Source organism: Caretta caretta, chromosome 9 (assembly GCF_965140235.1).
Source record: "Caretta caretta isolate rCarCar2 chromosome 9, rCarCar1.hap1, whole genome shotgun sequence".
Lineage (NCBI taxonomy): Eukaryota > Metazoa > Chordata > Testudines > Cheloniidae > Caretta > Caretta caretta.
The window spans coordinates 10,898,219-11,042,397 of NC_134214.1; the positions used below are offsets into that span (position 1 = coordinate 10,898,219).

The 144,179-nt window shown below is 42.6% G+C and overlaps 2 protein-coding genes across 6 annotated transcripts; one reads left to right on the forward strand and one right to left on the reverse strand.

The window, feature by feature from the left end:
• The first annotated feature begins 10,201 nt into the window (after positions 1-10,201).
• On the forward strand, positions 10,202-17,742 carry DNAJC19 (DnaJ heat shock protein family (Hsp40) member C19). 4 transcript variants are annotated; one of them, XM_048865247.2, is made up of 6 exons: positions 10,202-10,340; positions 11,699-11,750; positions 12,063-12,136; positions 12,615-12,691; positions 14,803-14,873; positions 16,956-17,742. In XM_048865247.2, exons 1-6 carry the CDS (start codon positions 10,338-10,340, stop codon positions 17,024-17,026), a joined length of 348 nt encoding a protein of 115 aa, XP_048721204.2. In that variant the 5' UTR covers positions 10,202-10,337; the 3' UTR covers positions 17,027-17,742. The 4 variants fall into 4 exon arrangements, with proteins under 4 accessions (XP_048721204.2, XP_048721207.1, XP_048721206.1 ...); XM_048865250.2 differs by having other exon boundaries at positions 10,215-10,330; XM_048865248.2 differs by lacking the exon at positions 10,202-10,340 and adding an exon at positions 10,445-10,530.
• A 3,813-nt stretch (positions 17,743-21,555) lies between these two features.
• Positions 21,556-85,715, reverse strand: FXR1 (FMR1 autosomal homolog 1). 2 transcript variants are annotated; one of them, XM_048865240.2, is made up of 17 exons: positions 85,412-85,715; positions 73,991-74,043; positions 64,903-64,996; positions 53,386-53,457; positions 49,407-49,555; positions 48,627-48,720; positions 47,412-47,528; positions 46,572-46,742; positions 43,068-43,146; positions 38,911-39,020; positions 37,611-37,697; positions 36,082-36,289; positions 28,941-29,144; positions 27,725-27,925; positions 26,646-26,726; positions 23,800-23,891; positions 21,556-22,579 (listed from the first exon to the last, which is right to left on the reverse strand). In XM_048865240.2, exons 1-17 carry the CDS (start codon positions 85,460-85,462, stop codon positions 22,406-22,408), a joined length of 2,037 nt encoding a protein of 678 aa, XP_048721197.1. In that variant the 5' UTR covers positions 85,463-85,715; the 3' UTR covers positions 21,556-22,405. The 2 variants fall into 2 exon arrangements, with proteins under 2 accessions (XP_048721197.1, XP_048721198.1); XM_048865241.2 differs by lacking the exon at positions 26,646-26,726 and having other exon boundaries at positions 85,412-85,710.
• Between the last annotated feature and the right edge of the window lie 58,464 nt (positions 85,716-144,179).

Sequence of the window (144,179 nt, forward strand, 5' to 3'; positions counted from 1 at the left end):
AGCAATCTGGTAAGGTGGCGGGGATGTGTAGGGAGTAGAAGAGGGGAAGTGTGGCCCATGATGGGAACCAGAGATAACGGTCATGGGGGGTTACTCCCAGCCCCTGCACTCAAAGCTGCTTGTCCAGTACCCTCCAGTTACTTGTTAAGCTGACACTTACACTCCTGCCCAATTGCCTTTTCATGATTTGGGGCCAAAGATGACCCTGTTTTTGCTCTATCTTTTGATTTTTATACCACCACCACCCCGCTCACTCAGTGTTTGTGCATGCCAATTTGTGTTGCCCACTCTCCCATATTTACTAAGGTGATTTATTTTGGCTCGCTGCCATGAGCTCAGCCTATCTGTCCATCCCCTATCAATTCTGCACCCACATCAGTTCTGCCCTTTGCCCCACCTCACCTCTGCTCTTCACATCTCACTCTTAGGTCTGAGGGGGCTACAGTGGGGTCCCTTCTCCTCCCTGCAAGCTGGGGGGACACCACTCTCAGGGTTCTTCACCCCTCTTTCCCTTCCCAGGCCAGGTGTTGCAGGGAGGCGCAGGAGAGAAGTAGCTGCCCTGTGGCACATGGGAGAGAGCTGGGTTTCGCTGGGCTCTTTCTGCTCCCTCCTTTCCTCCTGTGAAAACGGTGTTGATTCCCTGAGGTGGAAGCTGCCTACTTCCTACAGGCTCCCTGATCGGCTGCTCTTCCCCAGGAGGTGTGGCAGTGGAGAAAGCAGCCATCAGAAGGGGTTTTCCCCCCAAGGAAATGGCGAGAGGAAGCTGAGTTTAACATGCTGACACTGAATGAAAAAGAAATGAGTAGTGAGGGGGAAGGGGAAATTGAGGGGCTGGAGAGAATGGTGGACACAAGAGGTCCTTGGCATTGGGAGAGGAGAAAATGGGGGACTCATAGAGCTTCCAGTTTAAGAATGGGGGTATGAGGGGTTACACTGAATCCCTGAAATAGAGGAGGATGGGAAAATGACACGCAGGGAGCTTGTGTGATAGAATGGAGGGATGCACGGAGCCCCTGGGGTGTGTGTGCAATGAGTTCGGCTGACAAAAGCTTCAAAGTGTGCGACGCTCTAGTTTTAATGTTCTTTGTTAAATTAGGGTATTTTGGAGCCAAAATGTTAAACTTATGTTATCGGGAAAAGATAAATAATGAGTGTGGAGCATGTGTGCCTTTTAGATTACTTCTGGAGGGAACTCTGCACCACTGTACAATGCAGAATTTTGCAGAAATTAACGTGCGCACAGAATTTCCTTTCCCCCACAGAAATGGGCTGCAGTGCTGCTGGCCGCCACTAGGGGCTGCTGGACCCGGCAGAGCCCAGCTCACGCACAGAAGACACTGCCAGGGGGTTGAGGAGGGAGCTGGAGGGTTCCTGGCAGCTGCAGTTCCCAGCATGCCCTGAGGGAAGGAGACAGCAGCATGCAGGAAACCCCACTCAAGCCTGGGATGAGCATCAGGCTGTTCCTCCCTCTTGATCCCTGGGATCTCTCTGGGGGGGGGGCGAGGAGCAGGTTTCTGGGCTGGGGGCACCCACGGCTGGGCTCTGGAGGAGAGGAGAGGGGATGGGGCAGGCGTCTGGGGTAAGGGGGGATGCAGGTATCGTGGGGGGCCATGTGGCTGGGCTCTGGGGGGCGTTGGGTGTATCAGTGGGGGAACTGTGTCTGGGCTCGGGGGGAGGGGTTGTGGGTGTCTGGCCGCTGGGCTGGACGGGGCGGGTGGGGGGGCAGAAAAGCAGGAACTGGGTTGTCATAGAGGTTTTTTTTAACTCTCTACTCCTAGGGGAATATTTTTGGTGTGTGTCTGAATGCATCCGATGAAGTGAGCTGCAGCTCACGAAAGCTTATGCTCAAATAAATTTGTTAGTCTCTAAGGTGCCACAAGTCCTCCTTCTCTTTTTGCGAATACAGACTAACGCGGCTGCTACTCTGAAACCCGTATTATTACAGACATACTTGCTGACAGCTATTTTGAAAATAAATTACCAAAATAATTGAAACTGGGGTGATTATGTAGTGTGATTTTGACCAATAACATTTTCAGAATTTTAAAGTTTTATGCACAGAATTTTTTTATTATTATTTGTTTTGGTGCAGAATGCCCCCAGGAGTATTAGGTGCACAGTCAGCAATGTACATGGTCTCCATACCCAGACTGTATTTGTGTGATGTGCACATTCAGAACTTGCCAGTGTGCAAACTATAAAGCAATCTAACTTTTTTCTACAAAATGAACTCTAATTCACACTGAAAATCAAATAACTTAAATCAGAAAATCCACAAGACGAAGAAACTACCAGTATCTACAATTCTTGAGATAAACTGTTTCATAGTAAATATAAAACAAGCACTGGAATATGGTTGCTGCCCCACCCTTTGGGGATGTGGTCATCAATCCTTTTAAACAAGTGGAAAAAGAAATAAAGACCTTTTATTAATAAATCCAGATAATAGTATTGCAGGCTATTTTCCTCCTGGAAGGCATTAAGACCTGGTTCTAGCAAATGAATGTCTGAGCGTGCAGGGTTCTGCTCATTTATACAGCCAATACAAGTATCTTAAGCACTCCAAGAACTTTCTTTCACCCTGTTTAAAATTTACCAGATTTTTTAAAAAATTGGTAGGAGGAAAAAGAAATAGAAAATGCCCTAAAATTTTACCTTATTTACCAAGAACTAGACCTCATTAAAATTGCAGCAAAAATGAAAACAATAACACAACAAACTCCAAACTCTGAAATCATGGTTTATTTTCTAAAGTGAACTCAGTGCTCATAAAACATATATGACAACAATGGAACCTGAATTTTTCAATCTTCCACCACAAGAGGCAGAAGCATTGCATGCTTCTCTTCCAGTTTGATTCAGACCTCATCGTAGGTCTCTGATCCTACATCAAGGGCTGCCCACATGGAGGAGCTAGCAGGATTGGGGCCTTAAGCAGAGAAAGGGCAGTTCAATTTTCATGCTCATTTGATCATTAGTTTCGGGAATGCCAAAAAGGGTGCTCACTGTGAGCCCTTGGGAATGCCAACAACGTGCTCACCATTCCACTAGGAATTACACTGAGACCAGCAACTCACTCATGCAGGCCAAAATAGCCATCAGACTAGGGTGACCAGATGTCCCAATTTTATAGGGACAGTCCCGATTTTGGGGTGTTTTTCTTATATGGGTTCCTATTGTCCCCCACCCCCGTCCCGATTTTTCACATTTGCTGTCTGGTCACCCTAAATCAGACAGCAGTGTTTAGACCATCCTACCTGAAGCAGTAACTCAGACCAGAAAGCTGTTTTACCCCATTACCAATATTCTGAGCCATCCAGTATCCAAAAATTTGATTTCATAATAGAACTACAGAGGGGCCCTCAACTACTGCTTTGTTGCACAACACTGTATTATTAATACATGACACTATATTATTACTAATACTCACACACAAGTACCAGACCTATAATTCGCCTTCATTTTGTGGTAATCTACAGCAATCAAATAAGTGAGCTTGTCCATCTGGAACCAGTACTTGATATTAAATTTACACAGATTGTACTAGTGGTCAGTCCCATTTGTTGACAGCACAGCAGGGAGTGTTCCATTAAGGTGTAAATTCACAGAGTTCCGTGGTAATGCATCTGGAACAAAAAGACTGATGCAAGAAAGAAGAAAGTCACAGAAAAATGGGATGGTCACAGGCAGAGGGAGGGAATTACACAAATAAAAGATATAATCAGAAAAGATGAAACACATAGGCTTGAGAGGCCAGAGAGAGCAAAAAGAAGAGAAAAAGGAGAGGGGCACATGTTAACAAGAGTGGGAGGAAAACATATCTGCCTTTCATGACAAATGAATTTGGTGTTTGAAAAAGGTGGCAGTCTATTTGACTTAGATCAAGACTGAAGTAGACCATAAGAATAGCCATACTGGGTTAGACCAATGGCCCATCTTGCCCAGTTTCCTGTCTTCTGTCAGAAGCCAATGCCAGATGCTTTAGAGGGAGTGAACAGAACAGGGCAATTATCGAGTTATCCACCCCATCATCCAGTCTCAGCATCTGGCAGTCAGAGGCTCAGAGACACCCAGCGTATGGTGTTGCATCCCTATCTTGGCTAATAAGTCCTCCATTTATACACAAACCAGATCAACTGAAGCGTTTTTCATATGGTCATGCCTATGCCATTCAAACTCCACCTTGACAGATCACTTGTAAGGCTCAGAAGTTGATCAGCTTCCAATCCTTTCTAATTTTGGTCTCTCTAGGACTGCAAGTAAGAGTACCAATCGGTGCCAATTTTGGTGATGGATTTTGTGGCCCAGATCCACACATCCATGGAAGTTAGGAGCCTAAATACCTTTGTAGATCAGGGTTGTCTACTTGTGGTTGAACTGAATCTACAAATTTCACACCACTGCAGTGTCAATGACTGGATTTAATATTAAAGGAATTATGCCAGATGTTTTTAGGTTCCATAGCATTTCTGAAATAGTGCAATCCTGTGTTCAAAGAATTCCCTTGTGGCTGTATTCCTGAATTCCTAAGAACCTGGAACTATTCTACGGGGCTAGTGTACAGTACAAAATTTTACTGTGTTTGAACATTATTGTGGAGAATCAAGTGAACTGACATGATGGTGACTAAGACTTTAGTGTCACTGAGGACAAGAACAAATCCTATTTGTTAGGATATAGATATTCAGGCCTGCCTGTAAAGGCCTTTACTCTAAGAATTTAGGTGTATTCTTATCACTTGGCTAGTTATAGAGGTATAAAAGAAAGAATCAAAATCACTCTCTGCCGGTGTAAGGGCCTTCTCTTACTGTGACAGTCTGAGGCCCTGTTCTTAGGCTAAGGCCTTTGGCTAAGCAGCAGAGGCAGCCATAAGCTGGGAAGCGAAAGGTCACATCCTCACACTCTGTCATAAATATAAAGGGAACGGTAAACCCCTTTAAAATCCCTCCTGGCCAGAGAAAAAAAATCCTCTCACCTGTAAAGGGTTAAGAAGCTAAAGATAACCTCACTGGCACCTGACCAAAATGACCAATGAGGAGACAAGATACTTTCAAAAGCTGGGAGGAGGGAGAGAAACAAAGGGTCTGTGTGTCTGTCTATATACGGTTTTCTGCTGGGGATAGACCAGGAATGGAGTCTTAGAACTTTTAGGTTTCAGAGTAGCAGCCGTGTTAGTCTGTATTCGCAAAAAGAAAAGGAGTACTTGTGGCACCTTAGAGACTAACCAATTTATTTCAGCATGAGCTTTCGTGAGCTACAGCTCACTTCATCAGATGCATACCGTGGAAACTGCAACAGACTTTATATATACACAGAGAATATGAAACAATACCTCCTCCCACCCCACTGTCCTGCTGGTAATAGCTTATCTAAAGTGATCATCAGGTGGGCCATTTCCAGCACAAATCCAGGTTTTCTCACCCTCCACCCCCCCACACAAATTCACTCTCCTGCTGGTGCTAGCCCATCCAAAGTGACAACTCTTTACATAATCAAGTCGGGCTATTTCCTGCACAAATCCAGGTTTTCTCACATCCCCCCCACCCCCATACACACACAAACTCACTCTCCTGCTGGTAATAGCTCATCTAAACTGACCACTCTCCAAGTTTAAATCCAAGTTAAACCAGAACTTCTGTGGGGGGGGGGGTAGGAAAAAACAAGAGGAAACAGGCTACCTTGCATAATGACTTAGCCACTCCCAGTCTCTATTTAAGCCTAAATTAATAGTATCCAATTTGCAAATGAATTCCAATTCAGCAGTTTCTCGCTGGAGTCTGGATTTGAAGTTTTTTTGTTTTAAGATAGCGACCTTCATGTCTGTGATTGCGTGACCAGAGAGACTGAAGTGTTCTCCGACTGGTTTATGAATGTTATAATTCTTGACATCTGATTTGTGTCCATTTATTCTTTTACGTAGAGACTGTCCAGTTTGACCAATGTACATGGCAGAGGGGCATTGCTGGCACATGATGGCATATATCACATTGGTGGATGTGCAGGTGAACGAGCCTCTGATAGTGTGGCTGATGTTATTAGGCCCTGTGATGGTGTCCCCTGAATAGATATGTGGGCACAATTGGCAACGGGCTTTGTTGCAAGGATAAGTTCCTGGGTTAGTGGTTCTGTTGTGTGGTATGTGGTTGTTGGTGAGTATTTGCTTCAGGTTGCGGGGCTGTCTGTAGGCAAGGACTGGCCTGTCTCCCAAGACTTGTGAGAGTGTTGGGTCATCCTTTAGGATAGGTTGTAGATCCTTAATAATGCGTTGGAGGGGTTTTAATTGGGGGCTGAAGGTGACCGCTAGTGGCGTTCTGTTATTTTCTTTGTTAGGCCTGTCCTGTAGTAGGTAACTTCTGTGAACTCTTCTGGCTCTATCAATCTGTTTCTTTACTTCTGCAGGTGGGTATTGTAGTTGTAAGAAAGCTTGACAGAGATCTTGTAGGTGTTTGTCTCTGTCTGAGGGGTTGGAGCAAATGCGGTTGTATCGCAGAGCTTGGCTGTAGACGATGGATCGTGTGGTGTGGTCAGGGTGAAAGCTGGAGGCATGCAGGTAGGAATAGTGGTCAGTAGGTTATAAACAGATTGATAGAGCCAGAAGAGTTCCCAGAAGTTACCTACTACAGGACAGGCCTAACAAAGAAAATAACAGAACGCCACTAGCGGTCACCTTAAATTGGTTAGTCTCTAAGGTGCCACAAGTACTCCTCCTTTCTTTGTTGTTCTATCACTGTAGTCCCCATTTCCCTATTGTTTGTCTGTATAATCTCTGTCTGGTTCTGTGATTGTTTCTGTCTGCTGTATAATTAATTTTGCTGGGTGTAAACTAATTAAGGTGGTGGGATATAATTGGTTAAATAACCATGTTACAATATGTTAGGATTGGTTAGTTAAATTTCAGTAAAATGATAGTTAAGGTATAGCTAAGCAGAACTCAAGTTTTACTATATAGTCTGCAGTCAATCAGGAAGTAAGGGTGGGAATGGGAACAGGGAATGGGGGTGGGGAAATTGGAATCATGTTTTGCTAAGGGGGGGAATGGGAACAGGGACACAGGTAAGGCTCTGTGGTGTCAGAGCTGGGAAGGGGGACACTAAGGAAGAAAACTGGAATCATGCTTGCTGGAAGTTCACCCCAATAAACACCAAATTGTTTGCACCTTTTGGACTTTGGGTATCGTTGCTCTCTGTTCATGCGAGAAGGACCAGGGAAGTAAGTGGGTGAAGCACCCTAACACTATTCATCATAATGTCAGCTAACCATGAAGGTTTTAATTATGATTAACCAACATGATACTGAGCAAGATTTGCCCTCATCTTTTCTGACCAGAAAATCACTGTCAGCTAACTTGTTTTTCCACATGTTCAAAAAGGGTAATATTTTGTAGTGAAGATAAACTTTTTATCACTCTCTTTCTACCTGTGTGTAAATATAGTGCCTCTCTAGACAATACAATATAGGGCCTGATTCCCATTGATGTCAATATCAAAACTTGCCATGACTTCAGTAGTCACACAATAGGGCCAATATATTGTAATTTCTGTAGGTTTAACAGTACATACACCTATTTCCAGAGGCTTGTAATTCTGTTGTAAAAATTCCTAAAGCCTGACCCAGATGGGAGCTTTTACACATATTTGGGCCCTGAATGGGACTATTCAACATGTGTGAAGTTAAGCACTTGGGTGTTTGTAGAATATGGGTCTCATCTTGAAATTATTTTTTTTGGGGGGGGAGGGTAGGGGGGGGAAACTTCAGCCTACTTTAGATGAAGGTTTAAACAAATGTATTTGCCTGCCTTCACTAAATATTCTTTTAATAAACAAATATGATTCAAAACCAACTTCTCTTGACATGTAAATTCAGGGCATTAATTTCTAATACAGATTAATTGTTTTATATATTTCTGGAAAGAAATTTTCTTTAAAATAACAAAGACACTTATTTAAAACACGTATTTTTCTCAAAAAATGAGGGAAGGGAGATGGAAAGGAGCAGCACAGAGAGCACCAAGGGAGAAAGGGTGAGCTTCCTGCTCCCCAGCCTCACTAGTCAGGGGCACTGCCTCATCCAGTGCTACCCCTCCTCAGTCTGTACCCTCTCTGACCAGCATTACTGTGACTCCCCTCTGCAGATTGGCTCCTTACCTCCAGCATGAGCCCCCCTAGTGTGTGGCCCCCATTTCTAGCCTACTTCCACAGTCTGTGCCCTCCTTCCCCACCTGTCAACCCCTAGTCTCAGTACCACCCCCATCTCCAGCCTGGCACCACCCAGTCTGTACTCCCTTTCCCCCCCGCCCCCAACTCCAGCCTGGGGGCCCCTGTCTACATTCCTTTGCCCCCACTCGCATCTCCAGCCTGGTGCCCACAAGTCTACATCCCCTTCCCTCCGACCCCATCTCCAGCCTGGCACCCCCCAGTCTGTGTCCCCTTCCCCATCTCCAGCCTGGTGCCCTCCAGTCTGTGTCCCCTTCCCCCGCCCCCATCTCCAGCCTGGCACCCCCCAGTCTGCATCCCCTTCCGCTCCCCCCCGCACTCTCCAGCCTGGCACCCCCTAGTCTGCATCCCCCCAGCTCCAGCCTGGCACACCCCCTAGTCTGCATCCCCCCACATCTTCAGCCTGGTGCCCCCCAGTCTGCATCCCCTTCCGCTCCCCCCCGCTCTCCAGCCTGGCGCCCCCTAGTCTGCATCCCCCCCAGTCTGCACCGCCCCATCTCCAGCCTGGCGCCCCCTCATCTGCATCCCCCCCATCTTCATCTTGGTGCCCCCCAGTCTGCATCCCCTTCCACTCCCCCCACCCAGCTCCAGCCTGGCACGCCCCCTAGGCTGCATTCCCCCCCCTCCAGCTCCAGCCTGGCACGCCCCCTAGGCTGCATCCCCCTCCCAGCTCCAGCTTGGCATGCCCCCCAATCTTCATTCCCCCCCCCCAGCTCCAGCTTGGCACGCCCCCTAGGCTGCATTCCCCCCCCCCAGCTCCAGCCTGGCACGCCCCCCAGTCTGCATTCCCCCCCCCAGCTCCAGCCTGGCACGCCCCCCAGTCTGCATTCCTCCCCCCCCAGCTCCAGCCTGGCACACCCCCCAGTCTGTATTCCCCCCCCAGCTCCAGCCTGGCACGCCCCCCAGTCTGCATTCCTCCCCCCCCAGCTCCAGCCTGGCACGCCCCCCAGTCTGTATTCCCCCCCCAGCTCCAGCCTGGCACGCCCCCCAGTCTGCATTCCCCCCCAGCTCCAGCCTGGCACGCCCCCCAGTCTGTATTCCCCCCCCAGCTCCAGCCTGGCATGCCCCCCAGTCTGCATTCCCCCCCCCATCCAGCTTGGCACGCCCCCCAGTCTGCATCCCCCCCAGCTCCAGCCTGGCATGCCCCCCAGTCTGCATTCCCCCCCAGCTCCAGCCTGGCACGCCCCCCAGTCTGCATCCCCCCCAGCTCCAGCCTGGCACGACCCCCAGTCTGTATTCCCCCCCAGCTCCAGCCTGGCATGCCCCCCAGTCTGCATCCCCCTCCAGCTGCAGCCTGGCATGCCCCCCAGTCTGCATCCCCCCCCATCCAGCTTGGCACGCCCCCCAGTCTGCATCCCCCCCAGCTCCAGCCTGGCATGCCCCCCAGTCTGCATTCCCCGCCATCCAGCTTGGCACGCCCCCCAGTCTGCATTCCCCCCCATCCAGCTTGGCACGCCCCCCAGTCTGCATCCCCCCCCAGCTCCAGCCTGGCATGCCCCCCAGTCTGCATTCCCCGCCATACAGCTTGGCACGCCCCCCAGTCTGCATTCCCCCCCATCCAGCTTGGCACGCCCCCCAGTCTGCATCCCCCCCAGCTCCAGCCTGGCACGCCCCCCAGTCTGCATCCCCCCCCAGCTCCAGCCTGGCACGCCCCCCAGTCTGCATCCCCCCCAGCTCCAGCCTGGCACGCCCCCCAGTCTGCATCCCCCCCAGCTCCAGCCTGGCACGCCCCCCAGTCTGCATTCCCCCCCCATCCAGCTTGGCACGCCCCCCAGTCTGCATCCCCTTCCCCTCCGGGATCAGTGCCAGGAAGCTCCAGGCTAGGGTGACCAGACAGCAAGTGTGAAAAATCGGGACGAGGGGCCGGGGAGGGGGTAATATAGGAGCCTATATAAGAAAAAGACCCCAAAATCGGGACATTTGGTCACCCTGCTCCAGGCCCCCACCTCCCAGGGAAGACACTCTGCGTTCCCTCCGCAGCGCTTTACGACAGGCCCTAAGGCCCTTCGCGCGCTTTACGACAGAGCTCTGGTGCCGTACGGCGAGTCGGGGAGGGCGCGGCCCCGAGCCGTGTCCGGTCCGGCCGCTTCCCGCCCGCAGCAGCGGGGCTCCGCCGGGTCAGTCATGGTGAGGGCGGCTCCGGATCCCTCCGTCCAGGCAGGCGGGGGCGAGCAGGCCCCCGAGGGGACGCGGCCCCGGGCGGGGGAGGCCGGGACGGCCGTTAGTCCCGCTCTGGGGCGGCCTCACCCCCGAAGCGCGTGGGCCCTTGAGGAGTTTGGCCTTGCCCTTACTCCCGCCAGTGGAGTAAACTCTCCAGGTGCGACCGCAGCCGCCCGAAGGGTGGTTGGAAGAGGGTAGCTAGGCTGGTGAAAAGTCACCCCGCCCCCAGCAGCACGGGGATAGCCGTGCCAAATCTGCCTGCGGCCCAGGCTGAAAGATGTGCAGGCCTTCTTGACCTTTAATGGTCCCATTGCCCTCCGGGGCCTTACTTATCAGTTTAAAATTAAGCAGGGGAGCAAAGCAACGGTATGCTACAAACTTCTTCCAGTACAGCTGGGGCATGTAGGCTTGATTTAGGACAGACCTAGCTGTGCTGGCTGGAAAGCCTGTGCTGTAGATGGAGTTATACCAACAAAACCATGCTTTTGCTGGTGTAGCTTGTTTGGCTCCTGGGTGTGTGTGTGGAATAAGCTATTCCAGTAAAAGCACAGCTTGGAGCACTTTGCCAGTGTAATATACCGGTATACCTTATGTACATGGCTGCGCGGATAACACAGTTTGCCAACTTTCAGAGGAACAGCCGTGTTCGTCTGTATTCGCAAAAAGAAAAGGAGGACTTGTGGCACCTTAGAGACTAACCAATTTATTTGAGCATGAGCTTTCGTGAGCTGTAGCTCACGAAAGCTCATGCTCAAATAAATTGGTTAGTCTCTAAGGTGCCACAAGTCCTCCTTTTCAGTTTGCCAGCTGTTACACAATAATCCCTTATCCAAAATAGCGTCCACATATCTGTTGATTTTCAATAATTGAACAACGTAATTATAATTTTGAGCATTCAGACGTATTGGATGTCCTGAATGATGTTTGGATAATTGAAACTAAACTGTAATATTTGATATTGCTGAAGCATTTTTTATCTGTGGAACTCAAAAGCATTTTATAAATGCCAGTTAAGCCAAAAAATGCACTTGTGATGAGTGGCACATAAGTTTCAGTAAATATATCCATATAGGACTAGTGAAGCTTTTCTGTTCCCAAGAGTAACTGTCAGCAGTCCCACCTGTAGTTTTGAAAGACAGTAAAGGCTTTAAAAGCCGCCAGCCAATGTGTGCAAGTTAACTGTATCTATCAATTATATTGCAGTTTACTGTTTTCTTGTCATATTTGAAGCCATTTTAGTTTTAATGTATATATGTAATTAACTTGGCTAAAGAGTATTTTCATTTTTGTTAATTAATCAGTTACTCTTTCTCCCCCACACCCAGGCTAGTACTCTGATAGCGGTTGGCCTGACAATAGCTGCTGCTGGATTTGCAGGTTTGTATCTGGTGTGAGGAATCTAACACTGGATTCTACTTTTCATTACCGGCTTTAATAATGGTGCAGTGTAAAATATACTATCAGTTCAGCACAACGCAGTACATTATCTTTTAAGGGACACATACAGAGGAGTGGACTGGCTGGTCTGATTGCAGCCAAAGAAAATATCTAAATTTTTTCTCTCTTCTTAATCAGGTCAAAAACATTTTTTTCCTGCATACTAATATGAAAGAAAATTATTGTACTGAATTTCTAAATCTTCATGAAATTATGCCTTTAGTTCTGTTAATGTTAGTCATTTTCTTTAAGGTCGTTATGCGTTTCAAGCTATGAAGCAAATGGAACCACAAGTAAAACAAGCCCTTCAGAGTCTGCCAAAATCTGTAAGTTTTGTTTTATCCATAGTACTTTTTTCAATTGATGTTAAATATTTTTTTCTGTACATAAATAGCTTCACTCGGTGCCAGGCGAAAGGTTAAAGATGCTCGAATATAAATAGAGACAGACCAAACTGTCATCACAGCAGTAGTGTATTACTGATTGGTGCTATTAAATTCGGACAGAAGATCTCCGGATTGAGTGTATAAAACACTTTCACTCATCTCAACAATTCTGCTGTAGGTCAGTTCCAAATTATAGTGGTTCATTTGGCAACTCCACCAAACAGTTGAGTAAATAATGAAATTCAACTTTGATTGAATTTCATGATAACGGTTCATAAGACGCATCCTTGTACTCTTATAGATAGGAATGCTCTGCAGCTACTAAAGAAGAAATGGTGGTCTCTTCTTCACCTCCAATATTGTTTAATTCATATTATTTTGCCTGTCAGTTTTCTTACTAATGCATCTTCCATTTCAGGCCTTCAGTGGTTATTACAGAGGTGGATTTGATCCCAAAATGACCAAACGAGAAGCAGCTTTAATATTAGGAGTGAGGTAAAAAATCATTTTAATTAAAAATGTAGGATGCAGGAGAGAATACAGCACTAATGAGTTTAAGATCGGGGTCTGATTTTTTTCAGAGGTACTGAATCCTCAAAGCTCTCATTGACTTCAGCATCTGAAATTCAGTGCCAAGTTAAATTAAAAGGGATTATCATAATGCAGAGACTGCTTTTACTCAGCTCAGTTCGCAAGACTGGCTACCAAGTCTTTCTAAGGTTGCATATATTAGATTACAGTATGTTGTACAAAGAAACATTACTTTTTAAAAGCCATTTCCAATTGGGGATTCAGTATTCAACCACGGTGTGGGTTTTTTTTTTTTTGTATTACATTTTTAACTTGCTTTAACACCCAACCTAACTTTTCTGGCAATAAAAAATGTCACTGTGCCTTTATATCAAAGCATGGACTATGGTCTATTTAGTATTTCAGTACAAAAAGAATTCTTGTTTTCAGTCACACATACTAATAAAGTTAATGACTGGTGGTTGCCTTCACCAAATTTTGGGAAGACTGACTTTGGTTTTGGCTGCAAAAGTTCCACAAGCTTTCTTAGCTTAGCAACTATGAAGGCACAGCCTTATTCGGAAAATTCTTTCATTTGAAGTGTATTTGGATTTTAGGAACCCTTGCCCAGACTTCTGCAAAGCCTTAAGTTGTAGCTATCCTCATTCCTATATTTGGGAAATGGCTACTGTGATGACTTCAATTGGCGGACTCTGACTGCATTATTAGCTAATGTACTTGGTGGCCCTCTCTTAAGCTGACTGCCATCTATTCTGTAACTGACTGACCATGGAGAGGCTGATAACTGCAATCATCACATAGACATCTTAAAACAGTGACCCCCAAATTGTGGGGTGTGCCCCCCTAGGGGGTGTGGAGGAATGTTCTGGAGGGCGAGGGGGGGGGATGATGGGGCTGGGCCAACCCCCATGGGGGCAGGGAGGGAGACCCACTCAGCCTGCTCTGCCCCCAGCTCCACCCCTGGCCTTGACCATGACTCCACTCCCAGCCTTGACCCCTGGCTCCTAGCCATGGCCCAGCTCTACTTCCAGCTTCAGCTTTGGCTCTGGGCCGTGCCTCTGGGGAAAGGGGGGTGGGCAAATTACATGGGGGGGGGGGGGCATGACTTAAAAAGTTTGGGAGCCACTGCTTTAAGAAGTGCCTCAGTGTGATGATCAGAACTACTTGTATGAGATAAATTTGAGGTAAGATTTTCAAAAGTGCCTATGTCCCATTTTCAAAAATAACTTGGGCTCGTAAAAGCACAAATCCCATTGACTTTGTGAGATTTAGGTGCCCAAGTCAATGGGAGTTGGACTCCTACATACCTTTGAGAATCTGGACATAAGGTGCTTTTGAAAATTTTGCCCGTGGCCCTTATTCATTCTTTCACTGCTCCAGATTTGCATCTCATTGAGCTTCCCAATAACATAAGTCTGTGACATTATGCCTGATAAGAATACCTATTATTTGTATTGTGGCAGTATCTAGAGGCCCCATCAGGCAGTAGGGCTCCCTTTGAAAAGACCCTCTCTCCCCCAAATTGCTTAAGTCTAAGTAAAAATACTAAGAATAAAAGTTTTAGTAAAGAAAAATCACACAAGCAGGCAGCCATAACTAACAGTTTAGGGATTCAAATAATTAAATAGTTACGTCTTAAATGGCTTGCTCTCAAGGACTGTACACATACACCCACAAATGTTTACAGGACTTTTTACAGTCCTAGGGAGGGTATGTGTTTTCTCTTTCAAATATGACTGAATTTTCAAGAAATAAAAGACCATGAAAAGAAATGTCAAGCTCCTTTTGACAGTTCTGCAGTAGAAACTGGTCAACATCTGTCAATGAAGCTGTAAAATACACGCTAACTTTGGCATAATGGACTGAAGATGTTGAACAAAGCAGCAACAGAAAAAATATTCAGGGGGAAAATGTCATTTCAAATTTCTTAACTTGTTGTGAACAATTTGAGTATGAGACAAATTATTCTTAGTAATTGCTAATTTTTTCCTAATTTTTCAGGTTTTCTAATTGTATAATAATTTTAATTCCTTTAAGTCAGGTTACCTAACTCTCTCTCTCTTCTTTTAAACTAGTCCTACAGCCAATAAAGGTAAAATTAGGGAAGCTCACAGACGGATCATGCTTTTGAATCACCCAGATAAAGGTATGTAAAATCAGTAGGGATAAGTCCCATTTGAAATAAATCAATTATTACTGTCAACCCAGTATATTTTTGGCCCAAATTAATGGAACCAAGATCATGAGATGTATAGAGCATATAGGTACATCATTCATACATTAACAAAAGAAAATAAAAAACCTGCCTAGGAGGAAATACATCTTAAGATGCTTGAATCCTTGTATATTCAGAGGTCCCCTGCCCAGACATTTGAACACTATTAAAACTAAGGTTTCAGGAGTAGCAGCCGTGTTAGTCTGTATCCGCAAAAAGAAAAGGAGTACTTGTGGCACCTTAGAGGCTAACAGATTTATTTGAGCATAAGCTTTCGTGAGCTACAGCATCCGATGAGATGCATCCAATGAAATGAGCTGTAGCTCGCAAAAGCTTATGCTCAAATAAATGTTAGTCTCGAAGATGCCACAAGTCCTCCTTTTTTATTAAAACTAATAGATTCAACAAATTAGCTCCTCTCTCAGTACCCGATACATCATCTCTGCGTTGACTTATCATATAAAGATGAGAAAAAAGGTCCTTTTCGGTGAAAGCCTACAGTGTGATCGTACAGCTGCTCCAACGTGTGGAACTTCTGTGTGGTTAGAATTGGGCCGTGAGTCTTCAGAAACAGCAACAAACTCAATATGTAGTATTGCTGCTTATGTGATGCTAATGCTGAGATTCAGCACATGCCTAACTTTAACCATATGAGTACTCCCATCTCTATTCATCATAGCACTTAAACCCCATTGACTTCAATGAATCTAAATCATGGCCATACTAGGTCAGACCAAAGGTCCATTTCGCCCAGTATCCTGTCTTCCAACAGTGGCCAATGCCAGGTGCCCTAGAGGGAATGCATAGAACAGGTAATCACCAAGTGATCCGTCGCCCATTCCCAGCTTCTGGCAAACAGAGACAAGGGGCACCATTCCTCTCCAGCCTGGCTAATAGCCATTGATGGACCTATCCTCCATGAACTTATATAGTTCTTTTTTGAACCGTTAGACTTGGCCTTCACAACATCCTCTGTCAAGGAGTTCCACAGGTTGTCTGCATTGTGTGAATAAATACTTCCTTTTGTTTGTTTTAAACTTTTGTCTTTTGGTACTTGGCAAATTGGGACCTTTAATTTTGATTTAAAAGGTAAAATGGCCTCCCTGAAGTGACCACGAAACTTCCTATCTACTACTTTGCCTCTTTTCTCCTCCTCAAATAAATGGTCATCAGGACCTGCCTTCTTCAGAAATCTTCCAGCAGAGGCAACATCAAGTGAATTCTTAGGCATATACAGAGTTTACTAACATGGGAGTCTCATAATATTGCCAGTTTTTACCAGGAACTAAAGCAAAGAATACTGATGTTAGGAGACACTGCCCTTTGTACTCTAAAAGGGTCTGTGCATCTTTTGGTAGGTGATCAAATCTAATTTTGGTGCATTTACAGTATATCAGACTGGAGGGATTACTAACATTTAATCTGTTAATCACCTGTATTTTACATTTCACTCTCAAATTATTCCACCAGTACAGAAGCTTGGGTCAGGCCCTGCTGAATTAGAGACACTGGTTAATCTGTGGACTCATTAGCTTTATATAAAATATGCAGGGAACATCCAAAACACTTGGAAAATAGTTCTGCATACCCCTCTAAATCCTTGGTGACCCTATCATGAAATTCACCAAGTGACACAGGACTAGACTAGAGACCTAATAGAATTTAGGGTTTGTCTGCACATGAAATTATTCCAGAATAGCTGTTCTGGAATCACTATTCCTGAAATCTGAGTGGAGACATATTCCAGAATCCGTTTTCTTCCTGTCAAACTTAATCCACTTTGTTGGACTAAAAGCTATTCCTGAACTCCATGTTTAGACAAATCCTAAATATTCTGCAACTTGTCAGATGTCATTTATCTATTAATTTATGAAATAGAGGCACTCATGTATTTCTTTGAACAGATGTGCTCACATTTTTCTCCCTACTGGTACCATTAAGCCAGAATTGGGCAATAATGTAATGAAGTAGAAAAGATTGTCTTTTTTTGTGACAAGACTTTTTTTCTTCTAGGTGGTTCTCCCTATGTGGCAGCCAAAATCAATGAAGCTAAAGACTTACTGGAAGGCCAAGCTAAGAAGTGAATGTGGATATTTAGTTGTAAATTAATGGTTTAGTTTATGTATATTAATATCAGTTTTGATAACTGACCCATGGAAAGTTGACACCAATCTTTTTGACTTGATCAATGATTAAACTAATGCAGGGAACCCTCCCCCCCCATCTTGGTTGGATCATGTGTATCTTGTTTTGGGGAGTGTGGGGGCTTATAAATAGTGGCTTAGAATAATTTTTGAAGAAGTACTATTTCTAGTGGTGGTACAGTTTACCTCTAATTCAAAGTATTTTTCCTAGGATGAAAGGGAAAATATTGTGATTCGGTCTGGCTAATGTATAGTCACACAAACAGCCTGAGTCTTGAGCACTCTGAAAATGCTGAATTTCTGTTTAACCAGGTACATCTGTTTGAAATTCATGCTGCTGTGGCTTAATATCCCAAAGTTAGCAAGATGATACTAATAAGAGAAAAGGCTGGGTTGAAACAACTTAAGGAAAATCATGGGGATTTATTTGCACAATAGGAATAAAGCATTTAGAAATTGTTACATTAATGCAACGTGGAAAATGGAGAAAGTGGAATGTACTGAATTCTCTTGTAAGATAATGTGTATTAACTTTCAAAAACAAGTTGGCCATAGTCAGTGCTATTGATTTGTCTCCATGTATTTTTTACTTATTTCTACACTGATTTTCATTATTTTTACTGATTCCACAGCATTTAAATAAAATGACAAACTTATACTTGTATTAATAAGTACTAAAATTTCATAATATACTAAAGCCTTACAGCATATGATGATTATCTTAAAAGAATAAGGTGTAAGTACTCTTAGGATAACTCTTAGGATAACATCTAGTAAGAGATGGAAAGTGGAAATTTTACTTGCATGAGCCTTTAAGATAGAGGCTTAGATTCAAAGTTACAAGGAGGACTTTTTTTCTTTCTGTTTTGAATGAGAAATTGTAAAGGAGTTTTCCCTCCAAACTATCCATTCTCCCTTGATAGAGAACATTGCTTTACAGCACAGAAGTTATATTATTTATACATGGACCAGAGTTCACACAACTTATAGCTTTTCTAAATCTAATATGCTTGTATTGTGACCATACTGAGGTCTCTACAACCTCTCCCTGGATCGCTCTGATCCCAGTATGCAAAAATGTATGTCTGTGTTTCACTATGTATGAGCAAATCACCACTGAAATTCTGTGCATTAAGAAATGAGCAAGACTAAATCAAAGATGGAAAACCAGAACTACTAAATTGTTTTTAAAGGAGTATAACAAAAAATATAGAAAAGGAGGAGCATGAAGATCTATATAGTGATTCTGATTGTCCAGCTATTTCCCAAACTAAAACACACAGATCTGTAGGTCCAGCTGTGATATATCTCAGGGTATTAAAAAATAAAAATTTTGTTAATGGCTCTCAAATCTACCTCTACACTTAATTCTTCTCCCCTATGTCCAGGATCACATTTTTCCAGGTGTCGTACACTGGACCCTCTCTAGAATGCAGGATCTGGGATCCATGCCAACTACTGCATTATAACGGGGACCGTGTTAAAATGAAATTACTGTATACAGTAAGTGTCACATCCATAAAGTATAGAAAACCTTAGAAAATAAACTACTTGAAGAAAACAAACGAGAAAAAAAAGTGTTGCTTTATTGGAGATTTAAAGTACATTACAATAAACTAGTCTAGTTTTTCTTTAAAAAGTTGGTGAGTTGGTTTTGCTTCTTGCTGCTGTGCCGCTTCTGCTTAGCAAACTGCAAAAGACTGTGTAGCTGCATAATTTTTATAGGCTCAACATCTTGCGTCTCAAACCATCTCAAAGCAGTCTCTAAGCTGGCTATGGTCGCAGTTGACGTTGGAACGACATCCACTTCTTCTTCTACGGCGAAGGCCAATTCTTCAGCTTCTGGAATGTTTGGTCATACTGCCTGAAGAATTTGGTCAGCCGTTAGACTTTCAGCAATGGGACAAAATTCTTCTGCTTCATTGTCGCCTCTTAAGCAGAACCCCGAGCCTGGACAGTTGCTAGCACAGCTCCTGCATCCACTCCATGTCTGTTCTTTCAACCTCCTCCTCTGTAAATCCCTCAAATTCCTCATCAGACTGCGATCTGCTTTCTTCATTTTCTTCCAGGAGCGGGTGGCCAAATGACTCTCTCGGTCCCATCATCTAACAGCGGTTTATTGTTTCAGTTTGTAATAAATTCCAGGAATCGCTGCCAATGTAAAAAGTCAACTTCTTCAGAAAATCTGTGACAGACAACTTGCTTTCTATCATTTGTCGTACCATGTTCCGTCGATTAGTGCTGCTTAAAAATGGCGATAACACCTTGATCAAGCGGCTGGATTTTGGAAGTCGTGCTTTTAGGTAAGTATTCAACCCGTATTTTACCATGATGGGTTCCAAGTCTTTCGGCCGGAGGATGCACTGGACAGTTGTTTAGCAAAAGAACAGCCTTCTAAGCGTTTTTTCTGCAAATCCTTTCACACAGAAGGGACAAATTTGGTGAAGAACCACTGTTCAAATATCTCTCTTGCCATCCAGGAATTTTTGGAGTTCTTGTACGAAAATGGTAAGCAATTCACATTTACGTGATGAAAGCACCAAGGCATGCGAGACTTTCCAATGCACAACGGTTTTAATTTATGCTTGCCTGTTGCATTCACACAAAACAATAAAGTAAGGCGATCTTTTGCCTGTTTATATCCTTTTTTCTTACGTTCATCTGTTCTGACAGCCATGGTTTTATCAGGCAACATTTTATAATTCCTGTTTCATCTGCATTGTAAACCTGTTCCTCCGAGTAACCCTCTGCCTGTAAAATTTCCCTCCGATTCGCAGGGTACGGTTGCGCAGCGGCATTGTCAGCAGAGCGTTTTTCTCCCGAAACTGCAATCTGACAGATTGTGTCTTTTCTGAAATCGTCATAGTCAACCTGAACTCACCTTAAAATTGCTGAATTTGCCATTAAGTTCCTGGTCGAATTTTTCCCCTTGCATGGCTATAAGCAGACCAGAGATTGGAATGTCTTTCTGCTGTTCTTGCACAAACCACATGTACATTGCAGAATCAAGATCGGCATCATTCACTAAACGGGCTCGTTTTCTTTGAAGGTCATGCTCTTCGTCCAGTTTATGAATGTAAGTTCCGAGCTTGTCAGCATTCTTTAGCCATCCAAGAAAGGTGGACTCGTTAACACCCATATTGCGGCTAATCTTTGCCTGGGTTTCGCCATTTCTAAGTCATTCGATAGCATCCAATTTCTCCTGGACAGAGTAAGCCTTCTTTTTGCCCGATATTTTTGACATCTTTCTAAAGATAAATACTTTAGATAAAGATAAATACCTGTCCATTTTTATTACATTACATTTGTATGGCGTTCTAGGCCTACAGCAATAGTCTTAGGTCTTGTCTACACTACCATGTGGGGTCGATCTAAGATATGCAGCTTCAGCTACGTGAATAGCTGATGCTCGACTGCGCTTGCGCTCCTCATTCTGGTGGAGTACTAGAGTTGACAGGAGAGCGCTCAGCAGTTGATTTATCGCATCTATACTCAAATTTGGGATCCATGACCACGTTATACCTGAATTTGCGTTATACAGACGCACGTTCTAGCGAGGGTCTGGTGTACCACATTCTTAAACACACATCAGATGAGCTCATCTTTCTCTTTTCAATAGTGCCATCGTGACCACCACTACCTTCACAATTACTCCAGTTGTTTACTTTAGAATTATTTTGACTGCATATTTTCTTCCCCAGACAACTATACTGTCACCAAATTCTGACACTTTTTTTTCTCTAAAACATACTGAAAACAATCCATCCCTTCAGCTGAAATGCATACCTATGTCTTGGTTATCTCTTGCCTTGACTGCTGCAGCCTCTCCTTGTTTCCCATCTCAGCTCCTCTGGCTATATAAAATGCAGCAGTTAAAATAATGTCACCCACTGCTCAGAGCATGTCATTTCTCAAATCTTTCACCTGGCTTGCATTCACAGAATCAGGTTTAAGACTGTCTTCTCTTTCAAGGCTTTGCACAACCCCACCCACACCTACTGTGGTATCTTTCTGCATCCCTCTGGTCCACATCACAAAATAAGTGACCTTGTTGCTTTGCATTTTCTAGTCCATATCAATATTACTTCCATGCCTGGAATAGCCTCTCCTATTCTTACTGTGCCAGGCTTTCATCCTCTAAGTCCGTCCCTCTTTAAAAGCCTGCAAATGTCAACATGTGTGAATGTGCCACTACCAGTACCCCCATCTATATATAAATTATCACCGCCTCTAAATCCCTTCTAGAGGAGAGGATAAAAAAGGTATTTTTGAAGTGTCTTAACTAATGTTTACGAAATCCTGTGGAGAGAGGTTAAGCTTAATGTGTTATCTAGGTCTTCCCTAGGAGAGAAGCTAGGGTTTATCTCAACCAGTTAATAAGTAAAGAGGTTAGTACTAAATTACAATGTCTGTCTGAAATATCTTGAGTTACTTTAATTAAGTCATCTTTCTGATTAAAGGACACTAAGTAACCAATGGAAGATCAAAGTTTATTTTTTTCTACCAGCATACAAAAACATATTGCACATCAAACAACCAAAATAAAAATACTCTACTAAGGACTAACATATGTAGTTTATACAGAATAAACTTTCTGGAAATTGATCTTTTCAGTAGTTCAGGTTATGTCTTAATGGACATGACTAATTCAGCTTAGTGTTTTAACTAAAGCTATGTTTGATTTTTAAATACTGTACAGTTTAATAAATAAACCAAACAAAGCCTCAAAGTAGAACAGTCACTGCCAATGCCACCCAATATCCCTGCAGATTATGAGAATTTAATAAATGTATTCCAGTGGTCTGCAGTTTTTTTCCTCTACATACAGCATTTAAAAAACATGTATTAAAACAGACCAGTTTCCAGACTAAACTAATGGAGAAATTACAATTCAGTGCAAAATATTTTAGACTGCATTTCTTTCTAGTTTTCCTCAGGTGAAGAAGTGGTTGCATATTATTAAAAATGTAACAAAAGCAGCTAATGCTTTCATAAAGAATATTACATTAGGGATTCCCCCCACATCTTTGCCATATTTTGAAAACAAAATAACATTTCCTATAGCCAGCAAGTTTTTGTTTATTTAAATGTTACATATACTATCTCAAGGCACATCTGATGATATATTTATAACACAGTAGGTGTCAAAAGTATGTTTAACATATGATTTCTTCAGGATCCCTCCCCTTTCTGAATTCCAAAATGGAGGAACTGAAAGTGCGCTGTCAAGACTGGCGATCCATATTCTATCTTTGGCAAGCTTATACAAGCACTATTGTAAAATGTAATGTAAAAGAACTGTAAACTAGGAACTTCAGTTTATGAAACACCATTCAGCACTGCTTCTTCCTGATTATTTTCTTCTTCTTGTATAGTACTTGACTTCTCTTCTTCAGGACTATGCTGTGGCTTAGAAGGTTCATCCCCAGAAGCATTAGCAGGGCCATTTATTGCTTTTTCTGAAGGGCCATGTTCTTCAATCACATCTTTTGCCTTTAAAAGAAAAAAGATTTTAAAAAACTTACTAGATACAACATGGAAAAACCCAGTCACGAGAGAGGGGGGCATAGTCCAGTTGTTTTAAACATCAGAAGGGGAGCCAAGGTCACTTGAGTTCTAATCTTGGCTCTGACACGAACTCCCTCACAGGAACAGCCATAGGGGATCAGACCAGTGGTCCATCTGTTCCAGTATCCTGTCACCAACAGCGGCAACACCCTGCTTCAGAGAAAGGTGCAAGAAACCCTGCAGTAGGCAGTTATGGAACAGTCTATCCCCCAAGAAAGTTTCCTCCTAACCCCCCAGTAATGAGAGTCTGATTTAAATCGGATTAGGTTTTATCTTTTTCAAATCTCCCCTACTCATTTTTAGTATTTACTAGTATAATTGGCTGTTCTTGTTATCCAATAAATGAATAATACCTTTTCAAATCCTGCTAAGCTTGTCCTCTCAATAAATTGGCAATATTCTGTGTGTGGGTGGAAATGTTTTTGCCCCCTTTAATGTTACTGAATGCTCCCTTGTTCTGATATTACGAGATGGGTGAATAGGTTCCCAGTTTACCACCTCCACACCATTCATTCTAGCCTCTGTAGCCTTATGCAAGTCACTGACTATCTCTGTCTTAGTTTCCCCTATTTGTAAAATATAAAAAATAATACCCATCACACAGGAGTCATGAGGATTAATATTTATAAAGTGTTTTCAAGATTAAAAGCTTTATAGGAGGCAAGTATCTAAGGAATTGGTGTAAGAACTTCTAATTTTAGAGTACTATGTTAGATGCAGTAAATTCAACTGAGAAAGTCTGCATTATAATTCAGCAAGAGATGAACATCAACTGCTGTGTACTCAGTCACTTTCTCTTGTGATGTTACAGTCATCTCAATCAGTTGCCTCTTTCCAAAAGATAAAGTGGTTTTAAAACACCAGAATCTTCAGAAAGGCCACCTGATTTCATAAATATTCTGCAAAATTAACTATTTCATAATTTGGCTTGAAGATGGAAACAAAGTACTTTTGAGACCTATTTCAAATATACATTCACAGGGTAAAAGTATATCTGCCTTGCTAGTTAGCATCAACTATATCATCAATAGGGTTTTTCATTCCCAAATTGTGAAAGACTATGAGCATTCCATCACTAAAGAAGAGAGAAAAACAAAGCAGCATACATTTTTTTAAAATTTAGAGTTTTCTTCCTTTTTTCTTACCATTTCGTTCTTGTTTTTAGCCAATGTTTCCCTTGGGAGGTTTCTTTGTCTACTCTGAGATTCAGCTCGTGATATGTAATCAGCTACTGTGACTGTATGAGGGAAGAAAAATTAAAGATGCTGAACCGTTACAAAATATTTTTCAGATTATTTCATGTTTAACAGTGAGCTAATTTGCTATTGTGCCATTGTTTAGGATTTTCTGCACTTTATGCATAAAATATAGATTTTATAGCCAATAAATAAATCTTATTTGTGAGTCACCTAGCAACTCTTTGGGTGATTAAAAATTATAATTAACTCAACATTTAATTTATAATAATTTCATAGTAAAGATCAAATTCTGTCCTTGGATAACCATGCAGGGCTTCCACTGAAAGCAGCACACATCTGCTTCTGCAGGCAGAATTTGGTTGTAAATTAGGGTAAAAAATAATTCTAGTTTGAGGTAGGTGTAGGTTAAGCAATCTGAAAGGAAGGACCATCACTGAGCTCTCATCATGACATAAAACACTTTAGATTGGAAGCACTTTGAGAAAGGGAATTTATTTATACTGGTATATTTTATTGACTGGAAAGTGAAGTGGACAGCTATGGTACCATATAAAAAGTAAGGAAATTTCACTCTAAGGTATCCCATAAATAGACTGAAGGGAGATTAGAAACATGGGAGGAATAGCTGGAATTAGGGGAAAACAAATTTTTAAATAGTATTAAAATATTTCTTTCTTGAAAAGTTCTTCATGAACTAAGCACACCCTCCTGCTATTTCCTGTCCACTCCTGCAATTCAAAAGGCAACTCTGTACTTCTAGAACACACACCTGTGATATACATTTTGAAGGGATAAACAAAGAGGTGATGAACCGAAAGAAGTTACATAGTTTGTCAAATAATCTATTGTATAACAATTGATAATTATATTTAGCATTTGACAAACTCCAGCTAGCTATTTTTCTGGGTTTAATGGTGATAAAATGATAAGACCTATATCAGGGTCCAAAGCAAAATATATTAATTTGGTTTCTTTTCCATTACTATTAGACACTTCATAACTGGGTGCAACTGCTCAAGAGTTATCTAGTTTTGAGAACAATTCAGTTCTCACTATCAGGGAAGGTGCTAATTTAAAATACTACTTTACACCCAGATTCTGTAATGACTTACATACATGCAATAGAACTACTCACATGAATAGTTAGGCATGTACTTAAGTCTTGTGTGCACAAATATTCATCCAAACTGTGCAACAGTAAGAAACATTACAACTAAATGTCTCAAATGAAAACTAATTTTGTATATTGATTTTTAAACATTTGATTATTCAGTGAGCTTTTCTCATGTTCTCATATTTAAACTAATGGAATTTAAAAAAATCACATTACGAAAGGAAAAAAAAAGACTCAGTACCATCTCTGCCATAACAGTATCATTATAATCTCCTTCCATTTATTCCTATTATATATTTATAAAAACATTTAGCAGGAGAGCATTATCCATGAGGACATTATAAAACTACATATCTTTCACTATTATTCTCACAACCTAACATGCTATTGCTCTTTTATTTTATTTACGAATATTTACTAATATAATCAAAGTTTATACTGAACAACAGTGGCAACAGAAAAGCACAGCCTTCATTCAACTTCTGAAATATGGGGAGAAACTAAATTGATTGAAAGCAAAATTGAGGGATAGTTTGGTTTTTTTGGGGGGGTGGGGTGGGTGTCTGAGTTTTTAATAAAGCATGTTTCACTTGAAGGGAAATGCTGTCATGGTATTTCAAATGCTGACTAATATCTTATATTTCTCATTTACAATAACCCCTTGTAAGGCTGAAGCTGAAATTGATTTTCTTACCAATCTATTTCCTTCTTTGTAAGTACACATTATTTATTATAGGACTGAAGAATGTTCATACGTACCGGACTGTTTGCATTTATTTTTTTAAAAGAGCACTGAAGCATGTGTTTCAGGAAAAACCTACACACATGAACGATTACATGTCCCTCAGCAAACAGATGCAAGTAAAACAGTCAAATTTCGAGCATAGCTGGCTGGAAAACATCTCTTTAAATGTACCAAAATGTCTTATGAATTTACAGTCACACATTTTCTAGAACAGGTAACACTTAAAATCAGAGAATTCACCTTTAAGATTTGAAGTGTTAGTACACAAAAGAAATGCCTCAAACCACAGTACCAAAAAACCAGAAACATGCAATTTCATTTAAAATGTCTTTTTTCAATTTATGGATGATTTACTACATCCATAAAAGTGAGGGACTGATAGAACTGGCTTAATAGACGCACAGGGCAGGCAGATGTCATGTAAATGCCCTCACATTGTTCTGTCAGTGCACCTCAGTACTAAGCTATGCCACCACTGCTGTTCCAAGCCATCTTCCTCTCACATGAAAAAAGCCAATAGTGAAAATTTTAAAAATATTTGGTCATGTCACTTTCAGGGGGTTGCACAGGTTTAAGTGCAGAACGTGTCCCAGTATTCTTACAGAGATTGATTCTGAACCACTGAAATCAACGGGAGTTTAGCCATTGACTTCAATGGGAGCACAGCATCAGAAGCATAAACTGTATTTACAAATGAAAAATTAAATTTTAAAGGATAAAAAAAGTTAGTTTCATTAGACAGGTTATGAATTAAATATGTTCTGTTGTGAGAATTGTTTTTTGTCTTGTACACAGTAGTCTTATTAGTTATTAAGTAATTTTTATTTACAGTAGTGCAGCTATATATATATATTTATAGATATACATAAACAGCAGACACGACATTCCTTCATGCTTGTGATCTGAGGTTACCCACAGTTCCACTCGAGTTACCTGGCTGTCTATCTTCTGCCTGACCCCTGAAGCGACGCCTGCGGCTACGATTGCGTCGCTGGGGTTTTTTGTCACTATCATCTGCAATTGCAAAGTTTACCATGAACTATTCTGACGATAAAGCTGTTTTTCTTCAGCAGTTTAAGGATGGGCACAGATTGCTTTTATTAACATGGAAGACAAAATAAGATACACTGAAAGAAAATGGAATTTTGAATTGGAAACATTCAAAATTGATTAGAAACTTGGATCTTTCACAGTTTGGTCCAGATTCAGTAAAACACTCAAGCACATGCTTCACTTTAAGCATACACTTAAGTTTACTTTGCTGAATCAATGCCTGCATGTGGTTTCTGAACAAATAATAAATCAAATATAAACTTGCTACTAGACTACTAACAAGCTGATCATCAGCCCCACATCACTGGAAAGTTAAGTTTTCCTTACGTTTGCAGTAAGATTTGTCTGACCTCAATGTCACCACAAAACAGATGATTCTTCAGTGGGCAACTTTATACTTTTGATATGTGGGAGACAATTATATTCTGGATACTAGCCCCTTGTTCCTCAAGGCCCCCAGATCCAGGAAAGCACCCCATTCAGGAAAGCACTTATGCAAATACTGAAGTGAATGGGGCTTATTCAGGGAAAGCACTTAAGCATAGGCTGAATGGGGTCAGACAAACAGGTGTTTAAGTGGTTTCTTAAATTGAGGTTCAAGTTGCCAAGGGTTAAGGAAGTAGAATTCTGGCCCAAGGAGAACCAAAAGTGCCTTGTTTCTCTAATCAGCCTCAGAAAGCACTAACTTAAACAGCAATACTGACAGGAACCAAAGCAGACCCACGAAGGCTCTGTTAGCCAGAAGTATTATGGACATGGTATAGGATAGCAGTAGAGACCAGTAAGAGAAGGAAACCTAATGGTACTTCCATGGATGTGGAAGACTTTTCACCAAAAGAGAAAAAGTTAGATAATACATTAATAATTATTTTTTAATCAAAAATAGATTTTCCACTCTTCAGAACAATCTTTTGTGAGTTAACTCACTCTGTGGTTCTGTTTCCCAATTGATAACATACCTAAGCCATTCTCATTAACAGAAGCAGTGTCAGATTCTGTCATTCCATCCATCAGAACAGCATCTTCATCAGTCCTTCGCCTGCGTGACCGCCTACGACGGTTAGTACTGTGATGAGATTCACTGGCATCAGTGTCCACAGTCTGGTCTGACTCTGTGTTATCAAGTAAGCTGTAAGGGTTGCTGTCCGGATCTTTAAGCACTAAATATCATACGGAAAAGGTCCATCTAAGACAAACTTCAGTTACAAATAGTGGGTCATCCTGACGTCATTATACATTTTAAAATATAAAAATGTATAAAATCATGCAGCACATTGCCATACAAAACAGTTACGGTTTTATGCTAGTTACTTTGGGCTTTTTCACTAGTTCTGATAATCCAACAGGGTGTATTCTAGGGCACCATAGCACAGTAGAACATGTCAGCATATTATCAAGAGACCCTGAATGTAATATTTAAAAGAAACTTTTAGAACATTAGTTTTTAATCCATTTATTTGCTGAATGGCCCTCTACACCTAGTTAGCAGATACATACATGTGGGGCTTCCAATGTCACAGCCCTGCTCACTCGCTCACCAGACAGGAGAGTGGGAGCCACCAAGGGCAGGAACTGTTCAGCAGTGCCCTGCAGTTGGGGGCTTGTCCTATTTGCAATCCTGGCAGGGGGTCTCTGCTGTACCGGGCCAGGACTGCAACCTCCCCTACACATTGTGCCCTGGTGTCTTGGGCCCTCTGGCCATGCTGGGAGCCCCCTGCAGCCACACTGTCAGCACTGACCTTACCCTACCCCTATACCTACCCTCCTTAATTTCTAGCAACTGTAAAAATAAATACATAGTTAAATATAAAAATCAGTAACAGTCAAATTCTTCCACGTCTAATTATCTGTGTGGGTTGTTGAAGGGGTGAGGACTAGGAGTAAAGGTTTAGTGAGAGACGGGATGAAAAGCAAAACCCTTAAACTTTCCACAACATGGTGCATAAAACAAGCAAATCCTGACATGACTGTACATGACTTACATGATCCAACTGTAAATATGTAAATTTTGATAGTTAGCTTGCAATATACAGCCTGCTATTTTTTTTAAAAGTTGCAATATTTCAAAAAAATATATACATACTTTAAAATAATGATTTACTTAATTTAAGAAGAGAAAATACAGCCAGTTGTCTGCAATAAAAATTAAACCCAAAATATATTTCAACACACTACCAGAGCTAATGGATGACTTCCCACCACGTGGTCCACCACGTCCACGACCCCCAGAAACACTACGCCCTCTTCCTCCAGGACGTCTTCTGCTGTCCCGCTGATGTCGGCTCTCCCGGTCATCTTCTCCTGCCAGTGACCAATCGCTCAGTTCATCTTTTCTCTCAGATTCAGTTTCAGAGGGATTTGACAGCTCAGAGTTTGTACCTTTAACAGTATAAAAAAGAAAAAGAGATAGACATGAAATTTGTGGTCACTTTCTGGCTTCAGATGCACATAGGAATCCCACTGACCACAGGGATCCACGTGTATCTGATATAAAAATATGGTTCTTAGGTTTTAACTGATATTTAGCTACTCTCTAAAAAACTCTTAGTTTTGTTTTGGAATAACAAGAGAAACGTGCGGTCAGCGATTTATTATGCAATTTTAGTGATTTACAAGTGCAATTCATGCATAACATACATTATTTTGTCTTTCCGTACATGGACACAAGCACTGAGAGATAAATTCCATCTATATGTACACATGTGGGCTATAGAATCCAGTTTCTAGGCAACTTCTCTGAAAATTCTCAGAGTTACCACCTTATAGAGTTGCTAAGCAACTACTCAATCATGCAACTACTGTAATGCTGGTTTGAACAACTTTACTACTATGTTAAATTATATCCATAAATCTCAATCTGATACCTCTGGGTAACAAACTCTCCGTAATTTTCTACTGGATTAAAAATACAGCTCCTGCCTTTTTAAGCACTCAGACACTGAAGTAATCAGGGATAAAAATATTTTGGCCACTTGTGATTATCTCATGAAGGTACAACACCTTGAAAACTGAACTCCCTGAGATAAAAGAGTTTGTTATGTAGTACATCAAGATACTGGCAACTGAACAGCACCCATTCCAGTTTAGTACACAATTCACCAAGAGTACAAAATAGTTTAACCTCTGGCACATGGAAGCAATATTTTTTGGTGTGGACAGTAGGCACAAATCATCAGTGCTTAGCACAGGGAACTCTGTCTGGACTTATTGGCATCAGGATTAAACAAAGATCATGCTAATTGCTGGTTCAATATTCCAAAAAGTAGTTGAAAAATTCTAAAATGACAACCTTAATCATAAGATTAAAATCATAGAATTGTAGGACTGGAAGGTTTTCTAATCCAGTCTCTTGTACTCAAGGCAGGACTGCAAAAAGAAAAGGAGTACTTGTGGCACCTTAGAGACTAACCAATTTATTTGAGCATGAGCTTTCGTGAGCTACAGCTCACTTCATCAGATGCATGCTGTGGAAACTGCAGCAGACTTTATATATACACAGAGAATATGAAACAATACCTCCTCCCACCCCACTGTCCTGCTGGTAATAGCTTATCTAAAGTGATCAACAGGTGGGCCATTTCCAGCACAAATCCAGGTTTTCTCACCCTCCACCCCCCCACACAAATTCACTCTCCTGCTGGTGCTAGCCCATCCAAAGTGACAACTCTTTACATAATCAAGTCGGGCTATTTCCTGCATAAATCCAGGTTTTCTCACATTCCCCCCACCCCCATACACACACAAACTCACTCTCCTGCTGGTAATAGCTCATCTAAACTGACCACTCTCCAAGTTTAAATCCAAGTTAAACCAGAACATCTGGGGGGGGGGGGGGGGGGTAGGAAAAAACAAGGGGAAAAAGGCTACCTTGCATAATGACTTAGCCACTCCCAGTCTCTATTTAAGCCTAAATTAATAGTATCCAATTTGCAAATGAATTCCAATTCAGCAGTTTCTCGCTGGAGTCTGGATTTGAAGTTTTTTTGTTTTAAGATAGCGACCTTCATGTCTGTGATTGCGTGACCAGAGAGATTGAAGTGTTCTCCGACTGGTTTATGAATGTTATAATTCTTGACATCTGATTTGTGTCCAGCATTCCTGGCAGGTATTTGTCTAACCTGATTTTAAATATCTCCAATGACACAGATTCCACAACCTCCCGAAGCAATTTGTTCCAGTGCTTAACTACCCTGAGAGGAAGTTTTTCCTAATGTCCAACCTAAATCTCCCTTGCTGCAATTTAAGCCCATTGCTTCTTGGCCTATCCTCAGAGGTTAAGATAACAATTTTTCTCCCTCCTCCTTGTAACAACCTTCTATGTACTTGAAAACTGTTACTATGTTCCCCGTCAGTCTTCCTTCTCAGACTAAACAAACCCAATTTTTTCATTCTTCCCTCATAGGTCATGTTTTGTAGACCTTTAATCATTTTTGTTGGTCTTCTATGGAATCTCTCCAATTCGTCCACATCTTTCCCGAAATGTGGCATCCAGAACTGGACACAATACTCCAGCTGAGGCCTAATCAGCACAGAGTAGAACGGAAGAATTACTTCTCGTGTCTTGCTTACAATACTCCTGCTAATACATCCCAGAATGATGGTTGCTTTTTTTGCAACAGTGTTACACTGTTCACTTATATTTAGCTTGCAATCCACTAAGATCCCCAGACCCCTTTCCACAGTACTCCTTCCTAGGCAGTCATTTCCAATTTTGTATGTGCGCAACTGATTGATTGTTCCTTCCTAAGTGGAGTACTTTGAATTTCTCCTTATTGAATTTCATCCTATTTACTTCACACCATTTCTCCAGTTTGTCCAGATCATTTTGAATTCTAATCCTATCCTCCAAAGTACTTGCAACCCCTCCCGGTTTGGTATTGTCCGCAAACTTTATAAATGTACTCTCTATGCCATTATCTAAATAATTGACGAAGATATTGAACAGAATGGGACCCAGAATTGATCCCTGAGGGCCCCCATTTGATATGCCCTTCCAACTTGACTGAACCACTGATGAGTTCAGGATCCTGACACAGGGAAGAAAGGTAAGCAGCAGGATACGGACCCTGGACTTCAGGAAAGCAGACTTCGACTCCCTCAGGGAATGGATGGGTAGGATCCCCTGGGGGACTAACATGAAGGGGAAAGGAGTCCAGGAGAGCTGGCTGTATTTCAAGGAATCCCTGTTGAGGTTACAGGGACAAACCATCCCGATGTGTCGAAAGAATAGTAAATATGGCAGGCGACCAGCTTGGCTTAACGGTGAAATCCTCGCGGATCTTAAGCATAAAAAAGAAGCTTACAAGAAGTGGAAGGTTGGACATATGACCAGGGAAGAGTATAAAAATATTGCTCGGGCATGTAGGAATGAAATTAGGAGGGCCAAATCACACCTGGAGCTGCAGCTAGCGAGAGATGTTAAGAGTAACAAGAAGGGTTTCTTCAGGTATGTTGGCAACAAGAAGAAAGCCAAGGAAAGTGTGGGCCCCTTAATGAATGAGGGAGGCAACCTAGTGACAGAGGATGTGGAAAAAGCTAATGTACTCAATGCTTTTTTTGCCTCTGTCTTCACGAACAAGGTCAGCTCCCAGACTGCTGCGCTGGGCATCACAACATGGGGAATAGATGGCCAGCCCTCTGTGGAGAAAGAGGTGGTTAGGGACTATTTAGAAAAGCTGGACGTGCACAAGTCCATGGGGCCGGACGAGTTGCATCCGAGAGTGCTAAAGGAACTGGCGGCTGTGATTGCAGAGCCATTGGCCATTATCTTTGAAAACTTGTGGCGAACGGGGTAAGTCCCGGATGACTGGAAAAAGGCTAATGTAGTGCCAATCTTTAAAAAAGGGAAGAAGGAGGATCCTGGGAACTACAGGCCAGTCAGCCTCACTTCAGTCCCCGGAAAAATCATGGAGCAGGTCCTCAAAGAATCAATCCTGAAGCACTTACATGAGAGGAAAGTGATCAGGAACAGTCAGCATGGATTCACCAAGGGAAGGTCATGCCTGACTAAACTAATTGCCTTCTATGATGAGATTACTGGTTCTGTGGATGAAGGGAAAGCAGTGGATGTATTGTATCTTGACTTTAGCAAAGCTTTTGACATGGTCTCCCACAGTATTCTTGTCAGCAAGTTAAAGAAGTATGGGCTGGATGAATGCACTATAAGGTGGGTAGAAAGTTGGCTAGATTGTCGGGCTCAACGGGTAGTGATCAATGGCTCCATGTCTAGTTGGCAGCCGGTGTCAAGTGGAGTGCCCCAGGGGTCGGTCCTGGGGCCGGTTTTGTTCAATATCTTCATAAATGATCTGGAGGATGATGTGGATTGCACTCTCAGCAAATTTGCGGATGATACTAAACTGGGAGGAGTGGTAGATACGCTGGAGGGCAGGGATAGGATACAGAGGGACCTAGACAAATTGGAGGATTGGGCCAAAAGAAATCTGATGAGGTTCAATAAGGATAAGTGCAGGGTCCTGCACTTAGGACGGAAGAACCCAATGCACAGCTACAGACTAGGGACCGAATGGCTAGGCAGCAGTTCTGCGGAAAAGGACCTAGGGGTTACAGTTGACAAGAAACTGGATATGAGTCAGCAGTGTGCCCTTGTTGCCAAGAAGGCCAATGGCATTTTGGGATGTATAAGTAGGAGCATAGCGAGCAGATCGAGGGACGTGATCGTCCCCCTCTATTCGACATTGGTGAGGCCTCATCTGGAGTACTGTGTCCAGTTTTGGGACCCACACTACAAGAAGGATGTGGATAAATTGGAGAGAGTCCAGCGAAGGGCAACAAAAATGATTAGGGATCTGGAACACATGACTTATGAGGAGAGGCTGAGGGAACTGGGATTGTTTAGTCTGCGGAAGAGAAGAATGAGGGGGGATTTGATAGCTGCTTTCAACTACCTGAGAGGTAGTTCCAGAGAGGGTGGTTCTAGACTATTCTCAGTGGTGGAAGAGGACAGGACAAGGAGTAATAGTCTCAAGTTGCAGTGGGGGAGGTTTAGGTTGGATATTAGGAAAAACTTTTTCACTAGGAGGGTGGTGAAACACTGGAATGCGTTGCCTAGGAAGGTGGTGGAATCTCCTTCCTTAGAAGTTTTTAAGGTCAGGCTTGACAAAGCTCTGGCTGGGATGATTTAATTGGGGATGGGTCCTGCTTTTGAGCAGGGGGTTGGACTAGATGACCTCCTGAGGTCCCTTCCAACCCTGATATTCTATGATTCTATGATTACTCTCTGGGAACGAAAAGAAAAGGAGTACTTGTGGCACCTTAGAGACTAACCAATTTATTTGAGCATGAGCTTTCGTGAGCTACAGCTCACTTCATCAGATGTTTACCGTGGAAACTGCAGCAGACTTTATATACACACAGAAATCATGAAACAATACTTCCTCCCACCCCACTGTCCTGCTGGTAATAGCTTATCTAAAGTGATCAACAGGTTTTCCAACTAGTTTTGCACCCACCTTATAGTAGCTCCATCTAGGTTGTATTTCCCTAGTTTGTTTATGAGAAGGTCATGTGAGATAGTATCAAAAGTCTTACTAAAGTAAAGATATACCACATCTGCCACTTCCCCCCCATCCAAAAGGCTTCATTACAAACTCTTTCCCAGTTTAGAAACAGAAAAGAGGCATATCTGAACCCAATCATAAAATAATTTTTTTTAATAATTACAGGCACTCTCTTTCCTGAATGTTATTTTTTCCCATATCACCTAGAATTACTCCACAAATTACTACAGAAACAAACGTGACGTATGTTTATGGTTTTGTAGCGTCTTTTGTTCTGAAGGATCAAAGTGCTCCATAAAACCATGTATATAAAGCATGTTTATCCAGCACTGAAATGCAGCCACTTCTTGGTTGGAAAAGGCAGTAAGTCTCAGTCAGCAGCACTTCACAATAGATTCTGTGTGATTTTTCTTTTTAAGTAAATGAGGGGAATTCAGTAAGATCGCTAATTAAAACTACATGGGAAATCTTAAAGAGCCCTGCTGAGCCAAAAGGAGGCGAGGAGACTTACAGGGAGTTAAAAACCAAGCGGTGGTTCTGCACTAGATTTTCAGAGTTCTTAAGAATGCCACCCTGAGTTGGGGGAAACTGGGGAGAAACCTTAAGAGGTAAATCGGGCGTAGAGTAACTCAGTCTCAGAACCTTAAAAAAAGAACACAGGAATTTTCTGACTAGTTTTAGTCAGGAAACTCTGAAGAGAGTGCTACCTGTTTATAATTGTTTTTAGTCTTTAAAATCAATGCAGTGATATAAAAGAAGCACAGCCAGAGACTCCTCATTTATTTTGGTTGCAACCGAAAACATGTATGTAAATCTGACACTCAATAGATGGTTTTCTTTGCTTAACTTGCGTCTTGTTCTGAGTTTCTGTATAGTTGCACAGACCATTTCCCTGACACACCTTAATATTATATAACTATACTATTGTCAAAGGGCATGTTCTCACCAAGTTCAGTGACTGGATTTTCATTTCATTTCATTTTTCTTCAATTTAAAACATCTTCTCAATAGGAATGCAAACAAAAAGGATCTTCATAAGGCCTCATGGTCATTTGAGATGCTATGTTAATAATTAAGGTGCTCTACCTCCTATGTTAGCCAAGCTTTGCAGTCACTCAAGTGTGTTCCACGCTATAAGTAAGGCTACGTTTTAGTCACGGGTATTTTTAGTAAAAATGGACAAGTCATGCACAGTAAACAAAAATTTACGCCTCATGACCTGTTCATGACTTGTACTATATACCCTTGACTAAAACTTGGCGGGGGGGGAGGCCAGGGGCACTGCATGTGTGTGGGGTGGGAGGCAGAGAGGAAGAGGGCTGCAGGGATGGTGCCTGCAGGCGGAGGCAGCACGCAGAGCCGCCTGCCTGAGCCTCCGCGTAGGAGCTGAACATGCCAGTTGCTTCCGAGGAGCTCCCCCTCCAGGTAAGTGCCGCCCAGAGTCCTCATCCTCTCCTGCACCCCAACCCCCTGCCTCAGCCCTGAGCCCTCTCCCACACCCAAACTCCTGCTGCTGAGGGGCACGGGCGCAATGGCCCAAGACTGCCCCAGCAGCAGCCGGTGCAGCTGGCCTGGGGGCCGCCCGAGCTGCTCAGGCAGCCCCTGGCCTAGTCACACTGGCCACTGCAGAAGTCTCGGAAAGTCATGGAATTCATGACTTCCGTGACCTCTGTGACAGACTAATAGCATTAGCTGTAAGTAACTTATCTAAAAATGGAATATATATTTATAAATAAACCGCAGCATCATTTTCCTAGGCAGAAGTTTCCATACCTGTTCTGTAATTTAAAAATACTCACCATAACCAGATGTATAATTGGGGCCTCTGCGACCTCTCCCTCTTCCACTATATGACCTGGACCCTTGTACTGAGGAGAGTGTACTCTCATCAGTAGTGTAGCCCTTTTCCTTTTCAGGACCTCTGGTGGAAGGTGGTCTGAAACCCATACCAATCTGACGCAGTTGTTCATCAATCTGGAGCCTCTCCATCCTTAGCTGTTCTACTTCCTATTTTCACAGAGATAAAATCATAACCAGTTTTATAGCATTATGATATGTTGTTAGAAAGTGAACTCAACCCTAGGTGTCATTTTAGCAGAGTTTGTTTAACAGGTTTTCAGCTCTCCCATTACCAATCAATACAACGTCATCTATTTGATAGCTGTCTGAAGGCCAGAGAAAGCCTTACGTAGCAGTGTATTTACTTTGCTTATGCTTCATTAATGCTTAATTCCTTCTTTATACTTTGTGCTTAGTTAAGCTGGAGTCAGCACATCACATGCAAAAACAGTTGCCTGACCCATAACTGTTGTTGTTCTTCAAGACATGTTATGTGTATATATATTCCCCATCAGTACACTGGGCACGCACCACCTAGAGTTAGAGAATGTTAGCTAGAGTTAGCTGTCAGATTGGCACATGTGTGTTGCACTCGCTCAAGCCATGGACTAAAAGTATAAAGGGTGGAGCCACTTTGACCCCTACTCAGTTCTTTCTGACAGGAATCCTGATGTCTTCAGACTCTGATGTAGCAGGCAAGGAATGCGGGTTGTGGAATATATATGTTCACAACACATCTTGAAGAAAAACAGTTACTGTCCAGTTGGAGATCATCTGTGCAGAAGCCACCTAACTGATGTTATCACTACTAAGAACACTGTCTTTGCAAACAAGTAAGAAAGGGCTCCAGAGCCTATGAGCCAGGCACCATGGGGAGCTCCAATTAGTAGCCACATGCATTAAGAAGGAACCAAGAAGGGGTGAGGATGACTCTGCTCTTTTATATCCTTTGTCCACAGCACAAGGACAGGGTACATGTGCTGCTCTGATGAGTAATGCTAGCTTGCAGTCTCCAATTTGAGGGCACTGGGAATGCACACATATATGGAATTATATTCATGCAGAATCACTCAAAGGAGAACCTATGTTAAAATATTAAAATTGAACTGTTAAGTTAGGACATGCAAAAAATGTAGGTTAAAACACATTATCTCTGCTCCCTTGCATGTCTGCAAGACAATATGGTGAATTTTGAGATCACACACTTTTTATCAAATATATATATATTTATCAAAAATGTTCTCCTGCAGCCTTATTTTATTAACCTTATTTGTATTTTACATAATCTGTGATCACATAATTTAAGGCCAACGTAATGCATATGTGCAAGGGAACAAAGTTGAAGCCATACATACAACCTTAGGGCTAATCTTGAGAGAAACTGAACTTCTACTACTCCCATTGACGTAAAGGTGTTGCTCAAGAATGTAAGTATAAATTGATAATTTCCTCTAATAAGCATTTCCAAAATACAAAGATAAAAACATACCTTCAGGTAGGCAATATGGTATTCTAAAAGAACTTGGACATTTCCAATGTTTTCTTTAGTGCCAACAAATACGAATGGGACCATTCCCTGTAGAAACAAAACTATATAATCATTCTCAAAAAGAGCAACATATTATCAAAATCCCCACAAAAACCAACAACAAATTATCTGCCTAAGTATTGGAAATAAATTACAAACACCACGCATAACAATGTAGCCTGGACCGTGGGCTGTATACACTAGATACAGTCGGGGAAGGAGGCAACGGTGACAGACATTTCTGCACTTCTCTGAATCTCAGGCTACTGTAAGTTAGAGAAGCTTCACGATTGTTATAATTTATGCTTGGCTGCCTATGGCCCCAACAGACCATTTCAGCAGCTGCAGACTGCTGGGGCATGGGGACGTTCAGTCCATACCACTTTCCAGCCATGCCCACTTCACTAGTTGCCAGCACAGGAGTAGCTGTGGCGGTTTTATGCCATTCCCAAATTTCCCCAAAAAGCGAGAATCCTTCACTAGCAAGTTAAACCATCTTTTCAGCACAGATGAACCTTAAAGGGATCTAAATAAAAAACAAATAAGTATTGTCATGAATAAAGAGTGTAGCAACTACATGACAGTTGTGCACGGGATCAGGTGAGAGAAATGATACTTCAAATCAAAGAATTTGTTATTGAGAAATATATGTTTATTTAATCAACTTTCCTGAGTTGCTGAAGTTTAAATGTAAATTTATTGTTGGTGAAAGGTGCTGGTTTGACAGCCCTGATGAGTGAAGTCCTCTGTACATCCACGCAATAGGTACAGCACTGGCAGCTGCGGTGTTATCTTCCTCTACTCTGACCCACAAATGTGCCTCAACCAAAACCTACAAGGATCATCCTTTAGGGTGAAAGGATAATTCAGTCTCCAGAGCCAGTTCTTTGACCTTTCTCCTGGGAATGCCAAGAAGAGTCCCTCCCATCTAGTGTCAATTCTAGTAGTTTTTGTGATATGGATACCAGCCGACCAGCAACTGAATTGAGACCAAAATAATGTCTCATAGGCAACCAAACAGCCATTAGATACTAACAACCTGGGCTATATATGAAATGGAGATCCCAAATTAACCCACTGAGTGATCCAGTACCCCACCCCTTCCCAGACTTGTCAACTTTCTACAAATACTTTGTTAATATTACACAGAAAGTAAACAGTATTGCCTTTGCTCCTTCCAAAACCATTTGTTAACAAATTGCATTAGCGTAATTTTCAAAAATACAAGTTTAATAGTTGAAGGAAAGATTAAATAACTTACATCTTCTCTGGGCAGTTTGTTTTCATTGTCCCCTTCAATCCTGACCCGGACGACTCCAGACTTGTCTACAATCTCCTGAATCACTTTTCCATTTTTTCCAATAACTTTTCCTTGAGGGAAGGAAAATAGCTATATTTGAATCAATGATTAAAAGTTTTCTCTAACATAGTTTCCTTGTCATTTCCAAGTTACATGTACTAAAACAGTAATAGTAATAAAATAAAAGTCATGCTTTATGAGCCCAATTATCCACTACCTTGGACTTTCTGTCACATTTTTCATCTATTTTACATAGGTACATATGACAACACAAGGTACAAATGGGAGAATCAATGCAGTGTACAAATCAGATATGTGCCATGGATGGTGGTGGCTGGATCCAGATTAGGTTCAAGTGTGAGGCTGAATCAGGGCTAAGATTCAATGGCACTATAATTTTACAAGCTCTTCTTGCTTTATTTCAATGTATCTGAACAAGAACCAGGAAATATTAGATTCCTATATAATGGAGGTTTCAGAGTAACAGCCGTGTTAGTCTGTATTCTTAAAAAGAAAAGGAGTACTTGTGGCACCTTAGAGACTAACCAATTTATTTGAGCATAAGCTTTCGTGAGCTACAGCGATGAAGTGAGCTGTAGCTAACGAAAGCTTATGCTCAAATAAATTGGTTAGTCTCTAAGGTGCCACAAGTACTCCTTTTCTTTATATAATGGAGCTAACCCAGAATTTTAAAAAGTCCTTCTGAAACAGAGATCTTTCAAACCTACAGTCATACCACCTTGCACAGTGATCTTGTCAAATCTCATGAGATAAACAGTGCTGAGACATACAGTAGTCATTCCTTTATAACTGACTTCCAAACTCAGGGGTGTTTCAGTAGCTGGATGATTCAGTAGATAGCATTCCTCTCCTAGCACCGAACCCATGACAAAGTATGATGTTAGAAGCACTCTGCTTAATGAGATGCCTTCTATCAGAGGATATATAAAACTGAAGTCCAGGAGTACACTGGGACAAGGAGCCTTAGGAAAATGTGTGTTTTATCTTGAAGAGGAAGTGGGAACCAACCTTTATTTTTCAACAGCTTAAGAGACAGGAATTATCCTAATCATAGAATCATAGAAATTTAGGGCTGGATGGGACCTCGAGAAGTCATGAAGCCCAGTCCCCTGCATTAAGGAAGAACCAAGTAAACTTAGACCATCCCTAACAAGTGTTTGTCCAACTTGTTTTTAAAAGCTTCCAAAGATGGGCACTCCATGACCACCCTTGGAAGCCCATTTCAAGGCTTAACTACCCTTACAGTTAAAAAGCTTTTCCGAATATCTAACCTAAATCTCCCTTGCTGCAGATTAAGACCATTACTTCTTGTCCTATCTTCAGTGCACATGCAGAACAATTGATCCTCTTTATAACAGCCCTTAACATAGTTGAAGACTATTATCAGGTCCTCCCTAAGTCTTCTTTTCTCAAGACTAAACATGACCAGTTTTTTTAAAGGTCATGGTTTTCAAAACTTTTTATCATTTTTGTTGCTCTCCTCTGGAATCTTTCCCATTTGTCCACATCTTTCCTAAATTGTGGTGCTCAGAATCTGACACAGTGCTCCAGCGGGGGCCTCACAAGTGCTGAGTAGAGCAGGACAACTACCTCCTGTGTCTTACATACGACATCCTGTTAAAACACCCAGAATATTAGCCTTTTTTGCAGCTGCATTATATTGTTGACTCATATTCAGTCTGTAAACACCCAGATCCCTTTACCACCTCGACAGGTATTCCCCATTTTGCAGTTGTGCATTTGATTTTTCCTTCCTAAGTGAAGTACTTTGCACTTGTCTTTATTTAATTTCAAACCAATTCTCCAATTTGTCAAGGTCATTTTGAATTTTAAACCTGTCCTCCAAAATGCCTCAAGTCCTTCCAGCTTGGTGTCATCTGAAAAATTTTTAAGCATACTCTCTACCCCATTATCCAAGTCATTAATGAAAATACTGAATGGTACTGGACCCAGGACTGACCCCTGCAGGACCCCACTAGATACGCCCTCCCAATTTGACAGCAAACCACTGATCACTACTCTTGGGCTATGGTCTTTCACCTAGTTATGCATCCATCTTATTGTAATTTCAATCACATTTCCCTAGTATGCTTATAAGAATCACGCAGAACTGTGTCAAAAGCCTTACTAAAATCCAGGCATATCATGTCTATTGCTTTCCCCCATCTACTAGGTGAGCAATCCTATCAAAGAAGGAAATTAAATTGTTTGGGCATGATTTGTTCTTGACAAATCCATGCTGGCTATTCCTTATAACTAGGGCCAGCATTTTCCAGCAATGAAAAGAGTAATTTCAGATTTTCAAAGCCGTATATTTTGGAAATTCAGAATATGCATTACATTAATGCAAAAAATATTGTATTGTATTGTAATACTGAGGGCTACTGCAAGCTGTGTGCTGAGGGGAGTGGGAAGGAGCCAGCTGTATTCAGGGGAGGTGAATGGGGGAGAGGTGCTGTGGACACTGCTGAGAGCAGGTGCAAGCATAGTCTGTTTTGCAGCATGGTGAAGGAGCCCTGCCTGCCCAGAGGAAGCTCCGCAGCGGTTTTGCTGAGCACAAGCCTGTGTGAGGCAAGGAGAAGTTGGCAGTGAGTCTCAACAGCAACCAGTCCCCAGCCTCTGCCCCGCACCCTGGGAATGAGTCAGGTGGGTTGCCAGATTTCTATTGCATTAATAGCCCAAAGTCACTTAAAAATTAGCCCAGTCTGTTTACTGAAAGTGGGGCTTGCTCAAGGGGTGTGCCTGTACAAGGAGGAGGTACCGGGGGGAGGTTTACTGGAGGAAGTATTTGGGGGGGATGCTGGAAGGAATGTTTGCCGGGGGGGGGGGGGGAGTGGCTGAAGGGAGTACCTGCGGCCTCACATTTGAAGTTGGGGGCAGTGTCGCGATCCCTGTCATGGTGGCAGGGTGGCTGGTGCAGGCCTAGGATGCAGCGCCAGCCCATCAGTCAGTGCCTCCTTGCAAGCCTCTCCCCCCTCCCCAGGGCGGGGATCTGGGGAGGGTCGTGAACCTTCGCTCCACCCACTTGTCATCTCTGCTCCAGCCTCTGCCCTGGGGATGAGTCATGTGTCTTCAGGTAGAAATCTGGGGGTGCATGACCCTGTGTGCCTTGCCCATCCTCTGATTGGGGAGTCCCGAAAAAAAATGGCAATTTCCGGCCCAGCCCTATTTATAACTTTATCATCATCCAGGTGCTTACAAACTGATGGTTTAATAATTTGCTCCTGTATCTTTCCAAGTATTGAAGTCAGGCTGACTGGTCTATAATTCCCCAGGTCCTCCTTGTTCCCCTTTTTAAAGATAGGTAGTGCTATGTTTGCCCTTCTCCAGTCTTCTGAGACCTTTCCTGTCCTCAAAGATAATTGTGAGCAGCTCAGAGATTGCATAAGGGTATTTAAAGAACCAGCTGAAGCATACATTTTAATTGTTTTAGGAATTTCATCCATAAAAAAAGAAGTATTTCTGCCCCCAGATTGAAAAACTCAACTAAAAGGACACATGATACCTCAAGAATGATTAGCATACATGAAAGGATGTGACTATCATACTGTTGCTTGTGTATACTGCAGCACACTATTCAGAAGGCATAACCAGTCAAATAGGACCAAGCATTGGACAATGGTATCTTAGTTGAATAACCATGCCATTCTTAGGGTTCAAAGGAAATTGTTTTCTTTTAAACTTAATTTTGAAAGATCATTTTCAACATTAATTTTTAGAGAGGATTTTTTAGGCTCCATTCCTCCCACCCCCATTTATCAATTTAAACTTTACACAAGCAGAAAATTTAAAAGCATATGACTGCACAAGTCTGAATCTGTTATGAATCTCAAAGCGCAACCATAATATCTAAGCATTCTATTTAATATTTTTTAAATGAATTACAGGATAGAATTGACAACAAGATGTCCACATGTGCAACACAGATGTTTTTAACACTCCTGTTATACCTATTGTTATTTAAAAAGGTTTTAGTTTCTGAGTGAAGGGAGAAACTGTCAAATACTGGCATCTAAGCCTTCTATGCATAGTCATACTAAACAGGCTTTCTTTCCCCAAATTTTCAAGTGTTTTAAACTTTTAGCAGTATTACATACCAACAAGATTTCTGGGCACCTGAATAAAATCTTCCACAAATTCCAAGTAACTTCTAGCCTTTTTTACTGCATCAGCACTCTAGAAATGAACACAATAGAAGTTTATTTTGAATGCAATATGGTAAAAATAAAGCCCTGTTACAACAGCTGGAAATCCTCCAGACAACAGCAGGAACGAGATTAAATTCATCTAGTTTTGAACTAAATGTTGAAGCAATAACGGAGTTTTAAAAGCTCAGGAACAAAACAGGGGCAAGAGAGTGGCATAAATAGTGAAAAACAATGTTTTCACGCTACTTAAAACAAAGTTTTTATATTCTGCAATTTACCACAATTAAAACCAACTCTCAAAAATATCCCCTTTATGTTATCTTGCAACAGCTCACTGACTTTTAGAGAGACCATCAACTGGGAAGCCTATATATTCTTTTTTCCCCAAAATGGCGCACGCAATTTCTGAACCGATATGCTTGTACAGAAATATCTATATAACTAACATCACATCACAAAGAAAAAACAGTTTACCTACCCTTCTGTAATTATTGTTCTTTGAGGTGTGTTGCATATGTTCATTTCATCTTGTGCACAATTGTAGTTCAGGAAAGCTTATGCTCAAATACAGTTGTTAGTCTCTAAGGTGCCACAAGTACTCCTTTTCTTTTTCCCCTCAGTGATACCCGTTGGCGTGGTTCGAGCACCTTCTGCCACTTCGCGCCACTGTGTGCGGGTAGAGGAGGGCAGAGCCATTCCCAACTCCCCTTAGTTCTATCATACTGAACAGACTCCGATAACGAGGGGAAGGCAGGCAGGCAGGGGTCATGGAATGGACATATGCAACACAACTCAAAGAACAACAGGTACGGAATGGTAGGTACTGTTTTTTGTTCTTCAGTGCTTGCACATGTCCATTCCATTGTAGATGACTCACAAGGAGACAATCATGGAGGCAACTGTAAGACATCCAGTCTGAAACTGGCATGGTCTCTGGACTGATGGGAAATGGCATAACACAAAGCAAAAGCGTAGGCTGATGACAAAACGTCACCGCTTTACAAACGTCCATTATAGGTACTTTCACCAAGAAAGCCGTGTGCTGTGCCTGTGCTGCAGCAGAATGCACCAGTTTCCTAACTGGTGGGGTTAGATTAGCCAACTGGTAGCATAAATGAAACCATGAAGAGATCCAGGATGAAATCATCTGAGTAGTCACTGGACTGCCATTAGTTCGGTTTGTAACCACAACAAACAACTGAATAGAAGACCTAAAGGACTTAGTATGCTCCAGATAGAAAACTAGAGCCCTTCTGGCATCCAACAAATGCAGTCTCTCCTCATCTCTATGAGCGTGAAATTTTGGAAAGAAAGCTGGCAAAGAGACTGCCCGGATAACATAAAAATCGAAGACTACCTTAGTGAGAAATTTTGGACGAGGGCGAAGATGAACCTTATCCCTAGGGAAAACGGTGTAGGGAAGAGGATGCTAGGGGCCACCCCTCTGGCCAAGAAAGGGGCCACTAGAAATGCTACCTTCATAGAGAGGTGCATCAGAGAGCAAGTTGCAAGGGGTTCAAAAGGTGGGCTCATCAATTCTACTAGGACCTAGACCTTAAGGAAGGATGGGATCTTGCACATGTGGATACAATATGACCAAACACAGGAGGATTTTTCTGAAGCAGGTTGCATGGTATTAAGACAGTTCGGACACGTCATACTGTCTCATTCCCCAGTATTCTGTACTATAAAGTAATGTTGAAAGTATGCAGCTCTGATAAATTTTGAGTTTTGTTTTGGTCTTGTGTTTTAATGATTTCCAGACTGTATTTAAGTTCCTGAAGGTGCTCCTGGCTTTTTGGATCTTGTTCCGGATGTCCTAGTTTGTTCCACTGTCCTAGCTGATGGTGTTGCCCAAGTATGTGAATTTTTCTACACTGGTGAGAACATAATCCTCTACCTGTACTGGTGATGGTGAAGCAATATTAAAGGTCATGATATCTGTCTTATTGCGGTTGATATTTAGTCCAATTTGCTGGCTGAATGAGTTTAGTCGAGTTTTTTTTTCCTTGTATATGGTGTTGGGTATGTGATAGGAGAGCGAGATCATATGCAAAGTCCAGGTCTTCAAGGGATGAGAAGGGTATCATGACCATGCATGGGGAATGAAAAAATCTGTAATTTCCTAACTTTTCAGTACTTGACTTTGCAACCTAAATAACTAACACAGTTTTTTGTATGTAATTTCCTAGGAATTCTTTTGTTTAAAGAGTAAAAACGAATTCTGTTCTGTGCAACTGTAACAACCCCTCATTATGCATTTATCGGCAGGGTTTGAACCCTGAACGTTCAGTGTAAGATGGACACCACTTGAGCTACAGAACTATCTCCATAAACTGGCAGTAAGAATAAAGACGACTCCCAAAGGAGGAAATGATTGGACACAGTCACTACATACTGGGTCCGAGGAGTGGTCGGAGTAAGCCTAGTCTGGCTCTCTCCCACCTGGCATTGGGGGGGGGGCTCATACCTTCCTGGGTGGATGGGCACAGTGGGGCCATGTGGTAGGGGTTATCACAGAAACATAGGGCTAGTAGGAACCTCAAGAGGTCATCTAGTACAGCACCCTGCACTGAGGCAGGACTACATAAACCTAGACCATCCCTGACAAGTGTCTGTCTAGCCTGTTCTTAAAAATCTCCAATGACAGGGATTCCACAACCTTTTTTGGAAGCCTATTCCAATACTTAACTATTCTTATAGTTAGAAAGTTTTTCCTAATATCTAACCTAATCTCCAGTGATGCAGATGAAGATGACTGCTTCTTGTCCTACCTGATTGATTAGTTAGCAATGAATGAGTAGTGATCTGTAAATAACATTATATGTGAACTGTGCTCCAGTCTATTAAAGGAGAACAAACTGTGCATACTATATCCTCTTAAATATCAGCTTTACTTCTGGAGCTTTCAATCACATTACAAAAACTCCATGGCCGGAATGAAGAAATCTAAACAGAATTACAAATCTAACTTGGTTGTCATTCAAGATGCTAGGGAGAGAAACAGAGAAGACTGGAGTTGCAGAATGATGGAATAGGCAGTGCCCAAAAAGAAAAAGGAAAACAAGAAAAAGGTGTGTGGGGAGCAGGGGCTTTACTGGTAAAAAACTACATACACTCAAAACAAAAAAAAGTAACAGCTAAAGTGACAAACATTTATTACATGATACTATAGTAATTTTCATCTTCAAAATGCTTTACAAATATGAGACAGTTAAATATACCACCTACAACACTCCCCCTGTGAAGTGTGTATTTTTATTCCCACTTCATATCTGAGGAAACACAGATGTTAAGGTGACTGGCCCCACAAACTGTGTCAGAGTTGGAATTAGAACTCAGCAGTCTCTGACTCTTGTTCCTGTGCTCAGATCTCATCTCTGTGCAGTAGTAATAAACACCAGAGTAAACCAACTATTAAATATAACGAACAAAAAAATATTTTCCCCTTACCTCTCCATAGATCCTGAAAGTACCAGTATCTTCCTCAAGCTCAATTGCAGTTACTCCTGGAACTTTCCTCGCTTGCTGTATGTTACTACCATGTGTACCTATTGCAAGTCCCATTAAATCTTCTCTTACAACAAATTCCTCATGAAATGCTGCTGCAAGTTGTTTTGTGCACTAGGGAGAGGTGAAAGAATTTGTCCACCATAAGAAGGAACTCAAAACTGAACACAGTTAAATGATTACTTTAAACCAGAGGTGGGCAAACTACACCTGCGGGACCATCCTGCCCTCCCCCACAGCCATGCTACCGTGCGGCCGGCCAGGCTGCAAGCTCCTGCTGCTTGGAGCTGCATGGTAAGGGGGCAGGGAGCAGGGAGGTTGGCTAAGGGGCAGGGGGTTCCGGGGGGCAGTCAGGGGACAGGGAGCGGTTGGATGGGGTGGAGGTTCTGGCAGGGGAAGAGGGGGCGGTTGGCTAGGTGTGGGAGTCCCGGAGGGCCTGTCAGGGGGCAGGGGTGTGGATAGGAGTTGGGGTGGTCAGGGGACGGGGGGGGGTGGTGTTTGGATAAGGGGTGGAGTCCCAGGGGGGAAAGGGGCGGTCCCGTGGGAGGGGGCAGTCAGGGGACAAGGAGTGGGGAGGGGGGGTTGGATGGGTCGGGGGTTCTGACGGGGGCAGTCAGGGGATGGGAAGTGGGAGAGGGCAGATAGGGGGCGGGGGCCTGGCTGTTTGGGGAGGTACAGCTCTCCCTACCCAGCCCTCCATACAGTTTCACACTCCGATGTGACCCTCGGGCCTAAAAGTTTGCCCACCCTAGCTTTAAACAATTCCATTCTAAGACAGCTTACTTCTAAGTGTTTTGTAGCTTCTTCATTTCTTGACATGAGCATTAGCTTGGTACGAATGCTGCGCAAATGCATGTCACTCAATATATTTACTCTCTTCACTGTTGATTCACTGGCAGACTACAAAAAGAGAAGAGGTAAGATAAACAATATCCCCTTTTGATAAACAAAATCCACACTCATAGGGCAAATTACTGTTTAAATTAAACTGAATTGTAAATATAAACCCAATTTATAAAGTCACTTATTGATATTAGCCTTCCTCAAGGTCTCAAAACAAGACATACCAAGAAAAATTCAGCTTCCAAAACAAAACCCCACAAATCCATTACCATTGGCTCAGTGTGTTTACAGCCACAGTTTTTCTATTGGACCTATACAGCAAATGTTGCACTGAGATAATCCCACTATGGATTTATTATAAATTGCTAGATTATTTTATTTAATCTTTTTACCATATATGTGCAGGTCACCCACTTATTCACTGGAAAATCCAAAAAAGTAAGACGGGAAAACTGAATCTGAACAGGCAAACTTATATGGAAAATTTTGTCCCAAGGAAACAGAACTGCAAAGACGAATTATTGCTGAGGAAAATAGTACTTAACAGGAGCAGACGCAGGACTCCCCAGGCCAAACCCAATTTCAGTCTCATTGCATTTGAACAAATTTGTGAGACTTGCCTTTATATTTTTCCAATGATATTTGGTGACTGAGTACTAGCTTTTCCCTGGCTTTGACTGACAGTTAAAAATAGATAAAAGATACGACTAACTACCCTTAACCTATCATTCTGTATATTACAAAATCTCCCTAAGGCTCCCAATTCCCTAAATGGCTATGGTTATGATTATGATCTCCCTTCTACATACAGTAAAGGGAATTTGTGCAAGAGTGCCTTTACCCTCAAAAGAGACTAAGCACGTTACTTCTGCAGAAAGCTGCATCGCAGGAAACATCAATCAGAGAGACCAAAGATCACTCCCAAACTCAGGCTGCCTTTGATGCAGTACTGACACCAATCCAATGAGCCTACTCCAAAATACATATTTTAAAATGATATTAAGAAGACACACATATATTAAACTGCTTGAAATGTGCATAGCCTTACAAATAAATCAGTTCACAGAGATCTGCAGGCAGCACACAACAATCTGTAGTAGGTAATATCCTGAATATTCATGCACTGTCTGCACAAAAAATAAACTGATTTCTTACCAGTATTATTAACTGTGTAGTTTCAGCATGGTAGAAAATTCGACAAGCTCCTACAGCTTTCTTAAAATCCTTATGTGCATTTTCATTAGCGCACCTAGAGAAATGAATGTTGCAAAGGTTACTTCAGCTGAAGAATCATATCAATAAGAACTGTGCAACCCTATTACTCAAAAATGAGAATGTGGCAGTAGTCTATAATAAGGAATGTTTCTCAGCCTGGAAAATGCTAGACTAATTCAAGGAGATGTGCTGGGGATCCACCTGATTTCACACTGCAAATGTGGAGGAGGTAAAGCTGTCTGCAGCTCCTTGAAAGTCTTCTTTTTCTACTTGTTACTCTATACTGCAGCTGGCTACAGTAGCAGCTCAGGTGTACAGGGTTGCAGGCTCAGGAAGCAGCCTGTTTGATCAAAGATTTCTTCTTCCAGGGCATTCAGCTCAACCACAAAAGAGTATGTGGTCCAACTACCAGAAAAATCACCAAGCCTTCTGGTGGAGGGAAGAAGGAGGGGGCAGGCACAACTGTCCCAGAGTATGACATGAGGAACATTTCGGGGTGGGAGGTCATCACTCGGTGGTTCCAGCAAGGCTGATTGGAAACCGCATCACTTTCATATTTGATAGAAGTATCACAGTTAATGCCATTTAACTTTAAACTACAACAGGGGTATTCTCTCCAAAAAATAACCTAAGACAAGAATTTAAGATACATATATGAAGAAAGGAATATGCCATGTTGAAATGAATAATAGTGAAGTTACAGTATGTAGAGCTACTCACGCATCTCTCAGATCTTCAGGAACATCCACTGTGCACTTAAAGAACGTGTTCTTTTTGACAGTTTTATTTTGATTCACAGGTCGAAGTCGTTCAAATGTGACTATTTCATTGTACGTGGCATCACAAGCAGCATATTCAATGACATAAAACTAAGGGGGGAAGTTTAAAAAAATCATTAATTAAAAGTAACCATTTCATAAAGATAACAGCTACTATCTCCACCATCAAGGAAATATAAAATATGGGTTTACACATTAAAACATAGTTCTATTTTGACAAAGCTGTGCTCCTGCAATGTTATATGCTTGTGCAGACCTCCTCCCCCAGTGTCCCACTGAAGCCAATGGGTCTCTATATGGGTGGAAGGGTATGCAGATGCACATCGCATTGTACGACTGGAAACTAAGTTTGCTCAGTTTGTAAATCAAATACTGTTTTTTTTCTAACTGCCAATTCAATCCAGAACCTGAAATTTAAACTGTCTTCATTCTGCTTAGTACATTCCGTATACTACTAAAGGTAATGCAACAAGAAATTAGCCAACAATTTTTCCAAAAATGCTTGAGGGAGAACAGAATCCAGCTAATTTTACGCTGATGTATTGGCTCTGAGGGAACAGCAGTAAAAGTTAAATCCACTGTGTAAATAGGCTGACCAGCAGATAACTATTGGACATAAAGGAGGAGGAGGTATACTTCCGTCTCAGGCTATGGTGCTACTCTGTATTTACATATATTTATTTCAGTTTCAGAAGACAAAAGGTCTGGAAGATGTAAAAGCTGCAACTATTCTGGCCCTACTGCCCAACCCTTCAGTACACAGGAAGGCCCACAAAGCTCAGCTTTGTGCCGGGATACACATTTTTTACATAGCCTTCGCAAATCAAATCCTCTTTTCCATCCCATGGGGCAACTGCGAAAGAGCAGGCAGAATCTTCCCCTGCTCCTACACAAAAACAGATACTTGTTTTTTGTCAACATAAGCAGACTTGACTGAAATACACACAAGGAACAGATATGTTTGGTAAGGCGGTGCCATAATTTCCATAGGGTCTTTTCTGACTATAACCACATTTTAAATTAAATTTGGTTCACGGAACGATTTCTTTATTCACAAATAAATGATTACATACAACTATTTGCCATATGTATTGTCTACATAAACTTTTGTTCTCTTCCAGTTTATCTTTAATAATGTTTAAAATGCATATACCTGCAACCACATTTTGAAGATAAAAGAAGTCCACATGCTCTTAGAGAAGTAATATTTCTTACCACATTTAGAAGTAGTTCAGTTTAGCAACATGCCATATAAACAGATTACCAAAAATAATCATATGGTTGTTCATCATCAGATACATCTTTTGTGAATTTCAGATTAGTCCCTTGTTTAGCAAACTTAAATCTGAGAATACCCAGCCAAAGCATCTATAATGAACTCAGAAGTGAATAAAAGCTCGAAGATTATATAATTTGTAACAGATGTAATTCTATCAGTACTTTGCAAGGACAAGTAAGGATACAGGAGATCAAAGCACGAAAACAACTTCTACTGTCAATAACTCCGAAAGGTTTGGGGAGTCAGAAGGCTAGGTAACTTCTCATTTGTGTATATAATTAAAAACATATTTGTTGAGTTACATTAAAAAAAACCATAGATCGCACACCTATGGATATTTGTACTGTTTCTCACTATTTAAATCCAAGTCCTCTAACCAAAAACTTTAGTTAGCTGGTTGGTAGTAAAATCCCAAGCTGCTGTGACTTACAAAGAGAAATATATTAGGGCTTGTATTTAACTCCACTGCAGGGGAGTTGACAGATGTTCTAATAAGTATCTTTCAATGTCACAAGTTTAATGTGTCTTTTCTTGCCAGCTTGTTAATCCACACAGATCACAATAAGAGAGAAGACACGTAGATAGGTGACTGTCCTTGACAATGGTTTATTTCGAATGATGTGCTTTAAATAACTCCTTGCCCCAATGGAGTTCAACAGAAGCAGCAGAAGTATTAACAAAAAGCTAAGCAAAGATCAAAGCTCATGAAATACGTAACAAATTTTTTATTCCCAACCTTCTTTCCTGACTGAGTTTCTGGAGATGTACTACTCACTAAAGACAAAAAAATACAGCTTTTCAGTTGGAAAGGGTCACTCCAACTAGTACCCATCATATCAATTCACAATACAGCAATAATATTTTAATGGGACAGCGTCAGATATGTAGCCATGATTCACTAAACCTAAATTAAGTGTCTGAGTGTGCAAATCATTTTTGTGCCTGCAACTGTAATGGCTATCTATATGAATAACACACATGGAAGACTAGTAGAATCAGGCTCCTATTTATTACAGGAGCGCTGCTGAGATAAACATCTTTCAAAAAGCATCTTTGTCCATATTAAAGATTATCACCTTCAATTATTACTGATTTACTGAAAACTTTAGAAATCTAACTTGCTGTTCTAGCTATTCTGGTTATTTCTAGGGCACTCACCACCACAGCCAACTTTCATTTTTTTTGTTATTTGTATTTTATTCAGTTTCAAAATGAAATAAGACATTGAACAGTTTTACTTTCCAAATCTCTTGGTTGATGCATGATGCTGTTGTATTTGGGTTTCCGATTCAGCAGGGCAATATTTAAATGCAACTCCACGCCCAATCCCCACTCGGAAAAAAACCAACCCCCAAACTTTTAACTGAAATATGTAATTAAATTAATGAAATGTCATCATGTTAGGATTTATAGTTTAAGCCCAAAATTCAGTGTATTTTTAACTATTCATGGAAATATATATTTAAAAAAAAAAAAAAAAACCATGTCCTTGCTGCATTTTAATCAAAACATGGCTGCATTTTCCTAGTGCATAGGAAGAGAAAACAGAAGAGCATTGAAAAATGTTTTGAATAGAAACAACAGATTAGTCTCCTTTCACTAAGATGAGTGAAATGTAAAGAGAAAAATATAGTAGCACCTCAAAAGTTACAAACACCTCAGGAATGGAGGCTGTTCATAACTCTGAAACATTCATAACTCTGAACAAAACATTATGGTTGTTCTTTCAAAAGTTTACAACTGAACATTGACTTAATATAGCTTTGAAACTTTACTACACAGAAGAAAAATGCTGCTCTCTCTCTTTTTTTTTTTTTAGTAGTTTACATTTAACACAATACTGTACTGTATTTGCTTTTTTGCAGGGAGGTCTCTGCTGCTGCCTGATTGCGTACTTCTGGTTCCAAATGAGGTGTGTGGCTGACTGGTCAGTTTGTAAGTCTGGTGTTCATAACTCTGAGGTTCTATTGTCCATACAAATGATGTGAAGTAACTTAATTATTAGAACTGAATCAAATTTAAAATCTTATCAGGATGTTTTGCTTTACATATTTTTTTAACCTCACCAATTCTGTTTGCAAAATAGATTGATTTGTTTCAATTATGTCAGAAACTAAGCATACAGATATACAAGGTACCACACGTAGTCCAGAAATGGTTCATCCAATATATGGACACATAACTCAGAGTTAGGCATGCAATGTAGTTCTTACAGAACCTAAACAACCAGATCCAAGGTATACTGACTCAAGGTGTGTCGAACACACAAAATGGCAAGTATCCAGGAGCCATCCCCATTTACAAGAAAAAATATTTATTGTTATTCCCACCTGTGCACAGTCAGCTAGCTACAAGTTACCATCGCCAAGAGCAGCCTTAATTTATGACCTAACCTGCTATCATGGTTTTGTGTTGGTAATACTTAACTTTGGGTTCCTTTTTCTTTTTTCAAGCTATGCTTTGTTTCTGTATTAGCAACAACCCACTCTCACCTGCTCTGTTTTTCAAGTCCTTATATCACAGTGTCATTTCTCCATCACAAGATACTGCACACAGATTTAATGAGTCTTGCAATATTTACCTTCCATACTTGCTGCACTTCAAATGGGAGCAGATAGTCCTAAGTTTTAAAGTAACTTACCTCTCCTTTCATCATTCGAACTTTTGCCAGCCACCAGCCACAAGGTTCTTGGTCATTTGCTCTTGAGTAAACCTGAAAGGAAAAAAATACAAGAGGAGCATATTTAAAATATATACAATTAAAAAACCTAACAGGTTAAACTAGCAATGAAGCAGAAATTAATCTTTTTCAACTAACACAGCTAATCACCAAGATAAAAGCCACCAGTAGCATAAGATACTGCAATTTAAAACTATTTTTGTATAAAATTCCAGTTAGCCAGTCATATGTGCATCTCATCATATAAATTTTCATAACATTGCACTACACAGATTAGGTGTGCAGATTCTGTTAATAATGCACAAGGCAGCTTTTTGAGGGGTTTAAAACTAGAGTGTAAAAATTTACTCAATAGCATGTGAAGACACAGGATTCTTGCAATTCCACAATAAATTCAAACACTTTTCTATGAGGCTAAAGTGCACAAGAACCAAGAAATTCACAGGTTTCAGAGTAACAGCGGTGTTAGTCTGTATTCGCAAAAAGAAAAGGAGTACTTGTGGCACCTTAGAGACTAACCAATTTATTTGAGCATGAGCTTTCGTGAGCTGTAGCTCACGAAAGCTCATGCTCAAATAAATTGGTTAGTCTCTAAGGTGCCACAAGTACTCCTTTTCTTTTTAAGAAATTCACAGTTAAGGATGCCATTTTGTCTATAGTTTACCCAGTGACCTGGACTCAGGTCAGCTCATGATAGTGCCACTATACGTACTCCAGTACCTACTTAACATCAGGCAAGTGATGAATTGGGGGACATTCACAACTTTGAATTGCTCCACATGTTTAGTATACATTAATGTAGTACACTAAAGCCATCAGAAAGAAATTTATAAGTAGCCAGGGCAAAACAGACAAAAATATACCCTGCACTGGCCACACTGACTATGCCAAATAGGTTTTTTTCCTTGATACTACAAATGGAAAAATGTGCACATGCTATGGCAATTCTTAAGACTACATGTCTAAGATCCATCACTCACAATGCTGCTGTCAATACCACCTTCCTTACTGGGTGTTTTAACTTGAAAAAAACCCACCATCTTCCCCTCCACCCCCCAAAGCTTGTCCTGTACATATATGTAGCACCCTTTAATAGTAGGAATTTCATGAAGAGATACACTACCCTTCTCCGAGTATCATAATCAATAAGGCAAGTCTAGTCCAGTCAGCTCAAGAACATTTATGTTCAAAAAATCTTGATGGAAAATATAAGATTCAGCCAGTAAAAACAGAGAACTAAATCACCATCAATAATAAAGGATCAATCAAGATGAAAAAAGGCAGTTTCATACTGGATGGAGTGGTACACATATTATCCCTAAAACACAAATATACTTTTTCAAGTTTTTTTTCCCCCTCACACCACCATTTACAACCAAGCACTCTCTGGAGAAAAAGATCTGCACCTTCCTGGCCCATCTTTCCCTATCTGATCCTACTCTGAGGTCAGAAGGCTGAACTTGTGACATCATATTCATTCCCACGGCAAAACCAGTGCTATAAACAGATTGTGATTTTACTGCAGAATGAAACAGATGGAAAAGCAGGGTTGTGATAGAGAATGAAAATATTCAAGCCAAAAAAAAAAAAAATAGAAGTGCAGAGAACAGAGTAAACCACTGACCAAACAACATTGGAGTTTAGCACACATTCTCTTTTTCATGTTTAATTCTTAGCAAAAATCCCTCTAAAAAAAAAAAAAAAAAAACCAAAAACCCAAAACATAACTGTTCCATTCACATTTAGGAGTGAGGTCTAGCTCTCCTTTGCTCAATGGAATGTAAAATGACACCAGGCCCAAGGGAGGAAAAGACCATGGGAAGAGAGATTGCCAAATATTTCTACTCTGATAAACAAAAAGGAAAGCAGCAGCTTAACAGATCTTTTAATATAATGATGGATACTTGGGCGCTCAGCAGACACACAAAATATCTATCCAGAATGGGTCACAGAAGAGCAATGAAAAGCAATCTCTCTTCTCTAAGGATCAGAATATTTCCAGCACAGCCTTCTCAGTGTTTGTTAGTCATTGGAGAAAGGAACCAGGCTTTCGGCTAGAACTCTGATCTAGCACATTTTGCTGACAATAGGTCATCAGGTTGATCTTGCTTTCCATTCTTGATTTACTGCATATTCCCATAGAATTTTATTAGAATGCGGCTAACCGTAACTGCCATAATCAGACATACCACTGTAACTAATAATTCATACTCCAATAGCACCTTTCGTGCAAGGAACTCAGTTCTGTACTCTTAATGTTGCTGGGAAGTAGATAAGAATTTCCATTTTAAAGATGGATAAACTGATGCACTAAGCTAATGGAATTGGTGAAGGTAATACAGTGAGTCAGAAGCTGAACTGGATACAGAATTTGCTTTTCCTCAGACCAGTGTGCTAACTACTAGACTACACTGCTTCTCTGCAAAGCTGTATCTTATAATACATGGGCACAGACCTTTCCTACCCCTAATTTTAGCACCCATTAAAAGAAGTACGTAACTTATTCAGAGATACATTTGCCTTTTCTAATAGTGACATTGTTACACTAATGCTTACTTTACCATTACCAGTTTATAAAACTTAGTTTACTTCTTCATTGGTATACCGTGCATTTCTGATAAAGATGTTGAGAGATTCTTGCTGTGTAACTTTGCAGAGCCAATTCCAGGTCACACTGTCTAAGCCTGTGAATGTTCTTCGAACAGTGTTCAGTCAGGATGGAATTTTCCATTGCATTGAGTCTAGATCAATTTACTGTATCAACTCTGCTATGCTATTGCGCTTCCCACATGACATTCTCATAAGCAAGTAGGGAAACGTGGACTAGATTAATTTACTGTAAGGTAGGTGTATAACTGGTTGAAACACCATACTCAACAAGCAGTTATCAATAGCTATCAGTTATCCCATTAGCTGAAGTGGTAGAGATCTGTGATATGGACCTAAATGTCCAAACCCCATTTCTGACCCAAATTGGGGGTTCTTATGCACAGGCACTGGCTTCCTCTGAGCCGTGTGGGTGTTCAACCCCCAACTCTGCCCCAGGCCCCGCCCCCACCCACCTCCTTCCCCCAAGCCTCTCCCACCTCTTCCCACCCCAGGCCTTGCCCCCATCTCTGCCCTGCCTCTTTCCACCCAATTCTCCCACTCGCACCCTCCATCCCCGCTCCTCCCCCACACCGTTTCCTGCACACCACGGAATGGCTGATCGCGGTGGGTGTTTTGCTTTATTTTTACTGCTACTACAGCCAACATGGCAAGCAATTTTTAGTTCCATTTATGCACCAGCATAATCTTTTATATTAGCTGTACAGGAGGAGAGGGAGGGATTTCACTCTCTTTTGGTGTATCAGGATAAAAACCTGGCATGTGTTTCATTTTTCTATTAATTTAATTTGTGTGTGAATATATTGCTCTGGAAAAGATGGAACAAGCAGAATAAGCAGCAGCAGTTACACTACCCCAGCAACATGCTTACTCCCTGATCTGAAGTTGCCATCATTGGGAATATGAGGGTAGGTGAGTTTTTATGGTTCAGTCAACCACTAGCCTTCAGCTGAGGCTGTTGCTAAGGGCACCAATTAGTTTTAACAGGTATTTTTATTGATGGTCACTCTTACTCATTATTAAATAAACTCTGAATCTTGCCAAATTCATTTCCCATAGGCCACTGAAGCTTTTAGTCATTCTTGTTTTAAAAGGTTTACTTGAACTGGCAAGTCAGAAATGAACGACTCCATATCTTACTATTACGTGCCCTTTTAATCATTCATCTTGGTTTGGTTTAATACACACTGGCGGTGCTCTTTTAAAAAATAAAGATTAAAGAGAAACAGAATATCACAACTGTCTGAATGTACTGTGCTGAGAACACAGGATATAGCATAACTCAAAATGGAATGCCACACTGTTATACATGACCTCTTCAGTTTCCTACCTACTATATACAAAGACAGTTTTATTTATTTGCAGCAAAACTCACTAGGTAAGCCACATAATTAGGGGGTCTGTCAACATCTCAGGTTTTCCTGCAAATTAAAACCCAAATAGTATAAATTTATTATGGTTTAAGAACATTTAAAACTATGGTTCCCCAGGTAATTGCAACTTAAATCCAAGTCCTCTCTTGGCACTATACAATCTATTCCAAAATATTAGCAGATAAAATATGACTTCCACTGTAATTTTTGATCTATAGTAGAGTTTATTATGCTGTTACCATATGTTTTTACATGTGTACAAAGAAATGTGATTATCCAACTATTCTACAGTCATATTAAAGGTTTGCTCTACAAGAAGTGCATGTTATAGGGCAACTCCTGTCTTCGGTGTGATCCTGTGGCACAACGGATGCACCAGCCTCAGTTTCCCTTTCAGAGTCCCCAGTAACCCCATGAGAGGTTATCTTGCTTAAATAATACTCTTTCTTGGGGCCAGTTATTACCAAAACATAGTTCAAATAATCCCCAATAAAAGTCCCAAACCTAGCCAACTTCTTACACCCAGCATATACAGTGCTTAAAACCCCATTCTTCCTCTCTGCTGAGAGTCCTTCCATAGCATACTCCAGTGTCTTCCACCTAGGCACTTCATCGCTCCTCTCCTGTCCTTTTACCAGGACAACCACCCCAGCCCTTCCAGCTAGAGTGCACCCATGCTCATCCCAGTGGGAACCCATCCCCAGCCTCTCTGCTGGGGGTCTTTCAACCCTCTGGCGCCAGCTCTTGGCCCGTGGAGAAGTCAGAGGGTAAGTCCCTCTGCTGCTTCCCTGCCTTCGGCTTGCTCCAACTCTTGACTTTCGCTCTCCAGATTGAAAGCCCCCGCATGTTGTTCTTCTGCCTTCAGCCCTCTCCAGCCCCGGCTCTTTGGCTTGGGGAGGTCAGATACCAAACCCCTCTTGCTGCTCTCCACCCTTCAGCCTTCCCTCAGGAACCATCTACGGCTTTCTGCTCTCACCTACCCTTTCCTGACTTGCTCAGGCAGAGCTCTTAGGCAGCTGACTCACCAGGTCTCTCTCCCTCTCTAGAGCCCAGGTACCCTCTTTTAAGACCCTGATAGGGTCAACTGATGAATCACAAGTACACAGGCCTCTTCCTTCTTCTTAAAGGACCAATGCCACTCTGTGCTTGCATGCAATACTGATAAAAAATGCATTTCTTTACATCTTTGAATTACACAATTCCATGCATACAAAAAAATTAGTCACTTGGACTTTCTGCAGGGAAAGTCCAAGAAATCAAGCACTCGCACATCATGAAACTTCAAAAAGTTTGAATGCTCTAGCTCAACCCTTATTGTACATTGTTTTATATATAGGCATTAAAATATCTGTTACTATAATTTATAACAAAAATGAAAATTTCTTATTCTTAAACACAGCATATAATACCATGCAATATTACTAGGTTACCACTTATCAAAGAACAATACTTTTCATTAACATAGACTCCGCTCCTCCATGTGGAGCTCCAAGATCCATACAGGTACAAGTCTCTGAATACCCACATCTCATTGCAAAATGAAATGGTTACTTACAGCAATTGTGGTTCTTTGAGACGTGTATTCCACCTACGTGTGTGCACACCCATGGCACCAGAGCTGGAGAACTTTGCCTAGCAATACTTGGCACTAGCACCTCAGGCTCACAGCCCCTGCCCTGGCTATATGAGGCTGCACCGCTTTGATCCCCCTCAGTTCCTTTGCACTGAATGCCCAGAGACCAGATTCTGCTGAAAAGGGGATGGAGTGTAGGTCGTTGAATACACATCTGCATCACACCCCGAACAACCACAGTTACAGTAACTGTTTCTAATTCTTCAAGTGGATGCAGCTGTGTAGTCTACTTAAGATGACTCATGAGCAGTACCCACCCCAGGAGATGGGGCTTGCAGACTGCAGTCCTGCCCTACCAAAACTTGCATCCGCTCTGGATGATGTAGTAATAGCATAATGGTTTGTGAATGTATGTATCAATGACCACGTAGCAGCCTTGACAATGTCCCATATCAAGACGTCACTGAGGAAAGCTACTGATGTTGCTTGCACTCTCATAGAATAAGCTCTCACCCACTGAGGAGGTGTAGCTGAAGCTATTTCATATGCAGTCCTGATACGGGATGTCTTCCAATTAGAGATCATCTGGAAAGAGATAGCTTGCCCCTTCATGTGATTTACATATGACACAAACAGACAAGGCAAAACATTTAACAGTTTACTACTATCCAGGTACAAGGCTAGACATGGCCTGACATCTAATATATGGAGACGCTACTCCTCTGTAGATGAATGTGGTTTTGAAAAGAACACAGGTAAATATACCATCTGGTTCAAATGAAACTGAGAAACCCCCTTCGAAAAAATTTTTGGGTGTGGTTATAAAGTCACTTTGTCCCTTGAGAATGGTGTATAAGGAGACCTCTGCCATCAGAGCCTTCAACTCAGACTCTCCTTGCAGATGTTATTGTTATCAGGAACCCAGTCTCCTGACAAAAGCAGAAAGGGACAAGATGCATGGGACTTGAACAGAGGTCCCATCAAACCACTAGCACCATGTTAAGGTCCCACAGAAGAATCAGCTCCCAGACCAGAGAAGGATGGAGACAAAGAAGCCCTTTTAAGAATCTTGTTCCCATGGCATTGGAGAAGACTGATCCTCCCTGAATGAGAGAGGATGAAATGCTGATATTAACTGCCAGATGCACTCTCAATAAGCTAAGCACAAGGTCCAACGACTGAAGGTGCAGCAAGTACTCCAAGATGTCCTGGACAGAAACCTGCATAGGCTGAATTCCATGGGCCAATGGGCACATCAAAAACTGCTTCTATTTCACCAAATAAGCCATTCTGGTAGAAGGCTTTCTACTGTTGAGTAGGAACTTCTGAATAGCTGCTGAACACTGCTCCTTCTCCTCATTCAACCATGAAACAGCTATGCCATGAGAGGAAGGAGCAAGGGAGGCTGAACTGACAGTGTGAGAAGGTCAGAGAACCAGCACTGCCTCAGCTATGCTGGGGCAATGAGAACGAGCTTGGCCCAATCCGCCTTCAGCTTGAGGATGACTTGTGGGATGATTAAGATCAGAAGAAAAGCATACAGGAGAGCCGAATGCCAGCTGAGGTGAAAAGTGTCAGTTAGGGAGCCCGGAATGAGGCCCCCTCAAAAGCAGAACAGACATTTCCTACTGTCTCTCATAGAAAACAGGTCAATCATCAAAATGCCCCAAGCTGCGAAGGTGACCCGGAGGACACCTGGCCTCAGGGACCACTTGTGACTCAGAAAAACTTTCCTGCTGAGATGGTCTGAAAGATGATTCTGGACCCCGGGCAAGTGGTTGGCTATCAGAGTGATACTCTACTGAATGCAAAACTGCCACAACCCGATTGTCTCTTGGCAGAGTATCCTTCAGAGTGCTCCCCCTTGCCTGTTCACATAATAAATCACAGTGGTATTGTTGGTAAGTATGTGAATCACTGAGCCCATGATATGGTCCAGAAAAGTGACAGGCATTGTAGATGGCAAGAAGCTCCAGCAATTTGATACGCTGTGAGGCTTTCTGCTCTAACCACAGACACTTAACTTTCAGCAACCCCAGATGTGCTCCCCAGCCCATCAGGGAGGCATAAGTGACAACAGACCTGGTTGTTAAGGATTGGATGAAGGGATGACAAACATTCTCCAGAAATGTCCACCACCAATCATCCCACAAGTCATCCTCAAGGAGTCCAGGACCAGTGGAGGGAGATGGACCAATTTGTACAAGGGGTGAAGAGTTAAGAAAGTAAATTGTCCTGAGCCACATTTGAAGGGGGCGAAAACACAATCTTGCAAACTGGACCACCTGCATGCAAACAGACATGTGGTTCAAGAGCCCCAGGTTCATCTGAACTGTCCTGGAAGCTGAGACCGCAGACTGAGGCAAAGGTGGCGAATTGCCTTAAAACGGTTGGTGGGCAAAAATGCTCTTGAACACATAGTCTTTTAGGGCCACAATGAACTTGATTTTCTGAGTGTGAAGTAAAGTTCACTTCCCATTTCTTAGGATGAGACCCAGACAGTCAAGCAAAAGAGCCAGGAGAAAGAGGACCTGCTTAAGGAATAGTATCTCGTGAGAGGGGGCCCTGAAAAGGGACTGAAATGAACCATGTGGCATAGCGCAATCTGACGGTGCTTAGGACCCAGCTGTCAGTGATGATTGAGCCCCAAGCATTATGAAAGTGAGCCAGCCTGTCCCCAAACAGAGGGGACAGGGGGAAAGGTACAATGACTAGATCACTGTTCTGGAGTCAAAATGGATGCTGGGGGGCACCTGGGGAAAGCATGTCTATTGGCCAACCCCAGGCTTGAATGCCTCCTCCTCTGGAACCTATGCCCCTTTCTGGGATAGTCCTGTTATCTCAGGGGAGGGAAAGCTGCCCAAATGTGCACTGCCTATGATACTGCTGTTGATCACCACAGTGGTGGTCTCTGCACTGCCAATGTGTACACCCCCAAGAGCCTAAGATAGTTCTACGGTCCTTGAAGGAGTTAGAGTTCATCCATCTTGTCCAAAAAAAAGCACTCGGCCATCAAAATGCAAATCCTCTATAGTCCGCTGCACATCAGGACCAAGGGCCATATTCTGCATCCAGGACACACTTCTCATGGTCACTATCGAGGCCATCACTCTGGCCCAACTATCCATGACGTCCAGTGCAGACTGCAATTAAGTCTTAGCCACCCAGCAGCTTTTGGCGATAGATGCCCAGAATACTTCCCTGGAAGCTTCGGTCAGCTGGTCTGCAAACTTTAGACATAGCCATCCAGCTCACAAAGTCGTATTTCAACAGCAATGCCTACTGGTTAGCAATCCACATATGCAAGGAAGAGGAGGTGTAAATATTCCTATCCATCAGGTCCATCTGTTTAACATGCTTAACCTTGGAAGTGGACTTAAATCTGCCTTGCCAGGCTCTATCATTCACTGTGTTTACAACCAGGGAATTTGGGGCCAGCTGCGTATAAAAACCTCAAATCCCTGCACTGAAACAAAACAGCGTTTCTCCAAACGCTGTGAAGCCGGCATGCTCCAGATAACCCTAGCAGGCTCTAGGAGCACATCATTAATAGGGAGAGCAACTCTCTGAGAGGAACTGGAGTCAACAGTACAGATCTCTGACCTCCCTGTGTGGTATTGGAGAGTGGTTAATGGGACCCACTCCATCCCATACACCAGCATTCACACCGTGGTAGTCTGCGCTCCTTCTGCAGGAGACAGATGAGTCCCCATGCGAACTAGAGAGGCCTCAATCAGTCTTATATAACCTTTTTATCAGTGCGCTCAACAGGGAGCGACTCCTGTGTCTCTTCAGAGAGGTGCTGAATCCAGAGCATGGAATGATAACACTCTTGGAAGCCGAGGGCAACCTCCGATCCGATTTAAACCTCGGTGCTGAAGCAGGCCGCATGGCGTGTCCAAGTAGGCTGCTTTACACAAAGATCCACCTGAGTCCATTTTGTGAACAATTTGCAAATCAAACACCATTCGTGTGGCTTAGCCTAAGCACAGAAAGCACCACGTGTGAGGATCAATTGCCGGGGATCGCTCCCCCACATAATGGGCAATGTTTAAACTCTGATGAGGATATCACCAGGGGAATATTTAAATGAAAGTTAACTAACACTAAATCTAATTAACACCATACTAAGAGTACTAATTAATTATATACAACTAGAAAAAAGTCACTAAGGAATATAGAGGTTGTGAGGTTAAGAACCACACAGAGCTCGAACTCCAGCTACTGGCAGTAAGAAGGAACTGGAGTGTGGGGAGTGGGAGGAGAGGGAGTCGTCAAGGCAGTGCTGCCTCATTTAGCCAGGGTAGGGGCTATGAGCAGGAGGCACAAGTGTTGCCTCCTACGGGTACTGATAGGCAAAATACTCTGGCTCTGGTGCACTGGGTGCGCGCGCATACACACACACCCCTCCCTAAGTGGAACACAAGGCTGGATCTACTCAAAGAAGAGAACCTTAGTCAAATATGTTTAATACAAAGACAACTTTAAAAAAAGGAACCCTAACTTGGACAAACAAAATCACGTTTCACAGTACATTTTCTCTCGTAAATATTTTACATATTATTTATTCAAAGAGCAAAATAAAACATTATAAAATTAACTTGAATTTGAAACATTTTCACAACTTTCTAGGATGCACAAAGCTTGTTTACACAGCGAATTACTGTGCAGCAACACAGTGTGTGAATCTACAGCACACAAGCTTGTTGTGCACTAGATCACTGTGTGGAAACTACTACAGCAGAGTGAAAGTCCGGGGGGGGGGGGGGGGGGAGGAGAGGTGGGAGAGTGTGTGTGTGTGGTGGGTTTTTTGTCACACCTCACAACACGCAGACTCCATGAACATTTAAAAAAAAAATCAAACTATAAAACACACAAACAAAAGTCATCAACCAATTTCAAATGTTCTTAACTTTAAATTTACTCAACACGAGCTTCCTTCAAACTTGGCTTTATCCTTGAATCTACCATAAATGAGTTCAGTCATCCAAGTGCAAAATTTCAGATTCAAACTTATGGGGAAACTTTTTTCTTCTCCCATATTTACATAACTCAAGCACAGATGAGCTGGGGTTGTTCAAACTTTCAAAAAACAAAATCACCCCTTGGCTGAGATAAAACATGGAAAAATTCAGCTCTAAAATAATTTATTTGAGGTCATAACCAACTGAAAAAGCAGAATTAGAATGGAAGCTGGAATTCAATTTTTAACTATGTGAGCTAATCAAGCACAATATAGTCATATAAAGCACTAATATACAGTTTCAGATTTTCAAAACACACACATTAACCTCAATACTACCTAAGTGAACTAGTAAACAGTACGCACTTTTTACAGGTGAGGAAACAGAGGGTTAAGGACCTGATCCTATACCACTGAATTCAATTGGAATTTTGTTATCGACCTCAATAGGCACAGGTTCAAACCTAAGGGCAAGTCAGAGATGCAGTCAGGATCAGAAATCAAGTTCCTAACACAGCTGGTTCTTTTTGACCAAAAATGGCTTTTTAATTAAATGGAAATTTTCAGTAGGAAATTTCTGTTTTATTGAATTTTTATGGGGATGTTGGGGTCATCATTTTTGATTGTCAGCAGTCTTTGAGAAAACGTGAAAAGCTCCATTAAAATTTTTAATGAAAAAGGTTTATTTCCTATAATTATTTTCAGTTTAAAAAAATCTTTTCAACCAATTTCTTCTATATTGTAACTTCTAGTTCGTAATAACCATATTCCATCTACTCAACCATTCTATCTTTCAAAAAGCACAACCATTACTAGTGACAGACACTACGTATATTAGATGTTCACTTTTAAAGCTTAACTCTACTTTTTCTTGTGACTATAATCAGTATTAACATTATCCTGTCTGAACAGTCACTTCCACAGGAGGGCAAGCTAGGAAGGAAACATGACAATCAACTCACCTCCACTTCATCTCCTTCTCCTATTTCTTTCTTGATATCAGGTGGAGGTGGTAATCTGACTTCGTTAAAAGGAACCTGGCGCTCTGGTTGCCAACTGAAAGTTGAACAGATATTTCATTGATTATTTCAAGAACTAATTCTGGTCTGGCAAGCCTTAAAAATATTCATTGACACAATTCATTCTTAAAATATGTTCACTGTTTAAAATTCAGTTCTGTATTTCTTATTAATTGGCAGTGCCTACAAGCCCTCACCATGAACCAGGATTCCACTGTGGTAGGCAGTGTATAAACACAGAACAAAAGATTATAAACTCTTTGGAGCAGGAACAACCAACGAAAGTTTAATTTCTAAGAATTTTAGAAATAAAATTACTATCTGAATTGACAATCTACTTGGAAAAAAATAGTTCTGTATGAAACTTTTATATGTAACTATAGTAAATACAACACAGGAGGAATTAGAGAAAAATATTTCTTCATTTTTTTTCTGTTTACTTTTGTGCATTTTATATCACTTTGCATATAATCACTCTTCCCACATGTAGTCAAGTCAGTTTTTCCCTTGCTGAAAAACTTCTTACAAACATCAGAGGAGGAGAAAAAGCCTTATGATTTTTTAAAATTCAGGATATTATATTTAAAAGGCTGTTACATCAAAAGCTGATGCTGCTCAAACAGTTCCAGGAACCGGTCCTTTCCGGGTAAAATGCCTGATGTCCAATGTGTGTAAGATGGTCTCTGCTGGAGTCTCATGAGGCTTGGGATAGAACACAAGAAGATGGATTGGCTGGTTCATATGAAAGGATGATGTTACCTTCAGTAGAAATTTTGGGTGCAGGCACAGCGTGACCTTATCTTTGAAGAATACTGTGGAGGGAGGATCGGCCATGAGTGCCCCGCTCTCATTCACCTGTATGGCGGAAGTAATGGTGACCAGAAAGGCCACTTTCACGGATAAATGCAGCAGGGAACAGGTGGCTAAGGGTTCAAATGGCAGTCTGGTGAGGCATTTTAACACCAGATTGGGGTCCCAGGCCGGGGTAGGCAAGCGAACTTCTGAGTAAATGTTCTGGAGTCCTGTGAGGAAGCGTTTAGTAATTGGGAGCGCGAAGATCAAATTCCCATCAATCTCATGATGGAATGCAGTAATGGCCGCAAGATGGACTTTGATTAAGCATTTCAGCTCCAGTAGGTATTCCAACATGAATGGTAGCAGTGCTGTGGAGGCTGTTGAGTATTTTTCTTGACACCAGGAGGAGAATAGTTTCCATTTTTGAAGGTAAGTGTTGTGTGTGGCCACTTTCCTGCTGTTTAGTAACACCTGTTTAACTTCTTCCAAGCAGGCTAGTTCGCCATGATGGAACCATGTAGGAGCCACGCTTGTAGGTGGAGTTTCTCCGGATTCGGGTGAAGAGTGTGACCGTTGTTCTGAGACAGCATGTCCAGACAACCATGGAGAGCTTGAGAGGTGCATATCGCCATGCTCATCAGGTAAGGTTGTACCATGCTTGTCTGGGCCATATTGGGTGGGACTATGAGGAAAACCTTGGCCTTGTCTGTTCATATCTTGCGTATCACGCGCGATATCACTGGAATCGGTGGGAAAGCATACATGAGGTGTGCATATCATGTGATGAGAAAGGCATCCCCCATTGACCAGTGTCCCATCCCCACTCTCAAGCAGAACATTGAGCATTTGCTCTTCATTGGGGATGTGAACAAGTCAATGAGGGGAGTGCCCCACTGGTGGAAAATGGAGAGCAAAACTCTCCTATTCATTTCCCATTCATGGTCTTGAGAAAAGTACCTACTTAGCGTGTCTGCCGTTGCATTCTGACAGCTGGGAAGGTAGGAGGCTGAAATGTTTATTTTGTGGTGTATGTACCGGTTCCACAGTTTCATGACTTCGGTGCACAGCAAGTGAGATTGAGAGCCCCTTGTCAATTGACCTGCGGCAAAACACGCAGACAAAGTTGTCAATCATGATGCAAATGGATTCGTTCTTTATGTGCAGTAGGCACTGTGCAGTATACAGGCACTGTGGACTAGGCGCAATTCTAGTAGATTGATATGTCCACAGGAGACCATTTGCCTTGAACTGTGCGCAGGTGCATATGAGCAAGGCGTCATGATTACTATTGAAGGGGGCTCCTGTTGGAACGGGATGCCCATGTATACATTTTCTGGTCTTGTCCACCAGTGCAGATAGTCCAGGACACTGGGTGATATTGGAAGTCGTTTGTGCAGGCTGTGCTTGCTGAGTATGTATACCGAGCTCAGCCAGCCCTGAATGCAGTGCATATGTAATCTTGCATGTCGTACCACAAATGTTGTGACTGCCATGTGTCCTAGCAGTTGCAGGACAGTACGAGCCAGTATTTGGGGACTGAATCTCACCTCTGAGATAAGGTTTGTCAGAGTTGTGAATCTGTTCAGGGGCAGGGATGCTTTGGCTTCTGTAGTATCAAGATGTGCCCCAATGAAGTCCAGTTGTTGGACAGAGACTAGAATGGATTTTCGTTTGTTCATCTGTAGTCCAAGATCCCTGAATAGTGTGATCATCATCTGGACTGAGTCCAGTGCTTCTTGTTGAGCTGGGCCTTCGAGAAGGCAATCTTCCAGGTAAGGGAAAATCGTTATTCTCTGTTTGCGCAGATGTGCCACTAATACACCTAGGGTTTTGGAGAAAACTCTTGGTGTGGTGGATAGGCCGAAAGTTAGTACTCTGTTCTGGAAATGAGTGTCCTACTGTGAAACGCAGGAATTTCCTGTGAGCAGGGTGTATAACAACATGAAAATAAGCGTCTTGGAGGTCAAGGGCTGAAAACCAGTCCCCCTTTTGCAGCGCTGGAAGTATCATGCCCAGTGTCACCATTTTGAACTTTTGAGCGTGTACGAATTTGTTGAGTTTCTGGAGATTCGAGATAGGTCTCCATTCCCCATTCTTCTTCTGGCTCAAGAAGTAGAACCCTTCCCCATGTATTGCAAAAATACTCATTCCATGGCACCTAGTTGTAGAAGATGATCAACTTCTTGTCATAACAAATGCAAATGAGAAGGGTCCCTGCAGAGGGATAGAGGTAGGGTAGGTGGTTGGGAGGTAAAGAGGAGGGTACATCCCTATTGTACAATCTCTAACACCCATTGGTCCATTATTATTGGCACCCAGATGCGGTAGAATGGGCAAAGACCATGCCCAAAGGATGAGGACGGATCGGGTGAAAGCACTGCCTGGTGAGGGAGGTCATCCAGACCCTCAACAAAAACTTCAAAATTGTGGCTTGGGCAGAGCCGATTGAGAAGTCAATGGTTGAGCTTGAGGTGCTCTCCATCGCTGTGACCGTTGGTGATGCCTTTGGTTCTCGTACTGTCACTGTTATTGCTTTCGGTTGGAAGAGGAATCCCTGTTCCTTTGCAGTTCCCCAAAGTGTGAAGGGTGGCTTGAGAATCCTTCATTGCGTGGAGCACTTCAGCTTTCTTCTTCTAAAAGAGCTTCTCTCGGTCGAAAGGTAGATCCTTGAACTTGGTTTGGAGCTCTCTAGGTATGCCACAGGATTGTAACCAGGATGTCTGTCACATAACCACGGCCATAGCCGTGGTTCTGGTTGCCATGTCCACGACGTGCAAAGAAGCTTGGAGAGCTGCTTTAGCTGTGAGTTGACTCTTGTTTACAATGACCTGGAATTGTGATTGTTTCTCCTCGGGGAGCTCTGCTGTGAACGAGCTGAGTTTCCCAAATTATCATATTTAGCCAGCGAGGCTGAATAGTTTGCGACTCGGAATTGTAATGTTGCAGAGGAGTAAATTTTTCATCCAAAAAGAGGTCGAGCCTCTTGTGTTCTTTATCTTGGGGGGTTGATCTAAACTGTTGTTGTTCACTGATTAGTGGCATCAATCACCAAGGAGTTAGAGGGCGGGTGCAAGAAGAGGAAGTCCACCCCTTTGGTGGGGACATATTACTTTCTATCCGCCCTTTTGCTCATCAGCGGAATTGAGCCCAGTCTCTGACTGACTGTCTCTGCTCGTTCTAAGATCACATCATTGATGGGCAGAGCGATTCTGGAAGTAGATGCAAGTTGTAAAATTTGTACCAGCTTGTGTTGGTTTGTCTGCACTTCCTCCAACGGGATGTCCTGGCTTTGAGCAACCCGCTTAAACTGTTCCTGAAACTGTTTGAAGTCATCCACTGAGGAAGGTGGCGGTGGCATGATTGCCTCATCTGGGGAGAAGAAAGAATTGTGAGCAGGAGATGTTGCTTCCTGATCAGTGGCTGTTTCTGTGTTGTCCCCAACATTCTGAGCCTCCGTTGGCTGCAGGGTGGGAGACGTGAGATTAGACCTCAGCTCACCTCTATGAGCCGTGGGTGGCCTGGATTGGAGGTCCCGGAAAGTTGCCCAGGGTTCCCAACGTGCCCATTGCTTTGGGAAGGCCATGGGTCGATACATCCATGGTGGCCCGTAAAAAAGCTGGTTATGAGGGTATTTAGGACCCATTTGGCTTCAGGTTGGTCGTGGGTCTTTTGGTGATGAGTGGTGCGGCAAGAAAGTGCATGGTTCCTGCACATTATCGTCATTACTGGATCAGTGTACCATGCCATGAGAAGTATGGGGATCTCTTCCATAACTTACAGGAGAGCCCTCAGTACTGAGCAGTGGGGACTGCAGTGCCGATGATACAGCCAAGTCTCTTTGTTGCAGTAAATTCTGTGGCAGTTCTGATGTTGGTGCCATCAGTGCCAATTGGGGCGCTCTCATCGGTGCCCTCAGATGTAGTGTTGATTTAGCTGGCGCGGTCAGTGCCAACTTGGTTTTTTCAGCCAGTGCTGACTGCAATGTCAGAGCCAGGAGTGGAGGCATGGTGCCTGAGGAGACACTTGGCACCAGGTCCATTACGGGTGAATTTGGTGCGATGGAGGAGGCATGTTGCTGTCTGTGCCTCAACCCAGTCTCCTTCGCTGGGGACTCGGCGGTGCTGGAGGTCATCCAAGCATGTGTTGGCATTGGGGCTACCGACTTGGCAGGAGACCACAGAGAGCAACGCGGAAAAATAGCCGGAGATGTCTGTGCCCTCTTCCTTCATCTTTTAGAGAAAGGCATGTCTCCTGTCCCTGCAGGGAGGGTGCCCAGAGAGGAGGTCTGTTGGTCTGGCTCTGGTTGGAGAGATTTCTCCATCAGTATCATTTTTAAGGGGACATCTCGGTCACGCCGAGCTCTCACTTTCAAATTACTGCAGCAGCCGAATTTTTGCGGGACATGCATCTCCCCAAGACATTGGGCACACAAAGAGTATCCATCTGAAATGGGCACTGGTACGTGGCAAGGACCGCATCACTTAAAGCCTGGGGAGCCAGGCATCTCTGATGGTTAACCGACCCCCGTGCGGGAAGGTAAGTTGGGAAAGTAAACTTTTTTTTTCTCTTAAATCTATCACTAAGACTAACTAACACTATAACTTACAAAAGACTAACTAACCATATAAACTGCTATCTTCTAAAAGGTTTGGCAAGAGTAACGAACACTGCCCCTGAGCTCCATCTTCAGCCGAGGACGGTTGAGAAGGACCTGGAGCGCTCGGGTCGTGCGCGCACTAGATGCAACACCAATGGCATCGCAAGACACCTCCTGCGCACACACGACACGCGCAGCCACTGCTACCATAAATCGCCGATTGATGGTTCCAGGACGCATTGACACCTGAAGTTGAGCACCCACAAGGACAGCACTCGAAGAAGAAAGGAGGATACCTTGTAACATGTCAGGAATTCATACTCTGCAAATGACACTCTGCAATTCACTATATGTAACTGAAGGAAGAAAAGAGAAAACACTTTCCTCTCCAAGAAATCAAGCCTTTTGAAATCCTTATCCATGAGAGTCACTCTCACTGGGCTCAGTTACCTAGCTTTCTCTCAGGCTGCAGAGACTACTAGTATCCCTGGTATTCAAAGACTATAAAATTGTTAGAAGCCTCTTTATGGCACCTTGTATTGTTTTTGCTCCTCCATTTTCTGTAAGGGCAATGGTAGCAGTGGCCTACCATAGAACTGTAGCTGGCTCTAGGAGGCCCTCATTTATGGGCAATGCTATGCTGCCAAGAGAAAGGAGTACAAAATATTGAATATCTAACAGGCCTCTTCTCTGATTACTGATGCCTCAGTTTCTTACATACTAGCTGAGAGTAATTCCTGAAAGGCCTGAAGGTTATCAGGTGCTGGAATTGGCACGGAGATCTTCTCATCGGGGACATAGATGACTGGTCTTTGGGAGAGGCTGCAGAACATTGGTTCAGTTGTTCCAGACCTATTTTTTCCTCTTGTTCTTCTTTGTCTCCATCCAGGATGGCAGCAGGTATGGCTTGTATAAATGGTCTTGAAGTCAGTGTTACAGAAAAACAAAGTCTGTGTTTATGTGAGACATCTGGTCCAAAGATTCTAGACAGAAGCCCTAGTATGCCCAACACAACCAAGGTAGTACATAGTTGATTAGGCTTACAATGGGCAAGTCAGCACTCTGAAATTAATGTCTCTGGTTTGGAGGGATGAACCATCTTCAGATCCAGGGGAGAGAGGAGGTGAAGGTTTCCATCTGGAAGGTGCAGAAATGGTATGCTTGGAAGAGGAAGAAAACATCTCCTCAATTGGTGCTGATCTTTGGGAAGATGTTAGAACTAGGAATGCTGTTGATGCAGAGGTAGATTTTGGAAGCAGAGGCTCTTGCCAATCCCTTACTGGTACCAATCTTGGATGTCATTTCCCTGGTGAAAGGAGCACTGATAGACTGGGTGGGTCTTTGTGGACAGTCCTGTCCTGGAGCTCTAACTTTGATCTTCAGGATCTGAGGTGCTCTTCAATGATAGCTCTAGAAGATTTCAGACAGATACCCCTAGATTTTCTTATCCTTTTGGAAAACAATCACCAGACTGAGCAACAACCAAGTACAAGGCAGGACAGACAGCAGCTGTGACCATCTGTGAGGGGAATCAGACAGCCAGAAGATGGGCAGAGCTTAAAGCCTGATGACTTTGGATCTGTCATTACAGGCAGCAGTGGAAAGAGGCACCAAACAGAATTCATAAAGAAACAGATTTTTGGAAATAAAACAACAAGAGGAGAAAATTTTAGTACGGAATCAATTCTGACTGACCTAAGCTAAACTAAGGAAATTCTACAAGGAAGTGAGAGACATAAGAACATAAGAATGGCCACAGTGGGTCAGACAAATGGTTCATCTAGCCTAGTATCCTGTCTTGTGACATGATCAATGTCAGATGCTTCCCAGGGAATGAAAAGAACAGGGTAATTATCAAGTGATCGATCCTTTTGTCCAGTCCCAGCATCTGGCAGTCAGAGGCTTATGGACACCCAGAGCACGGGGTTGTATTCCTGACCATCGTAGCGAATACCCATTGATGGACCTATCCCCCCTGAACTTATCTATTTCTTTTTTGAACACTGTTGTACTTTTAGCCTTCACAACATCCCCGGGCAACGAGGTCCACAGATTGACTGCGTATTGTGTGAAGAACTACTTCCTTATGTTGGTTTTAAATCTGTTGTCCATCAATGAAACTATAAGTGACCCCTGGTCCTTGTGTAACGCAAAGAGGATAACAACATTTCCTTATTCACTTTCTCCACACTAGTCATGATTTTATAAACTTCTATCGTACCTTCCCCCACCTCATCATCTCTTTTCCAAGCTGAACAGTCCCTGTATTTTTAATATCTCATCATATTGAAGCTGTTATATACCCCTAATCATTTTTGTTGCCCTTCTCTGTACCATTTCCAAATCTAATAAATATTTTTTGAGATGAGGCAACCAGAACTGCACACAACATTCAAGGTATGGGCATACTATGGCTTTATATAATGGCATTATGATATTTTCTGTCTTATTATCTAATCCTTTCCTAATGGTTCCTAACATTCTGTTAGCTTTTTTGACTGATGCTACATACTGAGCAGATGTTTTCAGGAAACTATCCACAATGACTCCAAGATCTCTTTCTTGACTGGTAACAGCTAATTCACACCCCATCATTTTGAATGTGTACTTGGGATTATGTTTTCCAATGTGCATTACTTTGCATTGATCAACATAATTTCATATTCCATTTTGTTGCCCACCCAATTTTGTGAGATCCCGTTGTAATTCTTTGCAGTCTCCTTTGGATTTTAACTATCTTCAGTAATTTTGTACCATCTGCAAATTTTGCCACCTCACTATTTACCACTTTTTCCAGACTATTTTAAATAAGTTGAACAGCACCGGTCCCAGTACAGATCCCTGGGGACCCTGCTATTTACCTCTCTTCACTGGGAAAACGGACTGTGTATTCCTACCCTTTGTTAGAAGTATTTTAACCAGTTGCTGATCCATGAGATGACCTTTCCTCTTATCCCATCACTGGCTCTGTCCTACTTTCACAGATGGTAAGAGGAAACTGAGGGACGGTTGTGCCCTTAGGTGGAAGGAACAAGGCTTAGAGGAAGGAACAAGGCTATGCAAAGCACAGGCATGGTCCCAACAGACACTGCTGTAAAAAAGATTCCAATTCTGCGTGCAAGAGGCACAGATGCACCTGAAGTAGGGATCCACACAGGCAAATACTCGAAGCAGTAATATATAAAATCCTTTCAAAATTTACAATATGAACGTACAATATGGTACTAATACACTTCAAAAATCTCCAATCTGTACATGGAAACTGTAGTTGAACCAGCTGAAAGATGAACACATGGGTTCTGGGTGACAAAAATACTGCTAAAATGTCAGGGAGTAGCTAAGTCACATAGGGAAAATGAAGCCTTCCTAAAGATAACCACGGTAAGAGTCCCAAGAAAGTAAAAGTTAATTATCAGAATGAACTTGGTATACTAAATCTTCTAGTGTTGGGAAGGCAGTTAAACTGAGGGGAAAATCTGAGACTACGCTAATAACTGTGGAAGGAGCCTTAAATATCAGGTATTCTAGAAATTGATCTTTCCAGTATAAATCAATTACTCACAATCTCAATGGTGAAGGGAAGAATAAAATCAATACAGTTTTTTAAACCATGGGGTTGTTTTCCTACAGAATACTTACTTGTTTTCAAATACAACTGTGAGTGAATCCTCATGGACATCTTTGATAAATCCCTGCAATAAGAAGAAAGCAGTAGATGTGATATCTTTATTTTAGTTTGGCTTTTGACACAGTTCTACACAACATTCCCATAAGCAAACTAGAGAAATGTGTTCCTGATGAAACTACTATAAGGTGGGTGCATAACTGGTTGAACTACCGCATTCAAAGAGTAGTTAATGGTTCACTATCAAACTGGAAGGGCATATTTAGTGGGATCCCGAAGGAGTCTGTCCTGGGTCTGGTACAATTCAATATTTTCATTAATGACTTAAATAATGGATTGGAGAGTATGCTTATAAAATTTGCAGATGACACCAAGCACTTTGGAAGGGAGGATCAGAATTCAAAGAACACCAACAAACTAGAGAACTGGTCTGAATTCAACAAGATGAAATTCAACAAAGACAAGTGAAAAGTACTTCACTTAGGAAGGAAAAATCAAATGCACAACTGCAAAATGGGAGAAAACTGTGTAGGTGGTAGTACTGCTGAAAAGGTTCTGGGAGTTACAGTGGATCACAAACTGGATATGAGTCAACAATATGATGCAGCTGCAAAAAAAGATTAATATCATTCTGCGGTGTATTAACAGGAGTATTGTATGTAAGACATAGGCTCTAGTTGTCCTGCTGTATTCAGCACTGGTGAGGCCTCAGCTGGAGGACTGTGTCCAGTTCTGGGCACCACACTTTAGGAAAGATGTGAACAAATTCGAAAGAGTCCAGAGGAGAGCAACAATCTGACCTACAAGGACAGGTTTAAAAAAACAAAATTATATATATGTTTAGTCTAGAGAAAAGAAGACTATGGGGGAACCTGACAACAATCTTCAAATATGTTAAGGGCTGTTATAAAAAGGATGGTGATCAATCGTTTCCCACATCCACTGAAGGTAGGACAAGAAGTAAAGGGCTTAATCTGCAGTAATACAGATTCAGGTTAGATACTAGGAAAAACTAACTATAAGTATAGTTAAGCTATTCCAAGATAGTTTGTGGAATCCCCATCACTGGAGGTTTTTAAGAAGTGGATGGACAAACACGTGTCAGGGATGGTCTAGGTTAACTTAGTCCTGCCATAGTACAGGGGGCTGGACTTCATGATCTCTCAGTGTCCCTTCCAGTCCTATATTTCTATGCTTCTAAGTGTTTTAAAAGAGGTTGCTGGATCATTAATGTAGATTTTCAATAAGTCTTGGTACACAGGGGACGTTCCAGAAGACACGAAGAAAGCTAAAGTTGTGCCAATGTTTAAAATTGGTAAACGGTATGCAGGAGTCAGGGCAGAGGGCTGGGGGCATGTGAGGGGGGTGTATGAGTCAGGGCATCGGGTGTGTGGGGTGCTGGAGTCAGGGCTGGGGTCATGTGGGGGTGCAGAGGTCAGGGCAGAGGGCTGGGAGTGTGTGGGGAGGTGCGGGGGTCACGGCAGGGGGCTGAGGGGTGTGGGGGTCAAGGCTGAGGGCTGGGCGTGTGGGCTAGGGTGTGGGGGTGTGGGCGAGAGGGGTGCAGGGGCCTGGAGGGGCTGTGGGGGGGATGCAGGGGTCAGGGCAGAGGGCTGGGGGTGTGGGCTAGGGTCATGGGGGTGCTTCCAGCCCCCTGCCCAGAGCGGCTCATGGCACGGAGCTGGAGGGGATATGCCCTGATTCCACCCCCCTTCCCCAAGGCCCCGTCCCCACGGCTTCTCCGCCTCCTCCCCAGAGCAGCAAGTGCGCTGCGGCTCTGCTTCTCCCCCTCCCGCACAAGGGCCATCAGCTGATCGGCGGCAGGGATGGAGAGGAGGAGAGGCAGGAACCCAGCACGCTGGGGGAAGAGGCGGGGGTGGGGGGAGCTTGCCTGCCCTGCAGCAGCCACCGGTAGGACCAAGCTTCTTCACCCTGCCCCCGCAGGCAGAGAAGAGTGGGCTGGGGCGGGCAGGATTTTTAATGGCACACTGCTGCCAGCCTGGGTTTGGCAGCGAGCTGAGCGGGGCTGGCGGCTAGGACCGGGCAGGCAGCAGCGTGCCATTAAAAATCGGCAAGCATGCCGTCCTTGGCACGCATGCCATAGGTTGCTGACCACTCGAGTACACCATGACATGGGGATTGCTGACTACAGGCTGATTTGGCTGGAGTGAAGTGGCCTGCAATGGCATCACGTTTTGCACACTCTGCAACGTCTAACCAGTTATTTAAGACGTTGTGATCTAGTGAAAATTCTAGTGGTGAGTCACTCAGTCAGAACGATCTATGCCTTATTCCAGGTGTACACCTCATCCAATCTATGAGACCAGATTTGGTCATCAGAGACTTGTGTCCAGGAGCTGTTACAGTTTTCTCTGCTTTGGCAGAGCATCTGAATTGCTATAGTGACAATATAAAAACTATTAATAAGTATTCGAAAAACATCAATTGGGAAACTGCAGAGTTCACGACTGACCGAAAAATGTGTGCTGTAAGGCATAGAAACACGACAAGCTCTGACACCTCACTGCTTTTCAGAGATGAGTTTCCACCCTCCCATTCAGGACAAAGAACCAGTATGCAGTACTGGCAACAGGAGGCGAAGAGCAGACCCCAATGGCTGAGGACGAGCTACCACCTGCTCCCAAGGCCACTGTACACAAGAAACAGCGGCTCAGTGGTCAGGGCCATTCTGTAACCACTTGAATCTTATACTGCCAACGGCCATCATGGTATGTGCAATATTGGGGTATTGGTCAAAGAGGATAGAGGGAAAGTGCTCTGGGCAACCTCCCCCACCCCCATGTCCTTTTTGTGCTTTAACATGTCAGAAGGAAGCCTGGGGGTGACAGTGAATGGGCTGCAAACAGAGGGAAATGGTTTGTACATTTCAGCAACTCCGGGGTTGGCAGAGTAAAGGTATGCATATTAATGGAGTTTATTGAGGCACTGCTGCATTTCCTGATTTTCACAAGTATGAATAAGCTTGGCTCAATTCAACATTCTGTAAGGAGAGAACACATCACCAAGCAACCTCAACTCTGTATGAATGTAGGTTTCTCCCCTACCCCCATTGCATGTACTTTGATTTATGTAAGGTGTTTGACTTGGTACCACATGACATGACATCTTAATTTAAAAAAAAAAAACCGACAACTTAACATGGCACACATTAAATGGATTAAAAGCTGGCTAACCAACGGGTCTCAAAATGCAAGTATAAACAGGAAGTGAGCACTGAGCAGCTGGAGCTCCACAAGGATCACTTTTAGCAATAACTTAGAGGAGAACATAAGATCACCACTGATAAAGTTTGCAAATGACACAAAAAATAGGGGAGTAGTAGACAATGAACAGGACAGGCTGACAGAGCTATCTGGATCACCTGGTAAGCTAGGTGCAAGCACACAATATGTATTTTAATACAGTTAAATGTGTACATCTAGGAACAAAGAAAGTAGGCCATACTTTTAGGATGGGGGACTCCTTTGTGAAGCAGTGACTCTGAAAAGATTTGGAGGTCACGGTTAATCGCTGCACAAGAGCCCCGAGTGTGACGTTGTGGCCAAAAGGGCTCATGTGATCCCTAGATGCATAAACAGGGGAATCCTGAGTAAGAGTACAGGATATATTTCACCTCTGTATTCGGCACTGTGTGATCACGGCTGGAATACTACATCCAGTGCTGGTGTCCACAATTAAAACAGGATATTGATAAATTGTAAAGGGTTCAGATAAGAGCCATGAGAATGAATAAATGATTAGAAAACCTGTCTTATAGCGATAGATGCAAGGAGCTCAATCTACTTAGCTTAACAAAGAGAAGGTTAAGGGATTATTTGATTACAGTTTATAAATATCTACATGGGGAGCAAATATTTGATAATAGGCTCTTCAGTCTAACAAAGAAAGGTATAACATGATCCAATGGCTGAAAGTTGAAGATAAAGAAATTCAGACCAGTTTTTGACCAGTCCTGAGAGTTTTCTAAGTGCTCTGATTCAAACCATCTTGAAAGCAACCAGTCTTTATATTACTGATAAAGACAGATGATTATAGGGGGCTGCGAGCAACCAGAAGAAACAGAGATTACATTGAGGGCCCATTTGTCAGGTTAAATCTATTCGTTACACAGACTTGAAATCCATGTGTATCTTCTGAACTTGGCAAAAAGGCTAGGGCCTTTTCTTTAGAATATCAATACTTCCATAGTTATCCATGGATGTGTCACCTTAAATTGGAACACTGCATTGTAATCTACATATATCTATGCCTTAAGACCACAGGAAAACTGCAGATAGTTAAACTGCAAAGTTAAGAGGGACTTCTCATACAGCTATGCTCCAAAATCTGATTCTAGATGAAATATAAGACTCATTTTGACCCATTAAGTCCTAATTTGTACCTTACCTATCTTTGACACCACCTATTTCCTTGTGTGAATCTGCAGCAAACGCAATTGTCTGAAGCACCTAAAGTAGCAGTCTTCTGATTTAAATGAAGTTAGCAGCAAGACATTCTCACTGAGGAATCCTCAGCTCCACAACTCCCTTTTATCATTTATTATTTGTATTGTGGTAACATCTAGGAGCCACAGACATAGACCAAGGTTCCATTGTGCTAGGCACTAGACACAAACATAACAAAAAGTCAGTCACTGCCCTAAAGAGCTCCTTGGTCTGCAAGAGCATTAACTTTTCAACCTTCACAGAACACTGCAAGACACATCTGTTCCTCAATAAGTAACATTTTTAGAGCAGATGGAAAGTTCTTTGGTGGCACTGAGGCAATATGTAATTTTTAAAATATAATTTACAGATTTGTCCAAGTGCTGAGGTAATATTAGTACTAACACATTTCATAAATCTAACAAATAAAGAGAACAGTAGTCTACATCATATTTGTTTAGTTAAACGTGAGATATTAATTCCTGTAATGTGTTATAACCTTAGTTTGAAAAATGCAAGGAAGTGGAGAATCAGGTCTTAAACCTTGATTTCAGAGGAATTCTACACCAGTGTAGTAATGTATGCTTTAATAAATGAGAATGATTAAAGGACTGGAAATACACCTTAAGGAGAATTTGTGAACTTGATTACAATCTATAAATACCTACATGGGAAACAAATATTTGACAATGTGATCTTCAGTCTAGCAGATAAAGTTATAACAAGGTCCAATGGTTAGACACTGAAGCCAGACTAACTCACAGTGGAGATCAGGTACACAATTTTAACAGTAAGTAAAAGAACAACACTGGAACAACTTACCAAGGGTTGTGATGGATTCTGCAACACTGGCAATTTTAAAATCAGAACTGGATGGTTTTCTAGAAGCTATGCTCTAGTTCAAACAGGAATTATTTCAGGGAAGTTCTATGGTCTGTGCTATACAGGAGATCAGACTACATGATCACAGTGATCCTTGCTGGCCTTGGAATATATGAATAGATTTGTTTTGTTACTATGAGCCATCGCTTTGCGTTTACAGGAGCCACTTTGGATGTTTTGACAGAAAGTGAGAGTTTTCCCTACATTAATAGGTAATGAAAAAAATTAACATTTTTTTCCCAGAGTAACTGGGAAAAGTACTCTGTCACAATGACTTATTTAACCATTGGTGACTGTGAAGATAATTATGCCAAACCACCACTTTGGAAATAAACAAAAGAAACTGTCACAGAAAAAGGGAGCAATAGGACGGAGCAAATAAAACAATATGGTGAAAAAGGCGAACAGGTGAGCTTTAAATAAGTGAATGGTGATAATTCTGTAACTTCAGCAAGAGGACTATCCAATATAGGCCAAACCCAGAGGTATCTTATACACTCACAACATATCAGGGGGGACAGGGACGGACAGAGAGGAGATGCTTGTGCGCAAGCAAGGTTTCTTCTGTGCTAGACTGGGAACCAGAGTCTCAAAATAAAGGTTTCAGAGTAGCAGCCACGGAAGCTTATACTCAAATAAATTTGTTAGTCTCTAAGGTGCCACAAGTACTCCTGTTCTTTTTTCAAAATAAAGGGTCTGCGCACACCATGGAGATCTCTGTATCAAACCCCACAAAAGAGCTACTGATGTATTGGGGGAAATCAAGGGGTGCAGGAAAAGGCTCTACTACAGCTCAGGTGTGGCCACAAACTCACATGGTGAGGAGTGCAAGGAGTGTATATCTGTCAATCTTCCCTACATCCGAGAGCAGGTTTGATTCAGCCCGGTTGCGTGGGGCCCCATGGGTGACACTTCCAAACTGATGTTAAGTGTTCCCAAAAAATAGAAGTTCCCTTACCTGAGGCTTTGCTTATGGGTTTAGGATTAGGCCCACCTGAAGCAAATCATGAGTAATTTATGACATCAGTCTTCTGATACAGAATGGCAGTTCTACAGCTTTTAAAAATGTAAGTGAATTTAGTGGTGGGGACAGGTGCCAGCTTCCTATGATTCCAGGGTAGGAAGGGGAGCCTTTATCCACAAAAGAGGCACAGCAGACAGTAGTGCAAGTTTCCCCCCAGATGTATCTCAACCACAAGTAGGAGGAACAAACTCTAGAAATGAGTTCAGTCTCATTCAGTCATTTGTCTGTTTGCTGATATTGCTAACAAGGAACGGTGGCAATTTCTGTGTCATGAAAACCTGGCACATTACAAACTTGACTACGTGCACCTTATTCATTGAAAGAACCTCACATCATAAAGGTTTCGGTAACTAGTGTTGTGGGCTGTGTCTGAAGCTCTGATGTTGAGGTCAAAAGATCTGAATACTATTACCAAATCCTTAAGCCTTTTAATGCCTAAGCACTGTATTTTTATAACGATCACATATGTGAATTATTTCATTTAATACATAAATAAAAAAACCCTCCTCAAGGTGGATAAAAATGGATGATTTTTTTAATATAAAAATCAGATTTTTTTTTATTTAAATCAGACTTTTATTGTTATTTAAATTCTAAGTTTTTCCCTTCAATAATAAACCTGTTTAAATTGAAATCCAAACTTAATACAAAATATGTTAAGGCCTAACCTTATTATAATATCTTAAAACATTTAAATAAAAAAAATTATAATGCTGAATCTATGAGCCTCTATCAAACACTCTGAATTGAAAGCTGCTTTTCTATATAAACAAAGTAATGAGAAAAACTTTTGAGGTCAAGCTTTATAAATATGGCACAATAGATCATGTACTGTTTTAAGGCCTTGTTTTGTTTAATAAAAATACATTTTATGTGCTGTAATGTCTCAAATTAAATTCCAGCTACCATCCTAATGCAGCTTGACACAAATCATGAGCAAAAAGTTAATCATTCACCATTTTCTAACATATTAGAAGTGTACAATTAATAAAAATCTGAAAATATTAAGCTATATCATTGCTTAAACAAATGTATATAGTTATAGTGTACCCTCCTATGTAGAAAAAAGATGTACCAAACCTAGCGTACACATTCTAATTAATTGTAAAATCAGCATGTTTTAATGGTTATATCAACCAATGTGAATAAATCTCTCTTTAGAGAAGAACTGAAGCACAAATGGAAAAGTTGATTAAAACTGGATATTTAAATCAAGGCTTTTACTTGGTATTTAAATCAACCTACCCTGGCCCCACTTGGTAGTTTACTATTAATGGTCACTTCTTAAGACAGAATTTCTGGGGAATCAGAATGACATCTGGTATATACACAACTTTCCTATGATTACCTGAAGCATTAGTCAATACTGGCTCAAATTTAGCCTGGGCATAAGTGTATATTATTTCCACTGGTAACAAACAGGGAGTTGCACCTGCTTATGCTAGGGATATTTTTAGTCCATTGTGTGTTATTTTTCAGCATGAAAGTCTAGTTATTACAAATGTGTGTTGGATAAAAATAATCCTTCAAAAATATGTTTAACTTTATTTTACCAACAAAATGTACTTTGACCCTACGGTTAAATAATAACTGAGAATACAAATGCACATAAATCAGGAAATTCAAAGGTATAGTGTCTGCAGTAACTACAATGTGGCACCCTAGTACGTAAGTAGTATTCTGCATTGCTGTATATGCCATAAATGCACACAAGCAATATAGCAAAATAGAATTGCAACAGTATTGTACCACTTAGTTTCTTTATTTTTGACCACACTATTAAAACCTGGGTTTTTTTTAAGATGCTCATCTGAAGGATCCTGCAAAGATTAATTTACCTGGTGTTCAACTTATCTGCCTTGGCCTCATCATACCTTAGGCCCCAATCCTACAAGTTGTTCCATGCAGGCAGATCTCAGTCCACATGAAACAACTTGAGGGACCAGGGCTTTAATTTGTGAACCTTCTAAGACGAGTAAGATGAGAAGAGTACTCTCTGTCCATTGGATAAAGTAAAAATGATTAACAGAACCTTGTCAGATAATGTTTATTTCAAAAAATATTTAAAATTGGTTTGGAGGTTAATGGTTTAGAGCAGTGGTTTTCAAACTAGGGCCGCCGCTTGTTCAGGGAAAGCCCCTGGCGGGCCTGGCCGGTTTGTTTACCTGCCATGTCCGCAAGTTCGGCCGATCGCGGCTCCCACTGGCAGCGGTTCGCCGCTCCAGTCCAATGGGGCCTGCGGGAAGGGCGGCCAGCACATCCCTCGGCCCGCGCCGCTTCCCACAGCCCCCATTGCCCTAGAGTAGCGAACTGCAGCCAGTGGGAGCAGCGATCGGCCAACCTGCGGCTGCGGCACATAAACAAACCAGCCCGGCCGCCAGGGGCTTTCCCTGAACTAGCAGCAGCCCTCATTGGAAAATCACTGGTTTAGAGTTAAATCAGATTATTATATTACAAGAGCTAACCATCAAGAAATCCCTCTTGTAGCATACACCATAACCAGTTACGCTTTTAATTAAATTGATTTATATTGTGGAAAAATAGATTTTGATCTTTTCTATTTTTAGAAAAGTACATTAACCATTTTCCTTACTAAATTGTGTCATTTATAATACACACATAAAAAACTCTATAATTCTAGCAAATGAAGTGCAATTAGTGAGGGACAAGAGAAGCTATTATTGATGCCATGTTCATAGCTCTAAAGAACTAAATACAGTAAAACATATGGCAACCTTGAATTAATATTAAAGATTTTTGTAAGCACATGATTATAGCTTAGCTGCAGTTAAGTCATTTATACAAGAATTATTTTACACAATTAGCAGCTTGGCTTTGTATCTGTTGGCATGGTGGGTAAGTTTCACATCTCATGACATGATTGAGGTATACCGCAATAGTGAGTCTGAATCCAGGACAGAGCGCAGCCCTCAGGTTTCATCCTGTCATGCTAATATGTTTTTTTTCCCTTCAGAAGAACAAGGTAATGCCTTCCATACACTGACCTGAGAATACACAAATCTTACCTGAGATAGTGATCCCCTTGTAAGTCTTGCTATTCTATCACTACCCAGGGATGCTGAAAGCATCAATCTGATTCCTCCCTCCCTCCCACCCAAACCCTAGACAGAAAAATTAAGCAATTTAGATCCTAGACACACATGCAACCTTTATTTGTTTAACATGCAACAGCTTTTTAGGTCAACCAGACCTGACCATCAGTAGATGTTATTTCACCGTATTTATCTACCAAAACAAAACAGGATCTTCTGAAAGGGTGTGTGGGTATGGATCACAAGGTGACCAAAAGTCTTAACTCAATACATTTCAACCCCAGAAAGAAATTGGAATATAAACCTAACTCTTAATAACTGGACTACTTCAGTATTAAATGTCATCCTTACTCCAGACCTCAGTTAATAGAGCTGACTGCCAAACTAGTCATTTCTAAGTAAAACCCACTTAGGGTCATCTCCCTATGGCCCATTACTTCCATTAACCACCCTTTATAGTGCTAAATACACAATAGTAAAGATCCAGCCCTTCCAATTCTCACTTACTTGGAGGGACACTTCATCATTCCAGATTATAAAGCAGGCTTTTTACGATGATAATTTTGAATGTACACATATCCTTTCATCCAAAGAGTCTAAAGTACTTCATAACACTCTTGTAAACCCTTGTACTCTTCAACAGATGAGGAAACTGTAGCATAGTTAAGTAAATTGTCCAAGGTCACAAAGCAAGGCAATGGCAGAGCCAGGAATAGTATCTAGATAAAATTCCTGACTACTCTAACCAGCAGAAAAGACTCCCTTCTCTTTTTTAAAAGCATCTTTCTCTTACGATGAAGGATTTTAATGTGTGTTCTGATGAGACTTTCAAAATCTCAATAAGACTTTTAAAATTTCTTTGTCAAAGTCAAACATCACTCTTGATCTGAATAAAAAATTCAACACTACATATTAAGAGTGGAAATACAATTTTCCCTAGTAAGTTCTTTCCATCAGAGTCCTTCTTAATAGTTTATCAACCAGCTACCTATTAAAAGTCAAAAACTTGTAAAATCAGCTGGTTATGATCCTTAAAACACCAACTGGGTTTACATACTATAAAAATTACCATATGATATCCAATGTAAATCCACAGACATAACCAACAGGAAACTCATGGAAAGGGCAAATAAATCACTGTCTGACATAGTGGGCTATTACAAATCTATGATTAGATGTAAGTGATTAAGAGAGTCCTGAAATTAAGTGCACAGGGAGCAGAGCATAAAGTGAGTGCTCACAATGATGGCTGCAATCAGCCCTCCTGTGAAGGAACACAGAGGGCTCTCTCTATAAAAAGAGCTGGGATTCTCAAACATCTCAGGCCTGGCTTAGGGAAAAAGACTGACAGGCAACAGCTGAGAGTATTTTGTATTGATTCTGTAACATCCTGGCATACCAGGGAGGGTGGTGGTGAAGGAAGCTTTCTGATGACATAAATAAACTCCAGGTCCCTAAGCATTATATTATATGGGCTTTTATTTTCAGCAATTTAATCCACCCCACCCCCCACGCTCCTACAAAACGCTTCTAGTCTTCAAATAATAATCCAAACCCTCACCCCCAAAAAGGAAGAAATCTTTCTCCATTTGTCAGCTGACAACCTGCCTCAGACCCAATGAAAGCAGACTCCCCCTTCCACTTTACATGGGACTAGCCCCATCATTTGAGACTAAACCTCATCTAGGCGCCCCCAAACTCCTGCTCAAACCCTACCACGCACGCAGATGTCTCCTCCCAGCCCAGCCACCTTCCCCAGGCAGCCCCTCCCCCAGCCCACCCCACAACCCAACCCCCTTCTCCCAGCGCCCCCAAACACTCGCACTCCCTCCAGCCCACCCTTCCCCACTACACCCAGGCAAACCTCCCCCCCGCCCGCGAACACCCTTGCCCCGTAGGCCCCGCCTCGCTATCACCTGCCCGCCCCGGGCCCGAAACTACCCTAACGGTTTCTTTGGGTGAGAGGGACAGGCCGAGCCCGGGACACGGAAACCGTTACCCGCCCCGCTCCCGCTGCTCGCCGCGGGCCGATACCTTGTAGAAGGCCCCGTTGGAGCCGCGCACTTCCACGGTCAGCTCCTCCATGTTGAGACCGCAAAGGACGCCGGGACAGGCTTCTAGAAACTGTCACCACTGGGGGGGAGGGGGCGCTCTCCGGGCTCCCTCTCCGAGTCCTCACACGCCGCGGGGCGGCGCTGGCTCGCCTCCCTCTCCCCTCGCATGGGAGGGGCGGGGGTGTTCCCGCTCGGCTCCCCGGCCCCTCCCCACACACTGCAGCGGCTAATTCCTTCTCACGCCGGGCGGGGCGTCTGTCCCCTCCCCGAGCTCCCTCTTCCTGCTCGGGTCGCCTCCGGCCTTCCCCTCGTCCCGCTCGCGCCCTGGGCCCCTCTCGCCCGCCCCGGGGCGGAGCAGAACCGGCTCCCCCAGGGCGCGGGCTGACTCCGAACGCGCAAAAGGGCGGGCTGCCGCCTGTCCCCAGCGCTCCCTCCGGGCCGCCCCCCACAGAGCGCGGCGCTGGCTAGTGCCCAGCAGCGGCCTCGTTACCCCGCCAACCCAGGCCTAACGCTAGCCCCCGCCTAGCCCATTCCCCGGGCGAACTCCCTCAGGGCGCCAGACGCGGGAGCGGGGTGGCTAGTCCCCAGGAGAAGGGTCTCTTCCTTCCCACACGCTCACACAGCCTGGGCGGGAGCTGGCTCATCCCAGGGGATGTTTCAGAGTAGCAGCCCTGTTTGTCTGTATCCGCAGAAAGAAAAGGAGGACTTGTGGCACTATGGGGGGGCTCACTCCCCTCCTCCGTTTACAGCTGCTAAGCCTCCCAGGCCTGAGTGTCTGGTGACTACACCTTACCCCTGGGAGGGGCTCTTCACGATCAGACCCAGGAAACCTGTTTCCCTTCCCCACCCTGGAGAGGGGGCCTTCCATAGGCACAGGACAGCAGGCTACATTGTTCATCCCTTCCTTACCACCTCCCACACAAGGGTGACCAGACAGCAAGTGTGAAAAATCGGGAGGGGGGTGGGAGGTAATAAGCCTCTATGCAAGAAAAAGCCCCAAATATCAGGACTGTCCCTGTAAAATCAGAACATCTGGTCACTCTATTCCACACACAGTTCTTCCACCACTCCCACAACCCTGTATTGTTTACTCACTGATTGTTTGTGCCCTGCCAAAGAGTTGGATCAAATGTTTTTTGTCCAGTTTTGGGCCCCACACTACAAGAAGGATGTGGATAAATTGGAGAGAGTCCAGCGAAGGGCAACAAAAATGATTAGGGGTCTGGAACACATGAGTTATGAGGAGAGGCTGAGGGAACTGGGATTGTTTAGTCTGCGGAAGAGAAGAATGAGGGGGGATTTGATAGCTGCTTTCAACTACCTGAGAGGTGGTTCCAGAGAGGGTGGTTCTAGGCTATTCTCAGTGGTAGAAGAGGACAGGACAAGGAGTAATGGTCTCAAGTTGCAGTGGGGGAGGTTTAGGTTGGATATTAGGAAAAGTATTTTCACTAGGAGGGTGGTGAAACACTGGAATGCGTTGCCTAGGGAGGTGGTAGAATCTCCTTCCTTAGAAGTTTTTAAGGTCAGGCTTGACAGTACTCCAGATGAGGCCTCACCAATGTCGAATAGAGGGGGATGATCATGTCCCTCGATCTGCTCGCTATGCCCCTACTTATACATCCCAAAATGCCATTGGCCTTCTTGGCAACAAGGGCACACTGCTGACTCATATCCAGCTTCTCATCCACTGTCACCCCTAGGTCCTTTTCCGCAGAACTGCTGCCTAGCCATTCGGTCCCTAGTCTGTAGCTGTGCATTGGGTTCTTCCGTCCTAAGTGCAGGACCCTGCACTTATCCTTAATGAACCTCATCAGATTTCTGTTATTTGTTATTTGTTTATATTCATCCTTTGTAATTTGACCTAGTTTCCACTTTTTGTAGGACTGTTTTTTGAGGGTCAGATCATTGAAGATCTTCTGGTTAAGCCAGTATGGTCTTTTGCCATACTTCCTATCTTTCCTACACTGTGGGATAGTTTGCTCTTTTGCCCTTAATAATGTTTCTTTGAAAAACTGCCAACTCTCTTGAGCTGTTTTTTCCCTTAGACTTGCTTACCTACCAACTCCCCAAGTTTGCTAGTCTGTCTTCTTGAAATCCATTATCTTTATTGTGCTATTTTCCCACCTACCATTCCTTAGAGTCATGAACTCTACCATTTCATGATCACTTTCACCCAAGCTGACTTCCATTTTCAAATTCTCAATCAGTTCTTCCCTATTTGTCATTTTCACTGGCGTTCACAACATAACAGTTCTTCAGCACTATGGTGGATGGGTTGGGAGTAAGGCTAGAGCACTGCCAACTGTGGTGCTGCCAGAAGTAGCCAGCAGCCAGTGTCCTCCCTGTGACAGAGCCACATCCTCTTACCTGGCATGACAACAGTCTTCTCCAGCTAGATAACTAGCTAGCTTCCTCAGCCTTGGATATCTCCATATGAATACTCTCAATGAATTCCTCATGGGCACGGATGCGCCTCAGCCTAGGTACCTCTCCCTGCAGCTCTCCCACCTGCTTTCTGAGAAATTCCACCAGCAGACACCTTTTACACTTTTTCTTTCCCTATTTTAGCCTATGAGCCTAGATAATTTTCACTGGCATTCACTATGTTTGACGTCCAATCACTACTAACCATTTTGGTGAAAACTAAAAAAAGTCAGTTAGCACTTCTGCCATTTCCACATTTTCTGTTATTGTTCCCCCCCCCCCCCGCCCTCACTGAGTAACGTGTCTACCTTGTCCTTGGTCTTCCTGGTGCTTCTAATGTATTTGTAGATTGTTTTCTTGTTACCCTTGATGTATCTAGCTATCAGGTGAGCATCATTTTTTTTCAGCAGGTTAGAAAAAAGTTTTCTTTTTTTTCTCCCACTCAGATATTTCACATTTTTGTTTGGGGATCTGGTAGTACTAGGGATACAATGGCTGTTTGATTTGCATCCTCCTTAGTCCTCTCACATGCATAAATATTTTCTCTTTACTGAGTTACATTAATTTCATTTCAACCTTTAACTACAACAAATATTGGATACATCTTTATAGGACAAATCTCGGCTGGTTGTTAAATGATTTTGTGTCATAAAAAGAGGCAATAAGGGCCCAGTTATGCACGTCATTCCCATTAGTTGAGAGCACTCAGCACCTTGGAGGATCAAGCTATGAGAGGTTCAAAAGGAATATTATGTAACAAACAGTTATGCAACCAAAAAGCCAATGACAAAAAATTGAATTGCTTAAAGACTTTCTGTGGTAAGTCTAAAAATATTTCTGAAGCTATTCATTGTTTCAGTGTTAAATATTTGGAAAAAACTGTGTCATGGGTTAAAAATTAAACCTTAAATATTAGGTATCATCCTCAGCAGTAAAAATTGCAAACAAAATTCCATTGTGTATTAAAAAAGGTATGTAATAGGTATCAAATGAAGTTATTTTAGAACTGTAAGAAGCACCCCATGACCATATTTGGATTATTGTGCACAGTTCTGGTCAATAATGATAACAAGAATTGGGTTGAGCAAATGTAATCTGCATGTGACTTTGATTAAAATAGTTTTGCTGAAAATATGCACTTGATGGTGTTTAAAAGGACAAGCTTGTTTACAGACTATTCGTGCGGCAGGTTGCTGCAGCTGGGTAAAAATGGGGCACAGGGCAGCTGTTTTCAGGAGGTTGGACAGCCATTCGGAAGCAATCAGACTGAGGAAGATGACTGCACCAAATTCCGCTTTTATTTAGATTACTGTAAATCAGGAGTGACTACTGAAATCAATTTAGCTACTCCAGACTTGCACTGGTATAAATATGAACAGAAACTTAATACCATTTGTCATAAATATAAAGGGAAGGGTAAACCCCTTTAAAATCCCTCCTGGCCAGAGGAAAAATCCTCTCACCTGTAAAGGGTTAAGAAGCTAAAGGTAACCTTGCTGGTACCTGACCAAAATGACCAATGAGGAGACAAGATACTTTCAAAAGCTGGGAGGAGGGAGAGAAACAAAGGGTCTGTGTCTGTTGGTATGCTGCTTTTGCCGGGGATAGAACAGGAATGGAGTCTTAGAACTTTTAGTAAGTAATCTAGCTAGGTATGTGTTAGATTATGATTTCTTTAAATGGCTGAGAAAAGAACTGTGCTGAATAGAATGACTATTTCTGTCTGTGTGTCTTTTTTGTAACTTAAGGTTTTGCCTAGAGGGATTCTCTATGTTTTGAATCTAATTACCCTGTAAGGTATCTACCATCCTGATTTTACAGAGGTGATTCCTTTACTTCTATTTACTTCTATTTCTATTAAAGGTCTTCTTGTAAGAAAACTGAATGCTTTTTCATTGTTCTCAGATCCAAGGGTTTGGGTCTGTGGTCACCTATGCAAATTGGTGAGGATTTTTACCAAACCTTTCCCAGGAATTGGGGTGCAAGGGTTGGGAGGATTTTGGGGGGAAAGACATGTCCAGACTACATTTCCCAGTAAACCCAGTTAGAGTTTGGTGGTGGCAGTGGATATTCCTAGGACAAAGGATAAAATTAATTTGTACCTTGGGGAAGTTTTAACCTAAGCTGGTAAAAGTAAGCTTAGGAGGTTTTCATGCAGGTCCCCACATCTGTACCCTAGAGTTCATAGTGGGGGAGGAATCTTGACACCATTCATGAATCTTCTTTTGTGTTCGCTAAGAACAAGCACGCAGCTTGCAAGGATTAGCATGAATAGTGCCCATCACGGGCTAAACTTTTAAGGTACTGTAGCATAATTTAATCCAACAATAGTACTTAAAGGCCAGATTTGTAAAGGTATTTAAGTGCCTAATGATAGTAGGTGCCTTGTGGGATTTTCAAAATTGCCTAGATGCCTAATTCCCATTAATTTCAATAGCACTTATATGTGCCTAAATACCTTTAATAATCTATCTCTAAGTGCTTTGCCTAATCAGGGCCTAAGTAACTGCAGTCTGCGTTTTATGTAGAGTTTTTACTAACTGGTTAAGTCTAGATCAGGGATCTCAAACTCAAATCACCACAAGGGCTACATGAGGACTAGTACATTGCCAAGGGCCACATCACTGACACCTTTCAATACAAAGATACAAAAGCCCCCCTTTGCCCCCACCCCCACTCCAGCCCTTCCATGAGGCCCCACCCCTGCCCCTCCTCTTCCCATCCCTTCCCCGCCCTATTCCAACCCCTTCCCCAAAGTCCCTGCCCCAACTCCACCCCCTCCCTGCCCCTATTCCAACCCCTTCCCCAAATCCCTGCCCTGGCCCCGCCTCTTCTCCACCTCTTCCCCTTAGCATGCCGCATCCCTGCTCCTCCCCCTTCCCTCCTGGAAAGTCCTAAACACCACCAAACAGCTGGGAGGAGCGGGGATGTGGCGAGCTTGGGGGGGGGTGGGAGAGCTATGGTGGCATGCAGGAAATAACTCCACAGACCGCGTGTTTGAGACCCCTGGTCTAGATAAACATCTAACATTTTTATGGCTGACTTAGAACAACGCTACATCAGCTCTCATCTCCTAATGCCCCTACTCTACTTGCGCTAGATTGATGACATCTTCATCAACTGGACCCATGGAAAAGAAACCCTTGAGGAATTCCACCATGATTTCAACAATTTCCATTCCCACTATCAACTTCAGCCTGGACCAGTCCACACAAGAGATCCACTTCCTGGACACTACAGTGCTAATAAGCGATGGTCACGTAAACACCACCATATACCGGAAACCTACTGACCGCTATACTTACCTACATGCCTCCAGCTTTCATCCACACCACACCACACGATCCATTGTCTACAGCCAAGCTCTACGATACAACCACATTTGCTCCAACCCCTCAGACAGAGACAAACACCTACAAGATCTCAATCAAGCATTCTTACAACTACAACCTGCTGAAGTGAAAAAACAGATTGACAGAGCCAGAAGTTACCTACTATAGGACAGGCCCAACAAAGAAAATAACAGAACGTCACTAGCCATCACTTTTAGCCCCCAACTAAAACCTCTCCAACGCATCATCAAGGATTTACAGCCTATCCTGAAGGACGACCCATCACTCTCACAGATCTTGGGAGACAGGCCAGTCCTTGCTTACAGACAGCCCGCCAACCTGAAGCAAATACTCACCAGCAACCTCACACCACACAACAAAAACACAAACCCAGGAATCTATCCTTGCAACAAAGCCCGTTGCCAACTGTGTCCACATATCTATTCAGGGGACACCATCGTAGGGCCTAATCATATCAGCCACGCTATCAGAGGCTCATTCACCTGCACATCTACCAATGTGATATATGCCATCATGTGCCAGCAATGCCCCTCTGCCATGTACATTGGCCAAACTGGACAGTCTCTACATAAAAGAATAAATGGACACAAATCAGATGTCAAGAATTATAACATTCAAAAACCAGTCGGAGAACACTTCAAACTCTCTGGTCACTCGATTACAGACCTAAAAGTGGCAATTCTTCAACAAAAAAACTTCAAAAAACAGACTCCAACGAGAGCCTGCTGAATTGGAATTAATTTGCAAACTGGACACCACTAACTTAGGCTTGAATAAAGACTGGGAGTGGATGTGTCATTACACAAAGTAAAACTATTTCCCCATGTTTATTCCCCCTGCACTGTTCCTCACACGTACTTGTCAACTGCTGGAAATGGCCCACCTTGATTATCGCTACAAAAGGTTTTTTTTTTCTCTCCTTCTGGTAATAGCTCACCTTACCCGATCACTCTCATTACAGTGTGTATGGTAACACCCATTGTTTCATGTTCTCTGTGTATATAAAATCTCCCCACTGTATTTTCCACTGCATGCACCCGATGAAGTGAGCTGTAACTCACGAAAGCTTACGCTCAAATAAATTGGTTAGTCTCTAAGGTGCTACAAGTCCTCCTTTTCTTTTTGCGGATACAGACTGATACGGCTGCTTTGTGAAACCTGGCATTCTCAAGAGTATCAGTTCCTGTTCTGTTGTTCACTGTGAGCCAAATCTTGCAACCCCATGCAAAGCCCAACAGGTTGCACACATACAAAATGGGAACTGACAGCCTAGGAAGGAGTACTGCGGAAAGGGACCTGGGGGTCATAGCGGATCACAAGTTAAATATGAGTCAACAGTGTAATGCTGTTGCAAAAAAAGAAAACATCATTCTAGGATGTATTAGCAGGAGTATTGTAAGCAAGACATGAGAAGTAATTCTTCCGCTCTACTCCACGCTGATTAGGCCTCAGCTGGAGTATTGTGTCCAGTTCTGGGTGCCAGTTATTTCAGGAAAGATGTGGACAAATTGGAGAAAGTCCAGAGAATAGCAACAAAAATGATTAAAGGTCTAGAAAACATGACCTATGAGGGAAGATTAAACAAACCCAATTTTTTCAGTCTGGAGAAGACAAGACAGAGGGGACATGATACCAGTTTTCAAGTACATAAAAGGTTGTTACAAGGAGGAGGGAGAAAAAATGTTCTTCTTAACCTCTGAGGATTGGACAAGAAGCAATGTGGTTAAATTTCAGCAAGGGCAGTTTAGGTTGGACATTAGGAAAAACCTCCTAACTGTCAGAGTGGTTAAGCACTGGAATAAATTGCCTTGGAAGGTTGTGGAATCTCCATCATTGGGGATTTTTAAAAGCAGGTTGGACAAACACCTGTCAGGGATGGTCTAGATAATACTTAGTGCTGCCTTGAGTGCAGGGGACTGGACTAGATGACCTCTCGAGGTCCTTTCCAGTTCTATGATTGTGCTCCCTCTACATTTGGGCAAATGGGTGGTAGTTGATTAGTGTAGTCATAGATTCACCAGATCATGCCCCGTTCCCTCTCGACTTCATTTCACAAACCTCCCCCACTGTATTAGGACATAGGCGCCTTCATGGAGCACAGCTTTGGATCTCCAACTTGCAACTTCTTTTTCACGTTTGAGCAAGTGCTTACAGAAAAGGGGTCAGGATTCTGATTTGTGGAATTAGAAATGGCATAAAACTGATTAAATGTAAGATACTAATTATTGTACAATATTTTTCATTATGTGAGATCCCAAAGAATTTTTTTCACACTACATGTAATCCTGTAAATCTCACTCCTCAAAAGTAGTTCTATATAAATCAATAAGACTACTCCTGGGAGTACTAGTCATTTACATAATGGGTTTCTTAAATATACTTAGACAAAAACTATGTTAAAATTGAATTAAGATACCAGTTATATGGCTGAAATAATTACAGGGATATTGTGGTTACCTCAAAAATCACCCTTATAAACCCAGGAAATTCAGACTTTAAGTTAAACTTAAATGAAATCCAAACATTAAAAGTATAGAAATACTCGGATAGGGCATCCAAATAACCTTAACTCTGCTCTAGTGACTTTATGCAATAACCATATGTGTGTGATTAAGGAATTTTAGTGTCTGTGGTCCCAAATAAGATAGAACTGATTTTTTTTAAAGACACACTAGATTCCCCCCACCCTCATGGCTGTAGAGAAAAACTTGAAAATTTGACTTTTATGTACCCTAAAGGCTCAGAAATAAGAAGGTAAATAAAAATAACCTTTTTATTATTGTTATATATTACAAGGTAATCAACTCTTTCTGTTACAAGAGATATTAGTGTCTTCATTGACTTACAAGCCTTTCCAGGAAAATGAAAGGGAGCTGTTGCATCTTACTGGGCATAGTCCCAGAGATTTGTTATTAAAAACAAGAGCAAACTGTCTAAACATAGGTTTCAGAGGAACAGCCGTGTTGGTCTGTATTCGCAAAAAGAAAAGGAGTACTTGTGGCACCTTAGAGACTAACCAATTTATTTGAGCATGAGCTTTCGTGAGCTACAGCTCAATTCATCAGAACTGATGAAGTGAGCTGTAGCTCACGAAAGCTCATGCTCAAATAAATTGGTTAGTCTCTAAGGTGCCACAAGTACTCCTTTTCTTTTTGTCTAAACATATTTTTCTTTGCAGAAATATTTAAGCAAAATTCAGAGTGCAGACAAATTCAGACTTGTTTCTTCATTTACTAACCAGAAGTGTTATGATCTTGTTTTTACATTCCATTTTACACATGAAAAGGCTACTGTTACATTTATGGTACACACTCAAAGATATTAGATTTTAAAAATTACTCTTTTTGGAAGGTTGCAATTTAATACTACTTTATTTCTTAGAATCTAGAACCCCCAACACCTAAGAACCCCAAACCAGAGAGAGACAAAGCAAGCTGCTCCATAAGGCAGAGAGGCACAACAATTCAACTCACCTGGCTCTGGGTTAGCTCCTCACCAACTGACTGCTGAAAAAAACAGATCTCACACACTTCTGTACAAAGCCCCCTACCCTGAAAGCAGGACCAGGAAACCGCTTGCAATTCAGCCAGAGGTTATCGGTCCATTATGGGAGTGAGTGGGTGAAGTTCTGTGGCCTCAGATGTGCAGGAGGTCAGAGTAGATGATCACAATGGTCCCTTCTCCCCTTATAGTCTACGCAGCATAAAGCAATAGCTTTTAATTTTAACACAGTTTTCAATACACCACAGCTACCACTTAGCAACCTCTATGATGCAATGAAAACCATCCCTGCTAACTCCTCTTTGAAGTGGGTTAAATGTCTATGGCTTGTTTGCTTGTTCTTAGGGTTGCCAACTTGCTACTCGCACAAAACTGAACACCCTTGCCCTGCTCCCCGCCCCTCCTCCGAGGCACCGCCCATGCCCTGCCCCTTCTCCGATCCCCTGCCCCTCGTCGCTCGCTCTCCCCGTCCTCACTCACTCACTCACTCATTTTCACCGGACTGGCTCAGGGGGCTCGGATGTGGGAGGGGGTGAGGACTCCAGCTGGGGCTGCAGGCACTGGGGTGGGGTCAGAGATGAGGGGTTTGGGGTGCAGGAGGGGGCTCTGGGCTGGAGCTGAGGGGTTCAGAGTATGGGAGGGGCTCTGGGCTGAGGCAGGGGGTTGTGGTGTGGGAGGCAGTACAGGCTCTGGGGTGGGGGTGCGGATTCTGGGATGGGGCCAGAAATGAGGGGTTCAGGGTGCAAGAGGGGGCTCTGGGTTGGGCAAGGGATTGGGTGTGGGGGATGGGGGCTCTGGGCTAGGGTTGAGGGGTTCAGAGTGCGGGAGGGGGCTCTGGACTGGGGCAGCAGGTTGGGGTTGGGGGGGTGAGGGCTCTGGCTGGGGGTGCAGACTCTGGGGTGGGGCTGTGGATGAGGAGTTTGGGGTGTAGGAGGGTACTCCAGACTGGGATTGAGGGGCTTGGAGGGTGGGAGGGATACCAGGGCAAGGGGTTGGGATGCGGGGGGAGAGTCAGGGGCGCAGGCTCCGGGAGGCAGTTACCTCAAGCAGCTCCAGGAAGCAGCGGTATGTACCCCCACTCCGGCTCCTATGCAGAGGCACAGCCAGGTGGCTCTGTGCGCTGCCCTGTCCGCAGGCACTGCCCCACAGCTTCCATGGATTCCCGGCCATTGGGAGCTGCGGGGGCAGCGCTTGGGGCGGGGGCAGTGTGCAGAGATCCCTGGCTGCTCCTTTGCATAGGAGCCAGAGGGGGGACATGCCGGCTGCTTCCCGGGAGCCATGTGGTGCAGAGGCTAGCAGGGAGCCTGCCAGCGCTACTGTGTGGCGCTGCCAACTGGATAGTCAATGGCCCAGTCAACAGCACTGACCGGAGCCGCCAGGATCCCTTTTCAACCGGCTGTTCCAGTCAAAAACTGGACATCTGGTCACCCTACTTATTCTGCTGTTTTGGCAGACTGCTGATATCCCTAGACTCTCAATTCCAGATCCTTCCATCCACAGCAGGAGCTTGGGCAACTGCAGCAAGTAGAATCTGATTCTGTAACATGCTGAACATACTCAGCTCCCAGTTTAATCAGTGTGAACAGCTGAGGATGTTTTGGATTTCTCAGGAAAAGGCCACTTAAGCTGCTAGTAGATGGCAATAGTACGTTACTTCACCATTTTCTACCAATGGCCTCACAGAGTTTGCTATGGAAAGATAATACAATCCTGGGTGTATGAAACTGGAGACAAGCCTGTTGAAAGTCTTTGGGTTAAATTTAGAGGTGAGAGCAACAAGGGTGATGTCTTGGTGGGTGTCTGCTATAGACCACCAGACCAGGAGGATGAGGTAGACGAGGCTTTCTTCGGACAACTAACAGAAGTTTCCAGATCACAAGCCCTGGTTCTTATGGGGGACTTCAATCACCTTGACATCTGCTGGGAAAGCAATACAGCAATGCACAGACGATCCAGGAAGTTTTTGGAGTGTGTTGGGGACAACTTCCTGGTGCAAGTGCTGGAGGAACCAACTAGGGGCCATGCTCCTTTTGACCTGCTGCTCACAAACAGGGAAGAATTGGTAGGGGAAGTAGAAGTGGGTGGCAACCTGGGCAGCAGTGACCATGAGATGGTCGAGTTCAGGATCCTGACAAAGGGAAGAAAGGAGAGCAGCAGAATATGGACCCTGGACTTCAGAAAAGCAGACTCTGACACCCTCAGGGAACTGATGGGCAGGATGCCCCAGGAGACTAATATAAGGGGGAAAGGAGTCCAGGAGAGCTGGCTGTATTTTAAAGAAGCCTTATTGAGGGTGCAGGAACAAACCATCCCGATGTGCAGAAAGAATAGCAAATATGGCAGGCGACCAGCTTGGCTTAACAGAGAAATCTTCTACAAGCTTAAACACAAAAAGGAAGCTGACAAGAAGTGGAAACTTGGACAGATGACTAGGGAGGAGTATAAAAATATTGCTTGAGCATGCAGGGGTGTAATCAGGAAGGCCAAAGTACAATTGGAGTTGCAGCTAGCAAGGGATGTGAAGGATAAACTTGTGGCAATCGGGGGAGGTCCCAGACAATTGGAAAAAGGCAAATATAGTGCCCATCTTTAAAAAAGGGAAGAAGGAAAATCCAGGAACTACAGGCCAGTCAGCCTCACCTCAGTCCCTGGAAAAATCATGGAGCAGGTCCTCAAGGAATCCATTTTGAAGCACTTGGAGGAAAGGAAGGTGATCAGGAACAGTCACCATGGATTCACCAAGGGCAAGTCATGCCTGACCAACCTGATTGCCTTCTATGATGAGATAACTAGCTCTGTGGATATGGGGAAAGTGGTGGACGTGATATATCTTGACTTTAGCAAAGCTTTTGATACACTCTTCCACAGTATTCTTGCCAGCAAGTTAAAAAAGTATGGATTGGATGAATGGACTATAAGGTGGATAGAAAGCTGGCTAGATTGTCAGGCTCAACAGGTAGTGATCAACAGCTCGATGTCTAGTTGGCAGCCTGTATCAAGCGGAGTGACCCAGGGGTCAGTCCTGGGGCCGGTTTTGTTCAACATCTTCATTAATGATCTGGATGATGGGATGGATTGCACCCTCAGCAAGTTTGCGGATGACACTAAGCTGCGGGGAGAGGTAGATACCCTGGAGGGTAGGGATAGGGTCCAGAGGGACCTAAACAAATTGGAGGATTGGGCCAAAAGAAATCTGATGAGGTTCAACAAGGACAAGTGCAGAGTCTGCACTTAGGACGGAAGAATCCCATGCACTGCTACAGGCTGGGGATGGACTGGCTAAGTGGCAGTTCTGCAGAAAAGGACCTGGGGATTACAGTGGACGAAAAGCTGGATATGAGTCAACAGTGTGCCCTTCTTGCCAAGAAGGCTAACAGCATATTGGGCTGCATTAGTAGGAGCACTGCCAGCAGATTGAGGGAAGTGATTATTCCCCTCTATTCGGCACTGTTGAGGCCACATCTGGAGTATTGTGTCCAGTTTTGGGCCCCCCACTACAGAAAGGATGTGGACAAATAGGAGAGAGTCCAGTGGAGGGCAATGAAAATGATGAGGAGGCTGGGGCACGTGACTTATGAGGAGAGGCTGAGGGAACTGGGCTTATTTAGTCTGCAGAAGAGAAGCGTGAGGGGGGATTTGATAGCAGCCTTCAAATACCTGAAGGGAGGTTCCAAAGAGGATGGAGCTAGGCTGTTCTCAGTGGTGGCAGATGACAGAACAAGGAGCAATGGTCTCAAGTTGCAGTGGGGGAGGTCTAGGTTAGATATTAGGGAAAACTATTTCACTAGGAGGGTGGAGAAGCACTGGAATGCTTTACCTAGGGAGGTAGTGGAATCGCCATCCTTAGAGGTTTTTAAGACCTGGCTTGACAAAGCCCTGGCTGGGATGATTTAGTTGGGGTTGGTCCTGCTTTGAGCAGGGGGGTTGGACTACATGACCTCTTGACGTCTCTTCTAACCCTAATCTTCTATGATTACCTTTATACATCCCCTGCATGGTGAGTTCTGGAGGCAGCTGTCAGCAGTGGGAGTCCCATCAAAGCAGTTCCATTAGAACTGTGCTGTCAGGATGATCACTGAGGCACAAAACTAGTGTGGAAGTACAAAGTCTCTATATGGATGGTTCAGGCCTCACACTGATTCCTACAGGATCTGTAGAGTTTGGGGGAAGGCCTTGTGGCCTGTCCTGCAGAGGGCAAGCCCTGTTCCCTAACAGAAAAAATTAGGAGAAAACTCCAGGAGGAAAGCCTTGTGGAGGTTTGCTCCCATTTTATCCTCACCTACGGTTTTGCACTATTTATCCTGATTATGAGCTAATAAGAAAATATTTACAGCCAAATTTTGAGCAGCCATCCACAAATGCACTCTACATTAGCAAGTGAATAAGCTTCTGTCTGTAGATGGGATAAACAAAAGATTTGTATTCACTGGAGCTTTAGATGTAATTTTCTCTTCGGGCTGGCATACCTGTGCTAGCTCTGATCAGACTAGTGCATTAATCACAGCAGGGTAGATATGGCAGCTTAAGCTGTGGGATGGGCTAGCCACCCCAAGTACAATCACATCTGAAACTTTAAGTTCATACTCAGGGCGGCTAGCCTGTTCCGCCATGCTAGCTCAATCAGAGCTAACACCAGTATGTCTACCCAAGCTGGAAATTACAGCTGCAGTGCAGACATATCTTGAGTATGCAAACCTCAAATACAATTGCAGATATTGTGAACAAAGTTTTACAGACAGAGGGCCATATTTGAAAAAGTGCACAAAAAGGTCCACATGCAATTTCAAAAAGAAAAGGAGGACTTGTGGCACCTTAGAAACTAACAAATTTATTTGAGCATAAGCTTTCGTGAGCTACAGCTCTGATCAAGTGAGCTGTAGCTCACAAAAGCTTATGTTCAAATAAATTTGTTAGTCTCTAAGGTGCCACAAGTACTGCTTTTCTTTTTGCGGCTACAGACTAACATGGCTGCTACTCTGAAACATGCAATTTCAAAGATCACTTTTGAAATCAGGGTTCACAAAGGGTGCTGTTAAGCTATTTAATGGATGTATTTCTAAACAATTTTTATGGAATGCAGTTTCAAACCATTTTGTTTACTAATGCACTGAAGAAAAAGTACTTGTCTGCTACTGAAATGAGTGAAGGAAGTAATAATAATTGCCAAGCCATTATCCTTTGCATCTGTCTTGGGATGGACAATATAAAAATTGAGATTGTAATGCTAAGTTATTTTGTGTGTATTAATAGGGATATTGTGACGGGATCCCCCCGGGGTGCAGCCTGGGACTGTGGGACCGCTGTGTCCCCTTAACTCTCTCCAGCCTGGGTTGTCTCTCACAATGCCTTGCTAGTGACCAGCAGCAAGCCCCTCCAGATGCTGTCATCACTCAGAACACCAGCATGTGGAGCCCCACTCCCAGCTAGATTGCATGAATGCTCCCAGAGCCACTCATGAATCACACCGAGAAAGGCACCAGAGCCAAATCCCCCCAGCTCCCAGCACTGTACCTCAGGAATATACCATCTTGCACTGCTCAAGATGGGTAGTGCAGATTTATTAATCGGTTCACCACTTCAGCAATGGAAAGTGGATGTATACTAGCCTTTGTGAAACCTGAGCAGATTTGCAACACACTTCATACAAACTCACTGGTAAAGATAAACAGTTAAACAAATTTATTAATGATAAAAGATAGATTTTAAGTGATATTAAGTGATAGGCAAAAAATCAGAGTTAGTTATCAAAAGAAATAAAATATAAGCATGCAGTCTAAACTCTCAACCCTATTAGACTGGACAACATCTGGATTAAGCAGTTTTTCTCACCCCACTGGATATTGCAGTCCTTAATATACAGGTTTGTTTCTTAAACCTGGGCCAATCTCCTCTGTTAGAGTCTTGTCTTCTTCTCAAAACTTGTCTACACTGGCAAGTTTCTGTGCAGGCAAGCAGCCTTTTGCACTCAAACTGCAGATGTGTACACACTGCCAAGCCTCTTGGTGCACAGAAACTCCTCAGTTGCAGCGCTGCAATAAAACCATCTTGACGAGCGTCATAAAGCTATTTGCGCAGAGGCTCCAGCACTCTATTGCCAGTGTAGACACTTGATTGCTTTCTGCACTGTAATTGGTCTCCAGAGCTGTCCCATAATGCCTCAAGTGATGGCTCCACTCATTATTTTGAACTCGGCTGCCCTGGAGACATGCAGCCCTCCCCTTTCAAAGCACCGTTTCTGACAGCCGTTGTGTGCTGTGCTGATCTGCTCTGGGACACAAAGCAAACCATTAATGTGGAATGCTCGTGCTGCTGAACACAGAGGCAGCTATCTGGGTGTGTGTGAGAGAGAGAAAGAGAGATTGCTGTGCAGAGAGCCCAGGGAGGGAGGGAGGGACGGGCTGATGGGGTTTCCCCCTCCCCCTGCCTCAGGACTGGTTGCTTCATGTTGCTGTCTGAACTTACAAGACAGCATGCTGACACACTCTCTGTCCCACAAAACACACTGTCTCTCTCCCCCCCTCCATACGCACACAACCTCCCTTCACACACTCTTCCCCCCCTCACTTCAGTTGAAAAGTAGCTGGCAATGTATTAGGATACCCATGGAACAATGGGATTGGAAAACTTGCATCATGTGACGCTGTGCCTGCCCCATGAGGCATTGCAAACCCTTCTTAAAGCACCCTGTGGCCAGTTGCACAATGGGATGGCTACCACAGTGCACTGCTGTCTTTGCCGTTGCAAGAGCTGCTAATGTGGATGCGCTCCAGTATCACAAGGAGCACAGTGTGGACACGCAACAGTGGTTTAATTCCAGTGTTTTAATAAAAGTGGTATAACTTGTGGCACAGAAACTTCCCAGTGTAGACATACCCTCAGTGACTTAGTTTCTTGCAGCATAGGTGGAGGCAGGAGAAGGGCCCAGTATGTGTCCACTCTATTTTATACCCTCAGTCCATGTACTTGGAAAACACAAGTCCAGGCATGTCTGGAGGCATTGCTAAGTTTCCAGCAAGGTTGAACAATTCTCCTGGTGTGGTCTCATGCAGGTGAATCACTGCAGTGTAGCTCCCTTGCTGGACAATGGCTATTGATGGGTGGATTGATACCCCACCTGGCTGTTGGTTACTTTCCTTGGTGTTGCCTCTGGCTGATTCCCCAACTTACAGCATGGTTTAGTGACAACCATACCACACAATTCTCATAACTTCATATGCTATAATGCTATATGTATATGGATAGAGAAATGACTTTCAGCAAATCATAACCTTTCTCGTGATATCTTACAAGGCATGCTTTATATATAAGATTACAATTATATAAAAATGAGGAATATGAGGGTTCCAGGATGCTCCCCCAAGGTATAGAATGTCAGAGATATTATAAGGCATTTATTTTCCTAGTGTCTGGACACACATAAATTCACCCACATTAAATATTTCACAGATATAGGGTTCAAATTCACTCTATTTAGAAAATGAAGAGGGTATGAATAACTCACAAAATACAATAGGTGGCATATTATTAGATGCTGGCTGCTGTTGCTGGAATCTAAAAAGAGAAAGTGATTGAGTCAATTCATCGTCAACCATGTAATGAAGGCCTGAAGTACCAACATTAAAAGAAAATATTTCTTGACTGTGCTCCACATCTACACTGAAATAGCTCAGATGTGTAAGAATTTCAAGAGTTTCAACTTTTCACTCATTTGCTCAGGAGCCACTCAGCGACATGCGTGCTCACCAAAATAAAAGACTTATTCCAGGCAACAAAGTACTCGGTGTTGTGTGAAAAGTAGTTTTAATGATGAGTGAAACAAACTTCTGGCCTGCTTTTGCCACATGGGTGAGCTTCAGCTTTGCCACTGTGTAGCTGGACCTCATATGCTGTGAAAACAGAAATGGCAGCTGTCATTCAAAAAGCAACCATCATATGAAAGCTGCTCTTGGCCATGGTGACAAGAATCCTGGTACAAGAAACTCATACTATACCAGATAACAAAGTCAGGAAACAACACTAATCTTTAAACCCTTATCCTATTTATGAAAGCTTCAAGAAGCTATTGTTATTGGGTTAAATTAACCCAGTATAGAGGGGCTGTAAAATGCCTCCATTGCCACTTAAATCCAGCTTTATTTTAAATGGTATAGATAGCCTTTTGTAGGCCCTGTGCACTGGAGTGAATTTCACCCATTCGCAGAAGCTGCCTTGCATACAGTTGGCAAGGAACTTTGTTGTTTTGGAAATTTCCATTCCCAGGGTAGTGCTGGGACCTCTGTACATCCCTAGGGATCTAACTCATCATGAATACAAAAGCTCTGCCCCCCTTTGTACCAACATATGAAGATGACTTGGGATATTGAGGAGTAGGCTGATAGCGAAGGAACGCTGAAGTTTGCTCAATCCCCCAGCTTCCCATAGTTCTGCAGCATCCCCCAATACAAGGCACTGCCTAAAATTTTATCCCTTTATATTTGTTCTTTCTTGGTTTATTTCTTTCTTTAACCTAAAAGAAAAACACATAGACTAAAAAAAAAAAAGTGTTTTGCTTTTTGTGCATGGAAAATATGACACCTATAGAACATCACTGACTCTTAAATTAAAATATCAGGTCTGCACTAGACTTTTAGGTTACAACCCTGCAGCCCTTTCTTATGTAGATAATCCTCATTAATGTTCCCTTACCTATGTTTCCTTGAGCAGTGTGGAGCACCGCGTTGAACTGCCAGTGGGAGGTCTGGGTGCTCATCCCCACTAAAGATAAAGTCCTTAATGAATTAGGAATAAATAAAAATACACAGGAATGTGCATATGTTGTAATTTGAATGTGGGCAAGCCTCTTTTTAATCTTTGTATACTTTTGGTTCTGTCCACATGGAGCTTTAAGCAGAGTTTAGGAATCATATTTAAATCCAGATTAAATACAATTCTGGCTAAACCAGTTTCTAACAAGTTTATCCAGTAAATGTGATGGGACAAATCATGTTAGAACTACGCTTGAAAATATACTGTAGATTAGACATGTCTTTTTAAATATGACTGCAGTGTGTCCCTATCCATAATGATCCCCAAGATGTGTTAGGAACTGGATTAGCTAGAATCACCTTTAAACAGAGTTTAATCACAGTTCCTTAAGTCATTTCCCAGCCTGTGAGCAGGGCCTTGATGGAGTGGTAGCAGTAATGTCTTGAGGCATAGCTTAGAGGTGGATGCTAACTAAACAGAGAACTTCCTAGTTTTTCTGAATTTGTTTGTCACTCTTAACAAGGCTTTCCTTAAGAGAGAGAGAGAGAGTGTTGGGGGGGGCGGGAATTTAACCTTTTACGGTTAAAAATAAGATAGCAATAATTATATTAAATTATGCTAGGGATAAATGTAATTTATTCCTTTTGTGCCCCACAGGCTTTCCCCACCCTTCTGTCGAAAAGATCTTTAGAAAGCAACGTAACATAATTTCGAATCTAACATAGTGAGCATGCTGATGCAGGCTCCAACTATTCTGTTAATCCTTTAGGCTGGCTTTCTTGAAATTTCTATCTATTAGAACATGCAACATGTATATTACATTTTAACATTTATATTATTACAATATATTGTTCTATTCTTAAACCTTTTGAAGCTATGTGTATCAGTGAACGGGAATAGCTCTGATTCCATTTCCAATACTATGTTATTTTAAAGTAAAATAATAAAGATCATAATTATTAATAACTAAAGTATACAAGCATTGAAATCTAATTAGAACCAGCCTCAGGGATACTGCAATAATAATTGCTAACAAGTGTGTACAACACCATTCTTCTTTTTTTAACTTCCTCTTTGTGTCACAATCTTCAGTTGAAAATCTTCTGCAGAAGGCAGGCCCTTGGTGTATTGTGTAGTAAGTATGGCCCCAAAGTTGTAACTTTTTATTATTTAAGAATTGCCCAGGCATCAAGGCCTTTTAGAAAAGACAGAATAGAGGGCTGACAGAATAAAAACCCACGATCTAATGGCTAGATTTCTTCAACAGTCTGAAGAAATTCACAGTTGCTGCAGTCTTTTGCAAGAAGGTACCGCTGGTGCAGCTAGAAGAGACTTCTCCTTTTTCCCCTGTCTGTGAATGAATGAATTTAAAAAATCAAACATTAAGATATACTATGATGTGCTAGATACAGTAGTGAAAACAGGGGACTTGATGGAATCTAATATTGCAATTAAATAAAGTTATAAGTATAAAATGGGTGTCAACTATTTGTGATACAGCTTAGGGCAAAATATTGTAAACTTTAATGACAAGGTTTAACTCATAAGCAATGTTTGGGAAAGAAAGGGGTTGTGTTCATATTGATTTATTTAGTTTAAGTAATAAAGTGAAGAAGGCTAATATTCGCAATCAAGCATGCTTATGCTATCAAGTTAATGAAATGTACCTGTGATGAAAGAAGCAGTAAATAAAAAGAACTGAAATCAAATATTGTGTTTATAAGGGCACCTGGTCTCAGAGTGGAAGAATCAGAAATGTAACTGTTTGGTTAATAATTCACAGATTCAACTCAGCCATTCATACCAAGGTCCCACCAATGTTATTAAAACAAAGAGAACAGAAATGGAAGATTTATACAGCTTTCTAATCTGCTGGAGAACAAGAGTGCTTGAAGTGTCTTTGCATTGTATAATGGACTATTAAACAAGTTTAAAGATCATCAAAGAATATAGAGATATATTGTATGAAATTTAAACTGGACATTTCAGCAACTGGCGAAGGTTGATGGAGAAACTGAAACTTGAACAAGCATAATTGCAAAGTTAGCCATGGGATGCACCACAAAAGGGTGGAAAGTGACTTGCAGAAGTAATGATCAGGTTTCAGAGTAGCAGCCATGTTAGTCTGTATCCGCAAAAAGAAAAGGAGTACTTGTGGCACCTTAGAGACTAACCAATTTATTTGAGCATAAGCTTTCGTGAGCTACAGCTCACTTCATCCGATGCAGAAGTAAGTTCCTGACTGGAGCAAACCAGCCAGTGTTCAAAGTATGTCCCAAGATGGCTCTACCAATATTTACATCCTAATTTGTCTTACACAGGCTGGTGTGACAAAATGTGTTGTGTAAAGAGACAGGAAAATTCCAGTGCAAGTTGCAAGAACTGGAAAGCTGATGTCTTGTTCCCTGATTGGATGGTGAAAGAGGACAACTCTAATTTTGGTTGGACATTTCAAATCTTCGATAGAAGTATGGGTCATGTTGTACAGATATTGATTTTAAAGACATAAACAGTTAAGGGTGTTTATAATTTTTTAATTGTTTAATATTAAATAGATAGGTTTGAGGTTAATTTTAAATAGAGCTTTTGCTTTTATTTGGTGAATACTTAAAAGCATTTATTTAAATTAAAAGTTTATTGGTTAAACATAAGAAAGAACAATTAAGATGAGCATTTATACTGAAATTGTGGTTGAGTGATTATGCAAAACAAACAGTTCAATTTTATTTTTTTAAGTTAAAATATTAGTGTTTATTTTTAGAGCAACTTTTCTGATGAAAAACGGTTACTTTTACTTTTAGTTTTGATGTTAAATGCATTTACTTATTCTGTTTGTAACGAACAGACACAAGGTGGAGGAGAGACAGAATAGAAAAGATGGATGAAATATGGCTTTTGTTGATGTTTTTGGAACACTGGATAGTTATGAGTAGATGCTTTGGCTGGCAAGTCAATCACAAAACCTCCTGATTGGACTTTGGGTAGTTGTGACTTGGTTAGGGCAGTTATTTTGTTGGATTTTTTTAAGACAAGGCAGGTTTGGATGGATGCAGTATGATTGATTTCAGGATCTCATGAAACGTCAAGAGAATGAGATAGGAATAGTATAGGAAGAAAGAAAGAAATTGTGGGGCAGAAAATAACACATGAGAAGGGAATGCCATATACAATATAGGATTTTATGTGCCTTTGTAGTGCTGCCAGTTAAATATCTTCACTTGTGGGCTGAGGCCTGGATGTCATGATAATGTGAGGTTTCAGAGGAACAGCCGTGTTAGTCTGTATTCGCAAAAAGAAAAGGAGTACTTGTGGCACCTTAGAGACTAACCAATTTATTTGAGCATGAGCTTTCGTGAGCTACAGCTCACTTCATCAGTGAGCTGTAGCTCACGAAAGCTCATGCTCAAATAAATTGGTTAGTCTCTAAGGTGCCACAAGTACTCTTTTTCTTTTTATGATAATGTGAGAATTTTTAGCACTCACCAGTGAAAACAGTTTCTTAAACAAGAACAAGGCCAGCTGGTCTTCCTCTCAGAAAGAAAGCCCTTTAGATGAATCAGTCAGGGAATGAACTAGGATGGAGGAGATGAAGATGTGGTAAGACAAGCTGGGATGGAAGGTGCTGGGATGGTGATGAGACAGAGAGCTGAACTAATAATGTGTTTTTGAAAAAAGGTTTGAATTTTTTGTTTTTAAGAAACCAAGAGAGCGAAAAAGTGGGCAGCAAAGTATATTCTCCTCATTATTTTTATTTACTAATTAGGCTGTTACACTAATTTTAGTCTATTAACTTTTAGTTCTACATTTTTTGTTTTTATTAAGCATAATTTTAATAGTCCTTGGATTATAGTAACATAGCTTTTGGGGTTTAATTTAGCTTTTTTGTTTGCACTTTTTACAATGTAGTAAACAACTTGACTTATTTCTCCTGGTTATTGAAACATTTTATGAACTTTTACATACTTTTAACATCTTAGCTTACAATAGGGGTCACATTTTGTAGGCCCAACAGTCACAATCTGATTGGTCCATGTCACCACCTCCAAGAAGACGAACCATGTTGGACCACCCAGCAGAAATTGGATAAAAGGGCCGTGTCTCCTTCATCACATTGCTTCCCAAAAGCTGACACCACTTGGAAGAGAGAAGACTGAGGTCTTGGGCCAGCCACCTGGGAGTACTCCTGGTGATATCAAGTGTCCACCTCTGATAAGCACCTTTAACTGTATCTATTTTCCAACTATTCAGGTTGCCTGCTAGCATGCCAGGTGACAGTCATGTGAGTGCTTCACTCCACCTGTGTTTGCAATGTCAACTCCTGCTTTGAATAGTAACTGATAGCTGAGCAAAAATCTGATGATAAGCAGCACACTGGCTTCCCCTTGGGTGACTACCCAAATCAGTCAGTTGACCAATGCCTGAAACTGAGTACCTAATGAGTAAGAACGTGTACGTTGTTATATATGTGCTTTAAAGATTGACACAGGGTTACAGTGTGGGTCCTTGTTTTGTAACAAGCTCCAATCAAGATTGTTGTAAAGTAGCTTTGAAACTGAACAAGTTACTGTTGTTAACTAAGATTGTAGAACATTGTATGTGTGTCTACCACATGTACCAATGGTTTCATAGTGCCGTTCAAGTTCTAGGTTCATACGGCACTAAACCAAACCAACTGTACAAGCCTCTTGAACTGCACTGAGTATATACCGGGGTTCTCAAACAGGGGGTCATGAGGTTATTACATGGGGGGTCATGAACTGTCAGCCTCCACCCCAAGCCCTGCATCGCTTCCAGCATTTATAATAGTATTAAATAGTAAAAAATGTGTTTTTAATTTATGAGGGGGTCGCGCTCAGAGGCTTGCTGTGTGAAAGGGGTCACTAATACAAAAGTTTGAGAACCACTGGTATATACAGTCTGTCAAATGTAGGAGTTTCTTAGATAGTGTCAGATCCTGGGGCTAATATATTTTGCGGAGAATTAGCTTAAAAATGGTTGACTACTTTAGATCCATTGGGAAGGAGATCTTGGTGAACTGGCATAGAAGTAATTGACCAACTTGTCTTGTGATCTAAGTCGGACTGGTTTTCCTTTCTTGCATTAGCAACACCAGAATTGATAACCAACGGGCACAAGTGAAGCCCTGTGCTGAGGGACCCTTAATCACCAATCTAAATAGTCAACTTCCCAAGCTTGTGATTGAGTACGTGTTATTTTCTGTTGTAGTTGTGTGATTTAATTCTGAAAACTTGAACAGTTATATTGACCAATTTTCTAGTTTGTTAAGCAAATCATAGCCCAATACTGTTTTTGCCTTCTTATATCCTATACTATTAGTTGCTTTTTTAAAGATAGTTATTAAAACTAAAATCAACCTCTTCTTTAGGTAAGCAATCAAAATTAAGAGAACCCAAAAAAGGTGGTATGGGTAATCAGTTAAGCAGTTGCTTAACTAAGGTTTGTTTTATAACCTATCTTTCCTACAATTATTATGGTAAAGGAATGTTTTCAATACTGTGCCTCCAATTCAGCAGAATAAGTTCTTCTCTCTCATCTAGCTTCTCCATCTCTAGGGCCTAGATTCAAGCAAAGCACTTAACTCATGTTAAACTTGAACTTGGTGGGTCTTGTTTGTCTTTAAGCATTTTCTCAGCAAACATCAAAGTGTGGAGTTTTTGTTCATCTTTATGAGCATGTGGCTTTGGAAAGACGACTGATAAATATACTGATTGTGGAGAAGGAAATCAGATATTACTCTGGAGAGAAAATTAGGGTGTAGCTTAAGCTGTACCTTCTCCTTTTAAAAAAACAGCGTGTGGAGGATCTGTAACCAGGGCCTACACCTCCCCTACTCTCCTTGCTGAGGTGACGGCTATTAGAAAGTCCACCTTCACTGAGAGATGTAACAATGAACAGTAGGCTAACGGTTTGAAAGGGTGACCCATGAGAGTTGATAACACTAAGTTCAAGTCCCACAGTGGAATAGGGTGTCTGATGGGGGAAACAAGCTTTCTAGGCCTATTAAAAACCTAGTGCCATAGGGTTAAAGAACAGTCCTACCCATAATATGGGGGTTTGTCAGAGAAAAGACCTATTTGGGGTGCTCCCTAGGGCAAGCTACAGTACAACATGCACTCTGCCTCAGTTTCCCCTATCAGATAACCAACTAACTTCACTTCAGGCACTTCTCTCTCAATAATCTCTCTCCTTAGGGCTGATTTATTATTACAATCTCATGCAAAACAGTTCATAATAAAAGTCTCAACATAACATCCATTCATCACCCTCACGTAAATAGCCATTAAGATCACCTAATGTAGTGTAGCTCATCCCACAAGACCCCACATACCACATCCTGATGCCTTCGACCGTGCCCAGACTCTCAGTCCTCTTTTGTCGTGCTGGACAGCCACCCCAGCCCTTCCAACTGGAATGAAACCGTGCTCTTCCCAACAGGAACCCCCACAGCCTCCCTTCTGGGAGCATCGTTGCCAAGGGAGCATCCCTCACTCCCCATGGCTCTCAGAATTCCTCTGGCTCCAGCTCCCTGGCCCTGGAGATGTCAGTGGATAAGCTCCTCCACTGTTCCCCTGCCTTTAGCCCTCTCCAGCCCTTGGCTCCAACTCCCTCTGCTGCACCCTGTCCTTCAGCCCTTTCTCATCCTGGTTCTTTGCCTTGTGGTTGCCAGGCAGCAACCCCTCTCCTGCCTTGAGCCTTCTCTCAGGAATCACAGTCAGTCTCCTTGCTTTGGCAGCTCTCATGTCTGGCCATGCTCCTGAATGACCCAGGCCATGACTTACCAGGTCTCTCTTCTCTTAAGGCCCAGGTGCCCTGTTTTAAGTGTAATTAAATGGCCAATTTGGAATGTACTGATAAGGCACAGGTGCATTGACCCTGCTCACTCTTAAAGGGCCAGGGTCACCCTGTGTCAGGGCGAAATGCTGAAATTGCCACCAGGTGCACTTTGATGGAGCTGACCACCAACCCTGACTTTTTTAAGTTTAACAAATAATCCAAAGTTTTTTGAATCATAGATTGTGTAGAAGATACACCATAGCTAGCCTCCCAGAAATGCTTCCACTTACTAAGGTAAGTAGCCCTTGTAGATGGTTTGCTACTATTAAGTAGGACTGCTTCTGAAAAGTCCTATTCTGGGTTTAAGCCACTGAGGAACCAGGTCATGAGGCATAGCAACTGAAAGTCTCGCTGCAACACCTGCCCATGAATCTGGGATATCAAGTCCTTGACTAAACGAAGGAGTAAGGGTTTCCTGACGGACAACTTGTGCAGATCCCAGAAACATGGCTGCCTTGCCCCAGCTGGTGCAGCAAGTATCATTTTGCTTTGCTCTTGCTTCAGCTTCAAAATGATCTTGGGAATCAGTAGCACATCTGAGATGCACCCAGGGCTGTGACTTGCCGTGGAACAGAAAAGGGAACACTTCCTATTCTGATGAGCTGCAAATAAGTCTATGTGGCTTGTCTTGCACTATCGATGCAGGAGGCCTGTCCGAAGCACGTAACAAGTGGTGCTGATCCTCAGTGCTCTGCAGAAGCTTGATACTAACATTGAGCAAGTCGATCAGTGCCATGTAAAGAAACTTCCTCCCATTAGGGATATGTTTCCCTAATGTAGTGGTTGCCCGGTACTGACTTCAGACAGGCTTTTGGTACCAAGAAGCGGGACTTCCCTTCTTCAGGAGCAGTTTCTGTAGTGCAGTGGAGATGAGGATCGAGATGCTGGAGACACTGCCTATAGCCTCCAGTCCAGTGATGGGCAGGTACGATACCAAAGACCAATTTTGTCTAGATCAGGCACTGCATTCTCTCAATCTGCTCTTGTAAGGGTGACTCCTATGGGAATGGGGACAATCCTTGGAGGAAGTCCTGGAGTCCCTCAAGTGGGAGATGTAGGAACCCTCTTCAGGCTCTCAGGAGGAGTGTGAATACTCCAGAGGCCGGGATGAAGAGGAACCGGGCATTGTTGCTGGAGAGTGTTATCATTATCTATGACAGGTCTGTATCGGCAACAACTTTGGGGGCTTCCTGGCTGCCAGTACATGTGCTGAGGCAGTGGTCTCAGAGCTGGCATCGAGATTGCTGTAAGTGGACCAGACCTGAAGTCACAGACACCATAGCAGATCCCAGCATGGAAGCCAATGTGTGCACTATGTGTGACGGATCTGAGAACTCAGCAGATTCTTTGCAGCTGCACAGGTTTCCAGGGTGGTTAGTACCAAAAGGGCCTTTACCCCTCTGTGAGTAGAGGCTGGGCTGAGGAAGCAACCAGCCACAATGGTCCCAGAACAGGAACCAGAATCAACTCTGGCCTGGTTGAGCCACCAGGATGTGGTACCAGGGAGCGGTGGGCCAAAGGGTGCACTCTACCTTTGGTACAAGAGTGACTAGCCTCTATGGTTGAGGAGTCCCACACAGAGAACTCTGACTATGTGGAAGTCATCCTTTTCTTTGGTTTCAGAGGCCAAGAGTGCCCCAAGAGCTTGTGCCTCTTTGAGGACTGCTCCAGTGAAGGGGATCTCCTCCTGTCTCTATCCATAGCTAAGGCCAGGAGGGCCCTCAGGGATGGAAAGGAATTCCCTTTAGCTGACCGAGGTGGTACTGATGCCAGGCAAAGAGTGGCTTTCACAAGGATGTACCTGAGGTGTTCTCTCTGCATCCTACTTCTTGTCTTGAAGCATCAGCAAATCACACACCTACTCCTGACACAACGCTTATTCAAGCACTTCAGACAGCAAGAGTGAGGGCTGCTCATGGGTGTTGATTTGTGACACCCAGAGCAGGGCTTGAAGCCAGAGGACCCTGGCACACGCTTTCCTGGTACCAGGCAGAGCCCACAGTCCAGTAACTACTAACAGTGGAGAATATGTTAAATGAGAGGGTGGGGGAAGAAAGAAGGTCCAAGGACTCAAAATAAGTGCCACTAACTAACAAGAAGAATTAACTATAAAGGCTTGTTTGCAGAACGAATGAGCTAACAGCACACACTGACCACCAATGGTAAGAAGAAACTGAAGGTTTGGCAGGGCGGCTCTGCCCTTATGCCTTTGGCTCAAAGCATGGGGGATACCAGATCACAGGTGTAGTCACCACTATGAGTACTACTAGGGAAAACTCTCTGGCACTGGTGCACAAGACACACACAGACATAGTCCTAATGTAATGGACATATGCAATCATTCAAAGAAGAATTTCAGTATCAGTTGTTCTGCCAATATTAGCCTTATTTAATTCCCATTAAAGTCAGGAGGACTCTTTTCATTACTTTAATGGATGTTGGATTGGCGCTATTTGATGTTAACTTTGCCTGCTGAACTTTTTCAGTGATATCTGGGGGAGAAGAGTTACCATTAATAGTCAAAGGCTACAGATAACACTTTTATATTCAAGGTGTTTCAAAAACACAATAGGCAATTGCCTTGACACAGATATACACTGCAACTCACCCAGTACCACTGCTAGATACAAAAGTGCATAGTATACATAATCCTTCAGTGAAATTAGCAGTCAAGAGGTTAAAATACGGCTTCAGTGGCTTTAGTATTTGCTGTCTTAGCTTAGACAATCTTGTTCTGAATAATCATTTGGGTGCATGAATTGCAGAGGTATCAGATTAACTGTAATCAAGCTGAAGATGATGAGGTAGAATCTGACCACTTTCTTGTCTTTTCTCTGTCTTCCTCATCATATTGTAAGATTAGCAGAATGGTGTTTTCTGTTGTGTATCTATTGGATAAGATTAAAAAGAGGATTAATGAAGCAAGCTACTTCAGTTATAAGAAGGCAATTCTGATGAAAACTGCAAAATTGACCTAAATTTTTTGCTTGGTCTCTTGCTTCCCTTTACATTATTACACAAGTACTAATAACCTTATGTCTTCAGAATACAACCACTCCTTTTATTACTACTTTTTTGTACTGGTACCAACTGCTCTAGGTCATCTGTCTGGCATGTTAAAAACTGTATTTTCTGATTCCACAAGCACCTCATTGCTCCAAGACACATCATTTTAGCCCTAAAAATTGCTGGTGCTCTAAACTAAAATTTGCACTATGGTCCATAATTTTCCATACCTACTGGTTCTAGGCTATCTTAATGGAATAATACCTCTAGCACTGGGATTTCCCCTGCTGTGCTGAATGGGTACTTCTGAAAGGAGCTCCTGTGCTCAGCATGTGAAATGTTAGTTAAGACAGTGAGGGAGAAAAGTCTATTGTCAGAGTCCGAATACATTAAGATACTATCAAAAAGTGAGACTAGAAGGGATTAGTGGGAAGAGCTGAAACATGGGAGAAGAGAAATGGAAAGGCAGAGAGGAGGTAGCAGATGAAAGGGGGCAAAGATGAGAACAAAGAGAGGATGGGGAACAGCAGATGAAAATAGAAGTGGAAAGGGAGGAAACAGAATAGCAGAGAAAGGAATGGAAACTTTGATGAGGAAAGAAGGGAATATGTGAGTGGGAAAGAATGAGAAAGGGGGAAAGACAGGAAGATAAAAAAGATAGATGGCAGGTAGGGAAAGAAGACACAGATAAGTAATGTATGGTGAATGGAGGGAAAGCAAGTGATGGGACCAGAGTAAGAAGGACAGGGAAAATGGAGGTGATAAGGGGACGTGAGAGACTGCTAATGGGACAAAGAGAGAAGCTTCTAGGAATAGATGGGTATTTGTGTGGGTGGCCATGACCCAGCGACATTTTTGTTCTGTCATTGTCTATTGCAGGGCCTGCTCCTGGAACACTTAGGGTGTGTCTACACGACGTATTGGAGCCCACAGGGGTGAGCCTCCCAGCCTGGGTCAACAGAGTTGGATAGTGGGGATAGTACTAGTGCTCTGAAAATACTTTGTACACAGCGCTCGGAAGTTGGGGCACATGCTGAAGCGTGGCCTCTGAAGCGTAGGAACGGTAGTGGGTACAGTAAAGAATTAATCACTAAGATAAAGTCTCAAACCTTCAAAGAAACTCAGGCCCCTTCTTTGTTGCCTTGGTAAGGTCCCTATCACCAGGCCTCAAGCAGCAGCTCCTATGGTGCTCCTTCTCCGGTCAGTTTATCTCCACTGCCTGCCTGCCACTGAGCTACTTTTTTAAGCTCCTCCTCCAACCTGTGCAAGCTTTGCAGGTGCAGTGGGATGGGAATGCCTGGGTCCAGAGTATCTCTTTAACCCCTTCCCTTCCAGTGCATGGTTTGTAGACCCCATCACCGGACATAAGGGTGTGCCTGCATGAATCAGATTGCAAGGATCTGGGCCTTTAAAAGGATGTGCACATGCCCATTTGATGGTACCATTTAAACTGTATACCAAATATTTTGAAAATTATTAGTAGTAGTATTACTGTAGTGCCTAGGAGCCCTAGTCATGGCCCAGGACTGCACTGCGTTAGGCACTGTACAAACATAGAACAAAAGATGGTCCCTGCCCCAAGAACCTTACAGTCTTAAGTAAGACAAAAGACAAGAAATAAGCAGTTTTATCATTAAATGTTCTTTTATTTCCAGTTAAAATAAGGACATTGCTGAAAAAAATTTATCCAGTTTCATAATGATGAAGTCTGTAATTTTAGCTACCTATAAGAATTCCTCAGGGTCAAAAAGCCCTAAAGCCCCCCAAACCCCTTCACAGAAGCAATTTAGGTCTCTGCAGATATAACAATTTGAATTAAAAGTGCAATAAGGGCTGCATCCTGCTGTAAATGAAACATTTCCCAAGTCCATCTCTGCTTTTCAATCTCTGTAATTTTTTTGTTAGATCAAGAGTTACTCATTTTTGTTGGCAGTAAAGAAATTCCAATTTGAACTGCCTTGTGTCTTCAATAGGAATTTTCCCAAAGTGCAGAAATAAAAATGTAAAACTTTGCTGTGTTTCATTACTTTTATTCTTTTGAACATTGCTTCTCTGAAAGCTCTGTGTGAAATTATTAGAAGACAGGTTTTGAAATGCTTGTGAAAGTAGATGCATATATGGGGTTCAAAGGGCCTTATTTAAAAAAGAAATTTGTCAGTTACCCAGATCTCTGGTTGGTTATGCCCATTCAAGGATACAGAATCCATCATTTGTATGATTATTTTTACATCTGAACTTTTTTTTATACTAGATAGACTTGAAACTTTCAGGGTCATTTGCCCAGCATGTAGTGGAATGTCCTGTGCTATAGATTCCAATTAGCAAGACCATGTTCAATGGTCTTGTACCACCAATGCTGTCTAACTGCTTTCCACTTGGCTTTATATGTTTCTTCTTTGTTGCAGCTGCAACCAGGTCTATCCACTCTTTGATGGAAAAATTTCAATTACCCCAGGGAGAAGCTTTTAGCTTTATTAAGCATTGAAGTCTATACATTTGTTCTTTAGTTGAAGAGCAGTTCAAAGGAAGAGTTTCTGAGGAAGTAATCTAATAAATTAGGATAAATCTTGTGGACTTTCACGGCTAATGTTTTTCTGTAATCTGAGCCTAAGAATCTGCCAACTCAATATACTGTTAAGCATTTCTTTAACACTTTTAGCCCCGGAGAGATGTTTTTTACACTTCTTTACAAGTAAATGGCTCTTTAGTGGTTGTGAGACTGCTGTGCTCTTGGCATAAAACTGATGTCACAGAAAACTGGATAGCTTAGGCACTATGTGACAGGATACAGAGCAGTTCATTAATTATGATCTAGCTTAAGTGGACACTGAGAGAAAATTGTCTCTATTGTTGGCCATGTGAATAAATGGGTGGTTTCAGTTCTTCGCTGACATGTGTCCATGTCACTGCAACTAATTTTGGTAATCTCAGAAGAGAAACAAAGGATTGGATACACATGGTGGCTGAACTACCTTCACATTGCAGAGGTGGGCCTGCTAGGACAGTGTGGTGGCAAAGTGACATGGAGGAAAGCTTGTACTACTGCTATGTAAACTATATCTCTCCTACAGAGACAAAGAGAGCTTCCCTTTCTAATGCTGTCAATCTTGTACCTTCCCTCATCAGTGGGTTCATTTATATAAATAAATGAGGCTGTCACTTACATTTTTTAGTGTTTGAAAATTCCACAAAAGTTGCACGTCAGTGATTTGAAATGGAATCCTTCATTATTGCCTCTATCTTGCAAATTAATTTATTACTGCATTTGAAGTCCTAAATGCCTCTTGAGAAAGCTGAACATATGCTCTAACAATCTACCCATAAAGAGCAAACATGAGAGTCAGAAATTTAAAGAAGATAATCTTTTAGTTGTACGAAAATCCTGTCATTCTTGCTTTACTGTTTTTAAGCTTCACATAATGCTGTCTTTCCCACCCCCGCTTACTTCCGTAGAGCTTCAGTTCTTCCTAACTCATCCTGTTCTGAGTGATGAGGGAAAACAGACTCATTCTGATGTGCTGAGTAAAGGGCACAAGAACTAAGTTTATTGTTAACATCATCAAATTAGTCAGAACAATGTGTTCTTTAATGGAACATATTCTGGAAGGGGTTCTCAGGAAAGAGTGCGGAGGAGAGACATATATAGCAGAGGAAAGAATTTTCAAAACTTGGCATCCCTCGTGTGTGGATTTCTGAAGCACTCATTTTTGTATATAGAGGTGATAACAGCTACCAATTTCAAGCACAGGTGATAGAATTTACACAACCAAATACCATTTTGCCAGAAACAATACCCTTTTTAATTGGTCTGGTAACACACAGTGCTATACCCTAGATCATTACCCAGACTGTCCCAAGACTCCTAGCACAAAAAAAAAAAGGACTTTGGTGAAGTTCTCTGCTGTGCAGTGATCCAGCACAAGGCCTAATACCACTTAAGAGATATGTAGGCTCTTGCGCTGTCCCTCTGATAGGTAAGAATTTCACCCTTTATTAGTAATTAACCCCCCTCCAAAACAATAAATAAATGTACAGTAAGAAAAGAAACCTAGAAGCTGTTTGATCTCTTTATCATCTACTTACAAATAAACCAATTCATGAAACCTAAAACAGAGGAGAAAGAATTAACAATATACAAATTATTTCTACATCTAAGTCCCTCCAAGGATGCCTAGTGGTATCAAAGCTTTGCCTTCTCTTTAACAAACTGAAAGTCACCTGACATGAACTATTAAAGAATGATTCTGCTCTGCACAGTGATCTGTAAAACCTGGCACTATGGCTCCATTTTTATTGTCTCAATGCTTTCTATACAAAATCTGACTGGTTGACAGGTACAAAGATTTCTTTTTCTAACTGATGGCTGTGCAAACTCAACCTGGGATCTGCAACTCCTTCTTTCCTTCAGATGTCCTTCTGATGCAGCATCACCAGCAACAGAGGTTCTGCATGTCATTTTAGGCCCACAGTTCCATTTGTGCGACACCCATTCAAATATCACTTTCAGGACTACATAAGCAATGGCCTTTCCCCTCAGTGCATTTGGGCAGGAGTAACTGACTGAAAAACAGTAGTGAAAAATTCTGATGATGAGGCAAAAAAAGGCATAGACTCCAGCTCATTCCCTCTGAGTTGCATTGGCCCCTGCAAGGCTAACTGGTGGAAAAAGCAGTAAAAACATACTTTTGTCATAAAAGTCAGCAGGTAAGACTCTGAACACACAGAGAGCAGCATAGGTGCTCAAACTAGGCGTGCTGGGGGTGCTTCAGCACTCCCTGGCTTGAAGAAGTAATAACAACCCAAATATGTAGTTTCTGCCTACAGGACCCCCCACTATAAAAATTGTTCTAGCACCAGTGGAGCGCAGAGCTGTTGAGGAAGAAGGTGCTGTTTTTCCCTTTTCAGAACAAGTCTGCATTTTAAGGTCTATGCTAAGAATTATTTTATTATTCTGCATTGTTTTAAAAATATCCTTTTAGAAACTTAAAAATAAAATTCTTTTGCCAATTTTGTTTAACTGTGATATTTTCTCTATTCGTCTTTCACAAGACACCGAGGATGAGCGTCGTTTTCTTTTTTATATATCAGCACCATCAGTGATGGCAACCCAACTCTATGACTAAGATTTATTAGCTAGCTTGTGCCCCCTCTGATGGCTGAATAGCTGATGCTGCAACAACAAAGCATAAAGGTTTTAAGGTGCTTCAAAAATAATGTCTATTTTGGTTTGGTTTCAGAGTGGTAGTCTGTATCAGCAAAAACAATGAGGAGTCCTTGTGGCGCCTTAGGGACTAACAAATTTATTTGGGCATAAGCTTTCGTGGGCTAAAACCTACTTCATCAGATGCATGGAGTGAAAAATACAGAATGCATCTGATGAAGTGGGTTTTAGCCCACAAAAGCTTATGCCCAAATAAATCTGTTAGTCTCTAAGCTGCCACAAGGACTCCTCGTTTTTATTTTGGTTTGGTTTGAGTTTACAAGCAACAAATTGGTAGATAAAAATATAATTCAAATTTAGAATTATTAGAAAAGTCCCATCCCCACTGGATTTATAACAATATTAAACTACCATGAATAACAATTTTGGAAAGATCTACCTGATAATATCCCTTCTGTAACAGGGTGGCTGACCCTAAGAACATGCGTAGGAATGTACAGTTCTTTTGTTGAGTCACACTAGGCTCAGATGCTAAAACCCTGTGTTATCGTACAAGGTAATTACTGCTGAATCATGCTGGTAGATGCAGTTTTGGGAGCTTGGACAGAGGAGATACTGTGGAGAATCCTAAAAGAGCCAAGCCTGGGGAGGAAGCTTATGCTAAGGTTTATGCTGTGTTGCTTTTTGAATGTTTGAGGATGGGTTACGAATGCAGCCTATTAACAAGTCAAAGATAAAAGTTGCCCTCAGTACAAGACATAGAAAACGTTGATTTGTTTCTTTTTCTAACTTGGGCATCTAAAGTTAGGCAGCTCAGTTCACATTGCTCAATGCAGCCTCCTAAATAAACAACCTAATTTTTGAAGGGGCCCTTCACCTGCAGCACCGATTGAAATTAGCAGAAATCTGAAAAAATTGGCCATGGTCCCTGCAATCTAAATAGACAGCACAAATCAGACATGAAAAGCATTGGATGGGTTACTCTTAGAGGGGCTATGTTTTGTGTGCGATAATGGAGAAGTGACAGCATTTTTCTGACACAGCTTAGCATTTGTATGTTTCACAGAATTTGAAAGAAGAAGACTTTGGGATGGAGAGGATGTTCCAGTCATAGGAAGCAGGGTGGAAGAAGGCATGAGAATGAAAGGAGATGAAGGGAGAGGTAAGAGTAATTGGCAATGTGGGAAGCGGTAGGAAATAGGATCAGCGATGCAGCGTGCAGAGCCTTGCAGAAGAGGGGCTCTCTCCTTCACAAAAACTAAAGCCACAAGACTTATCTTGGGGGAGGCAAGTGTCTAGGGAGTATCCACAGGTAAATTAAATATTCAGCTTAAAATTAAGCTAAGTAAGGTGTGCACTAAATTCCATGAGACTGATTATAGCTGAGTCTATAAGCTGCCCTGTGGGTAAAACAAGGACTCCAGAAAGATCACCTTCTTAGGTCAGAAAGATCACTGTCGCAGACATGATGCCCCAGGTAAAGGTGGTAGTAGCCCTTGCCTTGGTGCCTGCCCCTGAATGCTATAGGAGCTCTGCAGCTGGAAAAGGCATTTATCTTCACTCCCTTGAGAGGCTGCATTACACTCAGTTTTTAAATTACATGATCACAGGCGCCATCAGATTAAGATGTCAAGCTGGCAGAGATATTAACCTTCACTAGAGCAAATCTTTACTCTGATGGAGCATAGATGCTATACCAGAAATTTTGCTCTAGCATAGTGTGACGTTGCACTCCAGATGTTTTATGGAAATATGCTTATGAGCGTGAATACAATGTAACTGGAATATGCTTTATGCAAAAGGTCTCTTGTAAGGTATCATAACAAAGGTTATAACCTACTGAATATATTCCTCCTATTAGTATGCATGTACCATTCTTGTATCTGAAGCTAGAAATATGAAGTATAACTCTGAGGTCCTATTGTAATTATGCAAAGTGTGGGCCATTAATGGTGGTTTAGAATCTTGATGACTCCCATTGACTAGGGCAATTGGTTGTAAATGGTTTATACACCTGCAAGCCTTCCTGTGTATGTGTGGGCCAACCCAGGAAGAATGGAGACTAGGGGTCTTACAGTGACATATGACCATGTCACCTGATAATGAAATCCATCTTAAATCTGGTACTTTTCCATTTAGAAGGAAGGGTGGGGACCCAGAGAGACAAAAGAGTCCCTCCTTGCGTCAAAGCTATAAAAGGGGGAGGATCAGGATAAAAAGGGTGGCCAGCCATGAGAAAACCTCTGCTTACCACCTGAGATGTCTGCTGGAACTAACAAGGACTGTACCAGGGGAAAGGATTGGGCCCAGACTAAGAAGGAGTCTAGTCTGTGAAAGAAGCTTATTGGAACATCTTTGAGGATGAGATATTACTTGTAATCAGTTTCTTAATGCTTTTACATGGGTATCTGCTCCTGTCAAAGTGACTTCACTTGCTTGTAGTGATGGTTTTGGGGCAAGTCAATGACCAACTTCACAGAGGAGGACTTCAAGGTGCTGGTGAACTGCCTTCTTCAGGGGCTAGTCTGGCAACCTGGTATGGGGGTTGCCGGAAGGACAGACTATGAATGGGAGTGCCCAATGCTGTGGGAGGCTACAGGAGAGATCTGAAAGTCTTTAAAAAAAAAAGCAGAAGGCACTGCAAAGACGTCAAGAGGGTGGCACCAACTAGGCAGCGGCAGGAAAGAGTTTTGGTCAGAGCTGGGAGAGGGGACACATTTCCTGTTGCACTATGAGTATTGTGGTTCTCTAGTCTACCCTATGGAAGGCAATCCATTGCATTAGAAAGATGAACACGACTCTCCTGAGCTTGCAGACCTCAAGGGTGTGCGCAAGAAATGTTTGTGTCTTAACGCATATTTATAACCCAGGCAAAATGTAAACTGCGTAACTTCTTCCCACTGCTTTTCCTCCTGCACCCCACCTCCCCACACTGTATTTCCTCTTTCCAGATCATGTCTTGAGTTCTGCCCCCATGGAGCTATACATGAGCTCACCAGAATCCAAATTCACTGGAATGTGAGGGGAGACAGTCAGATAATGAGCACTGTTAGTGATACTCTTGCAGCATACAGCTACTGTTCATCGGAGTAGTTAGATGGTTTGGGAGAATAAAACCTTTAACAAGAGGACCACCAAGCCAGCAGCAGTCCCTCAAGGTAGCATTGGCTGGCACCAGCTAATATCTCTAGTGGCAAGAGCTGCCAAGGCAGAGAAGGAGGAGGGATATGATATTTGAGGCAGAGAAGGAGGAGGGATATGATACCTGGGTGAAGGATGCGACAACACTGCCCTCATTTCGTTCCTTCATCACTCCGCAACAAGGGCGGTTGATAAGGGCACCAGGGCCCTCCCTCTCCACTGGGCTCTGGCCCAGGACCCTGTGAGAGGTAGTGATATCAAACATCCTGGAGTGCTTCAACTCTGCCCTCCTGGGCCATTTCCTACCATTCACTTCCCCACATAGCCTTAAAGTCCTTCATGTTGAAGTCCAACAGAAGATAGTCCAAAACAACTGAATCTTCAGCCCAGCTGGTAGCCCTTTTCCTTGCAGGCTAGAACCATCTTCAAACTGGCCCAAGTTCCTGGATTTCACTCCCACTGCCTGGGGGCTGTCACACATTCCCTCCACCCAGGACTTTAGGCAGGCAGCAGTCTTTGATAAGCCCCTCTCTCCAGCCAGGCTCCCATTGCAGCGCTCAGCCTTCAGGCTTCTCTCAGTCCTCAGACCAAGGGAGGAAGATCCCAGTTACCTCTCACTTGGGTCGCCTCCCTAATCCCTCCTCTAGGGGCTGGGATAGCTGATAGCTGTCACTTACAGACTTCTCTTCTGCAGTAAGGACTTCTGCTGTGCCATTACTCAAGAGCTCCCACAATATCTCTGTCTTGCTATCCTGTTTGCTCCACTTCTGAGCTGCCTGCCTCCCTTTTGAGCTTCTCCTCCAGCTGGACCAGCTCTGCAGGTGTGGTAGGGCAGTGTCATCTGATCCTAGAACTGCTCTTTAACTCCTTCTGTCCCAGTGTGGGGTTTTTACACCCCATCACAGGAACCTGGGTGGGTATTAGGGTGGGGGGGGTCGCCTTCCTCTGCAGCACAGGTCACTGACAGGTTTAAACTAGTGTAAATGTTGGATTCTCTATGACTTGAAGTCTTTAAATCATGATTTGAGGGCTTCAGTAACACAGCCAGAGGTTATGGGTCTATTACAGGAGTGGGTGGTGAAGTTCTGTGGCCTGCGATATGCAGGAGATCAGACTAGATAATTATGATGGTCCCTTCTGACCTTACAGTCTATGAGTCTAAAATCTGGAACAGCGCCCCTCATTAGGCTGATTTTCACAAAGAACATAGACTCAGACAGTCAGCTGCTCAGTCAGCACACAAATTTCCATGGTGGCAAGGCACCTCCAAGAGTCCTGTGAGTCCACCATGTGTACCAGTGGTGGCAGGGCACCCCCAATATAGCAGGCCCCACTGATCTGTCATTTCACAAGAATTGCTCTTACTGCCAGCAGTACTGCGCCACCCACTCATCTCCACAAGGTAGTGAAACATGTAAGTATTCAGCTGCTGAAGGCCACGGGCCAAGTAACTGAGGAAGAGAATGGGGGCACATCCCATCCCCCTCATGTCTGTGTTCCATCTTGATAGTCAACCCCATCTTTTTTTTTTTCCCATACCAAGGAGAACCTGGGCATGCCCTGGACAAGCCTAACTCTTTAGTGCCTACATTTGGCTTTGCCTCATGTGAAAATCCTTGTTGGATGCCTAACAATAAAGCAAAAATATTGAGTACACATCCCCAACAGTACGCGCAGCCGGCTTGCATACACTTAAATCACTGTTGATTGGGACTGTGTGCAGACAGTGAAATTCCCTACATGGGACACTGTGCCCTTAGCTGGCAGGAAGTGCTGTCTATACTTACTGGAAGGGTGTGTTCTGAAAATGCCAACCCTATGTCCTCCAATCAGTACATATCCTCTAACATTATAGGGAAACCACGTGAGCTGACATCACTTGACCTTTATCTCCAACTCTCAAATTCAGAGCTCAGCAGCCTTGTCACTGAGGTGGCAGCTGGAATGATTTTTATACATAATTTTTTTTTTAATTATTTTAAATCTAAAGCTAATATCTTCTCTTCATTGACCCGGGACTATTCAGTCCAGAAAAAAAGAGCACGAGAGCCCTTACTGGATGGGAAACATGCAATAATTTTTAAATACATTATTTTCACAAATCAGTACATACTCTAATTACTCTTATTTCCGTCACTTGTACAACCTCAATTTATCTTTGAGACAGGGAGCAGCATGGCCCACAATGGGTAGGGCACAATTACGGGTGTCTAGGATACAGCTCTCCTGTTCCCAGCTGTAGGGCATTTATATTCTCCATGCCTCGGTTTCCCTATCAATAAAACATGGATAATACTTAATCATCTTCGTCCAGTGCTTTCAGATATTCTGATGAAGAGCAGCCCTGTAAGCGTTAAGATTTATCTGAAGTGACTTGCCTCTAATTTTACATTGGTATTTAACAATTCAATCTCTTTTGCCTACTGTTTTACTGGCAGTTGAAGATTTTGAAAAGTGAGTTGATGCATAAAATCCTCAGGTTTACCGTAAATATCCATTGTTTACAAGGGGCCAGGTTACGACTGGTCCTTTCATGGGTGTTTTTGACAGTAGGAGCAAAAAGCTTCCAACCTCTTTGTTGATCTTATACAAGAACCAGTCAAAACTGCAGTCTCTTCACTCAGAAGAACACAGGCACTGCTCCTTCTGTGCCACGCACGTGGCATTTCAAAAGGAAAGAGAAGGAGGCAGAGTCTCTCCCCCACCATGGCAGTCCACACATCAGGTTGAATGCACTGGGATGGGGCAAGTGCACCATGCTGTGTACACGGGAAGCCTGGGGTGGGCACAATCCCCGCCCCAAGCTTCAGCTAGGACAAAGCAGCTTTGCTCCCCTTCTTGGGATTGTGCCTTAAAAGGACAAGCTAGCCAATTCTGTGCATCTTCAGCATTAAGAATGTGAAAAATAAACTAACAGCCAAGACCACCTTTTCCTTTACATTTCCAGGAGGGCCTGATCCAATGCCCACTGATGTCAATGTGAGTCTTGCCATTGAAAGCAAAGGGCTTTGGATCAGCCCCCAAATGAATATCTCACTCTTATCCATCTGATGGATCTAGATCCTGAGCTATAAATCTTTGGGGAGGGGGAAAGCAGGAAGAGTTTACAATGGAAAAACAGTGACCAATTCCTAACAATACCAATGCTAATGGACATTAGGATTTCCATCATTATAGCAAATGAATGTTATGATGCACCAAACTCCACTGTTCACTCAGTATCAGCAAATATGAACCATGCAAATATTGTTTGTTTAGTAACTCTGCCTTTACATTTCTGCAATTCTTCTCTATAATTTAAACTTGCTGAAAATGTGAATACAGCATGAGCACGGATGAAGAAATATCATCAGGAGTTGTTCTATATGTTGTTCCACTGCTGCCATCTAGAGTATAAAAGTAGTACAGTACCAAGAAACTGTCAAATACATTTAATTAATGCCTGTTTGTATTAAACAGTGAACACATATAATAATATTCATTACTTTTTAAATATTTTATTCCACTGCTGCCACCTAGAGATATAGCAGTCGTACAGTATTCATCCAACTATACATATTTAATTAACGGTTATTTGTATGAACTGTGGGTGATAGCTTACCTTTCTAATGTTTTTACCTGTGGCACTGTTTCTTTGTCCTCAGTAGCAGTTTTACCTGAGTAAGAAGAGCAGAATTTGACTTTAAAAGAATGTAACAAATCAGTTAAGTCAAATATTTAATTTGCCTTTTTTATTTAAAAAATAAGACTAGACTTATAGAAAAACATGACTTTGCAAAATGCTTTTATGGCACACACAATTGTATGTATGCCTAAGGGACTGTAAAGAGATTAATGAATACAATTAGAACAAGAAAAGAAGTACATCAGTATTAAATGAGAGTGATAATTAAAAGAATCTTCAACAACTAATGTATGTGACTTACTGCTGTATTTGAAAGTGTAAAGGAGTTCCCCTTTGATGCCTTGAGGATAGCTGGGTGACCATAAGAAGTAATTTTAGCTATCCTTGTTCTTTTGGCATATTTGATTTCTAAGAAACTTTGAATGACTGAGCTAGAAGGCCTCAAATATCAAAGAGCAGCCACCAGTTTACTACCTGCATTGTTCCTTCCTCCTTTGGAGCCAGTGCCTTTTGCTGACTTAATCACTATAATAATCACTTTTCTTGTGACCCTCTGCAACTTTACTGCGATTCCTCATCTTGTCATGTCCACTGTGAAGGTTAGCACATTCCATACCCTTGCCTGACAATTCTGTTGCAATGCCTCACATCTCAGGAATTTCATGCAAGGATCTTCTTGATTCCTTCCTCTAATGGTAGGTTTGATTGAAAAAACAAACAAACCCAATCCTTTACCTGAATTTTGACCACAGGATGTTCTCAAGGAGACTATCACTGGCTTCTGGAAATCAACAAGAATCCACCCACAGGTCTCTGTTGTTCATATCACATAATCTGATGTACCTACCCACCACCTTCCTATAAAATAAGACTGACATATCTGCAAAGTAATGTTATTTTCAAAACTCCTCTCCAGCTTCTCCATACTCAGACATAGCTGTCATCACAATGGCCTTGGATGAATAACATTAATTGGACAATAAAATGCGTCTTCCTATCGTTTCCAAATACTTCACAGTAGGAAGACTATTGTGGGCAGCATTTAGTATAAGGAAGATAATGATTTTGTTCTAAGAGACTATATGGAAAAACCCACTCCTGTTTGATTTAGAAGTCTATAAACAACCATGGTAATAAAGGTTTGACGCACAGAAATTTTAGTAACAAATTGTTGCTCAAATCCCAGTCCCTGTCACACATGGGTAGGGCTAAAAAAGTTGTACCCCACTCACTTGAAAGGGGTTAGTATCCACTTACTTGAAGACTTACTGTAACATCTTCCCTTGTACTGTCAGTAGCATCTTGGATATCTTGGTAAGTTTTATTTATGTGTCATCTGTCCTTCCTGTACAACCGTTGAATGACTTTGGTGAAGACAGAATAGCTTTTTTTTTTTAAACTAATCATAGAATCATAGAATCATAGAATATCAGGGTTGGAAGGGACCCCAGAAGGTCATCTAGTCCAACCCCCTGCTCAAAGCAGGACCAATTCCCAGTTAAATCATCCCAGCCAGGGCTTTGTCAAGCCTGACCTTAAAAACCTCTAAGGAAGGAGATTCTACCACCTCCCTAGGTAACGCATTCCAGTGTTTCACCACCCTCTTAGTGAAAAAGTTTTTCCTAATATCCAATCTAAACCTCCCCCACTGCAACTTGAGACCATTACTCCTCGTTCTGTCATCTGCTACAATTGAGAACAGTCTAGAGCCATCCTCATGTCCATCCTCATAATCCTTTTGACTATGAGACTAAGGGCTTGTTATGCCATGCTTGAATTGATATTTCAAAGAGAATTAAAAAAATGAGGCAGTTGTGACTGGTGAGCCATTATTGGAATCTGATCTGGAATCTCTCACCATGGGCAAACTGTGATTCATTTGCAAATTGGATACTATTAATTTAGGCTTAAATAGAGACTGGGAGTGGCTAAGTCATTATGCAAGGTAGCCTGTTTCCTCTTGTTTTTTCCTACCCCCCCCCCCCCAGATGTTCTGGTTTAACTTGGATTTAAACCTGGAGAGTGGTCAGTTTAGATGAGCTATTACCAGCAGGAGAGTGAGTTTGTGTGTGTATGGGGGTGGGGGGGATGTGAGAAAACCTTGATCTATGCAGGAAATAGCCCGACTTGATTATGTAAAGAGTTGTCACTTTGGATGGGCTAGCACCAGCAGGAGAGTGAATTTGTGGGGGGGGGTGGAGGGTGAGAAAACCTGGATTTGTGCTGGAAATGGCCCACCTGTTGATCACTTTAGATAAGCTATTACCAGCAGGACAGTGGGGTGGAAGGAGGTATTGTTTCATGATTTCTGTGTGTATATAAAGTCTGCTGCAGTTTCCACGGTAAACATCTGATGAAGTGAGCTGTGGCTCACGAAAGCTCATGCTCAAATAAATTGGTTAGTCTCTAAGGTGCCACAAGTACTCCTTTTCTTTTTGCGATATATTGTGTAACAGTTCAGGTTTTAAACACGCACTACTCATTAATACTGGACAAAATTTTTGTGATGAAAAAGATGTTTTTCATCAAAAATAAGGGTTATTGAAAAAGAAGGATTTTGCATAAAAATCATTTTTGGTGAAATTTTGTTTTCTATAATATTTTCAAAACAAAATGTAAGGGGGAAAATGCTCAATTGATTCACATTTTTCATTTTGAAATTGCGCATGTCGTCTCTGCTTAGCCTGTTTTCCAACTATTAAAAGTTAGAACACCATGAGGAAAAACCCACTATCCCTGACCTTTACAGTTGGAAAACAGGAACAAAGTGTAGAGTGTTAGTTCTCAGAGTGAGAACAACACTGCCACTTATAAATGAAATCTCTCTCTCTCATAAGAACAGGTATACTGGGTCAAACTAATGGTCCATCTAGCCCAGTATCCTGTCTTCTGACAGTGGCCAATGCCAGGTGATTCAGAGGGAATGAACGGAATAGGAAATCAGTAATCAAGTGATCCATCCCTTGTCATCCACTTCCAGCTTTGGAAGAAAGAGGCTAGGGCCACCCAGAGAATGAGGTTACATCACTGACCATCTTGGCTAATATCCATTGATGGACCTATCCTCCATTAACTTACATGATTCTTTTTTTGAATCCCATTATAGTTTTGACCTTCACAACATCCCCTGGCAACAAATTCCAAAGGTTGATGAGTGTTGTGTGAAGAAGTACTTCCTTTTGTTTGTTTTAAATCTGCTGCCTATCAATTTTATTGGGTGACCCCTTGTTCTTGTGCTATGAGAAAGAGAGTAAATAACACTTCCTCATTCACTGTCTCCATGCCATTCATGATTTTGCAGACCTCTATCATATCCTCTCTTAGTCGTCTCTTTCCCAAGCTGAAAAGTCCTAGTCTTTTTAGTCTCTCTTCATATGCAAGCTGTTCCAGACCCCTAATCATTTTTGTTGCCCTTCTCTGTACCTTTTCCAATTCTAGTCTCTCTCTCTCTCTCTCTCTCTCTCTCACACACACACACACACACACACACACACACACTCTTTCTTACTGTTTCCCAATGTTTTCCAGTTTGCGAAATAGTAACAAATTGTGAAAAGACAGGAAGAAAGCCACATTCCCACACTTAACATTTCCCAAAGGAACATTTCCTAATAGGAAAATTTCTAAAGTAGATTTTTCTTATAGAATTTTTGTCTAAAAAGAAATCTATGTTTTCCAGACAAGTTCGATCAGTAATCCAATGACAAGAGGTAAGTAATCTGTCAGGTTATTTAAATATATTTGCATCAATCCTGGACCTAGCTCAATCATGAATCTTAGTTGGTTTCAGTGGTTCTTTTACATTGTTTTCTGATTTTAATGATTTAACACTTAGATACCTTCCGCCCCACCCCTCTCCAAATGGCAACGTAAGGGCTGGCCAGAATAGAACATCTGGGGCTCTCTTCTTACAGTTTTCATTACTCATATGTATGCTGTGTATTACGCTTAGTATCTCTGACTCAAGCTGTGTTCTATTCTGACAATGTTGTTTGCACAGAATCCCATCATATGTAACAATCTTATCCCTGGAGTCAACATAAGTTTTATGATTTGAGATACCTGGGGTTTTTTTATGCAGATCATCTATCAAGAATTACTCTCTCAAGACATTTCTGGAGAGGTTGGGTCATTTAGTATATGAATTTGTCAAATTTTGTCTCAGAAATGGATAGTATTTGAATCTTATTTACTTCATGTCCTTCTTTCTCCAGCTCTTTCCTTTCAGAATGTATAGGTACGCTACAAGGTATATCTGCTATAAAATGTTCCTTACCAGTTCTGTTTTTTCACAAGTAATGAGTACTTTTAAAGTTTCATGATTTTTTTAAATTTGATGTAGTGCCTTGCACAATTGTTTCTGTACCAAGCGTTCCATGGGTTTATGTATTCCTGTCCATAAACACAATAAAATTGATCACAAACACACCAACAGGAAGCATTTCTGTTTCAATCTCAGCATAGTTCTGTTGTGTTTTAGTCAGTGCTTTGGAAGCATATGCCACTGGGTGATCATCTAGCCAAAAACAAAAAGAATGAGGAGTACAAAAAATAAATGTGTTAGTCTCCAAGGTGCCACAAGGACTCCTCGTTCTTTTTGCTGTGACAGACTAACACAGCTACCACTCTGAAACCTGTAGCCAAAAACAGTATGCATCCCACACGAGCTTGCATCATCTGTTATTTTGTTCTTTATTAATCTCAAAATATTTCAGGGGAGATGTTTCTGTCTCAATTTTTTCTTCAATTTCTAAAAATTACTATTTTGCCAGCCTTCCCAGTGTCATGCCATACTGTCATCAAGCTGTATTCTGAGTGGAACATTTAAGTGTGACAAATTAGGGATGAATTTGCTTAAATATGTTAACATGCCCATGTATTTCTCTAAGGCTTACCTGTTACAGGGTCTCTTCATTTTGTACAATTGTCTTCACCTTTTTGGGTGGAACTGAACTTCTTTGTCACTGAATATATATCCTGTCCTGTATAACTAGCCTCATTTGGCCTGATCTGGTGTTTGGTTCCTGTTAAGTTTAAAGTTCTGTTTCTTTGCATGCTACTCAACATTACTCAATCTCTTAATGCATCACCGATCATTTTCATTACAAATCAGCAACAATTACTTATACCTCTTCCAGAACCTCAAAGATTGAACCTGATGCTTTCATGCAACTTAGTTACTGAGTCAGTTCTGAAGAGAAAACTTTTAAAGGGTACTTGCCAACTGCAAAGGAGGATGGTACAGAGTTTTTCACTTCCTTTATCAAGTTGGACCTACCAGAACTCCTGGCTTGCACGCAAAATGGAAATCCTTGTGCATTTCCAAGTTCAGACATGATCTCTTCCACTATTTTTTGGATCTATAACTTGCAGCCTTATCTTACTTGGTTTTGTTACAGTGACCTTGCTGTTAATTCAGTACATGTCAGAACTCACTCAATAAAAATTAATTTAACCATTGAGGCAAGTCGAACTGTAATTCTCTATTGGTGCTAATGGAACTTTGTATGGTTCATGTATTGTGTCAGCACACTAGGATCTATATTAATTTAATACATTATCCTTAAAGCATACTATTCTGTTAAACATTCCATTAAATTCCTGAAGAGTATCTTTTGCATCTTGTTCAGTTGACAAGTTATATACTCAGTTGATCATCTGCATTTGCAAACTGCTCTTCACCCAAACCACATGTTCCTGTTGTACTGTTTCAAACTCTACTGAGTGGTATCTTTTCTTGACAGACATGCCAGAGTGGCTCATTTTGTGCCTGCTATATTAAACAAGCATAGTTTTTGCTTTTTAACATTAGATGATCATTCATCTTTTTGTATATACTTACAGTAATTAAGTTGCACTCAGTGCCAATATCAATTTTGAGATTCACTTTCTGTTTATTTCCAATATCATAAACCAATTGTAAAATCTTGCCTTTTAAATTTATCAAGAGGCTCCGAAAGAACACTGCTTTTGTATCATCAGAGCTTTGTCCTTAAGCTGTATATTTATAAATGTTTTGCTTTTGTATTTCTTTGCAATTTTTCCTGAGAGTGTCTCACTTTTTGCAAAATATTTGCTTTTATTGCATACATCCCCTTCCCCCCACATCCCCCACACACACACTTTGTGTGCGGATAATTTTGAATCATGTTGCATTTGCCTCCACACTTATATAAAACAAATCTGGCTTCTGCCATTTGTTTACTTTTTATTCAGCCTTTATGCCATAGTATGGATTTTCAATTAGATGTGATTCAGGTATTTCACTGCTTGCTAACACTTTCATTTGGGAAGAACAGTTTTTCACTAGCTCTGCAAATATCCAATGTCATTTACATTTTCTTTGACAACCAGGCCAACGCAAGGTTATCAGTTATACCACAGATAATTCAGCCTCACTGTTGAAGTTCACATGATTTAGCTTTATTAGGTAGATCTGTAACATAATGGTGAGGGGTCTCATCTGGCAGTCAATTTCTTGTAAAGAAAATGTGACTTTCTTAAGTGACATTCATATGTGGATTATTGTGAATGACTTGTATAGCATCTTGCGGTCCTTTTTATGCTCGCACTGAAATATACTGTAGATCTTCCAGTGCCTCTGGATCTGGCATGGGTAGCAAGGTATGGAGGATTTCACTTTCCGGTTTTTCTACAGTATCACTTTCTGCCAAGAAAACATGGAAGTGCTGCAACCACCTTCTCTAGTTCTCTGGTAGATTTCCTTCCAGCCTGAAGGAGTCATGTCACTTCATGTGCTCCATTTTCCCACAGTTTACTTTACTTCTGACACAGTTAATAGAGGTGCAACACAATCAGAGGACATGGGTCAAGGTTTCAAGAAGCTGCACCCCTCTCACAAGACAGGGGCCAACACAACCACTAACTCCAGTGGCTCTCACTGCTCTAACATAGTAGATGCTTTCAAGACACAACTGCGCCTCTTCCTATAGTTTGGCTTTTTTGGTAACTTAAATAACAGCAAACACAAATTTCAGCCTAAGCTTTCTCCCCAGATTTGGCTGTTCCTACCACAGGGACTTTCCGAAGGACCCTTCTATCCCAGCCCCTTCTACACCACAGAGGCATTTCAATCCCCTTTATATCCTGAAGCTAACATGCTACACCTGCTAGCATGAGTCAGCAGTAAGTACTCTCTATCTTTATGAAAAGTTCTTGCTCTTAAGCTTAGGGTGACTTTACAGAGTCCCATATATCAGTGCAGGGATCTAGAAACTGTCTGCCAGCCTTGTCACAGAGCCTTATTTTCCCCAAACGGATATCCACAATTTACTTTAATCCCTTCTTTGTCATCCTCAATTTTTTCAGACAGCACTTTTCTCTTCTTAGTTGGAATGACCTTATCTCAGAAGGGTTCTCCCAGATGTAGCCCATCCCTCTGTGTCACAGATCACAAAATACGTCTGCTAGAACTATCACATTGTCCTGGTTAGCATCCCACTTCATTCTGCTTCTCAAATTTGGGTTTATGTTTTCACAGTGCAGTCCTTGGCTCCTTGTATACAGCTCTAGAGAGCCACATTCTTTCTATGATAAATTCCTCTGTCAGAGTTGCCTGTGTAACCTAAGTGCTGTTTTCAGCTGCTCCCACAATTAATACCCAACCTCTTTTGTAATTTCCAGTTCAAAAAACACTGGACCAAATTCAGAGCTGGCAAAAGCAAGTGTAGCTCTGATTGAAGTCCTTTAGAATTGTGGTTGTCTATATCACAACTGAAATCTGACCCACTGCACCTATTCCATTGCATTTGTCTATGCCTGTATCATTTCTGTATCTGACGTTAGGAATATTGACTACTTTGGGTGACGCCCACCGCTAACACTTCAGGTACAACAATGGAAAAGCCAGACAGGATTGATGACCCAACAGTGAGGAAAATGGACTGTGAAAAGGCTTGGCCTTCCTGAGGATGCTCCATACTGTCACTGACTCATGGACACTGTGATACTACAGAGTCAGGTGGTCTTGTCACCTAATACTAAACATTATCTGGGACTTCTTGTAACTTTCCACTGGAAGGGAAGAGCGGGGTCTAGTTTGGGAAACAAAGGATTCCTGCCTCATGTAAATCCTATTTAAAGGTAGTGAGGAAGGCAAATGGGACTTCTCCTGTCCATGGCCAGTCTGCCCAAGAAGAAAGACTGCTAAAGCTACCTGAAGGGAAGACAGAGGGTGAGTCCAGGCTGAGATGGGTGCAGTCTGAAAAGAAATATAACTGGAACTCTGAACCACAGAAACTTTGCAACCTGCCTAAAATAACATTTAGGGTAAGAAATTACATTTTGTAACCTGTTTCTTAAGTATATTGAGCTTAGCTTGCGTATTTTTCCTTATTTGGTCAGTAATCTGCTTTATTCTGCCTGTTATCTCTTATTTTCACTTAAACTCACCTTTTGTAGTTAATAAACTTATTGCTTATTTATAATATAACCCAATTTATGTAATTTCTAAAGGGGGGGCAAGAAGTTGTGCATATCTCCCTCCACATTGAGGGAGGGGGTGAATTTCATAAAACATTTGGGTTTGTACCCCTTAAAGGGAATGGACACCAGAGTGTTGGGGCAAGCCCCTAAGGCTGAATCTTTCCAGAGTGGATGTCTGTCTCTGTACAGCTGGGTGTGGCCCTGCCTGTGAGCTTGGCTGGAAGAGGTTTGTGAGCCTAACCCAGCAAGGCCAGGTAAAGAGGACCCAGGCTGGAAGAATAGGCTGACTCAGTGGCACCCCAGCACATCCAGGGGATTCAGGGGGCCTGGGGTCTTCAGAGGCGGGGGTCCTTCCGCTCCGGGTCTTCGGGGCACTTTGCCGAAGACATGGAGCAGAAGGACCCCACACCGCCGAATTGCCACTGAAGACCAGGAGCAGAAGAAGCGGCAACGGGTCCTTCACTCCGGGTGTATTCGGCGGCACTGAAGGACTCCCCGCCACCGAAGTGCCGCCAAAAACTCTCGTGGGGGCCCCTGAAAACTCTCGTGGAGGTCCCTGTGGGGCCCAGGGCCTGGGGCAAATTGCCCCACTTGCCCCCCCTTTGGGCAGCCCTGAGCACATCAGGTGATACCCCAAAGGGCCCAAACCCATCACAGTGGCAACCACATCTGCACGCAGTATCCAAGATGTGGGCGTACTATGGATTTATATACAGGCAATACGATATTTTCAAACAACTGCAAACCCCTCTATGGCCACTCTTAGGGTATGTCTGCACTGGAGCTAGAAGTGTAATTGACTGAAAGAGTGTAATACAAAGAGTAGCTGTGGCGGCGTAAGCATTGATACAGGCTAGCCACTCAAGTGCATACGTAGAGTCTTGGACGGGATCCTAGTCAGGGTAGCTAGCCGCTCATGCCATTGGCACTTCTTCGCTAACACGTCCGTTTTTGATCAGAGTTAGTATGGGTATGTCTGCGCAAGCTGGATTATTCCTTCTAGCTCCAGTTGAGGTCCCCGAGCTTAGCAAGGGATGTGTTTTGGTGTCTCCCCTGATGGGACAAGGCAAAAGGACAGCACAGGCTAGGTCCCATGAGATTTTTCAGCCCCCACAGGGTAGGCTTGCTCTGAGGGCTACTTCCTGCTTTCTGGTTTCCAGCAGGCAACCTCTTCCCTCTTCTACCTGCCCAGGTGGGGCCACAGCAGGGCAGTCTTCCTAAGCTCTGCCTTCTGCTGCTGCTGCAAGCTGGCCAGCAGCTGTGCAATCCATACCAGGATGGCTTAACTTCAGAGCAATTCACTTCCATGGTGCCCCAGGTGGAGCTGCTCAGGGGCCAGGTTTTGGCCTAAGACAGGAGCTGCCTCCCTTCCCCCATTGGCTATGCAGGACTTGGGGTGCTATGGTGGTGGAGGTTAGGAATCCCCAATGAGGCCAGGCCTGAGCCCCATGGTCCAGGTAGAGTGTTAGCAGGGAATCCTGGCTGCCTCAGGATGTGGGCCATGCCCATGAGGAATTGCTTGCCCTGTGGGACTTGAATTGGTAGCAGTAGTAGCTATTGGATGTGCACTTAGCTGGCTTCACCCCAGCCAAATGCTCCTCCAGGAGTGCACCCAGTCTGCCTCCCTGCCTGCAGGGCAGAATTTCCCTGGTAAGTCTGCCTTGCTGTGGTAATCTAGTTGGTCCTTACCCTGGGCCCATCACTAGTCCAGCAGGACAATATAGTGGCTCGGTTGATCTCCGTGATCTGGGACGAGGTCTGATGCTCCCTAGAGTGGTTCTTATTCCTGGTACAGATACCCTTTCTATTGGAGCATTCCCCTATGCTCGTGGTCTCTCCTTAGTTGCCTGTGGAGCACTAGCCATGCCTGCAGCCTAACCCTAGAAACAACTGTCATGGGATGCTCTACTCGCTCCTGGATGGCACCTCCTTCTGGCAATTCTGGGGATTAGCACTCCTTTCTTCTATTCCACTGTTGTAGCACTCTTCCCACTCACTGAGTCTCACTACAGCTGCTTCATAACTCAGCCCTCCAGCCAGGTCACATTGATTTCTCATCCAGGAGATGGCAGCAGCCCTATGGAATCTTCGTTGCTAAAGGCAGTATCTGTGGCCAAGGGAGCACTTGCACCCCACACCTTTTTATCTTACACTACACTGTTTGAGGAGTTTCAGGGGGGCTGAAGGACTATGCAGGGCCTGGCATATAACAGAACTCCAACTTTGGCAGTTCTTGGTCTTGCTATAGCTATCTGGTTATATGGAGTGGCCTTTTACTTCTAGTCTGAGGGTTAGCCCTATCTCTATTGGGTATTCATGATCCACATGCATCCACCCTGGCTGCCAGGACGTGGAGCAGTATCAGGAAGCCACTGACCTTACAGGTCCTTAGGTAAGTAGTTGAGGTTCTTCCTGGGGGTCTACCATTTGGGTGGGTGGGTGGGGCGATATTCTTCAAGGCAGCCTTTCTGTTGGATTTCTTTGGGGTCTTGCGGGTCAGTGAGTTGTTCTCTTCAGCCAAGGAAGACTCTTTGGGGCAGGCTTTCAAACTACAGGACATGCAGTGGGAAGGTGATTCTCTCCAGCTCAATATCAAAAACCACTCAAACTGGAGTTGGCATGGCTGTTGCTCTGCATCTCTCTGGTGAGGGGGGACCTGTGTCCTGTACTGGGCACTGCAGACATATGTGGCTCAATGGCCACCCGGTGAGGGTCCCCTGTTCCTGTATGCAACAAATTCTAGTTTTTGGGCATGTTTAGGAAGGGACTGTCATTCTTGGGCTTGCCACCAACAGAGCAAGGCTCCCACTCATTCCACATAGGGGCTGTAACAGCGGCTAACCAGTTGGGTCTGAGGGTGTCAGAGGTCCAAGATGTAGGGCATGAATGATCGAAGGCCTCTAAGTTCTACGTGCAGCTGCCTGAGGGGAGGCCAACACAGGTGGTGAACAGTAAGCACCACCGGTTTTAACCATGCCTGCTTCCTTCCCCATGTCTATCATCTAGAATGCATTGGAGTATGCCTATGGCTGGGGATATGGATTTATGGGCACAGCACTGTGCACTGGGCTTACAAGAGAATGTGTAATTCATCTTGAGGCTCACAGCTGGTTCTTGGGCCAGATGCAATTTTGTCTTGACACGACAGATGGGGCATGTGCTTAGACCAGCTCATGCATCTTTAGCATGGGCTGGTGACTCACAAGGAGAAACCAGACATCACTGTTGTTCACGTTGGGGATAATGACCTGGGAATGTGCTCTCGACTCCAACTACTTTAGAAGGCTAAGTGGGATACTGGACTGCTGGTAAACATGTTTCCTGGCATGAGATAGCATGATGCGAGCCTGCAGGGTTTGGCAAATTGCAGTCCACCCATGAAAAAGGTGGAGCAAGCCCAGTGGAAAGCATTGACATGGCTGGAGTCCCAAGGTGGCTCGGTTATCAGGCCAGAGTGTGACTGAGTTTTATTAAGAGGATGGAGTGCACCTCTCTGCTATAGGTGCTGACTTGTTCCTGAATGATCTTGGTATTGGGTTGGCCAAACTTCTAGGTAGCCCATGCAGTGTGTGTGGCGGGGAGGAGTGGGGAGGCAGCCAAGCTGATGCTGGTGCCTCCTTGTGGCAAGTGCCTGGTACAGGCACTTGCTGACTTAGGCTCCACATCCAAAAAGATAACATAGTGAGCATCTCCTTCCAAGATGGGGGCATCCTGTCTAACCCCTGGGGAGCAAATGCAAACCAGGAACCAGAGCACTACCCCAGGGAGATCACCCCCCAATGCACTTGACAGTGGTGATGGTTGGGGATCGAGGTCTCCTCTTGTTTCAACCCCTGAAAGAGGGAGGGATGCTAGCGGGTGAGTGGAGGCACCCAGAGACTCTTCTGGTATGATGACAGGCTCTCCATATGGTGCAAGTGACTGCACTAGGCTGTTCCCCAGTAGGAACCTTGGATGTAATATGGCTAATGAAGTGGCAGCCTGGTTAAAACCCATACCATGTGTCCTTACCTTTTTCCACACAGTGAGCACACCAATAGACATACCCTTACATTTATTTAAACTTGACTTATAGCAGTTTAGCCTGCACCTAGAATTTACAGATTCTTTATAAATAACTGATATAAATCAGGTTTAAACTGAAATAAACATTTCCATGATTAAGGGCTTGTCTTTACTAAACATTACCACTTTTGGCAACTCGAGGTACTTAATGCATTTGTAAAGGCTAATGTGGACTCTCCCCACACATTTAATCAAGGCTACAAATCTTTGTTTTCTACCCTAGGAATCAGGTCAGTGAAAAGGACAAACCTTTATACAGTGGAAGACCTGACATGAATGTCTCCATGAGCCTCCTCCGTTAAGCACCTCAAGTTAATTGCCAGTCAATTAACTTGAGGTAAAAAATGTCTAGTGTAGATATACCCAAGTCCCATAGGTTTAACGGCAAACTTTTAACTTGTTTTCATTGCAGAGCTAACTCAAATGTTCCCTTTAACTCAAGTCCTGTCCACACACAAGACCTCTTAGGCTCAAATACAATGATGCTTTTAAACTGAACTGGCTGGCCCATCAGGGAGTATAGGCTCCAGCTCCAGTTAGGAAAACTCATTAGCTGCTAACACACAATCTTTTTAGCTCAAATGTTAAAAGTGTGGCTGTGATCACTGGAGCTAGGTTAACTCAAGAGGAGTTAACTGAAGTGTAGATAATTTTAGTTAACTCTGCAGTGAAGAAATACCCTTAGTGAAACGAAACTGATGCAACTTTTGCATAGACCAAGCCTTAAATCTGGTTTATATCAATTAAGATAATCTCCAAGGAATTGATTTATCTACACATCCAGAATAAAAATTATTTTATGATGGAATAAGTACTCTACTTCCAAAACAGAGTAATTATTCCAGAATATAGTCACTTTTATTTTGGAATACAGTGTCCATATGGGGAATTATTCCAGAATAGCTACAGGAGAACACTTATTCTGGAATAGGTATGCTGGTTAATTTCCCTGTGTAGACAAGCCATGAATCAACAGAACATGTCCAAGACACAGGATCTCAGATTGAAGGATTGGGGCACAGCTTGCTTAAAGACAAGTACGTTGCTGGGTCCACCAGAGCACAGAAAAAGCACAAAACACAGAAAGTATTATACAGTGCCAGCAAAAATCCCCCAAGTATGGATGTTCTAAGATATTCAAAGGCCATTTGCTGCGTCTGCAATATCACAGTGAAGGAGCAAATTAAGAACCTTTATTTACTTTTACTATATTATGGTAACATCCAGAGGACTAAATCAGGCATTATGTTAGGTGCTGTTCAAACAGATATAAAGGGAAATTCTACCCCCAAACAGTTTACAATCTAACTAGCAAAACTAACACACAATAGTAGATTATGAGCATAATGGCAAAGGTTTGTGTTTTGTGAGTGACTCCACTCAAGTCAGTGAAGTTACTCCAGGTTTGAGGCCTGAATCTGGCACTGAAGTTGGTACTTTATCCTTAAACAAGGTCTTCTCCCTATAGTCCACCTCTGCTATCTGTCTGATCTTACTCTGAAGGCATAAAGTTGAATTTGCACATCACAGTGTTTCCCATGGAAACAGATTGTGATGTTATGATGACTACTACAGGAGCAAACAAAACAACACCACCACCTGAACTGTCGGAGGGAAAAAACCCTACTAAACACAAATATACATATGTCACATTATTAATTAATATACGTATTTCTAATACCTCCAATACCACCTTCTACCTGAAAGCATGACTCTGCTGTACAAAATTAAGGATTGTAAATTAAAGGGCTGAACCAGCATACATTAGAGTCAATGGAAAGACTCTCATTGGCACCAATGAGAATAAGATCAGGCCCTAGAGCATCACAACACCCTGTGAGATAAGTAAGTATTATTATCCTCCTTAGGCAGAGGGAGGAAATGAGGCAGTGTGACTGACTGGTCATGTGACTCACCCAAGGTCACCTAGTAAGTCTATGAAAGAGCCAGGAGGAGAAAGAATTCTAATTACTGAACTCCAGTCCTGTCCCTTAATAATAAAGGTGTTCTTTCCCTGTATTGGAGGCCTAGGTGGGTTATACCTATATGTTAGTAACAATCCAGCAGACTTAAAATTCCACCTGCCCTGCAGGTTTGTTCTGACCCAACGGCAGCAGCACTGAGAACCTGTTGCCAAAAAAAAAGACAATCCCTTTCTGCAGGACAAGAAAGGACTGATCATAAAATACAGAGGGAAATGCAAAAATGCAAAGTGGGTAAATATGAATATTTTAAGACACTGTTTGCAAACTGTATAAAAATACTAAACTATAGAGCCCAGTTTTGCTCCCACTAAAACCATTACCAGTTTTGTATCCAGCCCAACAGGCCCATTGTTAGGTTTGTGTTTTTTAAAATACTTTTTATTATAAAGAAATATATTTAAAAGAGCCCCTGCGATAAATGGCAGCGGCAGAATGGAATGTCTGAATAAGCCCTTTGAAGCTTGCAGCTTTATGAGCTCAGTGCCTTCTGAAGTAGTTAGAGACAAATGGAGACAGCTACGGCTTTGCACACTTACTTCAAACATAAGTGAGTGACTATCAGAAAATTGGCGTGGCCATTAAAACTTCAAAGGAGAAGTGTGACCTGAATTTTACTTGCCATAGTCCATAATTTGTTACTGGAAGATCTCATCAACTTTTTCTAATTATATTGTCTCAGTCTGATTTTGAGGTCATGACTCACGTAAACATTTCTGTCCCAGATGGAATTTTATTGTTAATATGTTATTGCTCACATCATCCAAGGCAGCAGTTCATAAACTGTGGCCACAGACTACTGTTGGTCTAAAGAGCACTTGCTGGCAGTATGTAGGGAGCTGGCTGGTCACATGGTGTTGGCTGCTCGTCCTTGTTTCTAATAGCTAAATCACATTAATAGAAGCTAAAAAGACATCAAATAATTTCCTAATGGTGATTCTCCAAATAGGCCATTACTGTAGTTACCACAGGGATGTTATGTGACTGCGAATCAGAGGTGAGGTGGTCTACTTAGTCATGGAGGAGAGAGAAGGTGGATTATGTATTCATGAATGGGAGGGAAGGGGTACATGAGACAATCTCTCTATGAATCTCTCTACACTATGTAAAAAATTTGAAAACTGCTGCTCTAAGGCTAACTTGGAATGTCATCTTGTCCTCATCTAAGAGGTTCTGCACACACTTCTGCTTACACCTCTTCTCATATCTCCCCCCACCCTACTGTTCTGCTAATTCCGCTTCCCTTCATATCTCATTTTATCTTTTTCTTGCAAGCACCTTTTGTGCCTTCTTCCATTATGTCCCCTCTGCCTAAAAAGCTTTCATTTATCCTGCGTAACATACAATCTCCCTCTCCTCCTGCATATCACTCCTCAAAACCCAGTTCTTTCCATAGTCTTTCTAACAATGACCAAACTCTCAAGCTAGCCTAATACAAACTAAAAGCCATATTTCTGATACCCATACCTGAGCAGTACCTTGCACTATGAGTAGTCCTATTGAAGTCAATGAGACTACTCCTGAAGAACTGTACCACTTAATGTCAGAAAAGGCATCAGAATATGGCCTAGAAATAGGAGCGAATACCTGCAAAAACAAGTAACTGAATAGCCTTAATTTGTGGAAGGTCTCCTTCCTCCCCCTTGCCTGATGTCATCTGTTTTTGTGTCATATCAGGTTGTATCCAACCTAAACTGTAAGCTCCTCAGGACAGGGACCATGTCCTGATTCCCTCTATAAAACACCATACACACCTATCGCCCCATGTACAAATGTTAATATATATAAATAATATCTTTATGCTACATTCTGTTGAAACATAATCAGAGAAACCAATAGAATTTGGGATGACCGCCCTTAAGATATTTAGTTTAAGAATCCAGTCGTACGGGTCTATAATGGTCTGTTTCCATTTCTGTTAGGTCTCACAAATAAATTTAACCTGTCAGGGCTTGCCTACATGGTGTGTTACTCTGCACCAGTGGGGTGTAAATTCTAGTCGATACTAGCATATCATGCACTAAAAGGTCCCCAGGGCATGTTAACATAGTACTGTTTGAAATGGGACTACGTTAATGTGTGCTGGGGAACCATTACTGCACACCAGCAAGGTCCACATAGGCCAGTTAGTGTGTGATATACGGGTGTGGACTAGAATTTACACTCCATTGGTACAAACTAACACACCAGGTACACAAGCCCTCAGTCACATAACTGTGGACAAAATCATGACCTAGATCCTGCATTTGCAGAGTTTTGGACCATTGCCAGGGAAGTCAATGAGACAAGTCATATGAATAAGGACTAGAGCTGTGTAAATATGGTTCAATGACTGAAAAAGTTTCATCTGAAAAATGTCAACCAGCTCTAATAAAGATTACTCCAGTTCAGGAAGTTGCATGATTGAGCCCAAAAGGTATAGTTACTTCACTTACAGAGGGACAGGCAAATATGGCAATGCTTGATACTTATCACTTAAAAAGTTATTATACATCTGAGATCCCTGCCTGGACATCTCCCATCTTCTAAAAATGGCTCAGTGAGAATTAAATAGAAAAAGATGTCAATCCACCCCCTTGGTGCCCCAAAAATTAGTTAGATTTGCACTCCACAGAAAAATAACTATTCAGCAGCACAACAGCCAAAATAAATGAAGTTAATGTAACCAACCAGTAATTTAAAGCAACAAGATATATGCTGCCTTCAGGTTTCCCTTAGAGGCCCTCACAGATAGACGATGGTCTTTGCAAAGTACCTTTACAGTCAACAATTTCAGGCTACTTCAGACAAAGGATTTTGGTTCCATTATATCAGTCATATAAGTTTCAAATCACTGTACAGAAGGCCCTATATATTCCGTGATCCTGCAGCCACAGTATTTGTATGGAATTTGCCCCTCTCCACAGAATTATGCTCCAAACTCTCCTCCTTCACTTTAATATATATTTGCAGATTATAATAGCTATAGTTGTGTGTAATTTTGTAGGGAAGGGTGGTGTGGAGCATGGGAATGAAGGGTATTTCACGGGGCATAAATTAATATTGCAACAAAATTTAGGAGGTTTTGCAGCAGAATTTAGTGATTGTTGCAGCAGAATTTAAGGAATTTGGTTCCGTTGTGCCTCAGCATATATGGGGCCCATATTATATATGTAAGGGGCCTGTTGCCCCCTTACTAACATTCAGTGGGGGTGTTTTAGTTGCTAGCTCCCAGTACTAAAAAGGGGGAAGGGTCGATGGGGAATCAGGACCCTGAGACTGACAGCCCCCCAGGAACAATGGGGAGAGGCCAGTGCTCCAGGTCAGCCTGAATGACAGGGTGGGCAGGCTAATCAGGGAGTCAGGAGGCCAGGGCGGTCCCGTCCTCCGTGTGAGCTGGATTTGCCTGGGTCAGACAGAGTGGGGCCGAGCTAAGGAGAAAGCAGGGGCCCAAGCTAAGCTGGGGAGCAGAGCTGGGCCAGATCCAGAGGGACCAGACCCTGTCCTAGGAGCAGAGCTGCAGCCCCAAAGCCAGAGGCACAGCCCAGAGAGAGCAGACTTGGCCTGGGAGGAGAGCTGCAGCAACCAGAGCCAGAGGGGCCAGCAAAGCAGCCCAGGAAGCAGGTCAGTGCTGGGAGCAGTCACAGAAGCAGCCTGCAGAGCAGACCTGTTCTGGGAGCAGAGCTGTAGCAACCAGAGCCAGAGGGGCCAAAGAAGCAGCCCAGGGAGCTGGAGGCACAGCAGCAGCAGTGCTGAGACAGAGTGGTGGAGCTGGGGCTGGAGCAGCTGGGGAGACCGAGGGGGACCCTGGGCAGCAGGCCCAGCACAGGGAGACGCCTCAGCCAAGAGGCTTTGCAGACCAGGCTTGGACTGTAACCCCGACAGGGCGGGGGCAACACTGGGAAGAAGGGTCCTACCACTTAGAGCCTGAGAGCATGTGGCCACCACCAGAGCAAGTGTCCAACTCACAGCATCCCTATAGCACAGCCAGGGCCTGAGAAGGAGGCCTGGGACTTACAAGGAACAGACTTTGAACTGCCTGGACTTTCCAGAGACACAGTTTGTGATGTTCCCTCCCACAGAGCGGGTTGATGTGTTTCCTTTAACCTTTCCCATTTTTCCTTATTCTTTTTAAATTTAATTGTTGATTAAATAACTTGCATTTGCTTTAACTTGTATGTAATGGTCAGTGGGTCAGAGAAGTGCCCAGTGCAGACAGAGTACCCCAGAGTGGGGACACCCTAGCCTCTGTCGTAGGTGACCACAGCAGGGTTGGGGGTCGAGCCCCCCAGGAATCCTGGGCCCTGCCTTGTTGGGATTATGAGGACTCTGCCAGACAGGAGAGTGGAAGGGGAGTCCTCAAGGGCAGGGAGGCCACTGTGTAAAGGAAGTGGGAGTGAGGATTCAGATCCTTTCGCTAGCCCACTTCACCAGGGTAGTGCAGAAGCCAGAAAAGTTCCCCACAA

Bases quoted from the DNA above. Each gene is read 5' to 3' on its own strand.
- DNAJC19 (XM_048865247.2), top strand. The intron at 12,692-14,802 runs GTAAAAAATCAT...CTTTTAAACTAG, and splicing joins GCTTTAATATTAGGAGTGAG to TCCTACAGCCAATAAAGGTA. The intron at 14,874-16,955 runs GTATGTAAAATC...TTTTTCTTCTAG, and splicing joins TTTGAATCACCCAGATAAAG to GTGGTTCTCCCTATGTGGCA.
- FXR1 (XM_048865240.2), bottom strand. From the start codon at position 85,462: ATGGAGGAGCTGACCGTGGAAGTGCGCGGCTCCAACGGGGCCTTCTAC. The intron at 49,556-53,385 runs GTAAGTTACTTT...TTCCCCCCTTAG, and splicing joins TTCGAATGATGAAAGGAGAG to TTTTATGTCATTGAATATGC. The intron at 39,021-43,067 runs GTATGTAATACT...CCTTCCCTCAAG, and splicing joins GGTGCCCAGAAATCTTGTTG to GAAAAGTTATTGGAAAAAAT.